This window comes from Pezoporus flaviventris, unplaced genomic scaffold, assembly GCF_033815535.1.
Source record: "Pezoporus flaviventris isolate CSIRO_AGI_PZ_B2104156 unplaced genomic scaffold, CSIRO_AGI_Pfla_v1 ptg000029l, whole genome shotgun sequence".
Classification (NCBI taxonomy): Eukaryota; Metazoa; Chordata; class Aves; order Psittaciformes; family Psittacidae; genus Pezoporus; species Pezoporus flaviventris.
In genome coordinates, this window is record NW_026892577.1 from 6,973,427 (window position 1) to 7,110,057 (window position 136,631).

At 43.0% G+C, this 136,631-nt stretch overlaps 4 protein-coding genes and 1 long non-coding RNA gene across 15 annotated transcripts; 1 reads left to right on the forward strand and 4 right to left on the reverse strand.

The window, feature by feature from the left end:
• Window positions 1-2,377: 2,377 nt before the first annotated feature.
• Window positions 2,378-6,015, reverse strand: ADRA2A (adrenoceptor alpha 2A). The gene has a single exon (XM_061458770.1). The coding sequence runs from the start codon at window positions 5,653-5,655 to the stop codon at window positions 4,321-4,323; it is 1,335 nt and encodes a 444-aa protein (XP_061314754.1). The 5' UTR covers window positions 5,656-6,015; the 3' UTR covers window positions 2,378-4,320.
• A 14,005-nt stretch (window positions 6,016-20,020) lies between these two features.
• Window positions 20,021-90,637, reverse strand: SHOC2 (SHOC2 leucine rich repeat scaffold protein). Of its 4 annotated transcripts, none has more exons than XM_061458772.1 (9): window positions 90,506-90,637; window positions 61,211-62,148; window positions 47,072-47,209; window positions 34,278-34,408; window positions 30,763-30,951; window positions 29,329-29,451; window positions 27,113-27,250; window positions 26,487-26,604; window positions 20,021-24,570 (listed from the first exon to the last, which is right to left on the reverse strand). In XM_061458772.1, exons 2-9 carry the CDS (start codon window positions 61,911-61,913, stop codon window positions 24,362-24,364), a joined length of 1,749 nt encoding a protein of 582 aa, XP_061314756.1. In that variant the 5' UTR covers window positions 61,914-62,148; window positions 90,506-90,637; the 3' UTR covers window positions 20,021-24,361. The 4 variants fall into 4 exon arrangements, with proteins under 4 accessions (XP_061314756.1, XP_061314755.1, XP_061314757.1 ...); XM_061458771.1 differs by having other exon boundaries at window positions 90,426-90,608; XM_061458773.1 differs by lacking the exon at window positions 90,506-90,637 and adding an exon at window positions 89,755-89,887.
• Window positions 90,638-100,308: 9,671 nt separating this feature from the next.
• LOC133272091 (uncharacterized) lies at window positions 100,309-102,490 on the reverse strand. Its single transcript, XR_009744347.1, has 2 exons — window positions 102,198-102,490; window positions 100,309-101,571 (listed from the first exon to the last, which is right to left on the reverse strand). It is a non-coding gene; the product is annotated as an uncharacterized LOC133272091 (long non-coding RNA).
• A 561-nt stretch (window positions 102,491-103,051) lies between these two features.
• BBIP1 (BBSome interacting protein 1) lies at window positions 103,052-106,359 on the forward strand. 2 transcript variants are annotated; one of them, XR_009744349.1, is made up of 3 exons: window positions 103,052-103,207; window positions 103,286-103,499; window positions 106,132-106,359. XR_009744349.1 is itself a non-coding variant. In XM_061458797.1 (2 exons), the coding sequence occupies exons 1-2, from the start codon at window positions 103,162-103,164 to the stop codon at window positions 103,447-103,449; spliced, it is 210 nt and encodes a 69-aa protein (XP_061314781.1). In that variant the 5' UTR covers window positions 103,052-103,161; the 3' UTR covers window positions 103,450-103,543. The 2 variants fall into 2 exon arrangements, 1 of the variants encoding a protein (XP_061314781.1); XM_061458797.1 differs by lacking the exon at window positions 106,132-106,359 and having other exon boundaries at window positions 103,286-103,543.
• Window positions 104,160-124,283, reverse strand: PDCD4 (programmed cell death 4). 7 transcript variants are annotated; one of them, XM_061458785.1, is made up of 13 exons: window positions 124,166-124,283; window positions 119,989-120,141; window positions 118,736-118,833; window positions 114,603-114,899; window positions 114,010-114,104; window positions 112,186-112,299; window positions 111,727-111,948; window positions 111,359-111,456; window positions 109,737-109,851; window positions 108,782-108,889; window positions 107,615-107,725; window positions 106,491-106,630; window positions 104,160-104,902 (listed from the first exon to the last, which is right to left on the reverse strand). In XM_061458785.1, the coding sequence occupies exons 3-13, from the start codon at window positions 118,773-118,775 to the stop codon at window positions 104,842-104,844; spliced, it is 1,401 nt and encodes a 466-aa protein (XP_061314769.1). In that variant the 5' UTR covers window positions 118,776-118,833; window positions 119,989-120,141; window positions 124,166-124,283; the 3' UTR covers window positions 104,160-104,841. The 7 variants fall into 7 exon arrangements, with proteins under 7 accessions (XP_061314769.1, XP_061314773.1, XP_061314774.1 ...); XM_061458789.1 differs by having other exon boundaries at window positions 120,088-120,141; window positions 124,166-124,224; XM_061458790.1 differs by having other exon boundaries at window positions 120,088-120,141; window positions 124,086-124,206.
• Between the last annotated feature and the right edge of the window lie 12,348 nt (window positions 124,284-136,631).

Consider the following 136,631-nt stretch of genomic DNA (forward strand, 5'->3'; position numbering starts at 1 on the left):
AAATAAACTGAAGAGCATCAGCTGACAACAGCAGGGCCACCCAACCCACAGCAAAATCCCAAGGCACCAGGTCCAGCAGCCCCTGGGCTGGGGGGATGCTGGGTGTGATTGGGGGTACTTACGGCATAGGACGGCTGATGGACATGGGCTGAAACCCACAATGGCATTTAGTGTGAGCAGAATAATTCGGGCTGAGTCCATCCCTCGCTGGAACATCTTGGAGAGGCTCCTCCGTGCAACAAGCTCCTTGTCCTCCCCATGCCAGAGAATGGGGACCAAAACCCCACCAAAATAAATGCATGTGTCAGTACACTGAGGGGGTCAGGGACAAGCCCTGGGTAGGAGGACACCCATCTCTTCAAGGGCAACCCTGCTGCTTGTGCAGGGACATTTAGTGACACACCAGACCACTTCACCTGGGTCCTTCCTGCATGTCCCTGAGCCCTTTGGGCTGTCCTCTGGGGTCACTATACAGTGTGTAGGGTGCAGGGTCACCCCATGCAGGAAAGCTATGGAGAAACTTCTCCAGGGCAGAGCTGGCAGCATCATCTGCCCACTGCTTGCTGTGCCAGGCTGGATGGCTCCCAGCCCACTGGGAGGCAGATTCCCTCCTTGCCCTGGCACCATTAACCTTTCAGCTGCAAAATAAAAGGTTATAAAGCACAACCAAAGTTCATTACATCTCCTAATGCATCATTTGCATGGGAATGAGCTGGGAGCAATGAGGCAGCCTTCTCCTGCAGGGGAAGGATTTGGGAAGGGGAAAAGCCAGGCGTCAAGGCCTGGAAAGGGTGATGGGGCTCAACCCCACAGCAAGATTGGGCAGGCATGGAGGTGAGCAGAGCTGGACATGGTTATGGCAGGGCTGGAGGGAGCATTCCAGCAAAGCCCACATCAGCACAACCTCTGGGTTGGAGGCAGCAGGGCTGGTCCTCACCTTCCAAAGCACAGGCAAGCAGTTCTGCTGTGTCAGACGCAGGGAGTCATTGCCCCCATGGAAAGCAGACCCTTGAGTATTTTATTTGACCACAAGGGCACGAGGTTTTGAGGAGGACACAACCCTGGGGCATAATTTCAGTTTTAGGCACCTTTTACTTTTGATGGGAAGTTGGGAGAAATCAGACATTTGAGCTGTGCAACCTTCACCAATTGAAAGCCCACCAAAGCCCCAGTGCCCTGGCCCCAAACCCACTGAAATACTCTGCAGTCTGTACTAGACATTTGGCCACAGAGACATCAGACAGCCAGAGGGATGGGGCAAGAGTAACCAATAGCTGCTGGATTGCCTCCTGTCCCAGGCACCATCTCCTATGCCTCCCTGAGGTCTGCTTTGTAAAACCCTCCATGGCCAACAAGACCAGCTGAGACCAGAGGAAGGACAGCAGGATCAGGCTCTCCTGGCCTGCAAAGGCCATCATGAGGTGACCAAGGTGTTCATATCTGGGCCATCATCGGGTGCCCTATACCCAGCAGCGATGCTGCTTGCCAGCCCTGGTCCACCTCCCAGCTTGCTGAGCACCTCAGCCACTGACAGAGTGGGGCTGTGAAAGCAGCAGCTCCAGCACTGAGCTCTGGTCACTGATTTTCTCACCAAACAAGAAGCAGAGCAGGGAAGCAGGGTGGCTCCAAGCACCCCAACAGTGAGAAGAGCAGGAGCCAGAGAGTTACCTGTGTCCCAGAGAGTTACCTGTGCTCCTGAACAAAATGAAACACACACTAAAGCACTCGCAGGATCAGCACCTCAGGTCCCCCCACCACCACCTTTGGAGCTACCTGTCACTTGTGGCAAAGAAGCAGCACAGCTGAAGCCGATGGCGAGTGGACCCTGTGGTCCTCAGGGAGGCAGACAGCCACACAGCAGCAGCACTTTATCTGGTGGATCCCCATCACCCTCCTTCAGGGAGGGTCTCTGCAGCACTGGTGTGAACCCATCCAGCTGGAAACAAAGTCCCACTCGAATGGACACTTCTGCATATATCAAGAAATGTCCCTTCCAGCCTAATCATTTCTAATCCCATCTGCAGCCTAATTATTAAGAACCTTTCAACCCAGTAGCTGTAAATGCTGCACCAGCCTGGCATCCCCACACCCTGGAACACTGAGCTCTTTAAGAAACAGGAGTGCTTTTACTGGGGCATGAAAGGGGATAAAGAAAATAAAGACCAACAAGTACCAAGGACTCATTTGTTATTATGCCACTGCCCAGTGAATGGAGCCATTGTTCCCTACCTGGGGTAACACCACCTTTCAGAAAACACCAGTGCTTTTCCCAATGTGTTCTTTAAAACACACCAAGCCCAAAGCTGCCGGAGGAAGGGCGAACAGCTGGAAAACAGAATGGAATAAAGCAGCTGACATTATGCAGAGGGTTTCACACTTGATCTGTAAATGCTCTTTTATTTAATAAAAATAATCATCCATTGTAGCAAGTTCTGCTCGTGGTTTGGGGTTGGGTTTACATTAAAGCACAGGTTATTTGCTTTCCTCACCTCTTGAGGAGTCAATCCTTAAAATGCAAGTGAATGTAAACATTGCTCTCCAGGTCTCGAGATGCATCCGGGGACCCTCGGAGTTAATCACAAAGTCGTAAGAGAGAGCAAAATCAACAAAACACTTCCCAAAAGTAAAAGGTTGGGGTTTAAAGCCTCTTCCTATGCACCACATGACATCAGAGAAGGCAAATTCCTCTTAGACACAAGACGTAGACAAACTTTGCTTCCTCCAAACAATTTCTATGACCATCAGTTCTCGATAAAGCTGTTTTCATAACATTAAAAGGTTTTACAGACTCATTTATTGGGATGAATCAAAAGCTTTTCCTTTCAATGCTCTCCAGACATTTCTCATGGCACAAGGATGTCAGATTTGTTCTGTCCATTTCTGTGTTATTATATTTTAGCAGAAAGAGCTGAAAGACATTTCAGGAAAGGAGTGTAAAAGCAGTCAGTATCGACTCTCCCTCCTGCTCCAATCTCACGATATTTACACGTTTTAAAAAGGAAGGAAAAAAGCTGAATTACACTAGAAAATACTGGAGAAACTGTCGGTGAAGTTTCCCATTCTGGAGTTTTTGCCCTGTATAAGACTGAACGAGGGAGTATTTCCTAGGGAAGATGAGACTGGCGGATCAGAAACTGAACTCTTCTCCCTTAACTTGGAAAGAGGGAACCGCCCTGCACACAAACCCCTTCCTCTCCTGCAGGAAATCCCGCAGGAGTTAAACCATCACAAATCAATACAAATGAGATAACGTGATACACTGAGCCCTGCCCTTTGCTTTGAAATGTTATCTATTTACAGTGGGAGGCGGGGGGAAGCAAGTTAGCATCGAACACATCCCCGGTGTTGCAGTGTGGTATAATACCAACCAAGATTAACTCATGGGGAGCTTGGCTGCGTCCCAAGCTTCATATTGCACGGGAAACTGCCTGTCACTCCATCGCTGGGATGTCCCTGCCTGCACAGCAAAGCCACTGCTCCGGCAGGGTCTGCTTTAGTGAATAACGAGCAGACAGTTACAATCTCAGTTGCATTATATCACAGGCAACACAGAAATCAAACAGAATCAGGTACAGGATAAAGACATAACAACAAAAATAGCCAGGCTGGTGAGTGAGGTCTGTGATCCTAACATATATAGCCAAAAAAAACCAACAGGCAGGACACTGAAAATGTTGGTAATATTATCAAACTGATAGGTAGGGGGAATGGCTCTAGTCGGTCAGTGGTTTTGAGTGAGGGGGCTTTGGGGAAAAGAAGGACTTTTCAGGCATCCAAGATCATTAAAGCATTCACGACTTCAAAGCTGCTTGCCTTACAAAAATTAAGACATTCAAATTCAGGATACAACACTGCATTTTACAAGGTGGGGGGGGGGGGGGGTAAAATTAATTACATACAGAACTGGGGGAAAATAAAAGATACAATGAAATAGAAAAGCCAACACCTCTGGGGTGGCATACTCCCTCTTTGCTGTTCATCTCACGGAGCTGCACACTGCTTGTCGTTAAAGAGTCAAAGTGAGCAGTCACAAAAAGATCCACTGAGAGATCCTGGCAAAAGGAAACCCAAAACTAACAGAACAAACCAAGCAAGTCAAAGGCCGTCCTCCCCTGGAAAGCCAAATGCCATGGCTTGGGCTTCCACTTGCCTGCTGCTCCTCACTGCTGCTGACCAGCATTTCCATAGGCTCATCTCGGGGTTTAAAGGCTTCCTGCTCACGAGCTGAAGGAAACAATCCCGTGCAAGCACAGCCCAAGAGAGCCGTGCCTCGCTCTCCTGCAAAGTCTTGAGTTAGTCCTGCCCATAGCAAAGGGTCCTTCAAACAATCCTTTTCCTCTCTATCCTGCAGAGGATCCTTTTGAAGGCCCGTCTGAAGTCATGGTTGAAAATGGTATAGATGACGGGGTTCAAGGAGCTATTGCAGTAACCGAACCAGAAGAAGAACTTGAAGAGGGTGTCAGGCACGGAGCAGCTCTTGCAGACGGCCATCAGAGTGTAGGTGAAGAAGAAGGGGAACCAGCAGATGACAAAGACCCCGATGACCACCGCAAGCACAAAGGTGAAACGCTTCTCCCGGTTCTGCCTGCCCCTCCACCGGGACCCTTTGGTGTTCCTCTCCTCCTCCACTTTCCTGGGCAAACTGTCCCCAGGCTTAATCTGGCTCAGCTTAGTCTTGGTCTTTCCCTTTGGTGGTCTCTCCAACTTCTTACACTGGTTGTTCTCCTGGTGCTCAGAGGAAGAGGTCTCCTCCATGTCTATGCCGTTGACCTCTCCCTCCTGCCCACTGCCACCTCCTGCTGCCTTCTCCCCGTTATGCTGAGCTGTGACTGGCAGGTCCTCCTTGTCGGTCAGGCCGTTCTGCTTCTTCTCAGGGCGCTCTGCCCTCTTGTTTATTGGCACCCTGGTTCGCCTCTTGGCTATCTGGTAGATGCGCATGTAGACCAGGATCATGATGAGGCAGGGGGCAAAGAAGGAGCCAATGCAAGAGGAGATGATGTACCACTTCTCATCATTGATCTTGCAACCTGCCACCCCCTGGTCAGCCTGTTGCCCGCTCTTCTTCTCAATGGAGATGAGTGGTGGGAAAGAGATGACGGCCGAGATGACCCACACAATGAAGATGATGCACTTGATGCGGCGGGGGGTACGCTTGAGGTTGTACTCGATGGCCTGTGTGATGGACCAGTAACGGTCGAGGCTGATGGCACACAAATGCACGATGGAGGAGGTGCAGAACAGCACATCCAGGGCCAGGTAGATCTCACACCAGACTTTGCCAAAGTACCAGTACCCCATCACCTCATTTGCCAGCGAGAAGGGGATGACCAGCGTGGCCACCAGGATGTCAGCTGAAGCTAAGGACACCAGGAAGAGGTTCTGGGGGGCCTTGAGCGCCCGGCTGGTGAAGACGGCGATGATGACCAGGACGTTGCCGAAGACGGTGAAGAGCATGAGCAAGCCCGCCAGGCTGATGAGGGTGATGGTGGTGTGCAGGAGGTACGGTGTGCCCCATCCCGGCCCGGCCCCGCTGTCATTGAAGGTCCCGTTGGTGCCGAGGGTCGGGTAGCCCTCCTCCTCCCCCAGCTGCCGCTGGTACTCCATGGAGGAGAAGAAGTGGCCCCTCTCGGTGAACGGGCGCTCCAGGTTAAACATCAACCCCGGCTGCGCGGACACCCGCCCTTCGCCCCCTGCCCCACCCGCACCGCGCCCCGGCTCCGCGGGGCTCCGCGCTCCTACCGCGCCGCTGGCCGGGGCGGAGCTGCGCGGCGGCCGCCGGGGGGGTGCGAGCTCCCGCGGCTCATGCTGGGGCGCTGCCCGCCGGGAGCCGCTCAGCGGGGCGCGGAGCGGGGCTGGGGCTGCAGCCGGTGGCGGCTGCTCTGCTTCGCTCGCCGCCGAGCAGCTTTATAGCCCCGGATCAGGCCGGGGCTGCCGCGTCAGCCCCACGTGGGGAGCTGCCCCCGGTGAGCGCACACACACACACAGACACGCACAGGCACACACACGCACCGCCCGCCCATCCTGCGCTCCCCCCGCCGCCCCCCGCGCACTCACCTCGCTCGGGGCTCATTCACGGACACACTCACCCGCTGCCCGCCCGGCCCCTCCTGCGTTGTGCACTCCCGTTCACCCCCAGCACCTCCGCCTCAACACACGTCCCAGACCCCTCGCACCGCTGCCCCACAGCTCGCACCGGGAGCAGAGAGCAGCGGAGCCCGGTGGGTGCGCAGGGGGAGCGGGCAGGGTGTGTATTCGGGGGGTTCAACCATCGTGCAGCGCTGCGCAGCCCGCGGGGCTCTGGGCATCCCCGGTCCGCGCTGTGATGCTGAGCGCTGCCGCCCCGTCCCGCGTGTGCCCGGCGGCACCGACGGGCTCTGCTGCAGGTGCCGGCTGCCCGGCCGCGCCCTCTGGAACTCCCGGGGGCAGCGCTCGCCTGACGGCCCCGCGGGGTGCAGGGCAGGGCCCCGCTCCCGTCCGCGCCGGGAGCAGCGGGGCACGGGCGGAGGCACCCCCGGGGGCGGGCGCTGCCCGCTCCGCGCTGCCGCCGTGTCGGGCGCCGGCCCCGGGCAGCACGGGGGGGCAGTGGCACCTGCTGGCCGCGGCGCATCACTGCACCCGCCGCTCGTCTTCGCCCAGCGCCGGACCGGGGGAGCCCTCCCCGAGGGAGCGATGGGGCAGCGGAGCCCGGGTTAGGGCAGAGCCCTGCTGTCAACCCGACTCAACCCCGCAGCACCCACACGGGCTCCCATCCCATAGCCCATAGCTCCCATCCCGCACTCTTGCCCCTGGGCCCTTCTCGTTGCCTCCCCCGTGCTCCCCGCTGGCTCTCCCCAGCCCCACGGGCGGGAGGAAGGGATGCAGGCAGCCGGCCCAGGCAGCAGCTGCCCCACGGGATGCGCCGGCCTTAGGGAGCATCCCCAGCAGCACAGCAGCTGGCATCACCCACCTGCACGGCTGCAAGAGCAACACGGGACCTTTACAATGCCAAAAGAGCAGTAGTGACGTTCCTGGGAGCCCGCCCGGCCCCCAAGGCTGTCAGCTCTCAGCATGTAGACGTTACTCACCCACGCAGCACACGGACTCTGGCCCTGATCCTCTTGCTTATGGTTTCTTCTCCCTCATTTTCAGACGGCTCTGATGATGCTCACTTGGTGCTCCAGATTCAGGCAGCTCTCAATTAATCTCTGTGCTGAACACTCGGGCCAATGAACGTATGCTCTCTGCGAGATGGAGGAAGCCCTGTCATCTTTGTCCCTGTACCACACACTGTTATAAGCCAGGCCCAGGAGTGACAGTGCCTGGGAGAGAGGGAGCTGGAGTGGGAGAGACAGGGTCTGGAAGCCAGGGAGCACAGCCTCTGGGGCTGGCACAGGGCCGAGTGAGGAAAAATGAAGGGGAATCCCACTGTTGGAGCAAGGGAGTGCAGGACCCACTGCACCAGTTTGGCTGTGAAAAGGGCATCTGCAGGGGGTCACTTAAAACCTGTAAATGAAACCCAAGGTGACAACGTGCATACACAAAAGATCTCAGAGGGTAAATGTGATTATATAACCATAGAGTCCACTGCAAGGGGAGGCACAAATGGTGAAGGGATTCACCTAAGTCCATGGCAAGGCCCGGTGGGAGGTTGAGGAGATGATGGACTTTGTGAGCATCTCCTGTGTTCTGCTTGTTGCAGGGACCTGTGTGCTCTGCAGGAGGATGCACAGCTCTGCCCAACTGGGTCTTCCTCAGTACGGGATCTGCAGGGGCTTGAGATCACCTCTGGCAGAAGCCCCCTTGGTCACTGCCTTGATGGAATGACCCAGAGAGAGGGAGGGTGCAGATCCGTGTCTGATAGAGATCTGACCAGTTTGACCTCAGCACCATACTAAGGCCACTAGGGACCACCTAAGATGCTTTGCTCCAGACCTGAGCTGCTGCCCTTCTGGAAACCCCTTGTATGCCCACATGTTCTCTGCAGAACTGAACTTCATTCCCCAACATAGGCAGAGGATGGATTTAAACAGGAAAACATGACCAGATTTTCTGTCTCCTTTTGTGGCTGGACACCCTCCACCTGCCTGAAGCTAAATCCAGACAACAGCATCCATCCCGAGCCACCGCATTACAACAGCAGAGCTTTGATCAGGGCTATTTGCTGGGACAAAGAGCATAAGGGGGACAGGTAAGGCCAAAAGCTTTGTTCCAGAAACACCAGTAGAAAGCTGGGGTGGCTTTATGTTCATCTTGGAGAGGCTGAAAACCTGCCTCATCAAAGGCACCTGCCTCACATTGTTGTACATTGTTGTGTGCATATCTCTGGTTTTATTGACACCAGAAGCACTCGGAGCTGCCTGCAATATCACTTACTTATGCCAAGTCTCCCTTTATTGCCTCTGCAGGTCACCTCATGTATCTGCCCAATTCTTGAGATCAAAAGTGCTCAGAAACTGACAGGGCTGCCAAAGACCCTTAAGATCTCTCATGACAACCCTGTCCTGCAGGACAGCAGCCTTTATGGGTTTATACAATGATGGTAATTAGAATATTCATAAAGCCTCAACTCCCAGAGTTCTGGGATTAGGCAAGAAACTTGGATTTGTAGCCCCTGGAAGAGCATAGAGAAAAGCTTTGGAGGGTCTGAAATAACAGCTAGTGAATAAATTCATAAATCAGTCCTGCAGCATTTGCATCCAGATGCTCAGCTTTCAATCATGTGCTGCTGACAGCTCTGATACCAGCTACTCCGCCGTCTGAACTCCGTCAACAAGTGCCTGATGAGAGCCCATAAACCAGCCTGCTCTCCAGCAGCACAGTGCTCAGCTGCGCTGCAGGAGCCTGCCCTTTCCCTGGGAAGCAGCCTGCTTCCTCGGCAGAGCCGCACAGGGCAAGGGGGAACAGCCTGGGCACACGGTGCTGAGCGAGGCTGGAGGGTATCGATCCTCTGACAGATCCCCCTCCGCCAGCTGCTGTCCCAGGCGGGCAGCAGTGCCCTTTCCGTGAGTCGGTGTTTAGTGTGCGTACACGGAGCGCGTCCCTCGCAAACAACCTGACCTTTACGGCTGGGTTTGGGTCATTCATTAGGCACGCTGCTTCCATGTGAATGCATCTCTTCCACCCATCAGCTCCGGCATCGCTTCCAGTGGTGCGGCGGAAGCCAGGACCACCCCTCTCCGGCTGCCTCTCGGGGAGGAGCCGGGAAGCATCCGTGAGGGCTCAGAGATGCTCGCAGCACGGAGCAGATCACATATGGGGAGATAATCTCTGGAAAGAATCGCTATGGTAATAAGGCTGCAAAATGTGTGTTTTGAACAAGCAGCCTCAGGAATTAATTAATTTCCAGAAGAGCAGTGAGATTCTGGCAAGGAAAGAAGCAACAAGAGATGCTGAAGGACAGAGACTTGCTTTTCGGACAGTCTGGTTGAGGCTTACAGAAGCTGGACAAACCTAAAGCTGTCTCAGTGCTGGCAGCAGAGACTCTGGGGGGGACCCATGAAAGGGGCAACCACTAGAACCAGGTGCAGACATTACCTCTCAGTAGAAGCTACTTGCTGACTTGACACAAGCAATCAAAGTGGGGAGCTTTGGTGTGGAGCCATATAGGTGCTCCGTGACCAGAGGTGAACTGCAGTCAGTTTGCTTTGTACTAGGAGGTCTGTGGTTTGCACTGATCTCAATATTTGCACATCCATGGCAGGAAGCCCTCCTTGTGCCTGATCTTGCTGACAGGTGTATTTGCATAAATCAAAGCAGGGTGTCTTTCAGGAACATTCCCTTTAGTCACTGGGCTCCTCTGGGGGCAACACACTGAAATCCCATGGCTGCTCACCCCTGCTGGACTACTGATGGAGTAACCCTTCATGGCAGCACTGGGTTGGCCAGTTTTCCTCCAGGCCTACAGCAAGCAGGGGCATCCAAGTCACATACATGCTTTTTCCCATTACTGAGTTAACCCCAGGAGGAAAAACTCTGTAGGACCCACCAGGGGAAGAGGAACAAGACCTTCTGCAGGCAAACCTGGCACTGCTGGATGCAGTGATGCCACTGCAAAGTAATAAAAACTAACCCAGCAAGCACAGCATCGCATTCCCAGGCAGGTGTTTCAAAATCCATTTTTTCCATGCATTTTAAAAAATAATACATTTTTTAAACAATCCTCAGAAACATGGCTGCTCTGCCCACCCCTCCGGCTGCTTTGGGACCTCTCCAGGCACTTCTCCTCCTGCACACACATTCAAACCCGCAGCCTGCCCTTTCCCCATCCGCCACTGCACATGCGAGGCTGAGGTTTGCTCTTTTCCCAGCTCTCACAGCAAAGGCTTCTGCAGAGCCGTGTTTTCCAACAGAGTTTGTCTGGGCTCAGCTGCTGGATGTACTTTCCTGAGTTATGTGAATAAACCAGCAGGAAGCGGATAGCTGCGGCAGCAGCCTGTGCTAGCACCTAATCCCCTCGCGTGCGGGGATGCTGCCGTGGTATCAGATGTTCAGAGGGGAAGGAAAGGAGGCACACTGAATATTACCTATGGCAGCAGTTCTTCACTACCCCCAGCTGCAGAGCTGGCTCAGACCAGCACAAGATGGATCCTATGTGATCATCTGCTCCTCCGGTGGTTTTCTTTGCAGGCAGCCTGAAAGCTCTGCTTGCTTGCCCTCATTAGCTGCTGCTCATGTTGCCTGCCCTGTTCGGCAGGATTTTAACTGCCAGGTTTGATTGCACAGCCCTAAACCAACAGCCAAGAGAAATGTTTCTGTGCTACAGATCATAGCATGGCAGCCGGGGTGAGGTGGAGGCTCAGGGGCTGCGCTGTTGTGAGCCTCTAGTTTGGTTATTCATTATTCACCTTCTTTTGCTTCTGCCTGGTGGCCCCTGCAACATGAAAGGTTCATTTGAGCTCTGCAGGAGTGATGCACAACAAGAAACCTCTCCGGCTGCCTGCGTGTTGCTGGCCTTGAGTCTCTCAGGCACTTCATGCCTAAGGGAGAGAGCAATGTGCATTTTCTGTCTGTAGCTAACACGAGTACATGCACGCATGTGCTCCTCTGTGCCAAGTGCAGGAGAGTGTGGTTTTGTGCAGTCCTATTTACTTTATCCAGTTCCCTATGTGAGAATCCTTCCTCCTTACTGCATCCTGCAACATGGCCAGAAGCACCTCTGAGGCCATCCCTCAGTGCTGGGGAGCAGCTCCATCTCCCTTCCCCAGGCTTCCCAGGCTGCCAGCTCATGAGGTGGATCCCACTGAAATTAGCCAATAACAAAGGTAATTAAAAATACCCAAACAGTCTATGGATCATCCCTAATACATTACAAGGAGCTTCCATACTGCTCACCATCAGCTCCTTGCTCAGGGGACTGACTCACTGCCTCACTTTACCAGACTACAATGGGCTTTTCTGTACATATGGGATCACACAGCCAAAACACAGCCCATCAAGTGATAACAGAGCACTGCTGCGCTCTTGGAGCCTGCATCATCAGCCTCTCCAGGCAGCGCCAAGCCAGTGGCTGTCCAAGCCTGCAGTGCAAGCAGAGGCAGTGCACAGATGGCCAGAAGGGTTTTTATAACCAGCTTTTTGGTTCTGGCCAGCAGGCAGGGAGGAGAAAGGTTGGGCTCCACTCACTTCCCTTATAACCTTCCCTAAATGAAACCCATCAGGTTTCTGCAGCTCAACAGGTTACCATTCATCAGTGCAGCCAGCCCACTTTTAAGGCAAAATTGAGGCTGCCTCACTTTCAAACATTTAATTTCCCAACTGGGAGAGGTTAACATTCAATTACTCAGCTGAGGAGCAGCTTCTTCGTTCAAGTTCCACTCCCTAAGGTCCAAGCGTGTCTCTGCCCTTTCCCTCCCTGTCCTTCACCATCTCCGAGACTGACAATGACACTACCTCTGGCCAGGGGCTGCAATCAGTAGCATCCATTCAATCCCTCTTGCAAAGGCAGAGGCTCCCCAGGTGAGCTGTAACTCTCTGGTTCACTGCACATCCACAGCAAGCTCCTTTGGCATGGCCAGAGCAAAGCAACCAGCTCTGAAAAGAGAGAGTACAACAAGAGCAGCCAAGCAGGGATTAGAGGCTGCAGTTCCCACTGGCACGGTGTGGTCCTCACAGTAGGTCCAGATCATCACGGGAAAGGGGGAGCAGATCATATACCCCCTTCAGAAACCAGACCGCAGCAATCTGCTAGGGGGGGAGACAGCTTTCCCGCATCGGGCAGGTTTGCTCTTTGCATTTAACCCAGCTTGCCATGTCTGCATGAATCCAGGGTGGCAGCACTAGAGTTAAAAAGATCAAAGAGCCGGGGCTGCAGCAGCAGTTCTTGAAGGCTGAACTCTACAAAAGGTCCAGGGGATAATTGCCTGAATTGCCAGGTTCCCAGAAAGCAGAGCGCATCAGCATGGTTTCACAGGCAGGGAGGCCACCGGGGAACACAGCAAGACTAGCTGAGTTTTCCCTTATTACTTATTTCACCATCTAGTGGCAAAAGCAAATAACACTGAGAAGCCATCCAGGAGCTGCATCTGGCTCTGGAAGGAGACCTCTCTTTGCACCAGCTTCCCCTAGTTACCCCCACATCTGGGGACACAGGGGAGGGCACAGGGCAGCATCCACAGCCCTGCAAGTCCGCTGGTCCTAAATCATGGCTCTGTATAGACTCCTCTGCATGGAATGACTCCCATCCCAGGACCATCTGCCCATGCCCTGCTGTAACCCACAGGCTCCTGTAGCTTCTCCTCCCCAGGTGCCATTGGCCACCTCCTGAGCCAGCCTCTCCCCAGAACTGCCTGGCTGGCTCTGGGGAAGCCCCGGCTCGCAGGGGGACAACAAACAAGGGTATCTGCAGAAGAGCAGCACTGGGTAGTGCAAACCCAGGTGTCCTGGTGGCCAAACCCAGCTTAGCTAAAGGCACGGGCTGAGCTAAGCCCCCAGGAAACGGTACTGGGGTGAGCAGTCCTATCCTTTCCCCACATCAGCTGAACTGTTAGCAGCGCAGTGTGTGAAGGAGAAAGGGTGTCGGAAAGGAACACAAATACAGAATCACAGAGTGGTTTGGGTTGGAAAGGATGATCGTCTAGATCGAACCCCTCCGTCTTCAAGAAAAAGCCTTCATGGTGGACTCAGCCAGGCGTTACGAGCACATGGATGCTGGGAAGAGCTTGTCTTCAACTCTCTATAGGAGCATTCCCCCTGTCCTCCTTTGCCATCAGGCCATGCAGAAGGAGAGATCTCCCCCATGCCTAGGCCCCCTTCCCACAGTCCACTCACTTGCACACAGCAGAAATGCTTACACATGGGTCTGCTCTATGGCAGGGAAGGACCCTGCGGGACAGCTGCCAGAAAGGAGAGTCACAGGGCCAGGATCTGCCCTGTGTTTGACCTCTACTGGTGGATGGCCCAACACCTCCCTGCCCCGTGTGCTGACAGCCAGGAGCTGAGAGCAGACAGGAACGTTCCTCATCCGGCAGGCACAGGAGGGAGGGTTCCTCTCCCCAGAGCCAGGGTTTCCATCCTCGCAGTGGTTTGCAGGTCCCACATGCCACATTTCCGCAGAGGGAGATCTATCATCGCTACCGTTCTCGTTCCTCATTGCCTACAATACAATTATCCCTATGCAGATTGCAAGGTACAGCTGCTTTTTTTTTTTTCCTTTCCAAATCAAGTTTAAACACCGGCTTTTATTTGCTTATTCATCAGCTGCTTTTCAGCAATACAAAATACTGCTCTCCCCAGGAAGCATTTCTCCTATCTGGGAATACTATACCAAGGGGGGGTTATGTGTAATCAGGACAAAGCACTTAGAGAAGGCAGGCTGATAACACTAGATGCTGAGAGAAGAGCTATAATACGTCTCCACTTGTGCTTTTTCAACTCAGATATTCCTTTTCCCTTGAAACGTCCTAGGTAGCAAGGGGAATTCCTGCCAGATAAAATTCAAGAGCAAAATAACCCGTGTCTTTCCCTGAAGTGTAACAGAAAACTAAGCACATACCAACAAGCACTAACCTCTCCTGCTACAAATAAAGCTCTATTCCTTTTTTCACCCCAAGAAGTCATTTTCAGACAGAGGAATGGCAGCAAATTCTTTTGCCACAGCTTTGCCTTTGCAATCCAATGAAGGATACAGCAGGGCAGTGCTCTCATCAGCACAGGATGCCATCCCCATCCTCACAGGGCTTGATGTCTTTCAACACCCTCTGCCTCCCTAAGAGCAACCGATGAGAGCTGTAGCTCGGGGCAGAGAAGGGAGAAATCTCTAACTACTGCGTGTACAATCCTGCTTTTCAGCCTGTCAGCACTAGTTAAATGCAAGGGCAGAAGGGCTGAAAGGGAAAGCAAACTTGATGAGAAACACTGGAGCATCCCTGCAGCCAGGGAGCATTGAACCTGCCCTGAACTCTTCTTTCCACTTGTTGAGGCCAAGCCATTTACTGGGTCACAACCACAGAGAAGTGGAAATTGCCGTACAGCATCCAAGCATTACCAGGGCCGTAGTCCCAGCGCAATCAGACACATCGACAGGAAAACAGCACAGCCGCAATCGTGAGGCTTAACAGCACCTTTTCAGTTCAGCTGGGCTAAAAATACCCCCTGGATCACCAGAAAGGCAGCTCACTGCAGACTGCAACTGGCTTTAACTGACAGACCCTCAAAACTGCTTTGTTGAGGAGACCTTCCTTGCTGCCCTACAGGCAGGACGCATGGGGATCAGCTACACAGGAGCCAGGCTCGGGTACTACCAAGGAGGATTCCCAGTGTGTCCGAGCACTGGGATACGTCACCAGGCCAGCAAAATCCTCTGGAGCTGGTCAGTGAAGATCACCTCTGATTCCTCACTACAATCCAAGCTCAGTTTTCCTTAAGCAGAGCAAGAGTGGTAAAAGGGAATAGTGGCAACTTTAACACGTATCTTCAGAAAATGTAATTTTTTTTTAATGATTCCGGGGAATTAAATGTCTGCATGAAAAGAGAATGACATTTTCTCATTACTATTTCACCAACAATTTAATTGTGAGAGCATGTGGGTTTTCCTAAAGCAAAAGCAATGAGTATTACTAAGCATTACACATATCTCAGAACTCTTTACGGGCCCCTAAGCACTCTATATCACTTCAAAAACTAAGACATTTGCCCTTATTCCTAAATGGTTTGGAGCAAAGATCGGCCACAGAATTGCCATTTAATCAAAATTCATTTCTATCTGCGCCTTGATATGTATGCCAAGCCAAATCTGTTATCTGGTAAGTACTAAGACATCAAAACCCTTCACAGGGACTCTGAGACACCACGTAAAAGCCTGTCTGGGCTCTACAAACCAAGTGTCCAAAGAGCCAACAGAGAAGCTGCAGAGCAATGCACAGCTGTGCCATTCGCAGCAGATCCATCTTTTATATTTCCCTCTCCCAACCATCTGTTCCCAGATCCCTTTTTAATCCTGGTGCCTCCTTTCTGTAAAAGAACTACAGAAAAGGGGCTCATAGCTGATATGACACAAGTTCAAAAGACCAGGATGCACCAACAGGTATTTGGAAGAAGAGATTGATCCTATACCATGTGTTTGCTCTCCCTGCCCTTCTCCACTTCAGCTCAGCACAGCATGGGAAGCACCAGGGTGGGATAAATCGCTGTTTGTAAGGAGAGGGAAACCTGAAGTAGGAGAGATGGCAGGTGAGAACACAAGTGAAGAGGATGAGACCAGATGTGACACTACAAGAGCACACATTGAAAAACCAGGCACTGCAGGAAAAGCCTCTCCTTTCCATGCAGGATTCTACTACTTCCAAAGTACAGTTCTGTTTTGATGTGACATCAAACCCCACCACATTTCAAACACTTCTTCACAAGAAGGGATGGCTTGGCTCCAGGAGCATCCATCTGGTGGAGCCACAGACGCAGGAACCTTGGCATGCTCTCTGCCCTGCCTGCCTGGGCAGGGGCTCCGCAGGGGACCCACTTACCGCTTGGCTCAACTTGCTTTTAAGGAGTTCCCTCCAGTGCCTCTCACCCCTTCCAGGCAAAGCTCCAACTCCAAAGCTGCTGGAAATGCCTCTTGATCCCCCACACCAGAACTGTGCTGTCTGGTGCAGCTTCTTGGGAGGCTGGAAACGCCCAGCAGGCCTGAAAAGAAGTACTTGGAAAGAATTAAAAGATCTGAAATCAGAGCTGCCTCACTGACCACCAGCTCCCTACCTAGCTGAATTTCTTGCCTTCTGCTATTCTGGCAAGGACAGATGATTCCAACTTCTCAGTTATAACTTCCCACACTTAACATACTTGGCAAGGACCAAAAAAGGCTGATGGGCATCCAAAAAGCTTAGGTCACACGGAGAGAATTTCACTGCACTGTCCTTACCATGCCTTTTTTCAAACAATGTTTTAAGGCTTTAATGGAAAAATGTATTTCCATTAAAACGGTCACTTCAGGCAGCATAACTACGTAACACAGGGCAGAAAGCAAACCAGCTACTACTAGGTCAAGCAAAGCAATGACCAAACTGCAGCAAATTAAGGATTCATTATGAATCTTAACAAAGATACTTTACTAATAGAAAGGAAAAAGAGGGTGTTGTGGAAAGAGCTTTTAAAGGGAACACTTGTGTGCAATTTTGCAGATAGCATCTTACACAGAGGCAATGGGGTAGATTGATCTCTAAAGACTCCTAAAAGGTTTTGCAGTGGAAAAAAATAGTTGCAAGGCATAAAGTCAGATCATTAACTGTGCAGCCCAGGCTGCCAGCTGCTCACCCAAATACTCCAGATGGCTCCTCCTCTAAAGCATCATCATTTGATCTTGGTAATCAAATTATCTCCCACTCTTATAAATCCTAAGTGAGGCAAGGCTTGGACAAAGAGCTGATGGTTTTTATTTGGCCGAGATGGACTGTGAAAACGAAGCAAATTCACTTTCAAGGCACTCAGCCTCTTCCAGTTGTATGAAAGCTGACCACCTCCAGCCCTTTAACACCTTTTCTCTACCATCACCACCACATACATTCAAAGCACCAGCTATATTCTATAAACTTGCTTAGCATCCAGACACTGTATTTGCCCACTGAACACTTCAACATACAGTAAGTATCTAAATCACAACTTCCCAGTAGTGAAAAGTAGGACTTGTCACCAGAGAGCAGTGCTGGGAGAGGGAGACTCGGTATTCTGAAGCACTTACACTGGATTAATTACACAAATGTGTAATTGTCTCACAAGAGTCATGCAAGATGCTGTCTGCACATTTTTGAGGGTTTTAATACAGCCTTGAGGACATAGGGTGCCAGAAACAAGATCTTTTCTTCGCTTTTCACTCAATAAGAGCCAACACGTGTGGTTCTTCTGAAGCCAGGCTATGGACAATCTATGGACAATCACTTCATAGAATCAGAGTCACAGAATGGTTTGGGTTGGAAGGGACCTTAAAGGTCATCCAGTTCCAACCCCCTGCCATGAGCACGGACACCTTCCACTAGACTGGGTTGATCCAAGCCCCTTCCAACCTGGCCTTGAGCACTGCCAGGGACGGGGCAGCCACAGCTTCTCTCGGCAAAGAAGTGGTCATGACCAGCAAGCTCCTCCCAGTACCAGTGGTTGCCCAGCACAGTCTGGCAACACCAGTTACCAGCAAGATGCTATTGGGTTGGGGGGAAACGGCTTTTTTTTTTTACTGTTTTCCTTTTTTAAACTATGGGAATTTCTTGCATAGCTTTCTGCAAAGGCTTCAAGGAGGAAAATAAAACCCAACTTTTGTGCTGCCAGTCTCCAACTTCTCTTCCAAAGAAACAGTGACACTAGTGATTTCATAGAATCATAGGTTAGGATTGGAAAGCACCTTAAGATCATCAAGTCCCAACATCCCTGCCATGGGCAGGGACACCTCACACTAAACCATCTCACCCAAGGCTTCATCCAACCTGGCCTTGAACACTGCCAGGGATGGAGCATTCACAACCTCCCTGGGCAACCCATTCCAGTGCCTCACCAACCTAACACGAAATAATTTCTTCCTTATATCCAATCTAAACTTCCCCTGTTTAAGTTTTAACCCATTACCCCTTGTCCTATCACTACAGTCCCTAATGAAGAGTCCCGTCCCAGCATCCTTATAGGCCCCCTTCAGATACTGGAAGGCTGCTATGAGGTCTCCAGGTATTGTCAGAAAAGGTTGAGCTTTGACAGTTTAAAAAGGCGATCTGATGTATTCAAACACCCCATCTTCCAAAGCTACACACTCTTACCAGCGTGAACAGAGTATTTTAAATCCTGGGATTATTTAAACCAGCATGCTATGGAAAATTTAATATTAACTTTGTTGTTCATACCTAGTTGCAAGAGATGATGAGAGTCAAAGGAGACCATTACTGCAGCGGGTGGCTTGGGTCTGAAGTCTAAACCCCAATCTGATCACTGCCTAGTGGGATTATTCCCCAGTGGAGTTTGGCACTAAATTTTATTGCTCACTCAACTTTAATTTTCACAACGGAGCTGTACTTTCATCTCACAAACTGGAAGCACACCAAGAACAAAATAGCCTCCTAAAGGCCACGAATTAGGGAAAAGAATCAGAGCTGGTGCTAGAAAATGATAGAGAAAGGCAGCAAGAATTGTTGAAGAATGGAAGAGATTTTGTTTGAAGAGAAGCAAAAAACTAGAACTCCATGGCTTGGAAAAACACCCAAAACACTGCCATTTATGAAAGCAAATAACCAAAAAGCCAGAACACAAAACCCAAAACAAACAAACCTTCAACAGTAGTAAAAAACAGATGAACAGGAAAAAGACTGTTCATAAATTTCTTGGAATGTAAGAACTAGGGGTCACCAAATGAAATAAGGTGGTGTGGTTCAAAACAAACAAAGGGAAGCACTTTTTCACCCAGCACATAATTATATTGTAGAATTATCAGGCACAGGATGTTGCAGAGGCCAAAAACACAAACAGATTTAGAATTAAAAGAAGAAGCAAGCACTTTCTTCTGTGAATTTGCCTAATCTATCAAGGGCTCCCAAAGGCAGTGATGCAGATGCCGTTTCCTTTTTGCAAGCCCTTCAAACTCTGCTTGGTGAGGTCTGGGAGCCGTACGCCAGAGGAACTGTTCCATTCTGTACCCCTCTGCCACCCAGCCCTGTGAGATAAGGGAGGGATGGTGCATGGCCCAACATCACAGCACAGGACAGCCACTCTTGTGATGAGACCAGGCAATTCAGATTGCTGGATCACTTACAGGAACAGGGAGCAACTCAACTCATAACAGGCCTTCAGGCAGTTTGATCAGACCTGGTTTCAATCAGCTGAGATCTGATATAAGGACAGAGGTGCTCAGCTCATTGCACTGGCGACTGCTGCACATTACAAGAACCTTTTCCAGTTCCTTAAAGCGATCAGCTGCAGCAAGTACACTGGTGCCCTCCTTATCCATCATTGTATCTGAAGTGCTGAGGCCTTCCTACTCTGACTTCAAATGATACTATAACTTCTTTGGTTGTAGAACATCTTTGAGCATGATTTTCTTGAAACAGTGTCTATCGTAATGAGCTTTATGGAGTTAAAAGACAATGGTTCAGAGCTGTGTTATGTCAGCTTGGCAATATACTAACTTTTATTAAACCAGAGGTTTAGATACTGGAGTCTGTCTTTCAAGCACCAGAATTCTGTATCTATTTTAATTTTACTGTAGTTGAAATGCATTTTGCACTGAAACACAAGATTTATTTCCCCTTTCAGAGAAAAAGGCTTGGGCTTTTTTTGGTTTTGTTCGGTTTACTATATGTCCTACTATATTATAACAAAATGAAAGTAAAGGATTTTACCAATACTTGCTTTGTAAAAGGTGTCTGATGGACACGACTCTGCGTAAAGCAGTTACCATCATGCAACTTTTGTAAATGCCTTACATGAAAATCTGTATTTTACTTGAAGTCTCCTGAAGAGTGATGAGTATACAATGAGAAAGCAGCTCTTGATAATTTGGGGCACTGCAAAAATACAACTTACACCCAAGTTAACATCAGACTAGAAATACTAGAAAACTTCCAAAAGACTCAGTGGCAGCTTATTTACAAATATACTATTTATAATGAATGCATCAATACAGAATGACTCTTATAAAAAAGCAAGGCAATCTTTTATATAGACATAACAATCAACATTACAATAATTCAGATTAAAAGTACATTTTTGTAGACTGTTTACACTCTTGTTTAGCTTTTAACCACAAAATTAGTGTGGTCTGGTATTTTTCCACAGCCAAAGTCCTGTGCAGTCCTGGTTAAGACCTAAACATCAGAATAATAAACATAATTTTCTGATCTTTGCTAACATAAAAACAAAAACCTTTTGTAGATATTTTGTAATTGTCCTTATTGTGCCTTGAAGTTTGCATTGTGCAAATTACTGCCAACTGCACATTTCTAATTAGAAGCTGTTCTGGCTTGCTGATTTGATACAACCAGGGTGTGATACTACTTTTAGACCAAATTCTTAATTGCATCCAGATATAGAGACTGGTTTGTACTGCTCGAGACATTTAATTTGGGGTTAAAAAAAGAAGAAAAAAGGAAAAAAATAGCCTCTCAAATTTTTCCTTTTGTGAAATAAAAGATGTTTTTCAGACTCCCAGGATTAAAGATGATACTTGAATTCCAGGTGACACAATGGGTTTAAGCACTAAACAGCTAGACAGAGTACTAATTTACTAACTCATGTACATGAGCAAACACGACCTTCAAGAAGCCTGAACATGCACTGTCTCACACAACAATAGCAAGAGATGGAAAAAACAGCAGAGAAAACCTAAATCTGAGAGAAGTAATGAAGCAAACATTCGACAACTCAAGAATCTTTCTAAAACGGGTGTATGAATTTAGAAGTTTCCAATAGCATCTGGCAAATGGAAAAGTACCAATTACACAACTGTAACCCAACCTCACAGGCAGCATTTCCACTGCATTTATATTAGACAACTTTGGTGATGAACTTGAATTACCAACTGACTTTCTATTTAGTAAATTTAAATGCAATATGTGACCAACAGGAGTCACAATGCTAATTATTCTTTTTTTTATTTAACAAATCCCTGATCTGCTTTACACTTTACCACACTCTCATAATACTATATACCCTATAGTACAGTAATTTAGCTAGTTAAATCAAGGCAGAATAGTGTCTTTACAGAGCATGTGTATATGTACATATTCTTATGTACATAGGCACAGGCACATACAAAATTGATATTTTACCTACAGACAAGCAATCTAGATCATGATTTTCACCCAAAGATTGTCAAAATTGCAATAACCCTCCAAATTATTACCCCTAGTATAGCAAGTGGGATACATATTTAATAAAAGTATTCGGGAATCACCTGTTTCTTTGTCCATCTTGTTTTCAAAGTTGCTTTCAAATAAAGAAAGAAATAATTTCTCCACCTTGTCTGTGCTTTTATACATATAGATACACAAATACATGTATATATGTATGTATACATACGTACACTTGTGAGGATGAAGTTCTTTCCATTCATATTGATTAGGCCAAACAAAATTCTTACAGATGTATAAGCTAGCAAGGTGTCCCCAGCTGAAATGTCATCAGGCATTAAATACAACTTAGAAACTGTACCAGTTAACAATCCAGCATCCCGGGAAATGCTCAGTCTGTTGTGTCAGGATGTAAGACTCTTCTGAATGATCAAAGCAGCTGGGTTTATACAGGTCTGTGTTTAGATTTGGATATAAATCCATGTATATACTTATATGGATTTATATGCATCTATCCTGAATCCCTGCTACACATTTATACTTAAACCTTTGGATAATTTTAAAGAACTTCTCAAATTCTTCTGAGTTGATTTCTCCTGTACCAGAACTTCTTGCACGCTGCTTTTATTCAAATCTCTCTTGAGATGCTGAAAAAAATAAGCATTCACCTCAGAATGTATGAAATTAAACTCCTAAAACAGGGCTCAGGGTTATCTGGCATTGCAACAACCATACTAGTACAAAGGTGTTTGAAAACCTATCCTGTTTTTAATATAGCAATGAATTAAAACACAGATTTATTCCTATAAGTCTAATGAAAAGAACAGTTTGTTTTTAAGTGAGTGTAACGAGCACTATTTTGGTAACCAACTTCTCCACAAGAATTTATGTGAGAGAGGGTCAGCTCCAATCATACAGTCATTTACCATGTACCTTAACAAGGTGAATAATCCACATATTTACAAACTAAACAAATTCAATCCTGTCAACTCATAAAAAAATGGGACTGAGGAGCAGACAGTGAATGAGACCAAGATGTCTGAAAACACAAGGGGTCGCCACTTTTGTTTTAAGGAAGCATATCAATCAAACCAGTTTCCCCTAGGGACCTGAGGGCACATATATGGATTTAGCAGTATATTCAGAAGTTAGATTACAGTCTAGATACTAAGCATTTCAGCATCTTCATAATTTTAACACCTTAATGCTGAGAAAGATTAACTCCAGGCCGAACTGTAAGGAACTAGCCTTTTATAAAGTCTAAACTGAAAAGCTACAGTAGATGTAAAAAAATAGGGGAGGTGGGGAAAAGAGAGTGTGTGAGAGAGAACAGAACATTACTTAGTAAAATCCAGTGACATCTACAATAGTTTTACAGCATGTTTAAGCCCTCTAAGGTTTTATATCTCCACCTGCCTTCCATTTAAACTTACTCCTTGTTAATGAAAAGATGTACGACAAAACAGAATGCAAATAGATCAAGGCAATACGTCTAAGTAAGCATGCCTGAAAGCCGGAAACAATATTCCCTAAGTACATGAAACAGATTTCCCATGGCATTTCTTGATTTGACTTTGTTCAAAAGATACAGTCCTCTAAATCACACTACCCCAGAAGCAATTCCAATGAGCATAAACCGGACAGTTCTTGAGTAACCGTGGAATGCAACCACCTCGAGTTCCTAGCCTCCTGAAATAGGACAACTGGCCCTACAAGTGCAACAATAGTGTGAATCATCCTGAAGCATCTTCTGCCTTTTGAACAACCAAAGAAGTCATGATAAAACTGAATGTCTACTACTTACAGCATTTCGCTTGAGCTACCAACATCTAAGCACAAATGAAAAAGGTGCCTCTTTTTTAACAGATCGGTTTAATACTGAAACAGATAGGATGAAGTTAAAAAAAGAATAATCAAGATACTGAACTGAATATTTTGAAGCAAGTGCCCCAGCTGTGGGGAAAAGTGCATTTAGTTCAGCAGCAAAACAGCACAGTGTGAAGATATTGTGCTTGGACACAGAAGTTCCATAATGGAAGGAGGTACAAGGCAAGTCAAGATATAAAACCATAGTACATTGTTAACCAACCTTAAAACTTACATATATTGCAGTGTTTAAAAGTAAGACACATTCATTTATTGTACAAGGACTATAAGGAATCCTTAAAATTGCCTGTTGTAGTTTATGACTCAACATTGTAATAAAAATGTACATATATATTATTTCCTTGCCACTTAACTGTACTGTTAGACCTCATGGACTTGTTACTTCACAAAATGAAAACCGCTCTTCACTGAGTATACGCCACGTTTTTACCAATCTGAAAAGGTTTACTTGCGCTAGAAAAGACCAACCGCAAAAGGCTCAGTTCAGATATGTTATGCCTGCAACTGATAACTCAGGGAAGCAAGACTTAAAAGGAATTCAAGCTTTTTTCTTTTTTCTTTTGTTTTGACTGCATCCTTTTCACCTGCCAGTTGTTCTGATGAGCACAGGGGTTTAGCATACAAACCGGTTGATAAAAATTCATCAGCAGAGGCATATAAATTCTTGATATGATTGATTAAAACAGAGCAAATCAGAATAAAACAAAATCCAGTGATTTACTCTGACTGTAAACAATATAAAAACACCATTTGCTTCAAATCTCAAAATAAGTTAAAAGAAAATCCCAACCTCAGGGCACAATAACCCTTGCAGGTTTTGACACAAAAAAAAGATGGAGAAAAACAGAAGAGTTCATTATATAAAGGTTATACATTTCTCTTAACTGAAAGTAAATCTAAGCAAAACTATTTTTGTCCCTTAAATTTAAACTCGGAGTTCATTGGCAATTGCTTTAAATGAACTGGCATTTCCAGATTATTCAGACAACTTTCATCAAATTCAGCAAAGAAAACTTAGACAAGCATTTGTACAGGATAAAAAAAAAAAAAATCTAAATGGCTATGATTCCTCTATTAGCAGAAACACATAATGCAGTCTTAAATTTGCCTTTTTATATTATTTATATATTTATATATATATATAATATAATATAAACCATATATATTATATTATATATACATATACAGACAATTACAACATTAACGCAGTTTGTATTTGTACAGTGTATTGGACAATCCGATTAGCGTCAGACCATGGCACGATATGGTCCCTGCATTTTTAGGAACTGAATGATGAAGGAGGGTCCTCCTGCAACAATCTGAGGTGGAAGGTGGCTGAGCGGGCAGTTCTCAATACTCATTATTGACAGTTTGCTGCAAAGAGCCAGCTCAAAGGGAAGGCTGTGCAGATTGGGGTTGTCATTCAAATACAGTTCTTCCAGATTCTCCAGTGTACCTGGTTAAAATAGAATAATACAAAGTAGGTTTTGATTCATGCAGTTTATAACCTCTAAACAGAAGCTCTAAGTCCTCTTGAAGATTTTTTACTATATAGAATCTTAAGTCAGTAATTAACGCAAACTGTTTTCAAGCACAGCAAGTTTTTTGTTCACTGGTACCTAAGCCAGAACCAATTTGCTTTAGTTTCCCTGTAAAAATTCCCGTTACTACATCTCCTTTAGTTAACAACTGAATTAAGACTACATAGAACTAGAGAACTGAGAGGGACGTCACCTTAACTGTTCAGCCAAGTGCTTTGCAATTGTAGGTGACATTGAATAGCTATTTAGTTAGAAGGGCCTAGAAAATCTTTATCCCATGCAGTATCTATTATCTCTTTTCAAATAGCTGTCATACCTTTTATGTAATCAAAACCCATATATTAAGGACCTGAAGCTGTAACTGTAATGCGTCACAGGAAGAAAGCAGGTGAAATCTCTGCACAGCAGTGAATTTATTAAACGAAACAAAACTTTGATTTTTTTAACTGAATCCAAGTTTTACAATTCCCTCTAATGCAGACACTGCAATACAGATTAACCAGAAGCTGGTAAACAAAGAAATTTCTTCTTTTGTAAGACTTCCATTGCTCCACAACCATCAAACATAAAAATTAATCCATGTCTTTAAAACATACTCCAAGCATACAAGTCCTTCTCAAAACCTTCCCCATTTTCCAATCTTATGTACCACAAAGATCTCCTATAAGCTAAAAGACTACCCAATCTGTCACAACACAAAGAAGTAGCTGAGGCTTAAGGCAGAGAAAACCAGCAAAAAAGAAAGGTTGCAGAAGAAATAATAAGAAATAGCTGATAGCACAATAGATGAAGCAGTCACATCTGAAAAGTTACCTGTTCTCTAATCTGTTAAGACTAAGCTTTAATAACCAAACTGTACTCCTACAATAGTATTTCAAGTGTGCTTACTGACTTTAATTCCACAGCTTGTTTCCGCAGCATCCAAACTCTCTCCATTAACTGAAGAACTAAATTACAAAGCCCAGATTTAGATTCCTTCAGGCTCTTCTCTCACTGAGGCACATTCAAGATGTGCAGCAGTTGTAATGGCTCTTCACTAAAGATGCTGGGAGAAACAGACCATGCCCCACCACCCCATCTGCACATCATTGTTTCTGACCAGTGTGCTTTGTATAGCTTGTCCCATCCTTTTTACCTCCATAATAAGCTGTAACTTTAAGATGTTAACTTAAGGGCTCAGACTCATGCTCTGGACCTACATGCCAGCAACGAACTACAAAGGAAACAGGGGCTCTCAGTTTCAGATGCTCTGAATCCCACTTACTCTAGATGTCTGAAGTAGACAAAAGAATCCTATTCCTCCTTTTATTTCAGTAGATTTCCTCCTCTTCACTTTACCTCATCAAGGTGAAAAACAGTATTATGGTCTATAAACAGCAGTGTGTGCAGAGAGACTATTGGCAGAAATATTTACTTCAGCTGTCTACACCTGACACAAGGTTTTTGTCTACACCATTGAATTAAGAGTATTACCAATGTGTTTCCCTTCTCTTCCCAAGAAAACATTTATGAAGTTGAGCGATTGATAATACACATATTGTGGGAGAATTTTGAGAAAAGGGATCTCACCATTCCAAGTTCATTTGTGTTCAGCAGCTTTCTGCAGAACAACTGAAAAAAGCTAGGCCATGAGTTTCACTGCAGTCCAGCAAGATAAAGATCATATGCTATAGTGCTCCTCCTGTGGCACATGCTTCACATCAGGTTATGCATACTAGGAGTTCAAAATGGATGTTGTGGCTTCTACTGACAGAACAGTAGATGCCCATCTCATGTCAGTAAGTGCTTTGGCTCAGGCACACTGCATAAAACCAGAAAAAAAAAAACTTACCAATTTCCTCAGGAAGGTGTGTGAGAAGATTCTCTCCAAGCCCAAGGTGCGTCAGATTGGTAAGGTGACCAATACCTCTGGGAAGGGTGGTCAACTGATTATTAGTCAGAACCAATTTCTAAGGGAAAAAAACACATGTTTAAATATTAATTTAGCGACTTCTGCTTCAAATGACAGCAAATAAGATAGATATAACTGAAAACTTGATAGGTTCTACTCTTCAGCATTCGAACAAAAAATCTCTACCCTTCTCCAACATTTCAGACTTCTATTAAGCACCACTGAACGTAAAACTAAAACAGTATATAGTAAAACACCTGCCTAAATATAAAAGCTTTCACAAACACAGCTGAAATGAGAGGCTACTCCTATGGCAGTATTGTATTCATGGTACAACAGCTGAACAGCTTCAAAGAGTTAAACTCCTTCAACATTTGCTCAGTATTAACTAATAAACCTGGGGAAGAATTAGTGTGGACAGACTGTGGGCGAAGCTGCACAAGAATCTTAACTTTTGGTTCTGTGTCCAGTCACAAACAGCTTTCCCCCTCCAACTAGCTGCAATCAAATCAGCATGGTGTAAATAAAGGATGCAAGATGTTTATCTTGGCCAATTATTGTTTCACCTGCAGATCCTTGAGGTAAGCTATTTCATTTGGCAAGGATTCCAGTTTGTTTTCCTCTAGATCTAACTCTCGGAGTTTCCGTAGATTTCCAATTCCATGGGGAAGTTTCTTTAGGAGATTGTTTGACAAGATAAGAACCTAAAAAAAAAAAGATTCCAAACAACCAAATACAGAGTTTCAGCAAGGCAGAAGTAGGTAACAAGTTAAGACAGGATCTTTTTGTATTTTCAAGTAATTAAGTCCAAAATTAACCTACATGCAAATTATGGAAGCAAACTGAAAAGATTAAATAAATCAATTTGGTGACTAGCATCTTTTTTATAAAGTCTTTAATGATACAAATACATAGATTTATGAGAGAATTCTTTCAAATACTATTTTACATAATAAATGCAGAGCAGACCCAAAGACCACCTTATTTCTTCAAATGACCAAAGAAAAACAATTTCTTCCTGGACTTCCCCATTATTTTATTATGCTTCCTTCTACCTATCTCATAATCATGTTTTACACTATTGGCTGTTCCTGCCAAGTTCTCCTTAAAAAGCTTAATACTTCCTCTTCTCCCTGTGTCCCTTTGGTTAGGAGCAGCAGCAAGCAAACGCATAGATCAGAGCACGGAAGCAGAACACTGTGTAAGTAGCCACTGGCTTTCCAAAATGGTCTCCTATCACACACCTGCCCCTAATGCAGTGTTACCATCTTGTTTTTCTTCTCCTTTCTAATTTGAATTATAAATACCCTAGGCTCAAGAAACGTGTACTTCGTAACAAGCAGATTAACAGGAGTTACACTAGCATACCCTTTTTCCTCCAGAGAAGCCCTGCAGTCCTTAGAACTAAGCAAGCCTTGTGACAACATAGTGAGTAATAAGGTAATTAATTTCTGATTAAACAATGCTATTACCTAGTTATTTAACAAGGTACATTGGAACACAAGGATGTGAAAGAGCACCCAGTGTGAACCCTCACCCTAGACACAAAACTCACTGCTAAGCCAACCAAGGTTGCAAATGCCTGGCTTCTACCAATCCCAATTCTCACTAGCTTTGTGTAACATGGAAACCCCAAAGGCATGAACAGAACAGAAAACAAGGCTGAAACTGAAGTGAAAATCAAAATGAATAAAGTGAAATTCTTAGCATTAGCACAAGCAGTGTGTTGGTGGCCTTCCTTTATGCACTATGATACACACAGAATGATAAGAACAGTAATGTTTTAATCGCATAACAAGAAACAAAGGCAGGAACAGAAAATATTACCTATGTGCAATGCAGCTGACTTTGCACTGCTGTGGGAACCTTCACTTTTGTGTAAACAGTGCCTAAATAGTTCTTTGTATTTGATTCTTTAATTACAGAGAAAAATGGTGCTAACAGGCCTGCAGACCATGCAGCTCTCCAGCTTCAGCAGCCGGCAGACCACCAGCAAACCCAGTTGTTAGAGGTTACTAACCTCACAGTCACATCAATCACAGCCTTAACTCAAAGAGAACTGGGCCACTAAATAGCTCTGCCATATAATTTTTGTCCCAAATGACAAGAATTCTTTATTATTCAGAGCAGCAGTCACACTGGGAATTTGCAGTTTCAAATATGCCATTTGCTATTGTACTTGAACAGATTTGTTCCCAGCAACTCAGAGTCTACGAAGTCCCCTCAACTGCCTGAACAAGTACATCTATCTTTATGTCCCTCCAAGGCAATTAGGTTTGTCTCTGCTGATGATTCCTTGTGAAACAGGACTAGAGAATATAAGTTTAGTTCATGGTTTCAACCTATGAGTTCTTAACCCTCAAATGCTGAGTATTCCCACACAGCTACCTACAAGATCACGGTGCTACAATCAAGTCCCCTTTACATTCAAGTCCCCTCTGGCTGTAGACCATTTTATTAAGTTTTTCTGACCCCTGCTGTTTCCATGCTGGTCTCTCCAGGAATCAAACTGAGTTCAGTGCTGCTGCTTTTACAACAATAACTTTCTACATAGGAATATATATGTACTTAGCCCTTTGTGCACAGACATACATCTAGAGCCTACCGAACAACATTCAAAAAAGCTGTTATAGTAACCATAAACAGATGCAACACATCTAATTAAATAGCAGACATATATTTATTTGGCTTTATTTGACCCAAAAGTAATATTGCTTAAACCTGAAGCAGAGAACACCTATTTGCAGAGATTCACTCAGCTGTTCATGTATTCTCTTCTCACCTCAAGAGAGACAAGCCCAGATACATCCTCAGGGATTTTTGTGAGCTGATTAGTTGCTAAGTTCAGTTCTACCATACTAGTCCAAGTCCCGAAGTCCAAGGGGAGAGAGGTCAGCTGATTGTCCTGTGATTTAACATAGCAAACATTTAGGGTCCACGCTTGCAAGAAGTTGGCAAAGCATTCGAGTTATTAAACAATCTGCTTATAAAATCCTTCATAACAAAACAGTTGATAATTAAATCAAAATAATAAAATGTTGCTAATTTTCCAAATATTTAATTCCTCCAAACATAATAAATAATAAGCAGTCCCAACCTAGAGTAACCCGATTATCTCTATCAATACCAAAATGAAAAGTAGAAAAACTAGAAGTACATAATTCTCAAGACTCCATGCATCACAGTAGTTAAAACATTATTTTTTTTTGTCCTTTCTTTGCTGCATACAATGGAGAGTGGGAGGAAAAAAGGAAAATAAAATTCACCATAACTTTCAAAGGTGCTATCAGCCATGCTGGAATCCTAAAAATATATGGAGTTTACTAAACAAAGAAAACCCTCAAACAAGCAAGAAAGCCAAAAAACCCAACCCAAAACAAACCAAACACACAAATGAAAACCAAACAAAAAACCCAGCCCCAAAAGACAAACAAGTAAAAGCTTCTGAACTGAACCTGAGCATCTAACTGCTCAAAATGCTGCTACAGAATTTGATCTAGAGCAAACACCACAAAATCTAAACACACCCAGGTCATACAAAGTCCTGGTAAACCTGCAAACTTACAAACAGGTACATGATAAAACATGTTCTTAATGCAAATTAAGAATCCATTTCTATCAAAAGATATTCTAAACCAGTAGCTGAGCTTAGCTACTGCACAAACATGATTTTCTTTAATTTAAATAACTCTTTTTTAACTTGAAACTAACCCACCCGTAGAAAAACATCACCTCTTTTCATAGTTCTCTTCACTCTAAGTGTACATAGCACGGACTTAAAGGCTCTTTCACTGTGCTCTACAGCTACTGCCAAAAGTCTCCAAGGTTTGGTTTTGAAAGAATATATTCAAAAAAGATCTTTTACATGATTTTGTTTATAATCTAAACTGTAACAGTAGAAGGGGGTGTAAGAAATAAGCTACTCTACATGCTCATATCCCACATGATTATTCAATAGCTCTGCAACCAACTTTCTTACTTTCATTGTTCAAACTTGAGCAAATGTCACAAAAGCTTAACTAAAACAAAGACAAAATAGTAACATTTTGGTAGTACATTTTAAGCCAATACAGATTTGTTTCTATAAGTGACAGCAGCAAGTCCACTTCAGTGTGATAAATTCATTCCTCATATCATTAAGTTTGCCAGAATTCATGGGGCAGCAAACAGTGCTCCTCATTGATTTTACACACAGTAGCATGTTTCTGTGCCTCACCTTCATGTTCAGCTTACTTAATACTTTAGCTCTAGAGAAAATTCCAAAAGGGATTTTATTGATGCGGTTGTGCTCCATATTGAGAGAGTAGATTGTGGAGAACTGGGACGGGCCACCCACAGGATAGGACTGGAAGCAGTTCCTGGCCAGTGTTAAACTAGTCAGTTTGACAAGGCTGGATAAAAGACCCTGTAGAGAGAAGAAAACCACCCAGGAACATAGGACAGATTTATTTGAATACATCTTTTTTCCCCTCATGGGTTTAATTAGAAATGTTCCCCCCCACCACCCCCCCCCCCCAAGTCCATCCCCTAAGTACATGCTGCAACACACAAACCAGTGTTAAATTGGATAAAACCTCCATCAGCAACAACCTCTGTTCACAGGAATCGGCATTACCTTATTTCAACCTTTCTTCTTACATACTGCCAAAAAGCAAGCATATCACATTTAGAAGCACAAGTTTAGGAGGTTTTGTAACTCGTTTCTCCTCCAAAAAGATTTTTTTTTTAATAACACATTGCTAAATCTTGGGCAGCTCTGAAGAGCACTGTCAGCAACATGTCCATCCTCAGCAGCAGTCCTGGCTTTGGCTAACACCACCCAACTGCATCCCCCTACAGGTTTGATGCCTGCTCACAGCTGAGAGTGGGGTCCAAAGAAGCAGCAACTGCATGCACTGTTTTTCAAACACACATTTGATACTTCCAGTACAAAGCTTTGATAATTTAATTGAAAATCTGTATTGTGATCACATCTGGTAGAAGCTTCTTTTTAGGCTGTAACAGTTTCAGATAATGGGACAGGTCAGAGAAAAAGAATAGGAAGGGAAGGATATAGAAATTCCAAGGTTTTTCCCTGTTTTCAAAATATTCCTAAATAGTTATTGCTCCACCTTTCTCCCCATCACCTTCTTCAGAAACAAAAAGCAAGAAGCCCAGAGTTAAACTGTATAGCAATGGTTGCCCATTGAACATGGTCTCATTTCACTATGCAATCTAATTAGATTCTAAAATCTCAGCAGCATTGATCTCAGAGTTTACCTGGTAGGTACGTGCCAAGCACGTTGCTGGAACTGTGGAAATGAATAATAAGATCTAAATTACTGCCGAAGTGTCACCTTTGCTTATTACTATGCTAACCTGAACTCAGCCCTAGTTGCTTAAGTATTACAGAAATTGGAGGTTTATGCATGGCATTACAGACCATAAATAATGCAACATCTGCAATCAGGAATGTGCGGTAACAAGATGATGATTCCAACCATATTCCTAATGTCAGTATTTTTGGATTGTAATTTCAGTGCTGTATTCACTGTAAAAGCTTTAAGAACATGGCTGTGCTGTTTCACCAGGAAAGCTTTGGCTACTTTTCTAAACAGTTCATTAACATTATTGTAAATAAATCAGGATCAAATGGTGACTTGTCTACATGTCATGGCTAAAACTTCAAGCACTGACATACAATTCTGCGGGCATCTCAGGAAATATCAGTGAAGCAATTTTTCCCCCCGAAGATAAAATAATAGATCTTCAAATCAGTATTAATCTAACCTAATCATTAACTAGTATAACCTTTGATTAGGAAATACAGCTTCTAGCTATACTTTAATTAACAGATACTCTTTGTCCTAGGGTTAGGCAGTCCCTGAGCTCTATTACAAACACACTTTATTGCTTCAAATGGATCTTGGCATTTCAAAAAGCCACTTTTGAAGTCTGCTTCCATACAAATAATATTAAAAATATGTTAGCTAATACACTCTAATAGCCTAGAGTAATTAAACACATTTGAAGGAAAGCAAGAAAGCTTTGGCAGTACAAAGAGAACAATGCTCTTCTATCTCTGAGAGCTGTGGCAGCGCTGCCTTCTCCCAGCCCGTCCTTTTAAGATAAAATATTTATTAGGCATTGTGTCAGCAGCTTCAGCTGTGTTTTGAAATTCAGAAGTTTCTTCTACAAATATAGTTCTTTGTGTTATAGCACAGAATGTTTAAACAGATTACAGTATAAACTATACACTTCTGAAAGGTAGCAGCTTAAGTGTTAACGTACTGTTGGCAAATACACGTGAAGAATGCAGCGCAGTCACAGAGTTTTGTATTATGACTGAACACATCTAAAGCAAGTAATCATCCCTCACATTAGGTTTCTGTAATTATACCATAGTTGCTTTTACAGTATGTCTAGGTGGGGTGGGCTAGCTTCAGCTCTCATCGTAAAAGCAGTCTGGTGGCTTTCACTCTGCAGCATTTTCTTAAATGATAGTTTAACCTAAATGTTTATTAAATTTTCTGTTTTCAGTCTATCACTGCTGAGTTCAGACATTTATCTGAAAGAAAGTACTTACTGCATTTTAATACTACAAGTACTTTGCCTAACTCCAAATACATTTTTTTCCTTCTATCTGTAATTTCCTCTATACCTCTTTAGATATCATTTTAACCCACTGTACACTATTTATGCCACTTGGGCAGGTGGGGATGACAACTTAGAAAAGCTGTTTGGACCACCTTTAAAACAGAACAGAACATAAACTATGTTGTGGCCTGGAATCTTCATCTCAAAAGACTCTAAAGCAATGGAAAAAAATATGCAGAATAGTAATAAATCACATCAGATTTTTTTTTTCCTGTCATCAGAGCAATTCTTCCCAGGCACTAATGCTTCAAGTCAAACATTTTTCTCTAAATGTTTACTAGCACCAGCAGCATACAGTATGCAGCTGAGCATCTCACACTCTGCTGCCCTGATAGTCTCAAGAAATTAACAAAACAAAAAGGTTTAAAGGTATGACCCAGCAGTTAAAATAGTTTCCAAGTGTGCAGACATCAAAGCTGTATTTAAAAACTGGCCTGTCACCAACTAGCTACCCAGGACTGTGAAACTGGAGTCTGCAGGGGCATGTTTCAGACAACTCTAGAGAAGGAATACACAAAACTGTACAGATGCACTGGGGATTAGGACCTTCTGCCTCGTCACCCCAGAGCCATCAAAGCACTCTGTTCAGGGAATGTGTTAATTGAAGAGACTGACAAGGTGGCTCCAGAACTTCTAACTATGGACATTTATCCTTGGTCCCACACTAAGCCTGAAGCAAGAGACTGAGCTAAGAGAGTCAAGTGTAGCTATGAAAAGCAAAGCGAGAGAACAGATTTCTCTTTCCCTTTCTCCCATGATCCTCACAGAGTCACTGGAAAGAGAAAAACAATGCAAATTCTTATTTTTTGTAACTGATAGAAGGTGTGCCAGTCAGTTGCCAGATGATATCACATTGGTTGTCAACAGCACACTTTTCCACATTAAAATGAGAATGCTGAGGCCAGGTAGTTGTGACACTCTCTTAAAGGTCATTCCTGGCTTGATTAGATGGAGAAAAAGATACCCATTTTCAGCTTTTCCTGCCTTTTCCCCACCTCCATGAAACAGAATAATTCCACATGTTCCAACCCCTCTACAGAACACCGATACCTTACAAGAACCCTCCCTCCCCAGTCCACTCCCTCTAATTCTCACCTCTGGTAAAGTAGAGATGTTGTTATTCTCCAGGTTCAGTTCATCAAGTTCACTGCACTTTGCTAAAGACTTCGGAATTGCTGACAGCCTATTGTACCTCAGGCCAAGACGACTTAGACTGGACAGATTTCCTACAGGTAGGAAACAGGTATTAATATATCATTAGATTAACACAAGGGCACAGAACAAGGTTTGACTTCTGAATCTTCTGTTGTCTCTCACACACTACACTTCAAACTTTTCACATGGTAAAACAGAGCTATCATCCCAGAACAGAAGATGATATTGCACTGCTTTCCAATGCTCAAGTCAGCCATACAAAGTAGATTGTGCACATTAAATATTCCTCAAAAGTTATGCATAATATGGTAAGCAAGGAAGACTTCTGTCCTATTGCAGAAGTCCTTCTATCCTGACCTTTCTACCAAGAAAAAAACTTTCAGATGTCCCCAATGTGACTTTTTAAAATTGCAGATCTCATCATTCAATGCCATGACTCATATTACCAGAATTTGGGCATACATCACGCAGCTCTGGTCCTGGCAAAACACTTTCCTCTACAGGGGGGAAAAAACCTTTTACCATCCTCCAAAAGCAACAAAGTCTCTAAAAAGTGATGGGGGGGGGGGGGGGGGGGGGGAGGAGGAAACTTGTAACCTGAAAATTTCCCATCTGAAGCTCCCTTTAGCTCCAAACTTTACCATCTAGCAAGTACTAGAGACCACAGTCAACTGCTTAAGGATGTCTCTGAACTACACAGTGCAGGGGCATTTAGACCCTCCTGCTGGCCATAGGATGTTGAATTTCACTGAAAAGCTAACTAGCAAATAGATGCAAATAATAACAGTGCTTTGTCTTCTGGCTCACCCCTATGATAAGAAAATGTGTCTGTGCACATGTGTGTACACCGCACCAGTGGAGCTTTGAACAGATGCACACAATTGGTTCCTTGCAAAACATTCACTATTTTGCACTGATTTTTACAACCACTCACGGCAAAACACATTTGTTCTGCAAACTGAAGTACCAGAAAGACACACTGGAAAAGAAACATAAGATTCAACAAATGGTAGCAAGAATAATCAAAAATAATTTAAAAGTATGAAAGGATTTTAGTATGGTACAGTCTGACTACTCATTAAATGAAGACTGTATTAATGTCTGTGCAGAGGTACTTATACAAAGGTTACTGGAACACAGCAAAGGAAGAAGCGAATGTAGTGTATGAAGTATTTGCTTGGAAGCCAAGGATGAAACAAAATAAAAAGAAATGGAGAATGAAAATTAATACAAATGCTGCAGCGGGATGTGGCAAAATAATTCCTTCCTGAACTTGGTCAAAATATACTGAGAGCGCTTTTCAAAATATACTGTAAAAATTACCCTACATCTCTGAGTAACTGGGAACGCAGCTGGGAAAAACTGCTAACTGGGACTGCTGTATGATTCTCTGTAGCTACTAAAGTAAGAGATTCACAAGAGCAGTGAAAGTAAAAAAAACAACCAAACAGAAAACCCCAACCACAAACAAACAAAATGCTGCACAAAACAGATAAACAAAAACCCCTGACACAGAACAAAAATGATCCAGGTCTTACAAATCAAGACATAAAAGATGAATTTTCAGTGCATACCAGATACTTAGCTAACAAGCTTAGGAACATATTTCACTTAGTATCATGAATAACTAAACAAAAGTTAAACCAGCAGGTAGCCACCCAGTGTTGCTTAACTAGCAGTATCTCCCACTGGGATTTTCATTTATATTTGCAAGTGCTTTGCTTCCGAGCAAGTATACAATTACCTGTTGCAGAAATGGCAAAGAAAGTCTTCCCTTAACAACAAAAAGGCATTTAAAAGCCAGGGATATCAATATTGCTCTTAATCTTTTGAGGTTAAATCCTACAGTGTGTATGCACGCTAAGGAGAGTTAATTAAGTCCTATTTTGATCCTACAATCCACTAGTATAAAGAAGCACATTTGTACATAAGACGGCTATTTCATGTCATGTTTGGCGAGATCTGGCACTGCTGGCTCTATGGGAAACTGGCCTCACTTCACAGTATAAGACATCCTATTGCAAGGCACCAAGACCATTAGGAACCGCCATTCTAGGGATGAATAGAGTACATCCTGACTGCATTTCTCTGAACAGTTATTTAGTGCTTTACTAACAAAACAAACCGTACACAAGATATCAATCTACCCTTTTTTCCACTACTCAAACCTTGAGCTAGATGTCAGCATGGATTTTTCAGGCAAAGAGGACGAACAGGGAACAGCTCTAGCAGACAGCATGATGCCAACTGTTGCTTAGCAATACAACGTCGCTGTGCCAGTTCCCAGATTGTGAGCACAGGTTGTATGTATATGGCTCTCTTCCTACCAGCAATGTGGCATTTCAGAGAAATGAAACAAGGCAGCCATTAGAGAGAGTCAAACTGTACCATAATTTTCCAGGAGAGAATGACACACGCTGGCTATCCTCATGGCATTATCAGAAAGGAGGCAGCTCCCGGTAATGTTGTTTTATCATAAATAGCATTTCTCAATAGAACTTTATCACTGTTTCTCTCCTTGTTATCTTTCTCTTCCATAGGAAAAGCATGCAAAAGCATAACAGAAGAGACACCCTGTATGTACCACACATTCTCTATGACCCTTTTACACACCACAGCACTAAATACAGTTATTTCTGAGAACAAAAGCAGCAAGATTTCAGCTGGAGCTTCATCAGTAGCACCTCTCCCACTGCTCCTGAAAGGGCTGTCCTGCACCCAGCTGATACAGGCAGTATGGGCTGCCTTCTCATTTCAAGCCAGAATTTATTTATAGCAAATTTACTGCCATTTAGTCTTCCCTCAAAAAGACTCAGAAACCTTTTCATCCTCATCAGAGTTCATATTCACACCTCACTGTGAACTTGTGAACACATCAGGGTGAGAAACCCTTATCAGCTTTTATCTTCACATGCTGGAAAAGACAGATCTTGAGTCTCCTCCTCACAAAATTATCATCTAAGGATGATCCTTAGAGCTCTTCCCTCTGCTCAGGATGTTAAAACTTACCTCCTTTCAATATTCCACAGAATCACAGAATGGATTGGGTCAGAGGGGACCTTAAAGCTCATTCAGTTCCAATCCCCTGCCACAGCCAGGGACACCTTCCACAAGACCAGGTTTCTCCAATCCTTCTCCAGCCTGGCCTTGAACACTGCCAGGGATGGGGCAGCCACAGCTTCTCTGGGCAACCTGTGCAGTGCCTCAGCACCCTCACAGGGAAGAGCTTCTTCCTTATATCTAATCTGGATCTTTCCTCTGTCAGTTTAAAGCCATTCCCCCTTGTGCTATCCCTTCATGGGCCAGCCACCAGGCAGCTGGCTAACATGCACCTGCCTCCTCACTGGCTCTCTGACTAGGGAGTGACAAACTTCAGTTTGCAACAGGAACTGTTACAAGTTGCTAAATAGCACACCTGATACACTGCATAATCAAAAGTGATCCCATTTACAGCTCCCCAGCTGATACTCATACTGCGAGTATCACTCCCAATCACAATTTACAGTGCCTGCACCCATCTCCATCTTCTCCTGTTCAGCTACTGGTTTCTGAGATGGCACCACATTAGGTACTTCACTGATGTGCAGTCACGTTAAGTAAGAAATGAGGAGAAGAGGGTAACAACTGATCACCAAAGTCATCAGGATCATCTGGGCTTGTACTTTTGTCACTGAAACTGTACCTCAGCAGTACTAAAATCAGCCCCTTGCAGGTTGAGTCACTCAGAAACTGCAGCACTGAACGCTCATGAACATGACAGTTTGATAACCACAACTGAAAAGCAGCTACTAGTAGGAAAAGCAACAAGCACAACCCCTTCCAACCTGTTTTCTTAGGGAGTCCACTGGAAAAAACCTTGTAAACTCAACTACCCCATCCATTGGTACTTCTAAAAATACTAAAGCCTGACTAAGCCCTAAACTTATGCCAGGCCTAAGAAAGTTACTGAAAAATTGTTTTAGTTCAACTTTTGGCATGAGGAGTCACTCCTGGGGATGAGCCACCCTGTTTCAGGTCCATTTTCTCACCAGCAAATGTACCAATGCTCCACTTTGCCCAGCTCTCAGGTCTGAAGCAACGCAAGTGCAGAATTCATAATCACTTCACTGGAGTGACTGCATGTCTCTCTCAGGGTTAGCTGTTTAATTTGCACAGAAATGAATTAAAAATACTTGGAAGCATGCAAATCCAGAAACATTAAACTCTCTTGCTATAAGAGGGACTCTAAACAGATGGTTTAAATTAAATTCTTTATTAAAGGTACCTCAAAAATATTAGTCAAAGTTAAAAAGAGGTATTTGCCAATCCCAAACAAAGGGAAGACTGGAAATAAAGGAGGAAACCATGCCTACAAAACCATACTTTTTAGAAAGCCCACCTGAAGTGGTTCTTGAAGTAGGAGCAATACATCTCTTTCTTGAATATTTCAAAATCAAGAGAAAAAGGAACTGGAATGTTGAATAATATAAAGAAATCTAAATTCCTAATTCAAAGCCCTACCAGCGCATTCTAAAGGGAGTGACAAGTGTTCTCTTCTTCTGAAATCTACCACACTTTTTCCTTTCCGTCCCTCAGTTAAAAGAATCCTTCAAACTCCCTATCCTTAGATGAAGGGTCATTTACTTCGTGTGAAATGTTACTGCATCATTACTAAAAGATGGAATAATCAGTCTGTTTTATAGCACTTAGTTCATCAAGTGAGTTTGCTACCAGGAGCAGTTGCTTCCTCCTAAATAAGCCAGAAGCGTCAGATCAATTTAAAATCTGTTCAACAGAGAAAATTCTTCTGCATATAACGTTAAAAACACAAGTTGGATTTACAAGAACTGTGCACATGAAAACCTCGTGAGATTGTAATCAAAAGTATACATGAACTTCACCATGCAACAGATAATTGCAAGAACTTGCAACAACAGGGTACTATTAAAGTATGTCTGATCATCTAACTTCTATAAATAGTCTTAGCTATTGATTTGACTAAACTTTGCACAACGAGTAACCACCTATTCAAGAAAATGTTTTACATGACCATACATTACCTCATGGAGCACAGTGCACTTAATTCACAAAGGGATCTTCTTCTAAGACAGACAAAAATGCTGGTTTGCATACAAAAGGTATCAGGTGTCACTTCTAACAAATGGAAACCAAGAGGCACATCCAAAATTACTTTGAAAAATTGAAAAAAGCCCAAAACCTTGATGTGACTTTTAAAAGAACATACATGAATTAAGCTTAATACACCACATCGCATTGATCTCATGGTGAGAATAACACAGATGCCAATATGGAAGAAGAAGCCAAAAGAGCTGCAATGAGGATGCTAACAAAGCAGGTGGAACCTAACGGCCTAGAAGGAGTTTAAAATTGTATAGAAGAGACTAGACAAGCCAGAGATGGGCAGCTATAGACAGAATTAAACACTGCTTCAAATATTTCAACAGCGCTGGCAGCCTAAACTAGCTGTAAGTCAGAAGACAACCGTATTATACTTTGTACTTACTATATACTAGTTTTTCCAGATGTTGGCCATACTCCATGACAACTGTTGAACAGTTTCACAGATTTTTAGGTGAAAAGAGCTGTTGACCTGTTTAACCTCTTCTCAGAACGCAAACCATTCCCCTTGATAGCCATAGAGTAAAACGAAAGGTTTCAGATAAACAGGTTTAATCTTCAGCTGCATTCCACAAGCTAAGATGATGTCTGCTAATGGCCAACAGTGTGACAGCGCAAAGTGACTGGTCCAGCAAGACATCCTGAAGGTGATCTCAGTGAGCATGTTGCAGAGAAAGCACAACAAAATCTCACAGTCATTATTCATCTGATCTGGGGGCAACTCTTTCCTAAACCCAAGTCTGCACATTCTTATGAATGTAAATGCACATCACCAATCACCTGAGAGAGGTCAAATCCTTTATACAGCCTGCAAGGCTGAAACATCCCTAATGTTTAATACACTCTGGCTAAAAGCTGATGTTTTAGGAAAACTAGGAATGGGGACAGAAAGATGGTGGGTGTGGGAAGGCAACCACTCAGGAAAACTGCAGAAGATAAATGAATCCCTCCTGATCTTTGCTACCAACTACCGAGGTCAAAGCATGAAACAATTATATTTCCAAAGGTATAATTGAACACAGCACAAAGTTTCACTTCCAAACTCTGGATTTTATTGATTTAAGAATGAAGTGATTTTCAGTGTATTTTATATTTTCTTTCAGCCACCGGTACCTCCTGATACACCAGGCCAGCATAGGAGGCAGATTCAGACTCACAAGGGTCAGCAGAGCCTGTAATTTTTTGTCCTCCTCAAAGTACATTACCCTCCTTACACAAAGTCTAGGACCTCTCATAAAGATCTTATCTATTAGAAAGCTATTTAACATTAATTTAAAATTAAACTCTATCACCCTTACTGGTTTAAATGCTATCTGAAGACAACAAAGTGATTCCTCTCTGTTTTCAGTCTAATAGTACCAACCAAAGGCAGGTTTTCCATCATCATTTCAAGATTAAGGCTGAAGCATAATCATGTTAGCAGTTATTTATTTTTCAACTCTGATTCAAGACCATTATCACTGCTGACTGCCTACGTGGGAAAGATACATGCAAGATACTGGCAAAACTTGAGTGACAGAGGCTCAAGTATCTGACATACACCACACACAACACCTGCATAAGGCTAGAGAACACAAAACCTCTTACTGACATGTTTCTGAAACTAAGCTATGAAAATTCAGCTTCATTTAATATGCGTTCATCAAAATGCATGTACCTAATAGACCTGCTTGTCTTGATTCTGATGTGTTCCTTTGAATCACTCTTCCCTCGTGCCTGCTTCTTATATAAAGAAAGTAAAATTATGGGCTTTTTCTTTCTGCAGTATAGCAATAATTCTGAAAAGGCTGAGCTGCAGTTATAATGTATCTGTACATATTGGTCTCCACATCTAATTACTGTGTATGTACATTCACTAAAATAAATTGTGCCCGTCCTAGACTTACCAGAATTCCAACCAAAATTAATTATATTTTTGTAATACACATCAAATCCATAAACTCTGACTGAAAGAGTCAATACAAGTCTATCTTGTAAAGAAACAGCACATATGTATTTAATAATATTGGGCTTGCAATGAAGATTTGGTAAAACAAAAAGGGAAGTTCTAATTAGCTGAAAATAATACAAAAATACAAAAACACTTCACATTGCAACAGAGTCAAAAGCAACAGCTGGGACGTATTTGGGGCTATCAATTAAAGTGTTGCATTTTACTCAATTCATACTTCATACAATAACACAAAGCAACGACAATTTATGTCATTTAATTTTTCACTGGTTGTCTTATTTGCCTTTTCAACTGCCTATTTAAAACCTTTCTCTGAAATTAAAGATTCATGCAAATGTAAATCACATTGTAAGAACAGTTTATACCAAACTGGCAATGCAGAAAAAGCATTATCATTTCCTAATAGACGTGTTTCATTTTTTTCTAAGTCTCCCCTACTATATAATAATATAAAACATACGAACATACATTTATAATTTTGGCTAATTAAGGAATGTGACAATTACTTTGTGCAGACCAGAGATCCACCTATTTATCTTCTCCCTGGAAAATAATGCCCAACAGCAGATACCACAAGAAGAACCTAAGAAAAGGGTAAAGCACAGCCTGAAACTTTCCCAAAAGCCAGGGGAAGATTCAACTCTGTGTGTCTCAGTGAATTCCTTAATTTAGAAGCAACTGATAGATTTTTCTTCTGCGTAATTGTCACATTGCCCTGTGAGCTTTTAGTATCTACAGCAACCTGTGCAAACATCGAGACCCAAGTGTTCCCTACACATCACACACAGTACAGTCTGCTCTCCACTGCTTTGAGGTCAAGCCCTCACAGCTTTGCTTCATCCTGCCCTTTCTGCCGATGGAGGAGGCAGTGAGCAGTCACTTCCCATTTACCATCTCTGGTACCACTCACTATTTTCTAGCCAATTTCACTGCTGTACATTTACTAAGTCTAGAATTGAAGCCAAGAACCAGAAGCTTCACTCCCTTTATGAGACCACCATGAGAACTAGCAAAGGTTTATAATAACCCAGGCATGAGAATGAAAGTGGGAGCAACTGCTTTCCACCAGATAAATGCTGACCCTATTGCACTTGCCCAATACTAGCAGAATCTAATAAAAAAATGTTTCATTAACAGCATAGCCCAAGAACAAAGCTTCAGACAAAGCACTGAACACTGACCAGATCTCCCAATGTGAGCCTATGAAATGAGTTTGATCCCATAAAGCACTGAATGCTCACAGACCAAAGTACTAGGTCATGTGCTTAACTGTTAAGAATATGAATACAGCTATCAAAGCTGGAGCAGAAGTCTATGCACTTTGCCTCATCAGAATGATGAGTAATTACTAACATCAAACCTATCAGTCACACACGAACATCACCCCTGTGCACAGAGAGAGCTGCAGGTGCTCTGCTGGGTCTCATCAGGACTATTTGTCAAACATCGCAGAGTTAAGACTTCTCCAGTTTTTCCTAAGCCTGCTAAACTTAGAACATCATTTAAAAGCAGTTCCACTTTTCTACAGAAACATCTTTCCTAGGATTTCCAGGGACTTAAAGCTCTCAACCACAATTTGTACAACCTCAGCTGAACCAATTATCTATGGCCAGTTCTGGTCACTATGCTTTCATGGTTTTGATATCAATTATATGCTTTAAAAGCACAGCAGTGCTCTCAGAGGTACACTGGGGCTAAACGGGTTAGAAGCCCAGTCTGTAGCACAATTTCAACTAGCAAAAATGGCAAAGTTATTCCAGATAATATTTGCTCCCATGAGAGTGGCGACTTCAGCTTCTGAGCTAACGTGCTACAGCGAAGGTCAGGAGGAGAGCACAGGGCTTTCAATATGCCTCTCATTTTCCTAACCATCTCTTCAGAACACTACCATGTCAGACACTGGAGAGTGTGTCCAGTGACAGGATTTTTTGTGCTTTTAAAGCATCATTTTGGACCATTTACAACTGACTATTCTTTTTCTTATTAAAATGTCTGCTGCCTTAAATGTCCATGAATATGGCACATTTGACTATAAGCAAACTGCACATGTACACACACAAAAGTAGAAATTACAAACCAGATGAAGAATCTGTTTTTTTTAAAGCTGTTATTCTGCTCCTATTGAATTACTTTCTCAAATAAGTGTTTCTGTGCTTTCAAACAAGAAATTGTGAACACATTTGTACAGAATTCTAAAATTAAAAGTTCAAAGAAGGAACATTCACAATGTGGTATTTGCAGCATGAAAATGTCTAAACTAGCTTGTAATCCAAAGAAATGCTTTACTCCACCCAAAATTTGCTTTCTCTCTGTCTCAAAAGTCTAATTACTGATTCTGATATATATCCTTTTGGAAATATATATATATCTTTTTGGAAGTATTAGCGTGCCAACTAAGTATACAGAGATAAAACATTGTGTATATAAAAGTAGGTCATAATGCCCCCCCCCCCCCCCAAAAAATCCCACCGTGTGTGCATGGGGGAATCTGCAATTAAAACACCAAGTAGCTAAGATCCCACTATGATTCTGATTCGAGACTTAAGACTCTTGGAATGTGCTAAGCTGTTCCACAAAGCTCATTTTTCTTACGGGAAGTGATCTAATATACAAAGTACTTTACAATTTTCAATCAACAGAAATACAGATATGAATGTATTAAGCCATATATCTATAAAGCAAGACATTAGGTCACTTCCTGACAACTAATACATAAAATTGACATTTGTTACTGTATGAAAGCATGCTTATACAGTGTTAGATGAAACAAGAACTTTGTATTTTTACAGAGTGGCTATATTGGCTCTGCTACCTCTCTGTAATCACTGCCGATGCATAATCCTTTCCCTGCCACTCCCCTGCATGTCACCCTCCAACATCTCTTCCTCATAGCTGTAGCACATTTCAGTACAGTACTGCTAAGTTAGAAACCATGATTTTTTCCTTATTTTTAATTGGTAGATTCAGAAATCTTCCTGTGGTAAACCCAAAACTTGGTTAGATAGTCCAGCAGTGAGTTTAAGATGCAGTTTTCAAGTGGGGTTTTTTGAGGGTGGGATTTCTTTTGTCTTTGGGTTTCCTGGGGGGAATGGGAGTCTTTTTTGAGGGGTGGGAGAAACTGAAAATGAAGGGGGCTGTTTGGTTTTCAAAGCAGCTTGACAAAAACATCCTTCGAGAAAAGAAAGAGGCCTCCATCAGAAGAGTGTCCATGGGGAGGAGGGGACAGACCTGGCAGTAATGGAAAGTCTGCTCCATAACAAGAGGCTCACAGTACATTAAATATTTATAACGAGCAAATGCACTTGGTCTTTTTTGTACCCAGCCTGCAACCCCCGCTCCAGTTAGACTGAACCGGGGAAACATTAACAACACTTTTACATTAGCATACTGAAACCTGGCAGCATGCACATGTTGAAAGAAAAGCCAGTTCTGCCAAATGCCAGGTAGACAACCATGAGTAGGGAAGAGACAGAAACTGGAAGGAGAGATGGAGAGGCTGGAGACGCCATCCTGCAGTCACCAAGTGACACACACCAAGCAGCCACGCGCCATTTACTCGCTGGGCTCTTCTCAGTACTCAACGTCTCTTGTTGAACAATCCTAACCACAAAGCAAGCTGTAATTTAAAAATCAAGCCACAACTTGCTTTCATGTTGAACCAAAACTGCGATGACTAAGAAATAAAGCCAATGTTGCTGAACTGGCTACGGCTGCCTTTTCTGTAACATGCCTAAATGTAGGCTGATCATTATCATTTAAGCTGGAGTTTAAAACCTTTCCCTTCAGTATTCAGTGCTGGCTCTTTGTGAGGTATATGTAGCACAAATACCAATTTCTGATTTTAAGTTCTTCTCTAAGCAGACATGCTCAATCACTACACCCTCTTCAACACAAACAACAGGTATTTTCCACTGGAGCAAAAACTGAACTAGTGCAAGGTTAAGACACAAAGGCGCACCACTGTCTTTTACCATTATTCGTCTGCCTTTGGTGGTTTGGTGTGGTACATAGCATTGATATTCAGCTCAGATAACCATGTGAAGAGACAGTTATGTGCATTTTAAAATAAGTAACTTCAAAACACTATAAAGACGATGCAACAGAAAAACAAAACAAAGAAAATGGCAGAAATCCAGTCCAACCAGGTATGAACCTGACTCAATAGAAACCACCTAAGCTTACAATAACTTTCTGAAGAAATAGATGAGTCCAAACTACCTTGATTGCCTAGTCAGCAATTTCCTATCACAAACGACTTAACTGCCTGAGTAACTTTGTGCCTCTCGTACCCAAAGACCTTTCCCTGTAAGGACAGTGCTGCAGCATTTTGTAAGTGAGATTTTTGTGGTCCTCTGAGCAGCTCAGTGACTACCAGTCACTAAACAACTTAGTAAATTGTCCTACTATTCTGCACAAGAATCAACAATAGTGATCTGTAAGCCCTGTCAAGGGAAATCTCACACTTGCTTAGAGAAATTTTCCCAAAATTGGCAGTTTATCCAAAGAACTGGCTTCTAAATATGACGTGTAAACTACACATGAGTTTAAAACAACTTTCAATCAGATTTACAAATTAGCCACAAAAATAAAGGCTGTGCTTACGAACTGTGTAGGTTAGATGCAAATTCCAGATGGAGTGGGATCTCCAGAGTTTAAAAATACCATCAATGCAGGAAGCAAGTTTAGCTCCAGTGGATACTTCATCAATGTAAATGCTGCTCAAATCAAACTTTCTGAACAAAAAACCACAGTAACTCCACACTCATCAATTTACTGCTAGAAGAAAAGCTGGAGAGTGTTGTTAAGTGGTTCCTCACTCTCCTGCTCACTTTACTACGCATTGAAGTATATTAACAAGGTGTTCAACATTAAATATTGCTTAAGTGATAATGTTCATTCTTCTGAGTATGTTCTGGTGACAAATAAGAGCTTAAAATCATGATGGCCTTGGTTTCCTGTCTTTTTAAATCACAGCATGCATCTTTTTCTGCCATCTGTTTAAAACTGATTTAATTAAATAGAAAAGTCATATTTTGCTGTTTCATCCTATATGGGATTCTGAAACCAACCACAAGGGTGTTTATTTCAGTCCATTATTCCCCACCTCAGTTGCAAACCCTCTGTATTTTACCGTATTAGAATATGAGAACCTTATGGACCTGGAAGGTTTTTTCAGTTCTACTAAACAGCATAAAATATATATAATTCATTTAAATCCTTTATCTTTTTAGTTCAATTTTTCTTTCAAAGATGTTAGTTAAAACCATCTGCCAAATTATTAAACTGCAATTATGAATCTTTTAGCCTTTTATTCCTTTATATGCTCAGTTTTATTACGGAATTGTCAGACAATCTGCAGACATTTACTCATAACCACAGAACACTTCAAATCAGTTAGAAGGGATGGATTTTTTTCCCTTGCAACTCTCGTTCTCAGTCAATGCCATGCTGCAGAACAGCCAGATTTATTAACGTAATTCAGACAGCTTGAAATTACATTTAAGGTAATACGCACACCTTGCGTTTAAACTCAAGTGTGAAGCTGCCTTGAGCTGAACACCAGTTATGCTACAGTCACCAACCAAACACTCATTCTTAAACTTGTTCCTCTTACTGAACAATTTGAATAGTGTCTTATTTTCTCTTCTCCAGCATCTTCACATACCTATGGTTTCTGGCAGGTCCAAGAGCTCATTGTGCTGCAAGTCAAGGTTGGTTATCTGTGTGCAGCTTCCAATCTCTTCTGGAAGGTGTTCAAGCTGATTGTGCGCTACATCCAGCGTTATGAGGTTACACAACTCACCTAAAAGCACACAAGAAAACCAAAACATCAAGTTTTTTAATGTACAGCTGTAGACAATGACTTCTGCACAGGGATTAATAGAATCAGACAGGATTTGGGATAATCTGAAGAAAAGCTATTGCTACCAAAAAGTTATATATACAAAAAAAGGCATTACAGGATCATAATTTCATCAGTCAGATCTAAAACCTGATCAACAATTTTTAAAAACTCAGATAAAGCTTTTATATATTCTCTCAAGAAATCTTATTTATTGATTGATTTTCTTCTGACAGTTCAAGCTGTGGAACACAAGTACAAAACCTACACTTCACACTTGTTTCAGACTGACTGGAAGTTTAAAACATCACTAAGTGAACTCTATTGAATTCTGAGAAACGGAGATCTGGTTTTCCACCACTCATTATTTCAAGCACTAAAATCAACAACTAAGACACACCAAAATTATTTGGCTGACAGTCCAGATAATCCAAAGTAATGAGTGCTACTTTTTAATCATTTTTAGTCATCACAAAAAGGCAACAGAATATCATATTTTTATATGCAAACAAAGGCACAGCAAATAAAAGTTTAAAATAAAAGGTTTATCTGATAAGCCTTAAAAAAGACTGGATCTTAAAGTTCAGAGCACCTTCACACGGAACTGCTTCATTCCTGACATTTACACACTAATTTAAAAGTACAGCTGGCATAACTCTCTGCATACAGTAGTTTCACCTATTTTAGTGACAAACATAGGGTGTTCTGAGCAACAGCTTGGTGGGTTTAAAGAAAAAAGTGTGTGCATGAATACATGTGTATGCATTCACATTCTTTGCATATGATGGAGGAGAAATTAATGCAAATTATTTGAAGAGCTTCAACTCTATCCAGTAAAGATGAGGTCACTGCATGTGTGTACAAGAGCATGACTCAGTGAGTAACAAATTTGGAAGAGCAGCAAATTCCTTTTGAGGAGCAAATGTCTATTTTTAAGCTTCATGGTTGTATCTTTGACACAGTCCTGTAAGGATTTTCCCACAGGCCTGTAGGACTGGCTTGGGCAAGTTCTGATGCGCATAGAGTGTCTACCCATTAGATCAGCAGATAATCACAAATGGTGATTAAACAAATCATAAAATATTTATGAATTCAGACCCTGTTTTGAGTTGTAGGTATCATGTAGCCACATATCGAGAAACAGTTGGGAAAAGCCAGCAAAAAAAGAAAAAGCCAATCCCAGCAGCTTCATATTCCATTTTTCTTAGATGGCTGACATATAATTGATCTTATTTCCTGCATATATTAAACCAAACTGGGATGTTTTTCTAGGATCTAGGCAGATGGAAATGTGGTGCTTAAGCAGCTCCTCCATCACTGTGCGTGTCTCCCCTCTCCTAAGTCAGCACTCAAATGTATTCCAGGCGATCAGAGTCAACAGTCAAACATGCTGTACCCAGCGCTGCATAAACCACACATTTCAATGCCATTAATATGCAGAAGAAAGCAAATATAAGAAAAAATTGAGCAAGAGTTAATGTTGTGTGGTAGGAGTGCCTTGTTATTCACAAAAACAAGTGGGCAAAGTGCAGAAGGCGATAGAAGGAGGAAGAAAAGATTGAGGAAGACTTCAAAATCCCTCCCTTTAAGCAAACAAAGAACCCCACTAATCTTTACTAAGATAACTCAAAAACCTTCATGTACTTTGGGGCAGTAGTTTTCCCTTCATGATTGCTGTTTTCGTTTGTTTTCACTTCAGACCTAAACGAATGATGTCAAATTTGAAATATGGCATAAATTTCGTTTCATCACACTGATTTCTCATTTACTTGACTCTTCCCACTCTACATCTGCTGAAGTAGAAGAAAGATTTGGGTTTCTGCAGCAACATTTGCTGCACTTTATTTTTGCACCTGCTGAGAACTTTGACAACAGCAAGCTACGTGTTTGAAACAAACATTGTACTAGCTAATTCTGGGGAGGGAAAAAAAGAAGAGAGATGTCTGTTTACTTAGACAACTAAGGGCAAGCTAACACTTTGCTTTAATTTGGACAGCCATCCTTAATATTGCTATATTAAAGATGCAGGCACTCTTTTAAAAAGCAACACTGGTAAACAATAAGAATTTTGAATGTTAATATAGAGTGAGGACTGCCCAACGAATTTTAGGCATTAGAGCAGAAACCGAGTGGAAGTTAAAGCCCTACCATGAAGTACAATGACCTAAGGAAAACAATTTCAAGGGATATTATATAATATTGAGCTTTTAGTTCATGTTGCTCAGTAAGGAATCTTGCTCTTGGATGTAATACTACTTATAGTTTGACAGTATCTCGCCAAAATGTTCTTTCATCCCCTGCCCCCCAGGGTGGAAGGTGAAATGCTGCTGGCACTGAAATTCTTTCAATACATTCACTTGGATTGCTGAGACACAACACAGAGAGCATACAAGTCAACAAAAAGCATTCATGGTACGTTTCTGCTGCTGTTCTCCATGACATACAAGAGAAGATCCTTATCCAATCAGCTTAAAGAGGTAAAAAATGTTTAGGTGATACGGCAGAGACTCATCTTCACACGTAAAAGCACACAGAGGACCAGCAGTGGGTGGAGAACCCAAATCCTGGCTGTCCCAGGAGAATCATCAGCCCCAAGGCCTCAGTGAGACCCATCACAGTGAGTATATGGAAAGACTTTTACAAAGCACCTCACAGACTGAGGACTGTTACTGCATACAGGCCTTGAGCATCTACTGAGGTGCAAGGAAGAGCAACTTGGCTTGGTAAGAGCTGCTTACCAAGAGCTGGGATCTTTAGGGAAGGGGAAAGGGAGGAATCAATGTGGCTTAGAAAGGACAAGTGTGGGAAAATAGATGGATAAGGAAATAAAAAGGCCTAGTCCTTTACAAATCAGTGCTGTTCATTCTGATGTGGCCGATCAGCACCATTGTCCCTATCATCTTGAACTCCCCTGGGTGAGAGGCTCTCTGTTCTGCATGCATGAAGGTCTGAGTACCAGCAACGCTGCAGTTAACATGACCAACACTACTGAAAACATCCCAGTATGTGGGACCAGACCCGCTCTGGGCATGGAGAGTGCGCTGCCGCCAGGCCAGGGGCAGCTACTCCCCTGCTGACTGACAGCAGTCATTTAGCCCATGAATGGACACACTGTGCACACTGCACAACAGCAGCCCTTTCAAAAATGATGCCAGGATAAACACATGGCATAAACAATCAATATAACAAATAATGATCTGCAAGAACAAAGAGGCCAAACTCAAGGCCATCTGCACAAAGGTTTTCCTAGGAGCTGATGTACAGCCAGCTTGTTTCAGTGACTGAATGCGTCCTTCATATTGTCTGAACAGCGGCAACTGTATTGAGGGCAGTGCTTCTCAAAAACACGTAAAAATAAATTTCACCATGATACAACTGGAATCTGGCATTTTTGCTTGGCCAGGGTAAGAAGAGAAGGTCAAAATCAAAACCAAAGTTTTCCTAAAAGGAAGATTTGCTCAGGTATAGAAAGAAAAATGGCTCAAGAGTGAGGAGCTCACGATCTTATTCACATTAAAAGACTCAACATTTGCTCTTTTCTGGTGTACTGCAGAAACGCTGCTGAAACACATTCATATATTAATCCATTTAACAGAAATATGCCAGCTAGAAATGTATTGCAGCACAAAATCAGCCTTACCCAAAAAGCAATTTACTAAAGAAAAACCCATTCCCGTTCACCACATGGACAACTAACTCCTGCATCACATCACCAGAGAGCAGTTGGAACACCCAAAATCACTGGAGCAAGGGAATCACTACTTCAGGGAAGTACTAATCACAGGTAAAATGAACTTTCTGCTGCAACTAATGTTCGAAGTAGACAAATCTAAAGCTGACAGTAGTAAATAAAGGATTCCCTACGGATTACTTGCAACTGAATTGAAGGGAGAAGCTGCCTCAGGACATTTCAACAAATAAACTAGGAAGGTGCTGGAATTTGGGGTTAGTTGGGTTTTGGGGGTGGTTTTTGCCTTCGTTTTGTTTTAATACTATATTGCACTGTAATTGCAAAGGAAAAAAGAGTTGAGGCTCAAAGTCTGCCAAGGAGGCAGGCAGAAATCACATGTACTAGCTGGCTTGACAATAAAAGATTCTGAAGTAGAAGTAATGCCCATACAAAATACATAATGAGGTTTATAAATAACCTTCACAAAAGTTAGTTACGCCCTATGATGCGGTTTGTAAAAACCTTAATTCCTACAAGATTAAGAATGCAGCCAATTCACATGTATTTTTCAGAGAAAACAGTTTGTGAAGACTCCCAACCACCTTCCAGTTAAAAACATTGTTAAAAATACAGCTAAGTATACAACCTCAACAAGCCTTAAGAAAGGTGGGGTGAGCAATCACCTCACAGTTGTTCTCATAGGCAGAGACTAAATGTTATAGTATGACAAAGCTAAATATACCCGCTGAAAAACCCCAGCCTTACGAAATGACTAATATTTTCTGCATAATGAGGCAGAATTATAGTCCTATTACATGGCCAACCTCGAAAGCCTGTTATGACAAGAGGGCCAAGGTACATGCCCTGACTTACATAACTGAAAATTCTGCTTGGCCATTTAAAAACCCAAATACAGCTTCATTAAAAAAATACACAAGTACACACGAATTAACAGTCATGTAGGGAGAGTGGCCAAGAGCAAAGAGGCTTCAGTGTCTCCTACCACTAATTCACTCGGTAGGCAACACTCTTGGATGGCAAACACAATATGTAATATAGCCTGTTTTCCACCGGATTAACTCCGTGCCTGCCCATACTTAAGCAGATTGAAAGTTATGAAATCCTTCATGACATGATAAATCCTGGGCCAGATGACACAGCAGGAGGATCAACACTCTTATGGAAAGTACAAGGAAGAGGAGAATGCAAATATTAGTGGGGCTTCAGGCTGCTGTGTCCCAGCATTGGTTGTAAGCTTATTTGTAAAGAAGAATTATCTGAAATCAGCAATGCTGGGAACAAGTTACAAACAGTTTAATTAATGTTGGTAGCTTTTCATCTCTCACTAGGTTCTCTATGGAAAATGAATTTCACTGTGTGTATAAAACTCTTTGAAGTGGATGATCCTTAAGGTCCCTTCCAACCCAAACCATGCCATAAGTGTCCTGATTTTAGAGAAAAATGAAAAACACCTTTACAGTTTCAGGATCTTTTCCCTCTCTATAGGATCTGAGTACATCACTGTGAAAGGCTGAACTTCTTGCTGTCATCACCAACTGCCCAACAGAACAGTTAACCAGTCAGAGTGATTTTGAATTATTACCGTATGACTATAACTTACACAGAAGAGTTCCTGAGTAGAAAGAATGCAATTTTAATATGGTCACAAGTGATTTATGTACCAAACTTGAAATATTCATGTAAGAAAAAAAAAAAGCAGAGTAATATATTTAGGATGTGCAGAATGTGCAAAAGGATTTAGTCATGGGAACCACTCAAAAACACAGAAGCTGAATTCAACTGAAAGACTCAAAATCTATCTAAAACAAGTTTCAACAAGACACAACAGCAAAACATTTATTTATTGCTTATAATGAAAGTAACAAATATAAATAAAATTAAAAACATGTTCAAACAATGTTTTAAACACATGAAATGTGTAGAAGTGTCTTAGCAAGGGCTCGAGGCAGGATTTGAGGTGGGGAGCAGAATAACCCAGCAGGAACCTCAAGACGTGCCAAAAGAAAGGCAAAGGCTTGCACCTAGCACGGAATAACCCCGGAAAGCGGTTCACAGCCTCACATCAGCCAGTGAGGAAACAGGTCTGCAGGGAAGGACCAGGGGGTCCTGCTGAAGCCCAACCTGGCGTCACATCTTGGATGCTGTCCATTTTGAGTGTGGAAGAAGTGTGCTCGCTCTCAAACAATGAAGGCTAACCACCTTAGGCTGCAAGAGCAGCCTAAGGAAAGCAGTTATCTCTCTCTGTTTAGCAGTCACAAAGGTATTTAAACAGTTAAACTGCAGCACTGATATATTAAAAAGGAAAAAAAAAAAAGCTGAACTTCTAACAAGTTGTCAGTATTTACTGGAATTACACTTGGGGCATCATCCCAGTAAGCTCTGCAAGCAGATCAAAAAGGCAGGACTACTTAATCATTATCCTAAAGCCAGTGTGAAGCAAATGTAATCAGGAGGAATTTGACTAGCTGACAAGACAAAAGTGCATCCCCACAAAAGCTTTCACAGGAATCAGAACTCAGACACCAAGACTGAAGTTGGCCAATATCGTTCTTCACCCTCCCTGTAGCTCAGACACCAAGACTGGATCAAATAAGCACTGACTTCTAGGGGACAACACACATATCAATGTCTATATTTATTCCACTTCTGTTCACAATTTCACGCTTTTATCCCATTAGAATACAACAATATAAAATTCTTCTCAGCCGCCACATTTACAGACATCAGCATGCCAGCAAAGCACAGGAACACAACTTGATTTCCTTCAAACTGCCGAAACAGAAAAAGGGGTTCTTAGATACAAATAATATAACAAAATATCTCTCTATATTGTCAGGTCGGCTGAAAAAAGGGGAAATGAAATTCAGAGCATCACTGAAAAGCTTTGCAACTAACAAGTCATTTAATAAGGGGGCACTATATTCAGCATGGCGTGAGCAGACATGAACTAATGCAGCTGCTCGCATCTGGTTTGCTGTCTGTGCTACTGAAAACCAAGCAGGTGCAAGTGTTCTGAAAAAAAGATTCAAAGTAGTGAAGAAACCACAAATGATCTAAATATTGGGTAGATGGGGGAAGGGAAGAACAGAAGAGAGTCTCAGAGACATTCCAAGTCTGGTGTAGGCAGATTCCCCGAATTACAATCTAAAAATATTTCCCTTGCAGAACAGCCCTAACCAGATTCTCCATAGAATAAGAGTTGCATTCACAGACAGAAAACACAGTATTTGGAGTCTCAAGAAACTTGCAGAAACTACACAAATGTAGTTTCAACCGTGTTGCCAATATCAGTTCTAGTTGAGCTGTGTATGATGACAAAAATGCCCAACGCTGGTATAAGATGCAACCTTGTCTTCATAAAGAAAATATCATAAGCTTGATTGTGCAGTACAATTCCTTCAACACAACATGGAGGAATGCAATAAAACTCTCGATACAAGAAATGCAAAAGGCTTGTTTAAGAAATTGAAGCATTTGCTTGGCCTCATCCCAAGACAGTTCCTCCGGTTTTCATCCCTCTCGTGCTGACTGTCTGACTCAAAGCATTTGCATTCTTCCATTCTAATCTTCAACTTTTTGATCTCAGTGGAATGGACAATTTACCAGATATGGTGATGAAGCTGGAGTCTACCTTGTGAACTCAATTCCACAATTATCCCTCCAGATTGTGTTTTGGCAAAGCTTTCTGTTAACCTTCCAGCAAATATTTCTGTTAAGGTTTTACTTCCTGAATACCACTAGAGATTCAACAGCCAAGTGAACAGGTAAGTTCTGCTTTTGCACTCCATAAGTATATATATTCAGCATGTGCATAATAATGACCTTTTAGTCAAGACCAACACTTAAAGCAAACTTGTGGGCCTTTGCTAAAGGATGTAAAGCACTTATAGGAGCTTAAAGGGAATAAATGGTCAAGTCCTTGGAAGGAGCCTACTGAAAAGTACTAGAGACAAGCTGCACCAGACTCAGGGAAACCCTGATACAAGAATAGCTGGATCTGGGAAAGAAGTCAGGTTAAGCTCCATATGTACACTTATCCTGGTCTTAACACAGTTCGCTTAGGGCTACAGGCAGAAGCAGGATTCTGGGCAAGATCCACACTGAAAATTTATCACCATTGTTAAGTAGAATACAATGTAAGAAAGACTGGGTTCACAACGGCAACGCAGAGTAGCTTTGCAATCAAGAAACTTGTACCAATGAATTCTTACTACATCATAACAAAAAATTGCTTCAGGAAGGTGGGGCTGAGCTGATGCTACCCACACTCCAATGGCTACGCAGGGTTTGGGGGAACAAGACATGGAAAACAGGGGGAAACGGGAGCAAAAAAATTTATTCTGAAAATATAATCTGATGAATTTTCAATGGCTCTTTGCAGACATCCTTCTTCAAACCACTCACAGTGCACTTCACATGCTCTTATACCATGTGAGCAACCCTACCTGTGAGGCTTCACAAGTGTGCTGCATCAAGGCAAGCTGATTTAACAGCTCAGTACACACAGAAGTGGCAGTCCTCTCTTTGTTCCAGTTCATGCTCTCCTACACTCCTCCTCCTACACCAGTTCCAGTCTTATCTGAAACTCGACTGATTTCAACTAATGTAATAGATAACAAAAGTAGCAAAACCACTAATATTTCTCTGTTGGTTTAGTGAGATAAATCAGCTCCCCAAGGAGCGGCTCAGATGAGAGAGGCAGGAGTGAGCAACTAGGAAGAGGCGAATGGATACTGCCTCTTTTCAGCATCACGAAGCCATTGTACATCAGCACAGCCGCTTAATGAAAACTCCCCCTAATCCAGCTACTCTTGAACAGAGCTTTTGGCTAATCACAGGAAAATAAAAACACCCAAACCTCAGAATATGTTTACAGCTAAATGGATTTTGAAGTATTTTTAGATCTTATTCTAAATAAATCCATTTATATTTTAAAATACAACAATGCATATCAAGATCTCAGCTTGCTATGCAGTCTATTAGAATTGTTTCAATTACATTAAAAATGTAGAAGCAATATGTATGGTGTTGCTGGAAAAGTGTTAAGAGAAGTCCAATAAATGACTAGCAGAAATTATTTGCTATGTACCTAGAGTCTGAACTTGCCAAGTTACTAAAAGAATATTCTTGCAAATTACAGGTAATTTCTTCATTTTTGGTTTACTGAGTTCAGTTGAGTAAACTACTATTTAAAAGTAAGAGGCCTTCTAAATATTGAAAAGACAGGAAACCTATAATGGAGCAACTGGATGCAAGGGAATGAGAGGTGCTGCTTTCTGAGAGGAAAAAAAAGAGACCAGAAACACACACATCTATTTACTAAAATACAGATAACACCACTTCCTCTTTCTCACTAAAGCCTTTGGGTTTAAATGCAAAGCAACTTTTCCCCCAGCGTAGTTACCTCATTTAATTTTGTGCTGTTTAACTACTAAAGACAGTTTAAAGCCCAAAAGAGAACCAAACTTGAGATTACTTCCCAGCAGCAAAGTGCTGGTAGGTTCACTTCTAGGTCTTCCTCAAGACCACGCACACAGTAAGAGGTCAGTTCTTTTAAATGCAGTTTCCAGCACCAATTAAAATCTGACCAACTATGAGTTCTGCAAACAAAATTTCGTTAAATGCTTTATCTTCACTCAGACTTTTAAGAAATGTTTTAGAGTTAGTTTCAGGTTTCCATAAAAGGAATCTATTTCTAACACTACTGTTACATGCGCAGCAAGTGGTGGATGCTCTAGATAAGCATTTCTAGAAACTTATTTGAAACCACATGACCAATAGAATCGTCTCTACATGTCATCCATCAAACAAGAAACACTACTACAGGATTGAAGGCTATAAATTCAAACTATAAGAAATAACAAGAGTAGATTCTGATGACCTCAGACCTACAGAATTAGCAGGAAACATTAACAAAAGGCATGAAAGTAAAAGGCCTGAAAACAGACAAACAAAAAGTGATTTGAAACAGTATCAGTGAAAAATAAATCAGTCTGTCATCAAGAGTTAACAGTTTTCTCCAAAAATATCGAAGATTTAGTTTATTCAGTCTAGTCAACCTAGACTCTGTGAAGATGTCTGATGTAGTAGTGTGCAGAAAATAACTAGTGACAGATGACTAGTAGATGATGTCAAGATACCCAAGGAATTGACTACAACTCGCTATGCATGCAGTGGGACCGAAAGCAAAGTATCAACTAGGATGGGGGTTACCTCTCCAGGACTCCTACAAATCCCCCTCAAGATAAATCTTGCAGTGTCTTCAGCAAGGGTTATCTAGCAAGCTAGAGGCACTAGACAAAACAACTAAAAATAATGGAAACTATGAAATTTAATAGTGTAAAAAAGAGTATACTTCTACCAGGATCTCAGGGTTGACTTCTGGTGGTGAGGGAGAACACAGAAGGTAAGAGTGCAGAGGTCTTAGGTGGTCACAAGAGCATTTGGATAAGTCTAATGCAGTTCCAATATGATCCAGATTCACAGACAGAGAGTTACCTCCAGCACAGAGAGAAACTCTCATCTAGAATGGTATATTCAAACTAATCAGGTATGCTCAGCATTCAAAAGATAAGACGATACAGAAAACAGGTAGTGGGGTGACAAAAGGAATGAAGGTTTTATGCAAGATTAAAAATCATGGTCTGAGTAATGGCTGGGAGAAGATGCCTGCTGTCAGTACATACAGTGTGAGAACAAATGTAAGCAACAGAAGGAAACTGCTGCATCTAAGAACAGTGAAACATCACTGTCACAAAACATCATACACATGCTGGGTGTTGGAAAAGTCTCAAATATCAGAGCATTTAAGACTCCAGAGCCCACTTTCAATTTCTTTCAATGAGAGCAGAAGAAAAATAAGGTTAATTTTATAAGGCTGGAGACTAAAGATTCCTAGAAACAGAATTAAATGGGATGATTGCTTACAAATCAGGTGAGCCTTTATTTTAAAGCAGCAAGGTTCTAAAGCTGGAAAGTCCTTTTTTATACAAAGTTCTGTGTAGTGTTCAGTGGTAGCAAAAGCCATCACAAGTCTCTAGCACAAGGGTAAGACTTTCATTTCTTCACACTCACTGTGGCTCCTTGAGGGAACAGAGGCAACATCCCATCTTTCAGGCTGAAGCTTGGGTGTTTTTCTGTCCAGGGCAACCTTTTGTAGCACATCTACCGCCAAAAGACAAAGTAAAGAAACCCAGGATTCTTTGCATAGCTGCACACCAAATGAGGGACATGAACACATCGCAGCTAACTGCTGCAAGCCTCTTCCTTGCTAGACAAGTCAGCGGGTTACACAAGCACAGGATTTTTTAACATATGAACAAGCATACTAGCTTACCATCAGATATGTGAGCCTTAGGCCCTGGAACAATGGGGTATTTTTAACAAGAATTTGAAATGCTCCACATGATATTGCTTTATAAAAGATAATGGCCTCATTTTACTCCCCGCTTTGCAGCAACAAAAATTTCTATGTTGTTTACAAGCTGATAAGAGTATTTGCTTGCATATAGTATTTAGAAACTGTGTTATGAACAGACAAGGGATTAAAAACACTGGGACTTAAAAGGCAAGCTTGTTCTAAAGTGCACATGTGAAATATAGAGAAGCAATGAATGTTTGAAGAAACAGACAAATTCCGTTGGAAAGTAAGAAATAACACTTCTCAGCAGTTTCATTTTTCAGCTGTGTTTCCAACTCAAACATTTTGTCCTTGTAGACAATAAAAATACATGAAAGTGAGTGAGCAGAAATCAATTACAAAAGTGAAACTACTGGCTGCTTTTACTGCTGGAGGAAAAAGGTTTTCCAATGCCTGTTCTGTGCCTTTTGGCAGTTAAAATTATTTGCGTTACTTGAACTTAGAAATCTTTTAATTAACTTATTTTTCAACTGATGCAATTGCAGGCAACTCAATTAGAGACATTTGCTTTGAATAAAACAGGATGTTGTTGAACATAGTGATTTCCCTTCAAAAATTCTTCTAAGGGGGACAGTCGCCTTGCATTTGTGCTTCTAAAATGCCTTCCACAACAAGGTGCCGACTCATAATAAGGAACATGGGTATTATCACAATACAAATAAAGGCAGGACTAACTGCTGGGTACAAAGACAGAAGTAAAGTAGTTAACATTCTCAAGCTGAGGTTTGATAGAGAACTGAGAACACTGCCTGTATGCATATCAAGACAAGAATAATGCAAAACAAGCAAACCACATGAAATCCTTCATTATACATGTATCAACTACATTTCTCTATAAAGCTGTTACACATGAGCTCTTTCAAGACTATAGTGAACAAAAACACATGGAAATTACATACTTTAATGCAAACTTAACCATAAGAATTCAACAAACAAAATGGTTAAGAACCAAAGATGATCCAGCAGAAACAATAATGTCAGTAGCATCAAACACCTACAAAACAAACCCCAAAATGCTACAGCTCACAATGTTTTTCTTCGTACATTAGTACTAAATTTATGCTGTTCTATCCCCAGATGAAGCTCAGAAGCTGACTCTTTGCTAGATTACATTTAAAAACTGGGCCACAAACAGACCCAAGTAAAGTATTGACCATTGTGTAACACAGCTCAGCCAGCTAAATCAGCCACAATTTCTTCAACGTATGTAGAAATATTTGGTATGTTGGGTTTCTTTTTTTTTGCAAGCATCAACCCCATGGTTTCCAGGATTACTCTTTTATTAGTAAAAGGTTCAAAGAGGCTGTTGGACTTAAACAGAACTGCCAAAACAGGTCAAAATTGCAATTCCTCAGTTCTCCCAGGGGAAATCCCCAAGATTGCTGAGATGCATATGCCAACGCAAAGACCGTGTTGATCAGAAAACATGCCACATTAACCGTTTAATTTTTGCCTAGCAAACCAGTGTTTCCGTGGCTATAGCAGCATCCACTCTAACAGCTGTGCCAAAGACTCAGACCAACAGCTAACAGCCTCACTGCCTTTCTCCATTCCTGCTGTCACATACAGAAGCTGTCTGTCCTGAACATTGCTGGTACCATGATCAGCAGTTTCAGACGTGCCCAGGAGTTCCTGCCACCAGGAACATGTTATCTTATGTATCTTTCATATCAAGGTGCAAGAAAAAGAGGCAAACACTGCTGGCTTATAAAGATCTGTTAGGGATCCAAGCAAGAGTATTTCCCAAGCTTTGCAAAATTAGTGAGCACAGGGGCCAGCTTGTAACACTTCACATACTCACGCACTGGCTTGGGTAACAGGAAAAAGCCCTGCATCAGCTTTTAAAAACAGGGCACAGGAATTATTACTCATAGTGTTACAAGGGCTTTTACAAGGTTTTTTCCACACTTGAAGAAAGTTGAAGCAGTTAACTGCATTAAGTTTTATGAGTCCCCTTCCCCTAAAGGGACTAAGCTATGCTTATATTTAAAAAACTGGTGATACATAGGAAAAACAGTGACGAATCGCCCTTTTATGAGGGACACGCATTGTCCAAATATTGCTTGAGAACAGTGTGATAAAGAGATTTTTTTCCATGAAGCAGAATGTATTAGGAAAAACTTGCATTCTTAACATATAGCTATTCCAGCACCTTTTCATAATAACCTATTTAAATTAATAAGCCACTTTCATACTATTTTACCACCTTTCAAACTTTGGTAACTAAGTTTGGAAAAACAAATATTCATTAAAAAGTCGTAAGAATCATCAGCCATGCATACAACATTTGGTCACTTTATATTAAAGGTCTGTGTATTAATATATTCATGACTTATAAAAGGTAGAGGCTTTCACAAATCATTAACCTACATTATTAACTGTTACAGCATCCAACAGCTTGCTCACGGTAATAGCATGTAGCTACCTATTCTACCTTGTATTACCATGGTCACACCCCTGTGTAACATGCCCATAATGTGTTTATAACTTGCAACAGTTCATAAATGATTTATAAAGAAATCTTGAAATATGCCTCTATATCTTTTTTTTTTTTTGTAGTTGTTAAACCATCTGGGCTCTGAAGACACAATATGTGAAAGCACAAGGCAAAGATGAAAACAAGATACATGTGACTTTAAGATGATGGATGAAGAAGAAGGATATGATTTAAAGAGAAATATTCAAGGTATTGATCACTCTCAATATAACCTAACATTGCAATATGATCAAAAGCATAATTTCATGAAGTTTTAAATGGGCAGCTGGAGAAGTGGCAGTTTATGTATACATCATTGAATCATAACCCGGACACAAGCACAGAACTGAACTTTCAGTCAGTGTAATCGCTTACCAATTTCAGCAGGTAGTTGCTTGATTTTGTTCTCTCGTATGCTAAGCATGGTGAGCTTTGACAAGTTTTTGATATCCTTTTCCACAGTAGTTATACGATTAAAGCGTAGATAAAGAGTGGCGAGAGAGCTTAGCCTATACACCACCGAAGGGATTTCTCTAAGTTTGTTATGCCGCAGGTCAAGCATGCGCAGCTTCTTCAAGTTATCAAGAGAGTCAGGCAAACTGGTAAGTGAGTTTTCACTCAGCGCCAGTGTCATCAGGTTCACAAGACAGCCCACCTCTGCCGGGAGGGACTGCAGTTTGTTACTGTATAAATAAAGTTCTGTTAACTGCGTTAGCTCTTTGATAGCTGATGGAAGCATGTGTATAGACCTCTTGGATAAGTCCAAGCGCATTGAATTCTCTTCCCGGCATTTATTTAGCTCTTTGATCACTTCAGCATTGCTGGATTTTTTGCGGGTACCTGTAGCCGGATTAGGTCTTTTTATCGTATTGTCCACTGAAAAAGCTACCCCAGGCTGCGTGCTACTGGAGTCCTTCTTTCCATCTTTGGCATCTTTCCCTTTGGTCTTAGGCTCCTTTTCTTTGCTCTCTTTCCCAAATCCTCCAGAGGCTTTGGCCTCCTTCTCCCTTTCTTTTGATGATGGGACTTTTGGATCCTTCTCTTTACAGTCCTTTTCTTTTCCTAGATTACTACTCATGGTGACTCAATGTTTAGCAAGCACCACATGAAATCCGTTTCTGAAGTTCACAAGAATAATTCACTGCTGAAGCAACAAGGATCCTTAAAATATGCAAGCACTGAACCAAGGGAGGAGCTTCGGAGGTGAGATACCCATTTGCTACATATTGGTTCTGAAGGCACTCTTTCCTAATCCTGGTATCAGGAGATTCACCTCTGGAGATTAGAAGGTCAAATGCTCCGTATTAGTATTTCTGGAACACAGAGAGAAGAGAAGCCAAAGTTAGTGTAAATACAAAACTTAACTTCCAGTTAAATGTTGGACATTTCTACATCAAGCCTGTGCTCACTAACCCAGGTTAATGATTTGTCCTTTTCTACAACTGTCAATGAAAAACCCAGTGCTAAAGCAAAAATACTACACACATAGCTCAGAGGACCCACTGTGGTAGAAGAGCTACACTAACTACTATACATTAGCAAAGAAAAGCTACAGTTCTTAAACAGAACACTGCTTTCAGTACTACATTTGAGTCACCATCTTACATCTTAGCTAGCTCTCAGCATAGCACTCTGGTTCTCAACAGAAATAATCTCTCTCCCCTCCATGCCAAATCAGTTAATAAAGATCTGCTGTAATTTTAAGTGCCTGCCTCTTCAAACAAACCTGCACAGGCTTATTCTTTCAGCACCAAAGAGTCTCACTTCGATCTACAATGAAATCTAATATGCGCCTGTAACACGAACACTTTGCCTCCAGATCTCCCTCCTGACCGGCTCTGAACCACACAGCTCTGCTTTTAATGTGGAGCAGAATGTTGCCACCAGCTTCACTGCTTTGAAGATGCAAATACGAGAGTTTTTAAAATAAACCTATCAAACAGTCAACTGAAACCTCAGAAGAAATAATATATTATGCTTCAAGAAAAGCAAAATTATGAAGGAATTTCTCATGAGAGTAGGATACAACATATCTTTAGACAGTATCTTGAATTCCTTCCCCCTCAATGACTATAATGCAGCCTAATGAGTGAACAGATGTCTGAAACCTATAGAGCCCCATTTACATTTTTACAAAATCATCATGTATCATAGAAAGTAGCTTTGCTTCATGTTGCAATTCAAAACACAATGTGCCCAAGAACTTCACGACTCTGAATACTCTGGAGAGGTTTTTGAATGTATCTTTGTGAAAGAAAATAAATGGTCAGTCAATGGCAACAATAATTTCGTATCTCCGTGTTAGTCCACCTTTTAGCCTAGAACCAGCTTTCATTCATCGATGAAGAAAGTCTGTACCTCAGAAGAATACTTTCTTTCCTCAGCCACCTGAGCTATGTTAAAATACCTTAACACCTCCAAAAGAGCTGTGTCACTGTCCCAGCATTCGAGCTTCTGCACAAGTTCATAAAGTTCATAACCAAAATCAATTAAATAATAATTTGCATGCTTAAGCCATCAGCAAGTACTAGAGATACAATTATTTCTTCAGGAAAGCTCAACTATTTTTAACTGCAGTTATGCTATGTACACTTGCCTTCAAGTATAAGCACGTGCTCAGAGAACACAGAAGAGCAGACTTTGCTCAATATTTGTTCAGATTGAAAAAAACAAGTGAAGAAAATCTATTTAAGGATGGTAAGAAGAGCAAGCCACTTTACCTCGGCTGCAACTCAGGCTGTTTAGTAACAAAGCTCAAAAGAAAACCTCGCCCAGGAGGTGGCTTCCAGTCCTTCGCCCTGATTCATTACTGCTGCAGTGTCACAAAGCATGTGCTCCAAACCCCATGATATCAAAACCCATGCTGCCTCCAGTTACTGTGCTCTGGACAACTCTGTTGTAAAGGACCATGGCCACCTGCTAGCAGCAGCAACAACAGCTTTTAACTTGGATGCTTTCTCCAACACCGAAATCTCTAAAGCAGCACAAGCCAGGTCCTTAGTGCTTCCTTAAGATTCCCACCCAGCTTTTACACCATCCATTAACCTGACCTATCCTCAAGATTACTAACCTCACCACATTATATTTGAAAACTCATTCTCAGCACTGTGTAATCTACATGCTCGTAAAAACTTCAGCAATAGAAAACGTAGTGACTCGAAGTGCAAAAACGCAGCTGACTAAAGGGTGGGAGCTTCAAACAACTTGTTTTCAGAGTGAAAGGTAACACAAAGAATCCAGAACACAGCTTCTACATCCTGATAACACAGAGAGCTACTGCTCCATATCAAGCCCAAGTGCAAAATACTCAAAGGGCTTCTGTTCTCATGAACTTTCAGTGTAATCAAATTTAGGACCCACCAAGAGATTGGTTTCATTTCTGATGTGCACAGCAGCTGAAGGAGGTTTTCAAACAGACTCATAAAGACAAGATGGCTGGAGGTTAGTACTACTGAAAGCAGCTCAGTACTGCACACGCTCTACATAACCTGCACGCATTTCATCACTGTCTTCGTTAGCTATTACTTTAATTGTACCTAAAAAGAAAGCAGGGGGTGTCTCCCTGTTTCAATATACAGTTTAACATTTCATTTTTTAGTAAGGAACAAAAAACATTTTGCCTATACAAAAGAATAAAAATTGAAAAGTCATTAGAAACATCACCTGAAATACAGAAAGAAAACTGAGAGCAATACAAACGGTCATGACCAGAGACTTCAACATGGCCTCACAGTTAAAGATGTTATGAGGCAGTCAACTTGCAGGCAAGCCACAGGCAGCCGTGGTTTCCTAACACACTGAAACTGAAGCCAAGCTTGCAGTGCACCAGGACTTCAAAATACACTCCCTGTTCACTGACAGAAGGCTAACAGTTAAATGCACTGCACCTATGTCATTTTTATGTCTTTACTGTGGATTCTGATTACTGTTCAAGACAGCAAAATGTATTTAAAATAGCTTGAGAAGGTTTAGCCTTTTTCTGTCCATGGAAATTCTCTAATACCTAGAATAACTACAACTTGGACTTATAAGAAGAAAAAGCGTATGATGAGACCTTTATCAGATGAAACACAACAACAGCTAATGCAGGGGAATCACATGAAAGAAAATGCCTCACCTCTCCAGAGTCCAAGGCACCTCTAAGACACCAGCATCTCCCTTCTTCCCCAGCCGGCTCAAGAGGGCTGAGATTCCCAATAGCAGAAGAACCCAGCAGACACCTGCCAGGTTTCACGCAGTTACTCCATGAACCAGTAAACTCCTCTGCCATGAGCAACATCTGCATCTCAATGCAAATTACTCTCAGCATCCCTGCAACCCTTCTTCCACTCTCTGTTTCATTTCAGGAGGAAAAAGTCCCAGCAAGTACAAGATCCAGGACAGAAGGGTAATTCATGAGACAAACCCTTCGCTTCCTACAAGGCCATAGTTGCCACACATCACCAACTTCCACAAGTGGAAGAAGTCCAAGCAAGAAGTCTCCCTTACTAAGTAGTGCTGACTTACCCCCAGAATGGCCAAATCTGTCAAACAACTGCTCTGGGCTGTCCTGCAAGCACAGTATGGTGTTCCTGTATCATAACACAGAGACAGCACAGAATCTAAACAACTACATGAAACTCATCCTATTTCTACCATTTCGTAAGTTTTATAACCCAATTTTATAAGTTTTTATAACCCGATTTGCCATTGCAACCTATCTAAAATTAACATATTTGCATGTAATATAAATGAGAATACATCTCTGATGTTGCATGCTTTCAGTACACAGGACTAAAATCTTTCCATTTCATACATTAATGACCAAGTTTTGAGACAAAACTCAAAACGGCAACTATGCCCAGAACTCCAAAATCTTACCAACACGTATACAATTTAAATGCTCAACTTCACATAAGCAGCCCTACAGAACTTTTCAGCTTACTGCAGATCATTTGAGCTGATGGGGTTACTCACACACATCAAGTTAAGCATGTACGTAAACTTTGGGCAGGCATGAGCATAATCACATATACTACAGAGGAAGCTAAATATGTTTCAAAAGGTCATTCATATTTTTTAAGCCCTTTTGGTTGAGAGCCACCATTAGCTCTCAACTACAGTCGAACAAGCATTCATTGTGTCCCAAAAGGAGAGCTTCTTTTAGAGATATTTTTAGCAAAAGGAAATTCAGCTAAATTAGCCAGTTCTGCCAACTACTTCCATTTTCCAATGCTGTTCAAACTGACTTCCTGTCAATAGTAATTGACATAAAAACATTTAACTATTAGGTCTTGGAGAACCTGGAAAACTTCGTAAGACTCTGGCTCTGCACAGTATATGAAGGAAAATAAAACTTTTAGAGAAGTTAAAATTATCACTTCCATGTTCCAAATATCTTTTTGGTAAATAAAACATTTGTAAATAGCTATAAATAACCAGCATCGTAGTTTTGATTCACCCCTCCTGATATCTGTAACTCTCCAAACTCCAGAAACACAAACAACTTCAGCCTAACTTGCATCACCCTCCTTAGCTGCCTCTAAAAGAAAAACACATGGATCTTGGCTATTTTACTAATTACCTTTTTTTTAATATGTACAAGAAATCAAAAAGATATTTCAGTTACTCTGAGCAACACAACCCAAAACATTTATGCAATAAATGCTTCATTAAAAAAACATGGTAATGAAGAAACAATCATGATTCTAGGGATAATACTAAACTAATCACCTGGTGATACACATAGCGATGCTTCCTGGTCATTACCTAATACAATGAGGCTTGAGATAAAGGATTTCACCCAGCTGCTATTCAAAGAAGGTTGTAAAAGATTTAACTATCTCCTACTCACTACTGCAGAGTAATTTTACTATCCCATTCCCCCCCAAATAATCCACTCCCACTACTACTTCACAGCTTAGTAAAGACTTCAACCCAATTACATCTTTTAATGTTGATTTTATACGAACAAATTGTTGAACAGGTTGTATGCAGCTCTGTAATAAAAGGTCAAGAGGCGTTTTCTGCCCTAGTGCTGGGGTGCGTTTTCTGCCCTAGTGCTGGGGTGCCCAAACCCCAGGTGCCAGAGGAAGCCAGCCAGCAGGAATGGCCAAAGCTCACGAGGCTGGGAGCACCAAAGACCCACTGCAAGTCTTGCTGCTCCTGCCTCAGGATGGTGGCACCCCTCCAGGAAAGGCTGTCCCTGCATGAGTTACCCTTAGCAGTCCCTCAGCTCTTTGAGGATGTGTAACACATCTTGTGAGTTGCAAGTATGTGAAAGTTTCCTGTATGTTCACAGAAATGGCTTGAAATAAAAATAATTTCATCGACATAAAATATCCCCCCACTGCTGAACCTGGTCAACACCTTTGTCGCTGACATGGACAGTGGGATTGAGTGCGCCCTCAGCAAGCTTGCCGACAACACGAAGCTGTGTTGACACACTGGAGGGAAGGAATGCCATCTTGAGAGGTGGGCCTGAGTAAATGACACAAAGTTCAACAAGAGCAAGTGCAAGGCCCCACACATGGGTTGCAGCAATCCTGAACACAACTGCACACTGGGTGGAGACTGGATTGACAGCAGCCCCAAGGAGGACAACCTGGGGGTGCTGGCTGATGAAAAACTCAACATGAAATGGCAGTGTGCACTCACAGCTCAGAAAGCCAACCGTATCCTGGGCTGCACCAAAAGGAGCGTAACCAGCAGGTTAAGGGAGGTGATCCTGCCCCTCTACTCTGCTCTTGTGACAACCCACCTGGAGTACTGTGTTCAGTTCTGGGGCCCTCCATGTAGGAAGGACATGGACATGTTGGAGTGAGTCCAGAGGAGGCCAAAAAGATGGTAAGAGAGCTGAAGCATCTCTCCTATGGAGACAGGCTGAGAGATTTGTGGGTGCTCAGCCTGGAGAAGAAGACTTATGGGAGGCCTTGTAACAGTCTCCCAATACTTAAAGGGGTCTACAAAAACGCTGGAGAGGGACTTTATACAGGAGGTTATAGAGACAGGATAAGAAGGAATGGCCTTAAACTGAAAGAGGAGAAACTTAGATTAGACATTAGGAAGAAATTCTTCTCTGTGAGGGTGCCAAGGTGCTGGCACAAGCTGACCAGAAAAGCTGTGGCTGCCCCATCCCTGGCAGTGTTCAAGGCCAGGTTGGATACAGGAGCTTGGAGCAACCTGGTCTAGAGGAAGGTGCCCCTGCCCATGACAGGGGGTTGGAACTGGATGAGCTTTAAGGTCCCTTCCAACCCAAACCATTCTGTGGTTCTATGAATATTTCCCTCTCAAGTGATGAGACTAACCAACAGCAGTTTCTTCTGCTAAAGGAAAATCATCACAGCACATTATCTTACAAAACGGTCACCCTACAGCTACACTTAAACATCTACTGGTTCCTGCTATTTCAGTAGACAAAACAGGCACTTTAAATCAGAAACATTTCCAATATTCAGAGCATGTGATATTGAAGACATCGCTTTCACTAAGGCCTATATAGATGACACTGAAATGAAATACAACTTTACTTCTTCTGTAACGTAGCAGGAAGCCCACAGGCCTGCATTTGAACGGAAAATTCTGTACTATGTATAGAATCTTAAGTCATGGAATAGAAACTATTTTTCTCTTTGTTCTGTGTTTGCACTAAGCTTAACCCAAACGGTGCACACCATGGATAGTGCTTTTCAACCTGAGTAACAAAAGAGGATCATTCTGAATATTAAATATGTCAAAGAAGTAAGGAATCATCTCATACTTGGCACTCTGAAGTAAGCAGACAATGATTCCACTACATAATCAAAAAGTCTTGAGATTGCACTTCTGATCTAGGAAAGTCTAGTTAGTCAGACCTAAGTTACTTTAACAACAAGACAGAGTTCAAATGATATCCAGTAATTGCAGAGATGAACAAACAACAAACAGAAAATATCTACCTTCGCAGAAGTATTTACCTTTTGCTTAGGATAGCATGGGATACATGAAAAACATTTCATATTCTACTGCACCACAAACATGAACACATTAATAAGCAATGGATGAAATTCAAAGTTCAGCCCAAGTGGCTACGATGACTTTCCATTCTCAATCCCACATATGCAAAAAAAGATGGTCACCACTTTCATTTCAAAACCGAAATAGCTTAAGCCAACGAGTCACTTGCAAACAAAGCACATTCTCTCCTACAATTTGCTAGCTTCAAACATCTGAGCTACAGAGTTTTCATCTGCGTAAGTGAATTTCAGCTTCTGCCGCTGCAGCCACCACAGACCAGCTGGGAGCAAACTGCTGAATCAGTTACAGCGCGGTTCCATGGCTCCTCTGAACACAAAACCTCATTGAGAGGTACGGAGACAGCACGGAAGAGCCAGCCATTGCTCCACCACAGATCAAACACATCACCTAATCTATCTCGACAGAAGTAGTGCTCCTGAAACATGCCAGCTAGAGACTTTCTCTTCTTTGGTAAGAAAACCCCTGGATCTTAGTGTACAAGGTGGTCAGTGGCAGCAGCTGTAATGATTCTTAGAGCCAGCTGTGATGATAACTGGTTTGTTCAACAGAGAAGGCTGACCATTAAATTCATCTTGGTCCTGTAAATGAATGGCCATAAGATGGTAATTTAAAGACTACCAGTGTAGCTTGATTCCAATGTATCTGGATATGACCCCACTTCCCCCCCCCCAGTCCCTTCTCACATCAAGGTAACTGCTTGTTGCCTCCCTGCACACACAGCCCAAGCCTGTGGAGCTGGGTAAGTGAGGAGGCCAGAACCCTGATAGCCCACTGAGCCCTTTAGGATATCTTCATCTGCCAGATGACTGCAACCAAGACCATTCTCTGCCTCCTTACTGCTTCCATAGCTGCAGAAGAGCTGAGCACAACCCAGTCTCACATCCCAGCAAAACCTGGAGGTCGAGGGAATGACCGAACAAAGACCAGACCAAGGGGGCAACAACTAGACCACTTCTGAAGGCTTGTTTATGCTTTACTTGTGGTTTCTTAGATCTGCAGGCACATCTGTAACTGTAGGCACCTAATTATAAACCTACCTGCAATTAAAGCTGAAGTTACTATAAATAAGCAAATCAGTTTCAAGAGGTGTTTGGAGGTTGATCTTTTTGTGCTTGCAGAACCAGGCACATCTCCCAGGACATCCCATCCTGGCTTCCGAAGCCATGCCCTTCCATAGCAAATGGAACATTACTGTTGGTTTCAAAGCTTTCAAATCCATCTTTTCATTCACTTGTCACCAGATCTGTTGCTTTCTGGAAGTATTTCGCTGCACTAAATGCCAGGTCACATATCAAAGTCCAGATCCATCACAACAAAAAGGTTCCACGCTAGCAGACAGAAAGTCACCTACGCCTTAAGTTCCTAGGGGGTAGAAGTAATTTTTTGTGCCCCACCTTTTGAACTCATCCAGCAAGTACAAAAATATACATCGTGTGATTCATTCTGTTCACTCCAATATTATTTTTATAAAGCATTTTGTTTCTCTCCTTTATGGGAAAAGGAAAAAAAAAACACACTAGTTTTTGGCCAAGTTATAAAATACCATTTCATGTTTTCATAGAAACAGACTCTAAGAACAAGTACAAAGCATTCTCCTAACTCCATGTGGCAGCTTATTTTAATATGTAAAAAGGTACTTTCTGCATATGTGGCCCCCCAGCATGTACCTTTTGAGCTGCATGTCTCCGTTGCCATGGTAACTCACCATATCAGCAGGCTCTATAATACTGCATAATACATGAAATTTAAAAATCCTAATTTGCTTGATGGAACACATTTCTCAGTCTTAGTACAGGTCCTAATAACTAGACATGCCTTAAAAAAAAGGCTATTGTAAATAGACATATTATTCTAGGAAAAAAACGGGCTTTTTGGGACTACCCAAATTCTGCATCTACAGTGGGGTACAACCTTCGTACCACAAACGCAAGTGCTCCAAATCTACCCAATACCCTCCTCTGAATAAAGATGACCCTGCTGTAGCAAAGTTACATTCTATTATTACAAAAACCCTCACTATTAGCACTATTACTACCCTGGAGCTACAATTCAGATCCCTCAAGAGTTCTCATAAACAAAGGAAGCAGCCTGCCACACAGAGCTTTGCTACACATGTGACAGAAAATGTTTTGGTCCTCAAAGGTGACAATGCAAACTTCAAACCAGCATCAAATATTGTTCTTTTATTTATCATTTCTTCTGAGCAATACAAACAACGTATCAAAACAAACCCAACCAAACAGGAGACAAAACATGATGGGCAGGAGAAAAAGCAAACGCACAAAACATCAATAGAGTAATATATCACCTACTGATTAGCTATATTACCAAGAACTTATGTAGATCCTATGAAAATTGCGACAAATAACATGTCAAATCCCATCTCAGCTAAATAAAACGCTCTGTTGCTACCTAGGGTAGCATCCTACCCTGGCTCCTACCAGCAACACAGAGTTATCTGGCAAAATAGTAAAAACATGGTTTATTGCAGCATCTCCCTTTGTTTCTTTGCCTCTGAATTTCGTGTAATAAGCTTGCTCATCTTCAGCACGCTTTTATGTAATAATTATGACCGTTTCACAAAGTTCAGTGCTGGATGACTCTCGGGCCCTTCCATTTTCTGATCATAGTTAGTGCCTGCGCAAGTCACAAGATCCCTTTGCAGAGGGTTTCTATGTTAGGAAGAAAGCCTATCTAAAAATCAACTTAAAAAGTGCTTTTAACACAATTCTGAACATGAAAAAGACCGATGACTCTACCTTCTATGTTCTAGCAGACGAAGCCACAATAACTACATATGGCAGCTTGGCACTGCACAGTATCTGGCCGCTGTTCCATTTTTTGTCTACCTAAGATAATTTGCAGTACTTGATCTGAAGCTAAGATGAGAAAAGCCTGGATATATTTGTTTTATTGAACACCTAGTTTAAATATAACTAAAGTACAGAAACAGATATATGCAGTAACATTTATTTTTCACCTAAAATACATGAGCTTGGAAGATATACAAGTGTCTAGTAAAATCCAAGAACGTACATATCTATCCACAAGTTTCCAATTATAAATCTCCTCACTTCTAGAACTCATTAACATATTTTGCATTTGACCTGCTCCCAGAAAATAAATACCCCTTTGAACAGATCAGCATTCTGGGTGCTGGTCAATGAGAAACTTAACATGAGCTAGCAGTGTGCACGCGCAGCCCAGAAAGCCAACCGTATCCTGGGCTGCATCAAAAGGAGCGTGACCAGCAGGTCGAAGGAGGTGATCCTGCCCCTCTACTCTGCTCTCGTGAGACCTCACCTGGAGTACTGTGTGCAGTTCTGGTGTCAACATAAAAAGGACATGGAACTGTTGGAACAAGTCCAGAGGAGGCCACGAGGATGATCAGGGGACTGGAGCACCTCCCGTATGAAGACAGGCTGAGGAAGTTGGGGCTGTTCAGCCTGGAGAAGGGAAGGCTGCGTGGAGACCTCATAGCAGCCTCCCAGTATCTGAAGGGGGCCTGTAGGTATGCTGGGGAGGGACTCTTCATCAGGGACTGTAGCGACAGGACAAGGGGTAATGGGTAAAAACTTAAACAGGGGAAGTTCAGGTTAGATTTATACCTTTGGCAGAAGTTCTTTACTGTGAGGGTGGTGACACACTGGAACAGGTTGCCCAAAGAAGTGGTAAATGCTCCATCCCTGGCAGTGTTCAAGGCCAGGCTGGATGGGGCTTTGAGCAACCTGATCTACTGAAAGGTGTCCCTACTTGTGGCAGCATGGTTGAAACTTGATAATCTTAAATCCTTTCCAACCCAAACCATCCTATGATTTTATGATGTTCCCCCATTACTGCTTAACCAATGTTTTTCCTGTGATTTTTTTTTTGTTTGGTTTTCTAATCTGAACCTTTCAGATAAATGCATTTAACCTGGCTAAACCAAACTGAGTTGGGCCAAGTAAGTACATAGATAGAACAAGAGTACAAAGAAACTGCTACATTTCGGATAACTGGTTGCAAGTTAAAAATACTCCAACAAACACGTGCCTAAACACAATGTGATGGACCACCTCCACCCTCCGAGTATTCTTATTCAGACTCAAGAACTACAAACTGCCTCAAGAACTACAAACTGCCTAAGAGAATAGTATTTTTCCTGTAGTGTGTCCACTCCAGCTAGATTCTCATTATTAACCGCTATGTTTCTAATTTCAATTGCATTCTGCTTACCCAGATACTCCCTACAGTTTCAACAGGATTTTGCATTATTCTCCCCCTGTCCTTACCCTCCTTCGCTGCACATGGTGGAACAACTTCCACGTTCCAATGGGCAGACCACCGCCCTACACCGCTGCTTGAAACAATGCTTAACCACAGCTGGAGAAGCCAAAACAACTTAGAAATACCTTGGGGAACTCTGTAAACTAATGGCACCATAGAAATGTAGGCTTGTTTTACACCCTGATAAGGTGATGAAGAATAAAAATGCTTCCAAGCCTTTTCCAAAGTCTTCAGATGTTCTCCCCAGTGAGCAACACAGAATTAAACACAATGACATAAAGCAGTGAAACATTATTTAAGCAGGGAGATGCATACTATAGGTGGGTCAGGTAGCTCTGTATACAACTACACACAGCCAATGCTCTTTTTTAGCCTTCACTCCTCAAAGTTGATGTTTACCAGCAACTGCCTGCCAGCCCTTGGGGACTTTTGGGATGTTGCAGGGTTGGGAAGAGGGGCCTTGAGAAGACATGAGAATGGAGTGAAAAAGTAAGGTGATTCACACAGTTCAGCTGTTCATAAGACTGACAGCTGTAAAAGCACATTGCTTTTACCTTCATGTCAAAATTAATCTTAACACCGATTCCATAAGGACTATGGCATTTTTGGTTTAGATTAGGGACTTGAAATCTACTAAGACGACATCTGATGCTACACTGAATTTTACCACATAGTCACTCCTGGCCACTCCAACCCCTCTAATAAGAAAACTGTAAGGAATTCCTCTGGCAACCAAGAGCCGAGTATTTCATCAACCCTGAGCCTGTTTCACCTCCTCGACTCCTACTCGCCAACTTCTTTTGATATAAGCCATTCCCACAGAGCAAGTCAAGCACAGCGGCTGAACAGGCCTTTCCCATCCGGCTGAAACACCCTCCTACCGACCTCCCCACCTTCCTTGGAGCCACACTGGCCACACAGAGGAGAAAAGCTCCTGCCTGGAATATGGGCAAGCTGAGAAATATGGGAAAGGGAGAAACAGTAGGAGATGGAACACAAGTGGAGATGGGAGGCTGGCAGGTACAAGGCAGCTGACTTAAAAATCCACATAAGAGATTATATCACAGATATAAAAATACTGAAATGGCAATCAGTCAACAAGCACCACTCCTACTCCTACACACTACATGGAGAAGGGTCTTCAAGAAGGCAAAAGTATGTAGTAATTGGAGAGGTATTAAACACATCCTGACAAGCACAATCATCTAAAGCACTAGAAGCCACCTCATTCACACCTGTAATTTTGACTGCTTTAGATTGCAAACTTGATTTCTGTAACTTTTTAGAGCCTTTTTATTTATTTTTACATGGTTTCCCCCCAACTCCCATCAACATTCAATGCATTAGCATTACAAAAAAAGAACCGAAACCCAAGAATGCCAACATTTACATTTCTTGCAAGTTCACCCACATTCTTACAGATTCCAGAGACAATCTTGGAGATTTCTTTCCCAGGATAAAAGATAAAACTGAAACAAACAGGGAAGAGAAACCAAGCTGTGTTCACCTTCCTATGAAGGACCAAGTGAAGGCCAGACCCACCCATGAATGCTCCTCATGCTCATTCCTACAGCCAAGGAGGCTTACCCACGCAACAGCTTAAGCCCCAGCCTGACACCCAAAAGCCTCCAAATGGCACTGAACACTATTCTGCTCATAACTAGGAGCCTGATTAAAAGATCATTTCACATACACTAACAATGCTAGAAAATGCATGATAAATTGGGCATCTTCACAGGAACAAGATGTTTTCTTTCAAAAAGGAAAAAAAAAAAAGAAAACCACTATGATCCCTTCCAAGCAGATTCTTCAAAATCTGTTCAGATGAGGCATCTTTTTTTCCTCTAAAAAACAAAAGGTCTGCAATGACATTTTTACTAGAAATAGTGAAAAACATGATTTCTGTCTGCCAAAAATCAAACTGCATGATATACTCTTTAGCACGCCTGAAAGGTTTGTGCATTGTAAAAGTAGAAAATAGCAGCAAAGTTAAACTGAAATAAAAGACATAGAATTAGACAGAGTTAAATGCCTCTGTACAAACATGATGTAGTAATAAGCCTTTCACCTCACCCCTTTCTAATCAATTAGATAATGGAAATCTAAAACAAGCTTAGAGCTACATTAAAGTTCATACCACTATCCTAGCAAAATAAGTATTAAAGACAATGGTACTGCATATCTGTTTATAACAAAGAACATTCTTGTACCTTACTGCCCTTCGTTTCAGACAAAACCAGATTTCATTTATAAATGTCTAAGTAACTCAGCAAAGAATCACCTGATCTGTTTGTGAGTTGCAAGACAAATGGCTACGAAAAATGCAACCTTTACACCAGCTGAGGCACAACACAGAGCCTTACCACACCTGCTGGCCTCTAGATACCTGTGCCTTGCAAAATCTGTATGTATTAAATAAATGGACCAGAGGATTGCACTGGATGGTGCAAGCTGAGAGCAGATGATTCATCACTTCTGGATTGCCCACACGTGCTCCTCTGAGCTGCACACAGGCGAGGACCGCTCGCAGCTTCCTGCTGCCAAGCAATGGAGCCTCAATGCTTTGACACACAAGGGTAGGAGATTGGTATTTCAACCACCTAAGGAACATTCACACGAGCAGCACAGGTTGAAGTAACCCAGATTAAAAGGGAATTAGCCCTTTTCAGAAGAAGTGTAATCCAAAAAGTAATTGACACATGCAGAAAGCACTCAGAAAAAGGTATACAGACTCATGAACCAACTACAAGGGCTGAACAACTTTTAGTATGACAACATGCTCCAGAACAATACGTTCAAAATCAGGGTACTATATTTATATACAAACAGTAAGAGGATACAAGAAGAATATCTGAGGAAGTGAGATAAAAAAGCTCCTGAACAGAAGGAGTAAGAAGAAACTGAAACACTGCAGAGGTACCAAAACCTTGAAAAATAAAAATATAAACATTAGTTTAACAACAAAGTTGATTTATTTTAACAAATACTTGCTACCTATTTGTTCCTTTTTTACTCAACTATTCTCAAAATAGTAATGTGAAATAAAAACACAGAATGACACTTCCAAGGAAATAGAAAGGATCAGAAAGAGAGAACAAGCACAGGTACAGGTAAAAGAGACATGACAACCACCACCATTTACCTGAAGTGAGACAGGAGTACTGGGTACAGACCGCAGGGAACTGCATGTATGACAGTGTACAGGAATAATGAGCGCAGAGAGGTAGCAGACAGGCAGGACAACAGAACTAGAGAAGACTTGTGGAGCAGGACCTGAACTAGTGTGTCCCCTGCAACAGGGCACAGACAATGCCACCTGCTCAGCATACAGTGCCTTTGCGGCAAGGTGCAACGTGCCAGTGCTGTCCTCCACCCTGTCCCAACCCTTTCTCCATCCCTCCCTTTGCTGCAAGGCAAGAAACAGCCAAATTACATCAAGTCTTTTGTTCCTATGCAGGGTTGACGGATTAGCATGTGTATGATGAAACCTTCTCCTCCCTACCAGCCTCCAGCTCTTGTGATTCTTGGACATAAGGTTGTGCAAAGGAAGGCTGCTTCTCTCCTCCACAATTCCTCCTTCCTCCCAACATTCCCTGACAATAATTCTTCAAACAGAAGGTGGAGAAGAAGCTGCAATATGAAGAGCTGAATATCACTTGCATGTACCACACAAATTCCTACCTAATCAAAACCTTCCCTAATTCTTACACGGACAATGAGCAACATAACTGTCCTGTAAATTGTCAGCATTGGCTTAGTATTAAAGTCTAGTTAAAATTTAAAATGAATGTTTATAGCATTATTTTTTGCTAAATGAAGATACATATAAAACCACTTTATATTCAATCAGCAGCCTATGGGGATCAAATTCAGACATGATGCACAGAAGGAAATTTTAGTTTAAAATGATTCTTGCTTGCTAAGCCTAAATTTGATCTGTGTCTGCAAGGACTACCACTTGGAAGCAGGACAAAGAAAGAGGTTTTAATCGTGGCCTCTGCTGCTTGACATACTCTGCACTGCCCTTTAACTCCTAAATTCCTTGTGTCAGATCTGTGCAGATGACGCTATTTCACTGCGCCCTTCTCTCACCATCAACATCTAGCCTATTTTACAGAGCAAACGACATCAACACTGATGTTACTAAACCCAGGCCACATGATCCCTGCAATAGACAGGCTCTACACTGCAAGCTGCATTAGGCATACTTTATCTTATGCAGTACCATCTCTTTCCTACTCCTAACATTTGTTAATAAACTATCATTTTAATTCAAAAGCTGTTCACCTCTCCCTAGAAAAAAAGTGACATCTTCAAGAAGTGTTTTTGTGTGCACTTCCTCCCTTATATTTATAATCACAGCATAATTCTGTAGGAATCTGCTAGAATATCCCTATCCCCTCCATGCTTTGGCCATGGTACTTGTATGTCTAGATACGGCTAGAAAGTGTTTTCGAAGAAAAAGTTCAGTGCTCAAAGTATTTATTGCCCAAATGCCCCTTTTACCCTTCCTTCAGAAAAAGGAAACACATCATTGCCCTGCAAGGCAGCTCTATGGACCCCTAACCAAGCTATGCTGCCCTGCATGCTCCCACATAATATTCATGCTGAATAAGATGTTAATAGAGAAGCCTGAACATTAAATGAAATCAAAGCTCTCCAGAATGCAACAGAATTTGCTAACATTCACCACTTAGAAGATTACATTTTTCCATGAGAATGAGAGCAAGACAAAGAATTGCAAAATATCCCTAAAAACAACTTCAGCAGAAATGAAACCAGAAAACTATCAGTTTTAAAACTAAGCTTAAAAGGCCTGGGGTACTGTTTAAAAACAAGCCTTACAGAGCTCATGTGACCATAAATCAGACTTCAGATATCTGCAGACTGAACATACTGCATTTGTGGTGCAATGTCTATGAGAAAAATCAAGAAGGTGATGGCTGTTTCAGTCTCCACATTACATTAAGATCAGCAAAAATAAAACCTAGATGAGAAAGCATTAGTTAGAGGCCGATCTTTCTCTGAATTTGGGATTCACTTATCAACTATCAGCAACCAATTTAACTATACTACAAATCCAGTATAATGTAGAAGTGGAACAGCTACAGACCCCCCCAGCAAAGGAAGATCTCTACAGGCTGCACCTATTTGGGTTTCCCCCTCTGCGATGAGAAGTAATTGCAAGTAGTAATTGTATTTGGACACCATTTCAATGACCTGTATTCATACACCGGTAAACAGTTCCAAAACACAGGCACAGAACTAAGGAACAACTCAAGAAAACAAACAAACAAAAAAACCCAGCAACTCAGTCAGCAGTGAAATTATATTTCAGCTAAACCACTATTTAGTGCAGTGCTAAAGTAATGCAAGACTGAAATTTACTATTTCAGCTGACACAGTGCTTTTTTCTTTTATGAGAATATTCAAAAACTTGCACATCCTTATCCTTAAAAAGCAAGTATGAAGCCAGGGGACACCTGAATCTCTCCACTAAAGAAACTAGATAGGAAGACCTATTATTCATCATAGGTATCTCAAGAAAAACTCTGAAGTTTGAGACTACTGCAAGAAGATATGATCAGGGTTCGTCAAATGGGGGGTTTTGAGCTGTTAAAATCTGTGTTTTCATTGAAATTTAACTATTAGGAACCTAGCAACTAAAATGTCATCGTCGGAGAACTAACACAAACATTTTAACACAAAGCTACAAAAAAGCTACAGCCATACCTCGACATCAACCCAGCACCTCATGCGTTTTCCTTTCAAACAGGTTTTCAAACACTGAATCAATAGAATACTGTTTAGATTAAGGGATACATCAAGCCCAAAGAAAATCATTTCCCTAAACACAGGGGAAAAAAAAAAAGAGTATTTCTAGAGAGCAAGACTGTTACAATAAGCATGTTTAAATCCTCAAGTCTCACTTAAAATACACTAAAAAAAAAAAAAAGAGATTAACACAGCAAATCTAAATTGAGCTGGGGAAAAATAAAATCAGCAGTTCCAGTCAAAATTTCTTCCTCAGGTGTATTATTATAAGGAGCTCACCACTTGTTATTATTTCTAGACGCTGTTTCAAATACTAGCAAATTTGAATCAAAGCCACACCACTACTTTAAGAATGACAACATGTCATCAGAAATACCAAAATAAAGCTGGGAGTGATCCACAAGTGGATCTGGTGAACTTCACAAACAGTGCAAAATAATTCCCTCCCCTCTTATTTTTATATACATATATACACACATACATACATATGTAACTTATAATGGTACGATTACAACGGCGTCAGCATATCAGAACACCTCACACTGAAAAGTGAACCTTACAGGCAAAAGAAAAGCTTGACTTAGGAGAACCAAACACCCTGCACTGGCTCATTAGTCTGCTTGGTGACCACATGTTTAAGCTTCCATTTATCACTGCTTTTCAAGCTGGGATATTTTATTTACATTAGGCTGCAAGTGCTAGGCAGTGCTCAAAGCTGCATATTAATAATAATCAAAACCAAACAGTACTCTCAGGGAGATGTAAAGTGCCCATGGGTCACATTAGATGAAGAAAAAGGACCACACAACCTCTCCCCCTGATCTGACTGATAACAGACCTTAGAGCACTTGCAAGCTAGTAATAAAGAGTTTTGGCAGCAAGGAAAATCAAAATCCAAATTAATCCTAAGTGTCTGGGTTCTGGAATTATCATTGCTATTACAAAGGGTCAACGTAAACCTCATATTAGAGCAGCCACCTGAAAAGTGGTCCAAAACTGGGCAGAAAGTAACATTTCCAGAATTAATTCATTAATCAAGTTCTGCCCACTTACTTTTGGTAATTGAAAAGCAGCACTGGTTGTACTAATGAATATACACCTGCAGTACATACAGGATGGCCATCAAAGGACAACCCCACAAATGTAAACTTGTTAACTTGTTTCTCATTTAGTTCATGAACCAGGTTACACAACACTTAACTTATATAAAAATCATAATTAAAATAAATATCTAAGACTGTTGCCCATCTCGCCCTCCACCGCTTGAGAAATTTGCTTAGGCGGAAGAGAAAACCTGATAGGGAGAAAAGGGTCTGAGCAGTCATTACAGCCATACACAGCCCGTTCAAACCCTCTCTGTAGCTCATTATCCTTTGTTTATCATCTCCAGACATGAAAAACAAGTTGCTTCTTTATCATTGGAAAAGTTCAAATCAATACAAGATTTCCATTTAGAAAAAGCATTCCATGATTCTATGATTAGACAACAATCGGCATTTTAAAAGTAGCACTCACATAGAAAACTTTTGTGCTCTTTACCCCTATTTTCATTTGAACTTTTTACTTCTAGATAGAATTACAAACAGAATAACTCAATGGTCAGAGCCATTACTTGAAGAAATCTCGGACATACTCTTGGTTATGATGACTGGAGGCAGCATACCGTACGTTATGCCAGGATAAGGGAACAGAGACAAGCAGTAGCAATGAGTAGTTTTCATGCTCTATACAGCCTTGTGCTTCGAATGAACTTGTTCCTGTGCCACAAAGTAAGAATTTTATACAGCAAAGATCACCAAAACTTATTCTGGAGCACTTCTTTTTGTGGGAACAATGTGTAATGTATTTTCACTGTTAACTGGTTTCAAAGATAAAGAGGGACCAAAAATGACATTGTAAAAGTACAGAACAATGAGAAAAATCATCAGAAGCAGCTCTAAAGCTTACTTTCAGATTGCCATGGTATACAGCTTATCAGTTTATATTAAATATTACTGAAAGACAGCCAACAAGATGGCCTGAAGAAACAACGGTGTGCAAACTGTGAAAGTCTCCCTGATAACATGAAGCAGGTTTAAGCAGGGGAAAAAAAAACCAACAGTTTCGGTAGACACTGGAAGTCACAGGAGTGAAAGCTGTGACAAACACAGATTTCTCATTCCAAGACTTTACATGTTGAGAATAACACATAAACATTTGCCTAAAGAGACTGAAGGAGTATATCCATAGTTTATATACACCGTTAGCTTTGAAACTAAGATGACTGCAGCTTTCTGTCATATACTAAGTATGTCTTACTAATACAGAGGATCATTAAAAAAACAAGAGGTCACATACTGACTACAGCCACTTCAGGATCCTTCTGGGCAACATGACCTCTTGTCACACTTCATGTTCAAAGCTCAAACACACTGCTCTCCATGGCTTTTATTACTGACAACAATTTCATGGCAATAAAGGCTTCACACCCATTTGTCTTGCTCCACCTTCCACTTGTCTGGAAGGAGCGAGGAGTTTGGGGTTAGATCCACCTCTGCTTCTTACTCACAGTGAACTTGGCAGGGGTCACCCCACTGGGCGGGCTCTTCAAGGCACTGCTGGAACTGGGTTTCAGCTCCCACCAAGTCACTGCAGGAGAGGTAGAGCAACCCCATTGTGGCTGCTAATCTAGCCTGTAATTTCAGTGCCTTAGTTTCTCTATTCTAATGCAAAAGGGATACCACATATCATGCAAAAAGGCCAGAAGGTTAATTCAAAGCTATAAAAAGCTACACCGTGTTTTTGATACTGTAACAGCATGTTCAGACATGACTATGATTTTGTCAGGGCTTTTGAAGCAGAACACTTCACGAAAAGCAAACATACATCTTGAGAGTTGCATGCAGCTACTCCAGAAGAAAAAAAAGTGGTTCCTTATTCTCTTCTCCTTCTATTTTTACACAACCTGATTTTTGAGAAAAACATTTAGGGTTTTGTTACCACAGGAGGGCAGGAGCATGTAATGCTAGTGCTGATTTCTTCTTGGAGAGAGCAGAACAAACAGTGGGAGCTGGAACGCAGAAAGAGCCAAGTCAGAGACCCGGAGCGTGATGAAAATTCAGTCATACCAGCAGAGTTAACTGCTTGTTAATGAAGGCGTATGCATCCCATCTGCTGACTACAGAGGAGCTGGAATGGTTTCAAAAACATTCCAAGACAGACATACCATAGAATCTATGATGTGAACGTGTGATCCATACTCTGAAGTTTACCCTATTGATTTCAGCAGGACCGAGTATAGGCACAGACGCAGGCAAGCACCAAGGTTGCAGGATACAAACTACGTCCTTGTCACACGTTAACTGTCACTGCCAGTTAGGAACAGAAACCGTCCCAGTGTCATTAATTCTGATTTCAGGAGAAAGTTCTGGCTTGTACCCAGCAACTAACTGGTTCAATAAACAGCATCTCAGAAGCAGAAAACATGATACTACAGTGAAAGCGTGTAACTGAAACCCCAATAAATGCCTGGGTATGACTTAAGGCTTCTCAAAAGAGCTGGACTGTGAAAAAGCAGTTTTAAAAGACAAGGCAGTGTACGGTTTAAATGCAAGAAGTAACTACCAACATTTATGTGAAGATTTCTTATCAGGAAAGAGAGAAATAGCTACTGTAAGAACATGCTTAATGATGATCTAAAACACAGAAAATAAATTTATGGATGAAATCAGGGGGAAAAAACAATCCCAGTTGTTGTATTTATTGTACGAATTACAACTCATGGCTATAATATTTAAACTTCTGTTTCCTTCCTAACTAGGCCTACCACACACAATATGCTATCAAGAAAGCTGCCAAACAATTGAGTATTCCCAAAAAGCAAATGTATAGCCCCCTATGAAAAACAAATATGATCACCTGAAATCTGCCATCAGCTGCACACTGTCCCGGAACTCAAAAGAGTTAAGAGAGACTTACAAGACCAGAACCTGCTGCATGGAGACAAGTTCCCAGGTTTCTTAATTCATGTTATTTACCAACATAAATTTCCCTTTTCATGAAATAATCCAGAATCTTAAATTCAATATATCTCATGTAACTGCCGGTATTATCAAATTCTCTTTAATAAGAACTAGTCTAGGTTTTTCAAGTACTGCACAATAGCCATCAGATTTTAAAACCTATTAGAAAAGTAATTGTCACAGAGTTAGTATGTTAACAAGGACATTTAAAATGAGGCTCCATTTAACCTATCCATCCCTTCAATAAGAAAACAGTGCAAATCACCAAATTATGCATATTTTATAGGATTCTCTTGGCTTTAAGCCCTTTGATCATACAATCAGTCCTCTACAAGAACCATTTTAAAAAAATCATGTACTCTAAATGCTATGTCAGAAGGAACAGCAAAATGGGTTTTCATGATAAATCCTTCATATTCTGCTATAATCAGCATTTTGCAGGACTCCACAGATAGATTCTCTGGTAGCCCTTCACTTCCTTGTTTAGGAGGTCACTTTTCTGCACTATTTCTTTTTATAAAGCTCTATTTTTGACTGCTCTGGACTTTTGTTTACATATTGAGCCACCTGATGCCTCCAGGAGCCATATAGTTTGCTAATGAAGTCATTTTCTCTCCGCAACACACAGTGACTCCATGTAACTAAATGCTTCTAAACAGGACTTAGTATCTAAGGCAATCTGAAGACCACTCCTCTCTGTGTGGCAGAATTGAAAGAAACACAGTTCTGCTTTTCTCCGGTGGCTAACTCAAAGAGGACGGGAAAGGGGAATATAAAAGAGCACGAAACTCTGAACATCACAATTTCAGAAATACAAGAGTTCACCTAATAGAGAGAATAAGGATTACTCCATTATTTCCTTCTCTTGGACAGCTGGGGGTTGACTGGAGGGGGGGGGGGGGGTGTTGGAAGGGAGACATTGAAAGTGATTATAGGATTTAGTTCACCTTTTTTTAAATGCTGATGGAACAAACACCAGCATTTTGCTGGATCAGGTATAACATGAAGGAAAAAAACCCTGAAGCTAAAAACCGAATTCTTCCACAGCACAAAGCACTTTACTCAGCAGCACCTGCAGCTGCACTGTATGTATAGCTTTAGCCAATTACCTATAAATTTACTAGGACCTTCACTTCTGTGCTACACAAACTTTAAGTTACAGTGACACTAAACTGCTTTCTTTTGGTTAAAGAAAAAACAAAACTATGCAGGATTTAAAACAGTAAGAAAAGAGTATTTTTCCTTTAAAGCATTTTGACCCAAAGCGAGTGTTTCCTCGCAGGACAATTATCAATAAACATGACTAACGCTGTGTTACAAAATAGATTCTATCCTAACTTTCGCCATCAAAACAATCCCACAACTGTTGAGAAATCTGATTATACAGAATACTGGACATTTTACACGCTACAAAACACAGGTTACCACTACTCCCAGTCAAGGAGAGAAGCCTCATAATGAAGAGAAAGCAAAATCCCCTATTTGCCAAGATTTAGATGACTGGGATAAAGGCAAAAGAAAAAGGAGAAGCCCAACTCCCTGTGATCATTACTGCATCTGGTTAAAAATAAATGTCAGGCCCTGGTCAGTCAGGTATTTCTACATAAAAGTACATTTATTTTCATTCCCAATCAACACAAACTGCTAGACTAATGGATCATTCTGACCATTCAAACTGTCATTGAAACACATCTTCAATTTCAGTTTAATACTATCCCCTAATTAGGATGGAAACACTGAAAACACAGATCTAAATACAACAGCAAACCCTAAAGTGGTTTTGTCGTATTTTTTTAGGTACTAACCTAACATTATCTGTAATAGCTACTGGGTAATTACTGAGTATACATATACTACAGCTTAAGGTTCTCAGGTGTCAGGGTTTCAAGATTATTTTTATGCTTTCACTTAACATTATTTAACCTTGTATTTTCGTGCCCATCTCTAGAAATATTCTAAACTTTTAGCAGACAAAGCACAAGGTTTTGACAGGGTAAGTGTTAAAAATACTGTATTATAGTCATTTGTATGTTGTTTGCAGCACAATGCAGAATACTTCATGTATAAGTGAATCATCAGTCATCATAGAGAAGTTCTCAGTAAATTTATGGTTTCTTGAAATACTATCATGTACTGTTCCAGAAAACTGTTTTCTTAATTTTAGTTCCAAGAGCAGGGTCATTCATCATATCCTTAACCCCAACAACTACCACTGCTTTGAAGCGTGCAAACAACTGAAAGAGTGACAGGCTGCTAACATCAGATATAGTTTTAAAAACATGAACAGCTGATTCAAATACACCTTTCTTGCTGTAGGTTTCAGAAACTAAACCACTAAAACAGAGTGAACCCTGGACTACATCTGACTAGCCAAAAATATAAAAGTTTAATATATTACCCTTTCCAAAATGTGTCACAATACATTAATAACAAGGCTGTAGCTACAAGACATTAATCCAAACCTTTAACATACGGCATTCTATGATGATTTAAAAATCTCTATGCATCTACTAATCATTACGAGTCAAGCAAGTGATACCAATCCCTGCTCTAACAACTTCGTAAAGCAAACTTTTGACAGATAGGGGATGGCAACCTGCCACCAGTTCCCAAAAAGTGTCTCCTCTCAGTCACATCACTGCATCAACACTTTCAAAGGAAAATTGGGGTGCTTCTGGGTAAAGATAGTCATAAGTCACTGAATGTTTCAGCAGTGAAACAATGATGGCACAATACTGCACATTCCTTATGCGCAAAATATTCCCACAGACATCTATAGGATTTCTGGAAATGGATGCAAAACCAAGTCTCGAGCAAACATGTTTTGCAACCCCAAATATAGTGACTTTAGAAATAGTTGGTGAAAAACTGCTTAAGCTTTCTTTTTTTTTTCCCCCTCCAAGCGCCTGTATGAACCTGTGGGCTGCAAGGAGTGGGAGACTGCAACACGGGTGAGTTAAAATTACACCGCATCGCAAACAGGCTTCACTATTTAATAAAGATGCGCTTCAGAACCCCTCTGCGAAGCAATCCCAACCACAAGATCTGTGCTACAGAAAGAACCTATTTTAAAGCCAAGCAGTCAAATTATCGAGAGAGTGAACTGAGATGTGCTGCAATATTTATGCAGCCATTATAATGCAAATGCGTAAGGTATTAGAAAGGCTATTTGCATTGGTGCGCAGCCCCTTCAGTCTGCTACAATGCCAACAGAAGAACAATTAGGATGCATGCATAACAAAAAGCCTCCGACCACAGGGTAGGCAGGTTTGCTGAACCAGATACAATATCCATGGGATCAGCACGGCTCGGCAGAAATACTGTCTGCTGGATCACTCCAGAATATGAAGCATTTTAAGACACAAAAGCACACAGAGGATTAGCGTGGCAAAGGTAAGAGCAAGCTACAACCAACTTACTATGAGCACCAGTCGCATGTTTCTCAAGATGAACTGGGCTGGGGCAGAGCTCACCCTCCCCAGCGCTGCTCCTCTCTGCAACACCACTGACAAAGAGCAAACTTTATTCTAAAAAATACTAAAACAAACCAGCTGCATGCTTTCCTGAGGCAAAAAATACTCTCCAACGCGTTTTGTAACATAAAGGGAAGCAGGTGTGCAAATCAGGATCTAATGTACATCCACTCTGAAAAGTGTGGAGAACCCGAAAGCAAAGAAATACTTCAAGTCTTTCCTATTTTTTTTCATGTACACCTTTAATAGTAAAACGGGACTAAAAGAACCAAGTATATAGATCGTTTGAAGAAGTCTGACCACGCATCCCAGTATTTATCCACACCAGTTCACAGTCTCTTGACATATTCTCATGCTAGTCAGCATGTCCACAATTATGATAGGCTCTGTTCTCTCATGTATTTCTCTTTGAGAGCAACACAAAAAAAGTACTTCTTAAACTGCAACAATCTTAAAACAGACTAAACAATGCAGTTTGAAATTACTTTTTTTGAAAGAAAACAACACTGCATAATTTCTTTACAAAATATATACATTATCTTTGGTTAATAATGGAAAAATTCTTAGTAATTAAAATTCCCCTTTTACCTGGAGACCATTGTTTTGCTGTATGGAAAATGCCTTTATTGAACCAAATCTGGTGTCGTAGAATGCCCAGATTTAATAGTATGTTACATCTATTTCACAACACCATCAAGCCCAAGCAACGCAGCAAAAAACAAGCAAATTAAGGTCACTAGCTAATACTGCAAACATTACCTGCTCATTATACAACCTGTTACATTTTATCCCGGTACATTTTGTAACACAGCAAGACTACTGTACCAAACAGACTAGAATATGTCAGCCGGTACAATTATAATGTAAACAAGGGCTCTTTTTGTCTCTGCAATCTAGTTACAACTGGCTGTGTAATCTTCACTACCGTGTCCTTCCCAGCCCTCTCTCACACACACAAAACCCATCAGAAAGAGAAAGAACAGAAATACCTCCTCTGAGATGCAGTTGCATGCAGTAAGAATAAATACAAGGTATTACAATGACAGGCAGGAAAGCAAGCATCACTTCAATTACGGGAGGATAATAAGAAAATCAAATAAAAAGCAAACAGCCATGAAGCATTTTGGGTGGGAAATGCCAATGGCCAAGCTGAGTGAGAGCGTATAGAGCACTGGATGGGGGTACTTGTTATGGGCCACAAACTCCCCTGCAACCAGGAAAAGCAGAGTCACCCAAAAGGCAGGGAAAAAGTAGGCATCAAGGGTGAGCCATCCTGGGGCCAAGGCTTGCAAGAAGGGGCAAACACTGCCTTCCCCTTCCTCCATGCATGCAAACTTTCATCTTTCTTCACACACGAAGGAGAACCTGCTGCTAGAGAGACCCATCCTATTTTAGAGCCCACCCAAATTTCTCCACAATAGTATTTTGGAATATCTGGTTTCTCTTAACGCAGTTTTATTTCCTTAGCAACATTTTAAACCGTCCCAAAAGTCAGCCCGGTTATTTGCAGGGCTTCCTCAAGCTTTGTCAAGACGGGATCACAAAATGCGATCCTTCATGTTCATAACAACCACAAGATACTTTTACAGCCTCAATTCAATTAACATGCAGGAGTACCATGCACACACGTAAGCAGCACATGCATCCAGCTATTGCAGGGGTGCTGTACAGAGGTCAGCTCATGCAGTGACAAGCTGGGACTGCCACACACACACCCCGCTTCAGCAGAAACATTCTTTTCTAGAAAGCCACAGCCAAGTCACAATGAATCCCAGGGTTTCCTGAAAGGCACACACACAGCGGATCCTCCAAGCAATTCATTTCTGTGCACAGGCTAAGGGTGCAGCTGGAGAAAATATTCCTCGTCTGAAGGAATCCCTTCAAATCACACAGAATTCCTGGAGGAGAATACACCCGTCAGTGCGATTTAAGTGTCAACATAACAAAGGAACGCCCCTCCCAGCACCTCCTGCCTTACAGATATGTCACGCTGGAAAGAAAAACTAGACTGGGAAGAGCAGCTATTGGCAATCAGCACTGTTTATCAACCCTACCCTTGCCATCACCCCTAAGAGAAAACGTTGGGGATTGTTTCACGTTTCTAGAAAGAGCAGAATAGAGGGATGTGGCTGAAGACAGCATCCTCTTTGAGGAGTCCTCGGCATTCCTCAAAGGAATGCTGGGGACACAAGGAGAGCTTTGTCTGGAATCATCCTTCTGTATTACAAGATTACATATAAAATTGGTTTTGCCTGATGTACATGTTTTGCCTTGCCACACGTACAGAAACCCTGACGGCTGACAAACACCAGCCTAAAACAAAAGGAGTCCAGCTTCAAATTAGTAATCTCCCATTTTACTCATCCAGAGCAAAGAATAATTACATCCAAAGCCAGAACAGTCAAACTCAAATCAGTCAACAGGAATTAAGAGGATAAGAGTGTTACTAAAATTAAAATGTACTCACAACAGTGTAATAACAAATTCATAGGATACAGTAAATCCTCCCCAAAACCACAGTAGGATTATATCAAGATCACTATACAACATATGCCTGAAATATGGCTGTAAATAAGTGTAACTTAATTTGACCACCACCTACTTTAAGCCCTTGATTTTATAAATAGAAGCATCCCATAATGACTAGTGATTATAAAAAGGCAGTTTACAAGGTAAAAACAACAACAAGCAGAAAGTCAAATGTGTAAACAAGAAACAGGAGAAAAATCATGAAGGTAATTACTAAAACCACCTTAATTTCTGCTCTGATAGACAAAAAAAAACCCAGCCAAGTCCTGCAGCAATGACAACACGCACAATTACAACTCCTTGATCATGAATATTCTGCCTCAAAAGTGTCTGCACATGTGCAGAGCCGAGTTGAACGTATGCTTCCACAGTCCCAGCTCAACCACGTCAGTTAAAAACCACTAGCACTACTTCAGCACTTCATAGTTCCCTCCTCACACACGGCGACTTTCTACTCCGTGTCCATACCTGCGGGTAAAGTAAAGCGGCAACAGTTCCACCAAACTTCAGCTCTGATGAATTCCTGCACAGCCCACACCCAGTCGCGATTTTAGTCAACAGCCGTTCACCCCACCTAAGATTACTACATCTTTTTAACCGTTTCCTAGAGAAAGATACATACAACTCGGTGAAAACACCTTCTACGGCCACACATGGCTGTCACACACCTTTCTCTGTAACACCTCTCCCGTTTAAACACTGGCAAAAATCACCTGGCTAAGCAGGAAGGCGACGACTTTTGAAAGGAGGCTCTGCCTGTCCGTCTCCATCAGAACTGCCACAATAAATTCATCGGGTGAAACAGGAAAAGAACCTCACGCCTATAGGAGAGGGTGGGGGACAGCACTCACACACACACAGAGGCAGATGTAATCATTACGCTGAGCGCCAGTGCCATTACACACACGCGAAGTCCCTCAGATTTCTCTTAGCCAGCTCTCGGCACCGGGAGCTGGAGGGGAGGAGGAGAGGTGAAGCTGTAAAGCGGAGCTTCCTCCTTTCTTTCTGTTGTTGTTGTGGCGGCGGCTGGTCGCTGCCATCGCCCGGCAGCGCGGCGGAGCGGGACAGCCCTGCCGCCAAGCCCAGCGGGTCGACCGCCCGCCCCGGCCCCGCTGCTCGCAGCGGGCGGCCCCCAGCCTGGCCCGGCCCGGCCCGACCCGCCCCACCTGCCCGGGGCCCGGCGGTGCCGGGCGGGGCTGCCCCGCCGGGGCACGGGAGCGCGCGCACACACACACACACACACGCACACACACACACTCGCTGGGTGCCGGTGCCGGGAGCCCCGAGGGCTGCCCCGCTGCCTCCCGCCACCACCTCCCCGCTCTGAGGCGGCACGGGGCGCGCTCCCCGCGCGGTTACCTGCTGCCCAGGCCCTCCCCGCCTTTGTGCCCGCGGCCTCCCGCCTCCCCCGCCGCCGTCGTTCCCGGCCGCCGCCAGGCCCACCCCGCCCGCTGTCAGCCACTGCCTCAGCCCTGCCCAGGCGGCGGCGCCACCCCCCCCCCCCCCCCCCCGCCCCAACCAGCCGCGGCCCCGAGCCCGGCTGCCCCGTACCGTGCAGCTCCGCCATCCTCCCGAGGCAAGCTCGGACCCCCCCTCCCCACCCGCCCCTGCCGGCCACCGTCTGTGCGCACCGAGCCGTCACGGGACTGCCCGCCCACCGCCCTCCCGCCGCACACCGGGGGCGGGCCCGCCGCGGCGCGGAGCGAGCGAGCGACCGCTTCCAGGTTACGGCGCCGCCGCCATCTTGGCGGCGGGCGGAAGTGGCCCGGTTGCCCCTGGCGACGGTGAGGCGGCGGGGAGGGGCCTGGGCCGGCCTGCCGGTCCCGGGCGGGCTGACGCCGGGCTCCCCGCTGTCTGGGCCGCTTGTCTCGGGGTCCCGTAAGCCCCGAGAGGCCGGGCCGGGCCGGGCAGCCGCCGCCCCTCAGAGCCCGCCGGTGCAGCTGCAGGGCAACCTCAGCAGGTAACCGGCCCTGCGCGGCCTCACACCGGAGCCTCCCTGGCAGCGCATCCCCGCCGTGTCACCGCTGAAACTAGTGTGACGATTGCCCTGAGTGAGGAGCACTGACTACACCTCATTGAAGTGTTAGAAGGAACAGGAACTGTTCTCCCGCCAGCCCAACCGTTTAACTGGAGAGTTTGCCCCCAGGCCAGAGGATCAGACGTTCTAACGTGAGGAGTGGGTACAAAGCAGGTTTCAGAGCCCTGCGTGTGTCTCACAGCTACCCCGCACTTGCTGCTGGTCACCTTTAACTACTGAGACATCACCAAAGAGGTGGAGCAGGGCACTGCAGCATTCCCGTGTTTCCTCCCCCAAAGTGAGAACCATCCCCATTTGACACCTACTATAACCTTGCACCAGTGTGGTGACTACTCTTTCCATAGGAGATGCCTTAAACTAAGCACAACCAAGCTCGCTTGCAAGGAACACGTTGGGGCCTCAAGAAATGGCAGTAGCCATTCAGAAGGTGGCAACCACACCTCCGTGTTGACAAATATACTCCAGTGTGCAGAGCACCTGCGACCAGTCATCATTTGAGTTCAGATGAGATTTAAAAGCAAGTTCTTTGAAGACTTGTTATAACAGATCTTTTGGTATTTTGCTGAGAAAGGTTTAGCTTTTTAATGCTAAGTTCTCAGGTGGCTGCAATCAGTTCCCCTTTCAAGCTTAGATGGATTCTGCACTGCAGTAGTAGCTCAACATTCTAATTTCTAAAACACATTAGAGCCAGTGGGAATCTACTAATTGGTCTCAGTACTTGCTGGTCTGGACTGGTCCCACTGTCTCATATTAAAAAGGAACAGCAGCAACCTCAGCAGAATCAAAACCATGAGTAAATTTGGGAGCTATTTCCTCCATCAGATAGTCAAATCTAAGTGCTATTTCCATCAGGTTCTTCCAGCCTCTGGCAACCATCGAGGCTAGTTTCAGTGAAACAAAGCTACTCATATTTGGTTATCTGGGTTCTGCCAGTTTCCTTTGTGTGATTCTTTGGCAAGCCAGAGAGTTCAATGTTGCTATTTTACTAATAAATGCTGGAGAGCAGTTAAAAACAGAATTGGCTTTTTATCATAATGGGTCACAGGGCAGAAACCAGGTGTAATTTTAGTATTTCTCACAATGGCTGGATGTTTATTTGTTGTCATTATTCAGTAAAGCCCTCAGTGCAGACAGTGCACCCATCCCCCACAAGACACGAAAATACAGCTTTGCCCTGAAAGCTTGGAGTCTGAAAGAATTTTTTCCTCTGTTGTTTATTTGAACACACACAGGTGTCTACATACACCTACATCTTCTGTACTACAGATCAGCCCAACATAGGAAGGGCATGGACCTGTTTGAGCAAGTCCGGAGGAGGCCACGAAGATGCTCCGAGGGCTGCAGCACCTCTGCTCTGGAGACAGGATGATAGAGCTGGGCTGGTTCAGCCTGGAGAAGGCTCCAGGGAGACCTTAGAGCAGCTTCCAGTACTTAATGGGAGCCTACAAGAAAGCTAACAAGAACATATAGAGGATACACGCCAAGTGTACTCCGGTTCTGTGAGAGATTTTACTTCTGCTTCTATTCAATTCACTTTCAAAATTTGATTTGAAATCTAAAAAAAAATACTTCTTTATACTCAAAAAAAAAAACAAAACCAAAAAACTGATTTGCTCTTCTTATGAGAAAACATAAAACCAAAAAGCTGATATAAAGCAGAGCAGGACAATTGTCACTAGACAAGGATTCAGCCAAGAAATTTACAGATAGCTCCACCCTTGTGCTGCAATTCCTTAAATATGTCCTAGGAGATTAGACTGATACTACAGTAATACTCGTGCCAACAATGAGAACTAGCAGACATTTTTGCAAAGGCAGAATTCATACACGCAAGATTTGTTTTTAATCTGCACAAATGGAGTAGTTAATTTTATACCCTCCTACTGGATGCTGGAGAGCTCAGCTCCAACCTAACTCCCAGCCTCCACCAGCAGTGTTTGTCCCCAAATCTTCATCAACACAGACCTGGTCCAGTGTAGAAGGTGAATGTAAGAGTCATAACCCTAGAAGTGTTAAAGGTCTCTCAGGATCAGGACACTGCACTGACAGGTCACTAGTGGTGTCCCTCAGGGCTGTTCGGGCCAGTGTTGTTTAACATCTTCACTGATGATCTGGATGAGGAGATCAAGGGCACCCTCAGTAAATTCGTGGACAACACCAAGTTGGGCAGGAATGTTGATCTGCTGGTGGATGGGAAGGCTCTACACAGTGATCTGGACAGGGTGGATCGATGGGCTGTGGCCAACGGTTTGAGGTTCAACAAAGCAAAGAGCTGGGTCATGCACTTGGGCCACAACCACCCTATGCAATGCTACAGGCTTGGGGAAGAGTGGTTGGAAAGCTGCTCAGTGGAAAATGACCTGGAGGTGCTGATTGATGGCTGCTGAACATGAGCAGCTTGTGCTCAGGCAGCCAAGAAGGGCAACAGCATCCTGGCCTGTAACACCAATAGCTTAGCCAGGAGGGCCAGGGCAGTGATTATCCCCCTGTACTCAGCATTGGTGAGGCTGCACCTCAGGTACTGGGTTCAGTTCTGGGTCCCTCACTACAAGAGAGATACTGAGGTGCTGGAGCAGGTCCAGAGGAGAGCAACAAACATGATGAAGGGCCTAGAGAATAAGCCTTATGAGGAATGGCTGAGGGAACTGGGGTTATTTAGTCTGGAGAAGACAAGGCTCAGGGAGGACATTATTGTTCTCTACAACTACCTGAAAGGAGGTTGTAGTGAGGTGAGGGTCAATCTCTTCTCCCAGGTAACAAGCAATAGGACAAGAGGAATTGGCCTCAAGCTGCACCAGGGGAGGTTTAGATTGGATATTAGGAACAATTTCTTCACAGAGAGGGTGCTCAGACATTGGAACGGGCTGCCCAGGGCAGTGGTGGAATCACCATCCCTGGAAGCGTTCACAAACTGTGCAGATGAGTCCCTCAGTGCCATGGGTTAGTGGTGGCCTTGGCAGTGCTGGGGTAATGGTTGGACTGGATGAGTTTAAAGGTCTTTTCCAACCTACTTGATTCTATGATATTTTGAACCTTGTGGTATTGCACCTGAGTATCTCTCCTCAAAATAGATCCACAGGCAGTATGTAAGAGGTTCCTCAGCTTCATTGCCCAAAAAAAACCCATAAAACTGTGTGAGGATCTTGAATTACTGCCATTCACACAAATAAACAGGAGGGGAAATATAATTAACGAGCATTTCATAACCTACATGCATGTGTGTTCTGAGTTAAGGTCTCACTAGCAGTTTCATTTGGACATAGCCTAACTTTTAAATACTTGGCTTTTCAACCTTCATAATGTTCCTTTAACACCTGTTCCGGAAAGGGACAACTATCAGTATAGGATCATGCAACATCACAGCACATCTATGGGTCATCAGCCATGCTGGTACCTTTGTGTGTCCAACACAGACCTCTGCCCTTTTCACTTGAAACAGCAACAGCAGAGTGTTATCCTCCACCTAAACCAGCAGCAGAGAGGGATGAGTGTTGGAATTTGGATTATTCAGTGGATTCATAAGACCATTCCTAAGGTTATTTAGTATTTGCACAGTTGTTTCAAGCATGTTTCTACAACGCAGTGTGATTTATTAGGCGCTAGCTCTTACACAATGGACTAAAACAAAGCAATTAATTAGCTGAGCTTGCTTAAGCTGACCACAAGATCAATCTAGCAACTTTAGAATCATCTTTGACTGAAGTCAGTTACCTCTGATACCATAGCCCCACTTGTCTTTGCTTAATTTAGTGGCTGCCAGACTAATGAATTGACCCTTTCTCTCGTGGTCATGTGGCCTTTTCACTACCTCCTCCCAACTGTACAATTCTTGTCATCTCATAGAAGAAAGCCTCCCTCCTCCCCCAGGCAGGCAGGCAGCTGCTGCTGCCTTGGCCAAGGACACTCGGTTTGAGCTGTTTCTGTGCTGTGGGCTGGGGCAGACAACACAAGAGGCAAATTCTTTGCTGGCTAAGCCAATGTGAAGGCCAGCCTCGGGGAAGCTCTGCTCCACTTCCAGCTCTGGAAGCCAGGATGTCCCTGCCTCTCACAGCTCTCCCCTGCTACTCTGTTCCCATCCCTGTGCCTGACCTCCAGTTTCAGACTCTGATCACTTGATCCTTCCTCAGGCTGTTTCTCCTGTCTTAGCCTCCAACAGGGCCTTCAACTTTGGTTCCCCACACCAGCTCCTAGTTCAGTATCTTGTCTGGTTCTTCATCTCACTGCCTATCCCCCTAACTTTCCTGTCTCTTCTTGTCTCCTTTTACTGGCAAACTGAATTCCCCTGTGTCTTCCCTCCTCTGCTGCCAGTTCCTTCCCAGCCAGTCTCAGTATGAAACTCCTCTAATTCCCAGTTTCAGTTTCCCTGTGGATCTGAATCTCCCTCTATCACTTCTCAAACCTCCAAGTTCCCAGTCCTAGGCTTTATCTTCCTGTCATCTACACCTTAATCGACCCAGACCTTCCTGCCCTATCCTCTTTCTTTCCCCTCTTGAGTCATCAGTTTACCAGAAGTTTGGCTTCAGTCTCTTAGCCAAGGTCTGCAACAGGTTTAGCCATTCTGGGGGAAAGAAACATGCTTTGAAGGCTGATAGCACAAGAAAGCCCATTTCATTTTATGAGCATCAGGAAATCGGGAAAACAGTGTTTGCCTTTGTCACTGCTTTTTTACCTTCCCCTTGAATGTCACCTTGGCTCCACTGTTACTATTATGAATATACAAAAACTGGGAAAGCTGGAATAGTTGGCACAACTCAGGAGCTGAAGGGGAGAGAGAAAGGGCTCCTGGCACAGACACCATACCTGGAGGATGCACACAGGCTTTCAGAGCCATGTCGGTGTCTAGAAGCCAATACTCCAACAGCACGGCTGACAGCAAGAGCCATCGCATTGAAAACAGACACTGCCCCACCAGAGCAAAAGCTGCTGCTTGGTGCAATATGCTGCTGCAATACAAAGAAGGATGCAAAGAAGGGGAACCTTAAAATGTGGTTCACTGTTGAGGGGCTACAGTACAGTAAGATGTTGCTATTTTTACTGTCTGTTCCTTTTATGCCTTCAGAGCCAGGTCTGCTTACTTAGTGACATGAATCTACTTTCACTTTTTCCTCCAGTTGGTTCTACAAAGCAAATGCAATGATAAAAGGACAACATTTGATTAAGGTACCTGTGTTCTTAAAACCAAGCAGCATGATTTAGGGTTGTAAAACTACCATGTAAAAACAGTTCTGGTCCTGACAGCTTCAACTTTGAACTCATTAGCCACCTATCTCTGTCTATGAGGCTTGTTAGCAAGTTTTTCAACAGACTTCCTAGGTCTTACAGGAGCTCTTGCAGGTGGAAAGACAGGACATAGCAATACTGAGACAGCACATCCAGAATGCCACACATAACATGATTTTCTCTTCTTTACTTGTATGTACACAAAGCTTTCAAATATGTGCTGTGTCCTAACTGCCCCAGGGCCGGCAGCTCTGCAGTTTATCTAGTGCAAGGGAAAACTGCAAATCCAGCAGGCTATCAAGCAAGCTAATCTTCAATTACACAAACAGAGAGTCAACCAGTTCAAACAATTTATCTTTCAAAGTCAACACTACAAACAACAGAAACAAGTAAGAGCTTTTTCATTCACAGCAGAAAATAAACTGTACTTTTTTAGTGTAGATATTCTAGACAGGATAGTATCAGCTGTTAGAAACTCCTACTTTTCTCTGCAGTGAAAAACAGGGCAAATTAAAGGCTTCAGTTGTCTGTACTTTGAAAAGAAAGAAAGGCTGGAATGAAAAACTCAGCTAAGCTGAAACAGATGCTGATTACAGCCAGGCCATCCCTAAAGAAACTAACCTTTCTTGACTCCATTTCATTGAAAATCCTTTTTTGACATCCCAGAGTAACTCGAAGTGACAAAGCAGGATGCAACAGGACATTCTGTACTCTGTGGTGCACAAGCTTCTCTTAGCTAGGGTGTGTAGCACCTGAATTTCCAGAGGCAGTGTGCCTTACTAAGGACTAACCATGCCCAGGACTAGCATAACTCCCACAGTTAAGGAGCAAGAGGGGATGGGTATTCACAAAAGCTGGTTTAACTCTACAGAGGTTAAGCTTCCTCTGCAGTCAATAAGATAAGCCTGTGCTTAGGCACTATGAATCGTATTCTGAAGAGATCACTTTTTCCATTGACCTCACGCAGGCCCTGGGGAGTTGAGCTTTCCAAGGGAAAAGCCACTTCCTCCCCAGGAAAGTGCATTCAATCCTAAGTGGCTGTGGGTTCACCAGCCTTTTACATGCCACACATTGCTGTTGGACTCTGATGCTGTTTGAGCACTGCAGATCTGCATGCCTGCAGGTGGTACAAGACAGCCTTCTAAAACTGGCTGGCACCAATGATCTGGTACGGTGTGGCTTGGGTTTCATTTACACTGCATGTTGTTTCATGCCTTCAAAGGTCCATGAAGATTAGTACCAGGCTGACTGGTATGGCACGGTATGTAGGAATGCAAGCGGAGCCCAAGTTTTTCTCTGCTGAACAAGGGCATAGCCTACCTCCAGCCCGCATAAAAGAGGGAGCAGCCTTCTACTTCCCCACTGTCCTCTCTGATCTTCCAGTCCTCAAAAGCCACAACAGGGTAGCAGTGTAGCCAGTCCCTTAAAGAGAGAGCCTGAAGACAACCAGTTCCGTACTGTTACCATTTTTAGCTGATAAAGGTGTGAAGCTGAAGGAAGGAGGCTCCAGCAGTTGCCAAGGAAGAGTAAGGTCCCTGGCATTGGTAGCCTCAGAAAGGCAGAACAACTTTATTACAGTTCCACTCATCTGTGTCCTAAAAGTGACTGGGAGTGGCAGCACATCCATGCTGAGCTGTGTGAAAAAGCCAGCTGCCCCATGCCCAGGCAAGTACTATTACCAGCAGGTTAACCAAGGCTATGGGCAGAAGCAGTTTTACCTGGGATTACATCTTGTCACTGTTGCAGGCTCCACTGCCTGAAATGTGGAAGAAGATGAATAGGAGAGGTCCCAGGAAAACAAACAAACAAACAATCCTTATTTGCATTCTCACAAAGAGGAAAAAAATCTTTAGAAGTAATTTGGGAAGGGAAAATTGAGGTGGAATAAAATATCTGCCTGTTGGTCTCAATAGCTGCAGCTCTGCTATCTATTTTCCCTCCCTATTCCAGACTGTCAGCAGGAATTGAGTGTTCTCCTGGAGCCAGGGATGGATTTCCTAAATGGTGACAAATAGCAGTAAAGCCTGAAGTCAATTCCACAGTGAAATCATTATATAAATTGCTCTTTCCTGCAGGAAAGAGAGGGATGAAAGATAAAACAAACCAGAAAACAGTATGAAATGAGTAATCTTATTGTTCAGCTATGGGAAGTGAGAACAACAACCCCAACAATGGCGCTGGTTCTATCTGGCGCTACCAGGAGGAGTACACCTGTAAAGGAAAATGTTAGTTGAGGATTTCTGAAATACAAAAGCCCTGAAAACAAAATAATTCAGGTGCACAACCATATTCCAAAAGGACATCATGAAACTCCCTCAGCCGAGAGCAATGAAAACTACAGAGCAGAATGAGTGCGAGCCACCCTGATATTCATTATTGCTGTGGCAGTGCACAGGAGCCTCGATCTTGATCCTGTGTGCGGGGTGCTGTGTTCTGATTCAGAGACTGAAAGCTAAATGGCAGACCAGGAAAATGACATACATTTGTCACAGATGCAGGGAGCATGAGGAAAGAAAAGCAGTCAGTGTGCTGCTGAGTTTTTTTATAGGCCATACAGACAAGGAGAGCTTTGGAGAGAGCTCTGGAAGAGTATTTTTAAAACACACATTAATAAGGGTTCAGCTGCAAGCCTGGGAGGAAGCTTAGGGCTGTTTGAAATGGCAACAAGTAGGCAGTGGAACTGGTCCTCATGAGCTGATCTCAAGGAAGAGCTGATATCCTCTGAACAAGATGAACAGTGATGGGATAGGGAGAGACTGGTTCCATCCCACTTATACTCTGAAACAGATGAACAGGGATGGGATAGGGACAGACAGGTCTCTAAGAGGCAGGCGTCTGACACACAAGAGAAGAGAGTTAGTAGACAGAAAAGAAAGAAGCGACACAGAGCGAGGAGCTCAGAACAGTCCTGCATTGTGAGGACAAGGGCTTGGTTATTCAAGAGTTTTCTTTCCCCCTCGTTTCCCAGAGGGAGGAGCGGTGTTTCAAGGGCAAATAATACAATCACTTGACTGTGTTGAGAGATTTATGGTCTGACTTTACCATGTGTTAAAATATTGATTCTCTTTCTAACATATGCTTTAGATATTGACATTATCTTTTCTATACAGAAGACTGACTTCTGCAAACAAAAGCTGGGACTTTATAGTAGGATCCAGTGATGCTGGATAAATACAAAGTGACGTAAGTGAAGCACAAGTCTCAGATTTTTTCTGCTCAATTAAATAAAGATAGCAAGAGAGACACTGAGCAGTGTGTGGCGGTGTGTAGCTGGAGTAATGAAACAATAATATGACAGACGGTGCATTTACGGGCAATTACAGCATGCCTCTGCTGGCACTTTAAGGCACAAGGCCAAAGACTTCAGCAATTCAAACCACACAAGTAGAGCAGTAACCCCCTGGAAATGCCAGCATAGAGCATCTGGCTTGGGAGCCCAGGGCGGGACTGACACTTAGCAATGAGCCAGGCAGCCAGGTCTCTGCATTTACCGGGCATTACTGCTGGAGATAGAGCAGCATGTCAAAAAGCTATTTCTGTGTCCCTTGGATAATACATTTCCAGGCACTTTTATGTAAGTAGCAGTGAAAGATAAATCTCCACACTGAATAAGGACGTCTCCTTCTTGCCTTGTGAGTACAGCTTGAAGACACCACTGCATCAGACAACAGATTTAAAATAAATAGATTCGTAAAGCTCAACTAAAAGAAATCACTCATCTGTCAACTCCCTTCCAAAAAGAGGACTGGGTTAAACATCAGGATGTCAAGCTCCAGGCCTTGAAGGCATTTGGGATTCCCTCAGGCTTTCTGTTCTCCGCCTTACCCCACCCAGTAAACACAAACCACCTCCACCTCCTGTCTCCACAGAAGATGGGCTCTGTATCTCATGGTACCACTCAGCAGCTTAAGGGGACAATTGCATGCAACCTGCATGTGTATTTTTGAAAGCACTGGTATGCATTATTCAACACACATCACAGGCATGCTGGTACACTACATTTCTGACCATCTCAGCACATACAGACATGAAACAACCTCTGGATTTTTAGAAAAGAAGGAAAAAGAGAGAGATCTGCCTGGAAAGTAAATGCAGATCAGATGTTGTTAAAAACTTCTTAAACTGCCAACAAAGTATTTACTTAAACTCAGAACAGAAAGTCACCTTCAAGATGGGTGATTCTCATGAAAGTGGCTTTATTTTTAAACACCCCATGTCTGGACCTACATGATTATACAGGACTCTGAACCAGATTTTTGTTTTTAAAGCAAGGACTTGATTCCAGACTTTCTTCTCAGATGGAAAAGAAATGGAAAACATGCACTTGAAAGGCTCAAAAAGCAGAATGAAAACAAAAAGCATTTCAAATGCATAAAGACAGAACCCAAGCCTCATAAACAGCTGGGACCAGCAACATTGCTTCACCTAAATGCTTTTTTCTTCTACTTAGTAGGAGATGTTTCCCAAGACTTAAAGTAAGCGTTGTTTTGTATCTGCAGGGCTTTCAGCAAGCAGCTGCCACGTTATGAAACTCTCTGGATTCCAGCAATGCACATCTCTGCTGTCTGCTGCACTCGGGGTATCTGGGAAGAGGGGGAGGAAAACAAGCTTATCATTTATGAAGTTATTGCTGGGTTTGTGGTTGCAAGGCTTTCTGCAGTGTACAAGAATAACTTGTTTATGACTTCAGTAAAATAAGGATACACAACCTAGAGCACGTGGTCCTCTCTGTGGGTACCGCTCTCATGCTTTGCCAAGTAACACTAGGGTTTATCCAAAGTTGAAGTCTCAGGGCTTTAGGAAGGGGAATTAGGTCCTCAATGCTACACATTCCCCTCCTCTGAACTATAGCTAGCACCACCCTAGTGAATAAATAACAGCCTTACTCAAAGCCAAACCATTCCTGTCTTTAAGGATATGAAGCTGCAGACAATGCCATTGCCTCTCTCATCCAGTCCTTCCGGTCCTGAAGGTGGTGACTATGCTTTCTTTTCCAATGGAAAGAGGTGCCTTAAAAGCAGACTTACTAGAGACTGTCAAAACCAATCTCCACAATCACACCTGTCCCAGTGCTATCAGCTTTCCAGACAGGCTTGCCAAGTTGGCATTTGCCTAGCTAAGAAGATGGGTTCAGCACACAATGCCAGGTTCTACTTCTTGGTCACTAAAATGCTCAAGTAACAAACTGAGTTGACCATTGTTTCTCACCACCAAGCAAACAAACTCCATTGGCAGGAAAACTGTCCTTGGAAAGTGATTCCTTGCATGACTGAGATGGGCTCTGACTGCTATTGACTGACACCAATCCTCACATGATGCTGGACTCCAGGGGGTCATCAGGACACTGTCAAAAACCCTTGCCTACAATCTGATTTCAATGCCTTGCTTTCAGTCCACCTTCTGTTGCTCTGCAGGCCATGCTTGTTAATACAGGAATAACTGTGCAAGTGCAAGATTTTCAGTCATAACTGGCTTTTCAGTTCATTTTTTGCACAGCCATATATAAGATGCTGGATCAAACAAAGAAACAACTGCCAAATAACTGATTTTCAATTTGCACACACTGTTTACAAGCAAACATCCACAGTGTTCACAAATCAGTCCGTAGCCTTTTCCCTTCCAATCAGTATGAAATACTAATTGGCAGACAGACTAGCATGCCAGACAAAAGAGCTTTTCCCATTGAAATCAGTGGGAATTCTCCTATGCACTTCAAAGGGTAGAGAAGGCTGTTCCCAGCAAGCACGTCCATTTTACGGCCTCATCAATGCCAACCTCCTGACCTGAAAGCAGAAAATGTGAATCACAACAAAGTGGCCCAAAGCACAAGTGTTGTCCTTGCTGACCACACAACAGACAGGACACAGGAGATGTGCTTCCACCCTCTGCAGGTTCTCTGCTGGCCTCCAACCCAACAGGCAGGTGAGACTTGGAGTGAGGTGGAAGCAGGCTACCTGAGGGACTGTCAGTTTCCTACCCTAGGTTTTCCTCAGAGGAAAAAGGAAATAGTTCTGGAACAATGGCAGGAGGATGCTTTAAATAACTATCAGAGAGGTGCCGCTTACTGGAAGCTGGGAGTTTTACCACAGGTCTCTTGGCAAAACGCAGGCTTGGATCCCGTAGCTGGTGGGTCCACAGTGTGATAGTGCCCGAGAGAGCAAAACCACCGTCATTGATCAGCAACAGCCACGGTCTCCCTCACTTTACCCATCCACAACCAGTCGCAGTGCAGTAGTAAGAAGGAAGCTCTCAACCTGGGAACAAGCAAGGAATTGCTATAGCCTGCTGCGGCTGCGTTAGCAGGATTATGAACCTTTACTGCCAGTTCTGAAGCAAAGGGAACGAGGCAGGCAATGTGTGCAGGGCATCAGCAACATGTGAGACTACAGCACACCCGGGTGCTGTGCACAGACAGCGAACCTTCCTCCACCGACCCTGGGCCGGTTATTCTGAGGGAACTGCTGCCACCAGCAAATGACCTCCAAAGGCGAGCCCGGTGGCGGTGGAGGGGATCACAGGTGCACTGGCTGAGCAGGCTCGGCGACATTTAAACCCTCGGTGTTTGAAAGACGCCGGCTTTTACTACTGTTTACATGCTGATCAGCAGGATGATTCACGCCTCACATCCCCGGGCGCTGCCTTGCAAAGCAAAGCAGAACCCGCACGCCCTGGCCCAGCGGGTCGATGGACGGTGTCCGCTCTGAGGCGCAGGCCCGGCGGGGCGGGGAGGCAGCGGCAGGCAGCGAGAGCGGGCAGGCCCGCGCAGGTTGGAGCACGCCGCTCCACCGAGGGGCCCCGGCCCGGCCGCCCCGCGCCCCCGCCCCGGGTCAGCCGTGCTCCGCGTCCCGCTGCCCGCCCGTCCCTCCGGCGGGTGGTGCGGCGGTGGCAGCCAGCACCCGCCCCAGGACTACAGCTCCCAGCATGCGCTGGGGCCCCGTAGGCGGTCTGACCACGGGGTCGCCGCGCAGTGCATGCCGGGAGCTGTAGTTCTGCCCGCCACAGCAGCGCGCATGCGCAGAAGGAGCCGCCATGCCGGAGGTGAAGGCTGCGTTCCAAGAGGTACTGCCCAAGCAAGGTACGTGCAGCGGCCGGGAGGGTCCCCGCAGCCGGCCCGGCCCCGGCGCTCACCCCCAGCCCTTCTCTCCCCTCGCAGGGCAGCTGTCGGTGGAGGACACGGCCTCCATGGTGCTGTGCAAGCCCAAGGTGCTGCCGCTCAAGTCGGTGTCGCTGGAGAAGCTGGAGGCGCTGCGGCGGGCAGCGCTGGAGGCAGCGGCGCGGCAGGCTGAGCAGGCACCGCAGCCTCAGCCCCAGCCGTAGCCCAGGCGCCAGGGAGGGGGCCGGTGCCCTGAGGTGTCCGTGACTCGGAGGTACGCGCTTGTAACGGAGCTCGCGGATTAAAGACTGGCCCAGAGTGAGGGGTGCTGCTGGAGCGGGGAGGCGGCGACCCGTGCCCCGGCGTTCCTCCTGTGGAAGCTTCACTTACCGCTTTCTGGGCTCGCCAGCTCCGACGGGCATCATAGCCCCGGCAGGCGCAGCGCTAGGCCCGGGCGGATTAAGGTGGGGAGGGAGGGCCGTTACACCACCCCATGGCTCCGGTAATGGCTTACCGGGCTGGCTCGGGAGCGGCGGCACTCGTCTCTCCGGCCCTGCCACGGCAGGTCCCGGTGTTGCTGAGCACCCGGAGTCGTAGCACCAACGTGAAAACATGTACGGGAGCAGGAGGGGCTCTGCGCTGTCGATGTAAAGTCTTCCTTGGCTCGGTCTTGTTCTTGAGCAGAGGCACGTTGGCAATACACACACACCAGAGCATCTCTGCTGCACCAGCCTGACTTCTCCTCCCCAGGCACTTTTCTCAACAACATACTTGATAAATACTTTCCATGAGTTGAATTAGTTGGTGCTTTGCTGCAGATTGTCATTGTCATAGAAAAGGGCACAGTTAGATGCACAGCTCACTTGCACACACTTCAGAATGTACAGTTACACTTGTTCCGTTTTGAAAATCAAAGGAGGCAGGAAAAACAGCATCACAAAAAATATTTTTAATATGTTTTACCAGAACTTTTCACTTTTCCAGTTACATAGAAAAAAAAAAAAAAAAGACAAGTTTGGTACACAGGGGCTAAAACCAACCAGTGTTCTCCCCTGGAACAGATGCATTACTCTTATGACCCAACTCCATTTTCTTGGGCTCTTTAAAACAAAGAAACAGCTTTTTTTTTTTCTCCCAAAGCACAGTATTTCTTCAGCAGCAATGGAAATGGGATCACAGCAGCTTAACTTGACCCTTCTATAAAGCTTTGTATAAACAGTGATTTTATGGTGACAACACTGTCCTTGAAAGAGCGAGCTGCAGTCAGACATGGATGCAGATGTGGAATGATTAGGTCATACACATATGGCACTTGAAACGATAGCTTATTGGAAGGCACCACCACAGCAGTGGCCAGTTGTTCTACCAGATGCCCAAAGAAAGAAATTCTTTTCTTTCTGAAATTTATAAAACTATTGAGGAAAAGAAAAAGATTGTACCCAAAACATGTGCTTTTAAAAAAATATGAACTGTGCTAAGCAACTCTTAAATTTGGTACATTATATATGTGTATACATATATACATACACACACCAGAAAAGCATGCGTGTTTGCATATATATATAGATACCTATTTCCCTTTCAACATTTAAGGCTTCAGGAGCTGGTTCTCACATTCAGTAGCTCTCTAGCTTAAGACGACCTCCGTCTCCTTCACTCACAAAACGCTTTCTGCCCCTGCAAGAAAGGGGAAAGTATGATTTTAGTTCACAGTAGTATCACTGCTTTGTTCTTATCACAATTATCTAAGAATCTTCTCTTGGTCACAGAATAACAGAATGGTTTGGGTTGGAAAGGACCTTAAAATCATCCAGTTCCAACCCACCTGCTATAGGCACGGATGCCTCACACTAGACCATGTCACCCAAGGCTCTGTCCAACCTGGCCTTAAACACTGCCAGGGATGGAGCATTCACAGCTTCCTTGAGCAACCCATTCCAGTGCCTCACCACCCTCACAGTAAAGAACTTCTTCCTTATATCTAACCTGAACTTCCCCTGTTTCAGTTTGAACTCAGTTCCCCTTATCCTATCACTACAGTCCCTAATGAAGGCCATCAAATGGAAGACTTGCTCATCCAGCAGTATTACCTAACATTCCTAATCACCGATAAATTACTTAAAATCCATCTGAATCTTGCAGCCAGGTTTATTTGCGAGAAGCTTGTCAAAAATTTCTATTGTCAAGTACTTTCTACTTTGCTCAGCTTTGAATGTTGACACTTGCAAAAGATGCCAAGTTTGAAAGTCTGGGAATGTTGTTTCTACCCCAAACTGAAGTACATAAGCAAGAAATGTCATCCCGCCCCAGTGTATTACTGGTAACTGAAATACAATGAAGCTTTTGTTGCAGTGCTTTCAGCCCTCCCACAACCCAAACCTGCAAAACATTCAGTACCAAAATACTCAAACTCAATTTTCAGCCTGAAGTCCACAAACAGGCTGGTTTGGGTAAAGACACCAACATTTCAAAATCTGAAGTTACCTCAAACTGTCAGGATAGTTTAACAAGCCCAACAAAACATCCAAATAGGAAAATATCTAATAAATAGTATTCCTGATGCATAAAGTTTTGAGTAATAGATTTAACATCATATTTTAAAATTTGCATGTATTCCCCACATGAAATGAAACTCAGAAGGGCTATGTGACCAGTAAGGAGGGAACAGAATACTGATCAGTTACACTTCAAACAGCATTATTTATACTACAGATAAGAAAACAACAACCCAGAAGCACTGTGCAAACCACAGGAGAGATAGGAAGGCATCAGATTGTACAGCTTTTTCCAGATTAAGCGTTCTATACCTTTGACATAAACATTATTAATGGTCTTGTCTTAAAACTCTATTCATGCCGTTTGGCGAGTTTAAACCAATTTTTAATTATTTCTTTTCCCCACTATAGCTCACAGTTTTTCACTGTCAACAACATGGATCGTTGTGACACCTGAAGCTTCCATCTCAGTACTGCACTGATCCCTACCAAGCAGATTAGCAGAACAGAGAAGAAGCAGGCCTTCATTCCCTGGAGGGCACACAGGCCTGCAACAGACTCATTGGAGGCTTATTTTCCTCAACTACTTATCCCATAACAGGATAACCATAACATCTTAATAAACTTTTTACCAGTCCAGCCTTCTGGGTCTCTGTCTGCCATAGTTTCCAGTATCAATCTGTAATACTTTGATCATAAAATCCTGCTTTCTGTTACCTGCAGTGGGGACAAAAAGCAGTGCTTTCACCCATCTACAGTAAAACAAGTACCTTGAAGGACAGAGGTCTCTTAGTGGTTTGGGGATTATTCCAGCCTGAAAGCATTCCTCTACAAACCGCTCAAGCACAGAATAGGAGTGTGGCACATCCAGGTTGATATCTGGGATTTCACAGTAAACTCGTTCATAGCCCTGCAATGTAAGAATTCAGATAATCACCTGGTTATTCCAGGATTTGATTACACAAATACCCTTTGGCACTCTCAGGATTTATTTTTCAGTATGGGTCCATGGACAGTTTCAAGAAGCCTAAATCAGAGCAGCTGCAAGTCAGTGGAATACCATGATACTGCACAGCCACCTATGTACATAAAAGCACCAGCTGAACTTTTATTGTCTTTACAAGTCAGAAATCCAGACAGTACAGAATGGGTATGCTAGCCTGGTCCAGCCACTGTTGCATGAGTAGTAATATAAGGAAGAAGACTTCACTTTTCTTCCATGTAAATAAAGACAACGTGGCCACAAATCTCCACCACCACAGTTTATGCAGTGAGGGAAACACTGGTGACAACCAGAGCTGATTTTATCACTTCCCCCAGCAGTGTGGCTGGGTAAATTCTCACACAAGCCTGCGTGGTACCTGGTTTGCTCTGGGACAGGACTGCTGTCCTGTATTCATACCTAGGATTCCAAGTGTGTGTGTGTGTGTATATATATATACACACACACACACACACACACACACACACACACACACACACACACTTCTGACGTAATTAAGTGGGTCCTCACTGAACTACTGTAATTATGAAGAACTGCTGGATAAAAGGGAAAATTGTATTTAAGCATTTTACTACAAAATACTATGGCATGTAAAATTACTTGTTATAACCATTTAATTGCATAAAAATACTTGAAAAATCTTTGACTGAAGATTCCAAGATTCTGTACCTCACAGTTCTACAGAGAACTGCTGCTTGGAAGTCATTTCTAATTTTTCCAGTTCAGGGCAAGTATTGTACATGTATCAATGACAGATTATTTCTGTGGTATACAGAACAACCATGGAGAATTTAAAAGTGGCAGTCAACCACAAACTGTACTTTAAAGAAGGTAAAAGCGATACAAAATTTTGGAAGACCTTACCCAAAATTCCCTAAACGCTATACTTACTCTTTTCATTTGGTCCACAGTAATGACAGAAGATTTCCAGAGAGATTTCAGCAAATCCAGTATCATTTTAAATGTCTTTTCCCCAGTTGACTCCAAAACCATTACAATGGCCTAAAACAAACAATACAAGTGTTAACTAAAAAGAAAAGAGTGGTTCACGTACATGTCGTGTACAGCATACAAGGTGTAAAAAGTAGTGAGTATGTTGCTATGTTTTCTGGGGAGACAAGCCCAGCTGTTCCACACACACACAATTTCAGTGTATTATTATTTGAAAAGAAAAACTGATGAGTGATTCAGATAAAGATAAAAGGCATGAAAAAACAGAAAGAACTAAAAAGAAGAGCACTGCCTTTCTGGCTCTGCACTGAGAGATCCATGACTATACCCATATGGCTGCTGCAGTACAGATGGCAATTAATTCTATGAAATTAATTTTGTATCTATGATTCTTTTTTGTATCTGTGATTTTAAAGAACTTTTAAATTTACAGATCTGCACAACCCCCATCAACTAAAAAGATTCTGGGTTTCTATTGCGAAGGAATTTTCTAAAACAAGTCAATGTACTGAAAAAAAGAAAATAAAATTGTAGGTTGTGGGTGTTCAGCTTTCCTGGTAAACAACCATCTCCTAATTTGGCAGATAAAAGAGAACAAATGGGAACATCTCCCAGATATAGCAAAGATCTTTCTCTCTTATGGTCTCATTCTGAAATATCTTGGAGCTTTTACAAATGTTCTAGATGGAACAATCCCACCCTAAAAAGGCAGCTCTGCACCTTAACATGAGCAGGTGAATACCCAGTTATCCAAAACTAAAAGGAAACAGACACCAAAACAATGGGGGGTTTTGCTGCTTCTCCTCAGCAGAAAATAAACTGATCTCTTCTTTTTTTAGGAATCTGTAATATCTGAATTCAACTATTTACCCAACAAATAATTTTGGATGTTCCCAGAGTCAGCAGCAGCTTAATTGTTGCACAATGTGCACAACAAACACATACACAAACCATTAACTTTACATTAAACTATTTAGTTATTCAAATAACATCAGAACAAGCAACCTGAGCTTCAGATTCCAGTTAGAATATTTGCATCCCCAAATCCAAACAAAACCAAACCTGTTCATATTACAGACAATTAAAGAGACTCTGATTTCTCCTTACTTCATATACAAGTTCATGGTGAAAATGGGGTACTTCCAGTTCCTGAAGGCAACGTTCAGCTTCCAATACATCTCCAGAAAGCAGATACTCTTTCAGCAGCATATCAATCTATTGGATTTTAAAACAAACATAACAACAAGCACTAATTAGATGTAAAAGCTGTCAACTGTTCTGATAATCTATAACCAGCCCAGCAGCAGGTCAGTGCCTGAAACTTGCTGCTAGTGTTTTTATAAGTGTGATTAAATTCCGATGTTAATTGAGACATTATCAACAACCTGAAACACTGTGTAAGCAAAATACCTATCCATAGTGTTAATACAGACATACAAGCACCACAAACATTGCTTTCTAAGATGCATGTCACCATAAAAGGTTAATAGGGAGCAACTAAGTTTATCTTTTCTCCTGAACTCCTCCTCCTACCATCTGTTACGCTCACAACCCAGAAACTGTAACACAAACTTTTCCTTTAAACCTGCCTATTTCATAGCATGGATCTCTAAACATTCCTGTTTCTTCCTCTCTCTTTTTCATTTATTACTGTGCTTTTAATCCATGATGCCAAATAATAATAATAGTCTATCAAGTTTATCCAGTTTCATCCTGGCTCTTCTAATTATTTCACCATTTTATATTAAAAGCCCTTAAAAAGATAAGTGCTTAAAAGTTTTGTTTAAAGCAGAAATAAATGTATACCTGCAATTGTACTAGCGTGTTCCCACCCTTACGAACATTACAAAATCAACTTAATAGCCTGCATCAGGTTTTAAAAACTACTTTATATAAATAAATTACAATTCTTAAAAAAAAAAAACACAACAAAAAAACCAACCCAAACCCAACACTCAAGACATCATTTTGCTACAGGATATGCTTAATGTCTTCATTCCAAACAAGAGAGGCTTAGACAGACAGCAAATTCCAGAAAGAAGAGTTTTGTAGAAGCAGTTACCTCTTTAACCAGGTGTTTCACAGACTGCTGCCCACCTCCTGACCCCCATACGCTGTCTATACGCTTTCCACCCTTGGTCATGCTCAGCAACACGGTAGCTCGATCCAGTGCAGCTCTAGAAAGCAAAGTTAGTTTGAAAAAGTTATTGCAGAACTTCATTAAAAGGCATCTCTAACCTCCCCCACTGCCATTCCAGTTTGGGCAAAGTGACCAGATCCCTGGTAAGGAGTCAGGGTTAGCAAATCCACAGGAACATCTGGATCAAGCAGCCAGCAAGCCATCTCCCCACATTCTGTCACCTTTTTGGTTATACCATGCTGTGGTCAGGAAACAATTCCGTGATAGCAACACATCTAAATCATCAATACAGAAACTGAAGCATCCTCACAAGAACTTAGTATTTTCTTATTCAGAGGTGGATTATATCCAGGCTCCTCCAAGAATGCAGCTTGGCATGTGTGTCTCAAAAGAGGTTTGAGATGCCTGTCTACTGAAATACTATTTTCTCTTTGGGTCTAAAGAATTATGAAACCTTGACAATTTAAGCCAAAACAGTACTTCAGAAGGCAAGTATGTAGTTGCAAAGAGACAGCATGAACTAGGGAAGTCTGCCAGTTCGTTGAGAAAAGAATGAAAAAGGTGAAAAAAAAAGAAGTTTCAGATCCAGTTAAGCACTATCCAGCTAATGAAGGGACAGTTATCCCAATCCCCATACTGGGAGCTGGCCAATAACAGTAACACTATTCAGCAAGATTTAATGAGCAGAAAAGACCGGCCAAGAAACAGCAAAGGCAGCAAAGCATCCCAAGGGGGGCAGTATTCAGGCTATGGTCCTTCAAAGTGCAGGAGACACTTGTAGAACTGGAAATTTCCAACCCTTGAACCCTCAAGTTAGGCAGCTAAGCATTTCCATTCCTTACAGAAGTAACCAACCATAGCCATTGCAAATGGCACTTCCAGGAGCTAAAAGAGTTCAACAACTTTATAACAAGCTTGAAACATACATTTATGGCGGGGGGGGGGGGGGCAAATAATAAACCATGACTAGTTATTAAAATGTTCCTTTTTGCCAGAGACTGCTCCCTAAGCTTCTCACCCTGACATGGAAAACAATTACATGGAAAACAATTATACTTCTTGAAAAAATAAATAAAGCATTACAGAGAATGTCTGGGAAAGCACTGCATGTGCTTCAAACCTTTATAAGGCAAAACAGTTAATCCCTTGTGTATTTTCACAACATATTTACAGCAGCTGTCCTGATGCTATATTTACTCATTAATCACATTAAAGCTTCTTCTAAAGACAAAACCTTTTATAATCACTTCTTGTTTCAGCTCTTATTTTTCCACCCTCAAACATGAGCTGGACAACAAGCCTGACAAACTGAACTCAAACGTATTCACACATTTTTGAGGTACTTTCAGTACTTCTCCTCTGACCAAAGTCACTCTAGATTTTGGTGTTGTTCTTGTTGCAGACTTTGTGGGTTTCTTTTTTTAAGTTTTAAAATAAGAAGTCATAGCAAGTGACTTCATTTATCCTGAAGTCCTAAATTCCTGATCAGCATCTCTGGCATTTGGAATAGAAAACTGTAGCTATATAGAAAGCAAGAAAGTTACCGAGCTTGGATGCAATCCACAGTGCCTTTGTAGCCATCTATGTAGGTACTGCTTAGAATCCCATCTCCAACAGCTCTAGCAATAAACTGGCCCACCAACTGCAACACAACAGAAGCGGTTTTAATTAGATGTTGAATTTCAAAGCAGTTCTAAGTAGACAATTATAACATGCTTGGGTTTCAGATTTTATTTAAGTAAACCATCTCAAAGTAAAAGCTCAGCCTGAGAAATTAGCAAGGGATTATAAACAGTACAAAAATCCATAGGTATTATTCAAACTAGAGACTGTTTCAGTGCTCTTGATTAATTTTAACAAGATTTTAGAAGAAAAAGCTTTTGACTACAAGCATAAAACTTCATAAATGTACCTGTGGTGCCCTGGGAGAATCCAACACCAATTCAGGTAGTTCTTTAAGCAATCTATCAAATGACTTTTCCACATCAGTTTTGCTTACTACTGTCCCACAAAGGTCGGAGATAAGCTTGGATGTCATTTCCCTGTGACTAGCCTTCCCCTCTAATGCCAGGGAGACAGCCAGCACTGGCACACTGTATTTCATTTCACCAAGATTTAAATCCTTCAGCATCTCCTAAATAAGATTTGAAAAGCACAGATGATTAATATATTATATAAACTTGTAAATACAAGCATCTAAATATCTATGTATATTATGTATTTACATATATGCTTCTGCTCATGTAATTAATATAACTACCGAGGTATTCTTACTGCACGTTTCTTGCCAACATCTCTATACGCTCGTTTACAGCTAACAGAGTAAAGCAGTTAGCAGCTAGATAAAGAAAGAAAAAGGTACTGCACATACCGAAACTTCATTAGTATCTCCATGTTCAAAATACTCCTGTATGATTGGTGTCAAAGTTTTTTCAAATGCTCTTTCATCCAGAGGTAAAACTACAGTTTCATAGACACAGTTCTCCTATTTTAAAAGACAACAAAAGCACATAGCCCTCTTGTAAGCAGTACTGTCTCTTCAAAATGTACCTTCTAAATTCTTAATACTTTATTAGCCTTGGTAGTCAGTATTCTGACAAAAACCATCAGATTATGCCTCTACCATTAGAGTCTGGAAGATGATGGCTAAATGTCATGCTTCTTATATTCTGAATATACTGTTAGCTGAACTCAACTGAAAGGCTGAATTTGCTGTTAAACAATGGTAAACACTCCAAACTCTGTTCCTAGGATCCTGCTGACACCACATAAACGCAGAGATCAAGTGCTTACGTACCAAAGGGAGAACAACAGAAACTCCTGTCCCAGCCCAGCACAAGACTGAGCTGTCAGCACCTTTCCCTGCAAGAGGCACTCCAGTCCTTGACAGCAAGCCTGCCTGTGTTCTCTCTTCCCTAGTGACTGTGTGACCAGACAGGTGATAGCATGTACGATTCAGAGAAAAGGCATTTTCAGAATATTTGTGAGCAAAGACATTCCCTAAGGGGAAAAAAGAATCACACAGCAACTGCCTCCTGTACGACCTGGTCCTGCAGAGTTCTAGCATGAGCAGATTCCCCTGCTGTAATTCAGTTCTCTACTCCTCACAGACTACAGAAGTAACACTTACAGCAATACTACAGATCACAGAAATCTGAACAAAGCAGCTTTCCAACTAGTGCTTATTGGAAAGAAGCTTCCCATGATCAAGAAGTATAGCTTAAGTCCAAAAGCCTATCCTTCCATCACATCAGTCTCTGTTTACACAACCTTAAAAAAGCTGAGCATACAGAAGTTCAATGGAATACTGATTCTTCATTAAACTTTCTTTTAAGGACTCACCAGCTTCATTTCTCATAGCTATCTCTGTTAATGTACAGCACTGAACTGTAGGGGAAAAAAATAGTACTGGAAGGTTCTGACATTCTCACACACCACCCTCTCAGCAGCTATGGCTACAGCAAACAGCCTCTCCTCAAAGGACACCACCATTGCTCTGTTTACATTACAGAGAATTTACTCACGGTCTGACAATTGTATTGATCTTAGATACTTCAGTAACCTGTGTTGGTAATCAGTGTTTCCTCTGTGACTTCATGTTATAAAGCACCCTTTGCCCAATGAGCTTTACTTCCCTCCCCTCCTTCTGCCCCCAATAATCACTGTAAGGTACAATCTTCCAAAACATACCCTAAATAAATACCTGTAAACAAAATATCCAGGCTATCAACTTTGCACCAGTTTGAAGTGTTTATACCAAGTAGATACAAAACATTGGGACGGTTGGGAATATAAGGGAGAGAAAAAAAATCTACAAACGATATTTCCCCCTACTAAACCTACTTGACTCACTCTGTGTCACATTTTTAATGTAGTGCTGTGCTCTATTGCAAACAGGCACCGCAACATACACCTCTTTGAGAGCCAAAGTGAAAACAACACCTAGGAAAAGGCTGCTGGCTAACCAGGCACAAAAAGAGGGTTTGGGGGGTAAGATTTGTGACTATTACACCATGACACTTCTACACCAGCTGTCTTTAACTAGACATAATCCACTCCTGAACATAAAACAGGCATCTAGTACAGTCAGCGTGACATGCATATAACTCACAAGGTCAAACTGCCATTAACATGAGAGCAACTGAAATCAATAAAGGAAATAAAAAACAACCCTGCAAAGAAATTATTTGCCTACCTGGTCATCATCATAATTAGGATCCTTAATATCTACTTCTTCCACATCATACACTTGACCTGGTGTTCCCCAAACTCCTTTACCACCTGCTCCACCTGGCAAAACATGTGACAGTAAGCAAGAACCACCAGCTTACAAAGAATACTTCTGAGTTCAACCCAACTTTCTCTCACTTAAGAGTGATGTATATACACTGAAAAGTGTGCTTTTATCACATGTTCCCACTTCAGCAACCACTTTCCACTATGATACTAGAAGCGGTATAAAACTGCACAAGAACTGCTAAAGGCTGAACTCTGTACCTTGAAATCTAACCATGCTTTACGGCTGCATTAATAGCCCTGTGAACCACCAACAGTTCAAGTCTGCATATTAAATTTGTGAAGAGAGAAGTTAATGGATGATACACATACCAAATTTTCTGATAAAAATGTCACCTATTATTGGCTTCTATCACCACCTACTGCCTAACATAAAGAACCAAACACCTGCACAGAGACTGTGGGCTATGAAAATGATTCCCAGTAGAAAAATAATACTATGTTTAGGACAGAATCTTTATCATGCTACTCTCTTTGCTAAGCTACACCAACCTTTCTTTGGTAGACCTCTTCCCTTTCCAGACCGGGATCTCCTGTCCAGGAGTTTCCCCTTTGGGCTCGTTGGTGCAGCTCCAACCTTCAGCGTCTCTCCATTGTCACTAACAGAGTCTCCTCTCCCAGAATCTCTGGAAGAATTCTTCCTCAAGCGTCTCTTTGCTTTAGCATTTATTTTGGCCTCAGTAATTGAAGTTGCAGGAATCCAATTTCCATTGATTTCAGTCTTTCGTTCCTCAGACCCACCATTTTCTTCATCACCGGAAAATGGAGCATCACTTAGATTCTCAAGTTCTTAAAAAGGAGACAGAGAAAAAATCTGATATAAACAGTATTATGTTAGAATACCAAAACATGCTACATTTAAAATGGATTACAATATTAAACAAAGCTCTTATTTCCAACAGCATTAAGGCAAATAATGTTAACTTTGAAGTATGTCTGCACATCACAGTCATAAGGAGTTCCTTATTCCCCCACACAAACCATCCACAATCTAAAGAGAACATATGTCAAGAGTTGGAAAGCAAATGAAGAAACCATTTATAAACAGGTAAACCACAGAAAACCCCACCCTTGTTAAACAAAAACTATCAGAAGTCCTCAGTGCAGAAGCTCCAAGTACCTAATTCTCACTTCACCCACTCAGCTTGATTTAAACACAAACAAAACTGCCAATACAGTAAGTTCTGTAAGAAGTCAGTAATGTTAACAGACTAGTCAATACCGTGAAATTCATCTCCTAAATCATCAACCAACATCCTCCCCACTGAGGGAATTTCAAATACAGTTCAATAGCTGGTAAAGCAGTAATTTAGACTTACAGGAATACAAACCCATCATTATTTTTATTTTTTTTGTGTTTTAAGTTATAAAAGAAAAAAGCTGTTTAATCCAAAGGGTAGGGAGTTCAGTAACAAAGACTCAGAGAATAAAGTCTTTTGAAACTCTACTCTGCTCTCCTGAGACCTCACTCGGAGAACTGTGTACAGTTCTGGTGTCCTCAACATAAAAAGGACATGGAACTGTCGAAACAAGTCCAGAGAAGGGCCACGAGGATGATCAGGGGACTGAAGCACCTCCCGTATGAAGATGGGCTGAGAAAATTGGGGCTGTTCAGCCTGGAGAAGAGAAGGCTGCATGGAGACCTCATAGCAGCCTTCCAGTATCTGAAGGGGGCTTATAGGGATGCTGGGGAGGGACTCTTCATTAGGGACTGTAGTGACAGGACAAGGAGTAACAGGTTCAAACTTAAACAGAAGTTTAGACTGGATATAAGGAAGAAGTTCTTTAATGTGAGGGTGGTGAGGCACTGGAATGGGTTGCCCAAGGAAGCTGTGAATGCTCCATCCCTGGCGGCGTTCAAGGCCAGGCTGGACAGAGCCTTGGGTGACATGGTTTAGTGGGAGGTGTCCCTGCCCGTGGCAAGGGAGCTGGAACTGGATGATCTTAAGGTCCTTTCAAACCCTAACTATTCTATGATTCTATGAAAGAGTGTGATCTCCCTTCTCTATGGATTGCCCCTCAGTGTAGCTTCTATCAAGATGGTTTCTAAAATGGCCATGGTTTGCTTCCTAGAGCAATCATATAATAGGTTTGTTTCATATAGAGTAGCTCTGTTCAATACCCAACAAAACACTCTCTCACAACTTGAGGAACTTGCAGTTGTCTCAGAGCACCGGAAAGTGCAACCATTTCACTCTTTCAGGAAGTGAATGCACATTTAAAATTTGGATCTAAAGTCTTCTGTTTCACAAAGGTAGGATGTCCCCCACCTGAGCCATGTGATTCAGTAGAATGTCTTACTGACTGCATTATAAGCAAAAGTCTTCGTAAGCTCTTCTTACCCTTTTTAACCCATCAAGATAGAAAAACACCCCTGGAGAACTATTTACTTCCCAGTTAGTACCCTGGCTGTTCTTGAAATTTGTAAAACACACAAAGGGCACAGCCTCAGCTCTGTTACACAGCCCTTCTTTTCTTGAGGATTCAGTGGAGCCTCAAAATACAAACTACAGCCCCAAACCTAGGAAGTGCTGTGATGAGGCACACAGAGAAAGCTGCTTTTCCAGCTGTGCCAAGCCTGCTTTACAGAAAAGCTGACTGTCATAAACCCAGAATATGAAGAGCATTTTGAATTTGTATTTTAACTTAGCTAAATGTATTACTTCACCATGCCAATACATTCTCATTAGCAATGTTCAGTTGGCAACACTTCTCAGAACTGTTTTTTCATCCAAAACAGGTTCATGAAGAATTGTTTTGAAAGCAAAGTGCACTAATAAAACATTTCCAACCTCAAAGTATGTACCTATATCAAAGGGGATAGTACAGTACAAAATGAAGAAAGTTTGATGCAACTGCCTCCTTCCTGATCAAAGAAGCAACATTTAGATATTAGTGTTCACAGATGTGAATGCTATAGCTGAACAATAATGCAGCCATTCCAGTTTAAGCTTCATTTTTCCACTCATTACTCCCACAAAAGCATTCCTTTTACGCTTGTAGCAAGCTAAAAAAGAAAAGCATGTACCACGTCCAGGGAAAGATTTGCCACAACAGGCTTTCTCAGTTTGTCTAACATTTTAATAAAACAATGAGAGATTTCCATAAAGCTAGCAGAGAGGGTGAAAAAAAAAAAAGGCAAAGCCAAACAGGTTTCCTTCCTCTCATTCCCTGGGGAGATGCCATCAACACACTCAGAAAAATGAATTTAAGTTCTTCTTCATGTCCACTCTCCCATGATTTTTTCCAGTTTAGACCTGCCATCTGGCCCTCCAGGAACTACACTTCTCAGTGAGCACTTACTTCCCAGTTTCTAAACAAAATGGCCAGCCATTAACACAAGCCAGTCCTGAATGTGGTGACCCTTACAAGGGGAGGCTACAGTCCAACCTCCTTACACAATCCTGACCTCAGGTTCAAAGACTAAAGGAAATCCTACACAGGAAACATCCAGCCCCTAAGACTTTGTATTTCTCACTGCATTACTAAACTAGTTTTTTATATAACACTATTGCTTCCAGCTGCAACCTCTTTCTTCATAGTAATATAAACAACTGGCCCTCCACCATTAGTAACCTCACTGGGCTGAGAAAGAATAGGTTAAACAGATGTGGTAGCATAAAAAGTACACAAAAAATGATGCAGATCTTCTTTCTCCTTCATATACACATACATAAGCAATAACAGAGTCATATGAAGACTTTGCTTACTATCTATCAAAAGTTATCCAAATTTCTCTTATTACCCTGATACCTCGCAGGCATCCTTAAAACCCATGCTCTTCTGGTGTCACCTAACTAACAAAGCATCCAGCAAGTACCTACCTACACACTGATTTCATTTGACCAAATTAGGTCAGTTTAGATATCTAGCAGTTTCCCCAACTATAATCCAACTATAACTCTATAATGCTGAAAAGCAATAGATCTACATTAAGCTAATTAAGGTTCAAAATAAGAGGTCAGATGGAGCATGTGGCCTCTTCAACTGCATTACATACCATTTTAACACATATATGGTTCCCCCCCCCAAAAAAAAAACCAAACCTTTAAAAGCTACAAAACCTCCTAGGTACAAGAAGGTCAGTGCAGATCATCACAACCCTTGGAAGACACAGAAAAGCACATGAAACTCTATTAACTTGACTAAACATCATAAAAGGCATCTGCAATATGCACGAACTAGTCAATTTCAGTTCAATCTTTTAACACATACTCAGTACCTTTTCCCATGGCAGCCCACTTCCACTTCAAGCCTCTCATCATTTATTTTCTCTAACTTTAAACTTAATAGCTACATAAAAGCAGAATTTGTACCTTTCAAATGTACCTACGCGTCTTACTTTTGAGTTTATTCTTTTCTTCACACTAGGACTACATGAAGTCAGATGATAAGGAGTCCATAGTCACTATTATTTATTAAGAAATGTTAACTTCATGATTTTAACAGTTTTTGAAATCAATGTAATCAAGCAGGATACTCTGGTATATAACCGAATTCTGCAAATTTCTGGTGAAGATTTTTTAACAAGCATTGTTAAAACATTAAGAGGTAATAAATTCTTTCTACAGAGAACTCTTCAGGTCAGCAATTTTAAGTAAAAAAACTCTGAAAATATTACTTACCTGTGGGGGTGGTAGTAATGTGGTCCTTTTCTAGTTCCATAGCTCCTTAACAGAACTGACTGTGAAATGTAAAGTCTTCAATGCTTTTCTTCCAAGGCCTAAAGAGAAACAGAGAAGCTTAGGGGAAGAAAAGCACTAGACCATATTTTATAGTAAAAAGCTGCAAAGGCTTCATTCACAAAATAAAAAAAAAACAAAAAACAAACCAACCTGGTTTTGGATTGTAAGTTATAATTAACTATTAGCAACCATTAAAAATTTCCTGGTAAGGCAAACGGTGCAACATGAGACAGAACTACCCTCAAACACACCTATCTAAGCCTAGATGTCCTAGCAGCTGTCAGTTCTGTTGCTTATAAAGGAGCCACCAGGAGAAAAGCCCTCTGTATGCAGCTTTTTTTCGTTGATAAAAGCCATCTCTATCAACTTAGACTGTTCTATTCTGCAAAGTGATAATCTATATGAGCATACAGTATCAGTGTTACAATTACATCCACAACAGAAATGTTCTTCACATGAACTATACTGATAAAATGGTACAAATTTATCAAGTTCATACCAGCCCTTAGAACACAAGCATTCCTCCCTCAAGGACACAGTCTTTAAACTTTACTGTATGTGTACATACAGCTGCCAAACTTTCACATCTTGCTTCTGCAACACCCTTCAAACACTCCTCACAACCACCATTCAATCTGCAAGGGATAAAGTTCAACACTCTCTCCCTCCTCCAAGCAGCTACTAATCTACAAACTACCCCATGTCATTATGAAGAGATGGCATCATCCATCTTTCCTTCATGTACACAAAAAATTAAGCAGCCCCAGAATTCCCCATACACTTTCTCACCTGCAAGACTTTCACAGATCACTTGTAGTCCTGTGAATATTACAGGCATTTGTCTGCCCTGTAGGAATGCAGTGGCTCTTTTTTGCTCCCTTTTTTCTCCCCCTTTTTTTCCCTTTGCTGCCCTGAAGACAGTTTCCCATTTGTGACACCAAGTAACAGTGCTCCCTTCCCCTCCTCTTCCCTTGTTTTCCTCTGGTATGGCCACTTGCCTACCACAGACCCATTAACTGCAAATGATTCATCACAGACCGTTGGCAATAAAAAAACCTCATCTAGGGCACAGTACCAAGCTGTCACGACCGTGTATTTCATAACAGCAACCCAAACAGTTAACAGCTTTGTGTAATAACAAGTCCTCCCTTGCACCACAACACTACTTTTTAATAAACATTTTCCTGAGTTACCTCAACCGATCATTCAGGAGTTCTCAAGTGGTCCCAGTCACCGTTGGTTGAGAGATTTTGTTTTCCTGTATGGATCTCAGTCTAATCTGAGCAAACTACCTTGTAAGAACAGTTTTATTCTTTGTAGTGGAATGTTCCATCAGTTGTCCACCTCTTTGAAAAAGAAGACAAAGGACAAAAACCTGTATTAAATAACAATCATGATTTCATCATTTGTAATCAAGACCTAAATTTAAAGTGGAGAAATACTTCTTCCATATAAGATCCCAGTTGAAATTCTCAGCCTATGGCAACGTAGTAAGTAACACCACAACTTTCATATGCTGTCTTTTTGACACTCAGCACCCTGTTTCGTCTGTGATGAGGATGATGGAATAACCAGGCTTTACAATTCATTTTGTCATACTGATCAGGAGAGACACTCTCAATTTAGCAACGCAGTCTCTCATTAACTCAAGCCAACAGGTCTGCTGGGGCTTCAGGATGCTGCTATTTATTACTATAGCAAAACCACCATCACTTCGTATTTTTCATAGTTATGACAGTTACAACCCTGAGCCACCAATCAACTACAGAACACAATTTGAAAATATGCATTAAAAACATCAGAATAAATAGCCCCAAAATTTCATGTCAAAGGAAATAACACAGGAACAAAATGGACAGAATTCAAGTACCTATAACATAAGAATGCTGCAAGAGACTACGATTAAGCACTGATACAAACAGCACTTCTAAAACAGTTCAGGAGACTAGGGTTATTTCCTGAATCTCTGAAAACCACTAATAAAATATACTCAGCTGTGCTCACCACCACTGCACATACTAAGCAATTCTACCACAGCAGGTAAACAGCATCAAATTAATATTTAAGAACAAAACACACTGCAGAAGAAAGCTTCCAAAACTTATCAAGACCGTACACCCATACAAAACACCCCTGAGGAACTTTCACACAGCTTACACCATTTTTCTCATCTCCTTAACATTAAGCAACCCTCCTCCCATCACCAACGCTTTAGAGACCTGCAAACACGGGCTGTTCTGAGGCCACAGCAAGTATAACCAGGTAAGGCTGAGCTACCCGTACAAAACCCGTGCCGCTGGAAGAAATCGATGGCGGAGCAACTCCGGCCCTTAAGAGAGGGCGTGACTGAGAGCCAAGGCCGAAGGGAGCACAGGGCCCTACCGCCGAACACCCGCAGGGCAGCACAGGCCCGACGCGCGCCCACCACGCCCGGCTGCTGCCTGAAAGCACCCGCACCTCACGGAACGCGCCCGCAGCAACACTGACACCGACGCGGGGGCTCGATGCGCGGCTGCCACGGCCGAAGAGCGCGGGGCGGGGGTCAGTCAAGAGGAGCGGCCCCCTCAACGGCGGCACCCACGACCTGGCCACCCCCGCCACGCACCCCGCAGGGAAGAGGAGGAGGACGCAGGGCCAGGCCGGGCCGTGTCCCCTCAGAGGCCGCCCGCTGAGGCCGTTACCGGCGGTGCTCGCTCCCGCGGCACGGCCCCGCCCCCCTCCGCGGCCGCGCGCACACCCTTGCCTGCTTGTTGTTGTTTTCTTCCTCCCCCCAGCGACACGGCCGCCAGCGCCGCCGCCGATTGGCTGGTTCCCGCCTGCCGCCGCAGCCAATCGGCAGGCGGGGATGGCGGTGGGAGGGGGACGGGAGGGCGGTCAGCCCTCAGGAAAAGGAGTGAGGGGAGAGAGGGCGAAACCATCGCGGGCGTGTCGGGGGGGGGAGAGGGGGGGAGCCGGAAGGAGCCACTCGTGCAGGGAGGGGAGCAGGGGGCCGCGGCCTGTGAGGAGAGTGGCGGTTGTTCCTCGTTCACCGGGGGGATGCTGCCCCTTGGTGCCGGAGGGAGCATGAGACAAGCGGCGAAGCTTGGCTCCTTCCTCCTCCGGCCCTGTGGCCCCTTGGTACCTGGTGGTTGAAATGAAGCTGCTTTACGCTGCGTAGATGGGTGAGGAATTGTCTCTGGGGCTGTCCCGCACGCACCGGACCCGCACCTAACATTGCCCTGTACAACATTACCCCCGTCCGCCCACAAAAGTGTGCCTGGTCATCATATCCTGACTTCTTAACCTTCAGGAGGATCAGTAGTGGCAGTTAGCAACGCCCTTGACCGGCTTTAGGCCAGATCTGACACGATGAACGCCAGGATGTGGGAGAGCTGTGAGGGGATGTCTGGGTGTTTGCAGTGACAGACCTGAGGAAACCCTGACAGCTCTGCTTGCCTCCTCTTCAACATCGTGTCCTCCTCCGTTAAGAAGAAATCTATTTTCTGCACCAAAACCATCATAGGAATAATGTGCTACCTCTGCTTTGTGTTGCTAACATGGGGATCTTTTACTCTCTCTTCACACAAGACCCCCCTGTATTCTCTTCATTGGGTGTCATTTGGGCAGGAGGACTGGGAAACACTGCAACTGGCCCACAGTTGGCAAACAGGATACCTGCTGCCCGGCCATCCAAATAATGGGCTGCAGCCACCTCACACACTGCTGGAACTCAAACCCAGTGCAGATTCAGCTAAACCAGCCATACCCACCTACAACCTTCCAAACTTTCTGCCTTAGTTTAGTTTACATTGACCCTGTTTATTCTATATGAACTGCCTGAGGCCAGACACCTAATTAGAGACAAGAGTCTCTCATGTATTTTGCCTCCATTCACAGTTTCTCCTAAAAACTCAGCTAACCCTTTGTTTCTCTCTGTAATTTTTCACTCTGGAGAGCCCAAGCAAAAGCAGTCCAGTGATATGAGCAAAGCAAATACAGATCCCTTTTGCTTTAGTACTTTTGCACTGCAGAATATTTCAACTGCCAACAAGAGAATCCTCCTCAGTTAATAGATGATGGCTTGAATTTTATAGTACTTTTACATATTTTTCCAGTACAATTTACTCCAAATCAGTGTACTTTTGACTGAAATAAGAGCCAAACTTTCCTTGTATAAGAGCCTCTGATTTAATTTACTGGCCCAGTTCTGCATGAGTTGTCAAAACTTGGTTTAAGAATTAAACCAACAGTGATCTGTTAAAAGAATGTGCAGCACAATTGCTGTATTTTTAATGATAATTACTTTCCCAATCAGGCAAAAGACAGAAAGAAAACCTTTCTTGTTCATGAAGACACTAAGTTGCAGACATTTTCAAGTCAGGACACTTCAGCATGCTCACACAGGACTTCTTTCATATGCAACCTAGAGGCAGCCTCAAAAGATGTTGTTTCCCCATCAATCAAAAAGTAATATCTCATTTGTTCTATGTACCTCCATTGCATGTACCAAGCAAACAGATCATGGGATCCAGCTTCCCTTGCAAGCCAGAAAAAGGGCTTTACAAATGTTTTTCAGTGAAGGGGAAATAGGTGGCAGAGAAACTGAAACAAAACTAACCAGAACCTGCACCAGAGAAGATGCCACAAAATACCAAATCAGTGCATCATGCCAGTTATACATTTTAAAGCACCCTGGAAAACTGCTAGAGGATTTTCTGGTAAAATTTAGGACTGGATCACTTCCAAGAGGCCCAAAAGCTGGGTCAGTGATCAAAAGAAGATTAAAACCCCTGAACCATCCAGCATACTTCCAGATAAGAAAATGATGTGGTTTTCCTTTCTTCTGCTGAATTTCTTTATTAGCAGCTGGGTTATTAATCACTGAAAATCTAGTCTAGATTTGACTGTGCATATTATCTGATCTGTAATACACTGTGACCTGAAAAGGGTCTGATGTGCATGACAGATTTTTTGTATTTTTCCATTGTTATCAACCAGTCTGCTCAAAGATATCACCTCTTTTTGCCTTTCTAACCTCAAAACCACCTGCAATATTATAAAGACAGCTGATCATATGCTGATCTCTGAGCTGTAGAGCCCTGCTTCCTCTCTCCCAGCCTCCCTCCCCCAGCCATATTAATAGCAAACATCCCACCAAAATCCTCATAAAAACAAAAGAGCAGATTTTCTCCTCACATAGAAAAAGAAACCACCCTCTTTTGACCATTTCTGGCCAATTTGCAGCTTGAGACAACCCATGCGGGCTGTGCAGCTCAGCATCCTCTCCGCAGCACCTGCATCCCGGGTTTACCTGCACCCAGGACCTCCTCCGCTCCAACCTGTGCCAAGGGGGACCCGCCAGCAGCTCCCACCCTTAACGCCGCCAGTCACCTGGAGCAGAATGCTTGCACCGAGGCGAGCAGGTCACTTTCTAGCTGCCTGCCTTCCTTCCTTCCTTAGAGCCTGCTGGGTTGTTTTCAAACTCTCCCCTCCCTTTCTCACATGCTGGCCAAGCCCTCTTGTAACACCCAGGGGAGGAATCCATTGGCTGAAGTTCCCCAAAACACGTGGAGCAGCCCTTCCCCCTATCCAATCTCTAGTTCACAATAGACACAGGGTGTCTCCAGGCTGCCCTGGACAGTTTGCTGCTGGCCTTTGCTTTTCATCAAGGTTTATCTGAGCTGCAGCTGCCATGACTCACACAGGTCCCTGACCTCCAGCACCGAAGAGAGCAGAGAAGAGCAGAGAGAAATGGTGTTGGGTTAGAAACATCACAGATCATTCTCATTGCGCTCCCCTGGCTGTGGGTTTCTCAAAGTTTTACTTTCTGTTTTAAATATTTTCGATAGGCAGCATCTGTGCTCCTGACACCTCAGCAGTGCTGTTTGATTACAGTCGAGTCTGTTACTGTGCCACTTGGAATATAAATTGCCACACATAATGCACACGGCAAAAAATGTATCGTATCTGTTAAATCAATCTGCTCTGTTCAGTTGCCTGTCTCTTGGCCTTCTGCTTTCTCTTCCTTCAGCCTACTTTTATTTTTGCATCTTCTGCAAAGGTGCCTTCATAAAATGAACTGCAAGCACAGCAATCCCATTCTTCAGGAGGCAGCGTCAGCCCCAGGTTGAAAGGATAGTAAATCATGCCTTTGCTGTTTTTTAATGCTCAGTAATTAGAGTTGCTTTTGAACATCCTCCTGCAGCTCCATCCATGAGCTGGGAACAGGGCTGTGCTGCAGACCTGTGTGTGCAGTGCCTGTCAAGACTGGGAACCCTTTGGAGGGGTGGAAGGGGGTCACCATACGGTTGCCTGAACATGGAGACTGAAGTGTCACCCACTGTGATGGCTTTGGATAGCACTTTCCCAAACCGCAGCTTGCCTGTCTTTGTTGTGGCTTTCCAGGACTTGCCCCTCACATTGCACAAAAAGCCTTCCCTCTTCACATTTCTGAGTACACCCTTCTGGCAGAAGTGTTAGAATTGGGTTTGCTCTGTAAAACTGTTCCAGGCATGTCTCCTCTGTGCTGCAGTTGTCATCTGTTCATTCTTGCCTTAACAAAAGGCAACCACGCATCTGAAAAGAAGCTTTACTGGAAAGGGCTGAACTTGTGAAATGTGCAGAAAAATGGGAGTGCTTGATTTAAGAGATCCAGACAGTGAGTTCATTTAAGAGCTAACAACCAGAAACATGAAATACCGCCTTTACCTCAGAATAATTGTCCTTTTTTACTGGTTCACTGTGGGAGAAAATCCTAGGGAACCATTTATTAAAGCAAGGTGTGTTATTGCCTTGTAATTACTATTTGACAAGCTGAGGTCTTGTGATTAATAAATCATGTGCCTGCTTTTTGTGTGTGTATAATCACATGCTCCATATTTATATTGACAGGGCTACAGAATAGTTACCTTTGTGTATAGGACTGGCAGAAACTTCTGTGCTACCAATCTCCTATCATCACAGGCACTGTGGGATATAATCCTTTTTGTAAACTAACTTACCAAGTTCCGTCCTCAAAGTGATTTAATATTTTTGCATGCATGCCTGCAATGGGGAGGCTATTCCAGAACCACTGGCAGAAGCTTAGTAATGACCTATCCAAAATTTCTGATGTCTCTTTTTGATCATTTATTCTGTATCAGCACTGGCCTTCCACACTGTCAGCTCTTCCCTCTCTTTTCCTGGGAGTATTAATGCAGAGAAATACTCCCTCTCTCAGCATTCTCTTTGCAAAATGAAGCGAGATAGATAGCTTTTCCTGAAGCACGCCCCAGCCTTTGCTGCAGCCTGGGCTGCACCTCTCCTGCTGCGTCCCAGGACTACATTTCTTGCTTCATGTTTCCACTGTGTTGGCAAGTCAGTTATTTGGTGATCGAAGTGTGAGTTGTCAACTAGCTTGTAGAAAAGGGTTCAGTCATTTGTGCCTATGACCACCACTTTCTGCTGCTGACTACTTTTTTCTATATAATATCTCAAGCCTCCTTTGTCTTGAGGTTGCTTCATATTTTCTGTCATCAGCAATTTCACCAGTTCCCCACTAACATAAGTGCCAAGCTCATTTACAAAAGCACTTTACTAGATCTCCATGAGTGGTGTTTAATACGTCCCTGGTAAGTGCCCTCCAGCCTGACAGCCGTCTGCTGCTCTCACAGCAGATCTTTATGGGGTTTAAGCCTTGTGCTAAATCACTTCTCCCTTTTCTTAAGACTTTTCCACATGGCACCATATGAAATGTGCAATTCAAGTCTAGATAGGAGAGATCCACCCCATTTCCTTCACTAAGCAAATGGCTTGCAGCTTGCCTTACCCAAGAAAGATAAATGGGTTTGATAAACCCATTTAATCTCATGCCATTTACCTCCCTCTCTTTTGCTAGCCTTTGCTTCACCATTTTTTCTGAAGCTTTCCATACACTATTAAGCTGAAACCTTCATGCCTGTTCTTGTCCCAATCAGTTCACTTCTGTACAGGTTCACTGTGCTCCTGTCCCTGACTGAGGGACCTGTTAAAGACATCAGGCCAGTTCTTCCAGAGCTCTGGCATGCGGATCAGCCCGTTCCTCTGCCTTAAGTGCAGGAAGGAGCCCTGAGATTTGCTTCTATCCTGCCGTGAATATTTTCATACCCCCATCCCATTATACTTCTCATCTGCAGCCACATGATTAACATCCTCAGTGAAAGTTGAGGCAAAGCATGAGTTTGGGTTTTGCACATACCTAATACACATTAACCTCTATCCCATACAATCTCTCTTTTTCCTCTGTTTTTTTCAGCCATATACAGCCAGGAAAAACATTTTCCCATTTTTATTAATATCCTTTAGAAGACAAAACCCCAACTCAATTTTGAGACTTACCTTTTACACCCAGTGGGATATTTTGCTTTTTGAAATGATTCCTTGCGATGACTGCTCATTCTTAGTATCATTTCTGAGGTTGAAATGATATTAAGCTGCAGCCTCTGTCTTCAGGTTTTTCCCCTTGCCTGGGTTTTATCCCCAGTGAAGTTCTGCTTCATTAATTAGAGTTTTATCCCCAATCCTAGAATCTCATTGCAGTGAAGTTTAGACATGTAAATCCCAGAGCTCCTAAGGAAAGCTGGCTATACGGATTAGTTCCTGTTATATATTTAAATACACCATTTGGAAGTCTGAAGCTGTATCAGTCAAGCCTGCCTTGATCGCAGACATATAACATTTTAAGCAGGGTACTGTTTATCGTTAGAAACCTGAAGCATCTCAATTCTCCTAGAAAAAAACTTGACCAAAGTGGATTTTCCTGATATTTCTAGGGTAAAAATCAGCAACACATTGGAAAGGCAGAAGTGAATTAGAAATAATTTTTTTTTTTAACCTTAAAAATAGAACTGTTCAAGTCACCTTTAGTGTAAAACACCCAAAGGTGTTTTACTGCAGCAGGGCCAGGAGACTCAGCCAAGGCCAATGAGGTCTAGAGATGTGACTGCCTCTCTTCACCCTGTTTCACATCTGCTTTTTCCTCTGGTTGTCTCCTCTAACTCTTCCTCTTCAGCTCCCCTTCTGCTTTCATCCCTACTGACTGCCCCAGAGACCCAGCACTCTCCTGAAGTCGGAGTGTTGGTGTGCAAGGGCTTGACATTCTCAGCTCTTTTGCTGCAAGGGACAAAGGTTTTGCATCAGCTGCCTGAGCCAGCCACAGAGCGTAACAGTACAGAGGAATGTATTTCTGATCTCGTGGTGAGTGTCTGCACATATATCTAGGCTCCTTGGCAGGCTTGGACCACCTGGTCTGGAGGGCAATCAGTGCTGCTGCACCTTCCCTGTAGCCAGGGCTTGGCTAATGTGACTGCACTGCTGATAAAAGCACAACCACCTGTGGCCATCACCAGTTCTTGCATAGCGTGTTCTGGGGTATCAAGGTTGCAGTGTCTCTAGAGATGTTCCCTGACAAGGAAAGTCCTTGTAGTCTCCCATGTGCGTATGCCAGAGGGCTGGATGGAGCATGGTGGAGATGGGGGCTGTGGTGATGGTATTCAGCCCAGGGGCACACCACACCACACCTTGCACTCCAGGTCGCTGTCTGCCATGGACTTGCCCACTCTGTGCTGTGACAAGCTGGACTACAGCCTCAGGCACAACAGATCCCACAGCAGCCCTTTGGCGGTGTGCATGAGGCTCCCAAGGTAAGGAGCAAGGCTTAGGAACGGTGGTGCTGCTTCCAGTGCTTAGGAACGGTGGTGCTCACCCTCCTGGTGGGCCGAGCGCTCCCCCACCTCTGCACCCTCAAGTTGCTGGCACAGGAGAGGGTGAGGTGTGTCCTCACGTTGGGGCATGAGCCACAAAGTCAGCACTTCGGGGCCAAGTTCCCATCTGACGCCGACTTACTGCATGACCTAAGGCAAGTCACTTACCTCCTTTCCTGCGTTTCCTGACTCTGCTAAACGCCAGGGATAATAAGTAACTTTGTATGAGTGCTACGAAGCTTTGAAATCTCCAGATGAAAAGGTGCTGTATAATTGCAAAGCGTTTTTAATAATGCTAATCATTCGCTTCACTCCGCATTGCTTGTCAGTCTCAGGCTGCAGCGCTGCGGCAGCCACCAGCATGCAGCCAGCGAGCATCAGGCTTTGCTGAAGTGGAGGATTTTCCCGAGTTCGTTTCCATTTTGACCTCATGCTGGTTCAAACAGGAATCTGAGCTCAGCCCAGTACCTGACAAAAAGCCACAAGCCCAGAACAGTGCTTGGCGCTTGCAGGCAGGAGCTTTCTGGAAAGCAGGGGTATTTGGGGGAAGGGATTTAAACAGCTGTGTTGACAACACAGACAAAAGGGATCTGATTCAGGCTGAGGGGGGCTACGTGAAAGGCAGCACGGAGCTGAAGTTAAAGCAACAGTGAAGAGGAAGGAGAGGGAAGAAAGGAAGATCGCTTGGGCTGAAATGCTCCTGGTTTGGATGCAGCCACAGCCACGTGTCCCGGGAGGTGCTGGGCTGGCACCAGCCTTCTCTGCATCCCAGAGAGGGCTTTATACTTTCAGATGTGCCCTGTCAGGGGTGCAGGGGCCTTCTGGGGCAGAGAGCTTGAGTGTGGACGCTAATCCAGAGGATTACAAAGGCAGCGCTTTTGTGAAGCACTGCAGCTAGAAGCAGATGAGGTTATCTTCTTTAGGAGAGCTGATGTTTAACCATAGTGTTATTTTCATTTGACTCACTAACATGACAGTAGCCAGTGATGCTGGCACCTCGCTGCAGCCTAGTGCCTCTTCTTCCAAACAGAGGAGACTCTGTTGCACTGCTGGCAACTCCTGTGATTTTATCACAACTTTTATGCTTTGGGGAATATATCCTAAAATCCCAGCTCCTTGCAACAAGGGAATTGCAACTTTCATTTATAAACAAAGTATGTCCCTAGCCCTCAAGGCTGGGGATGAAAGATTTGAAAGCATGAAACTAGTGCAACCTAAATGCTCAAAAAGCTGGGATGTGAATAAAGAGATCCTAAAGTTTGTGGGCTAGTAATAAAAAAAGTCAGGAAAAGAAATAGTTGGCAAACAACTTCTTGGGAAACGGGGCAGGGCTCGGGCTGACTCCTGGCTTTTTGGGACTTGGGGTTGCCAGTATGCCTTTGAACTTTGCAGCCATTCATAAATCCTTACATAACAACAGCAGCCACAACGCACCGGAGCTCCAGAAATGCTGACATGAGGAAAGTGATGGGAAAAGATTATTTTAGCAACCTATGACAACACTCACCTTGAAGCATGAATCTTTAAAGATGGAAGATGTGGAGCCTCAATGACATATATCCCCTCAGAAAGGAGGATCTTTTTGCTCCAGGAACTCATTTTGCACTGTAGCAAACCCCTTCTAGGTAAAGAGGAATTCAAAGGCTCCACAAGATCATTGAATGGCATAGAACCCCCCATGGCAGGGGGGTTGGACCTAGATGATCCTAAGGTCCTTTCCAACCCTAACTATTCAATCATTCTACGATTGAAAGAGGTTTGAATCTGTGTCTTGGTCCCTCACATTTCAGGAAAATGATTCCTCTTTGTTGCAGTGGGTGGTCTTTGTTGAAAGCTTCCAGAACCCAATACAAGCAGATTTCAGCTTCAGAAACCTCATAAGCACTGCTCTGTTTTATACTGTCTGCATCTTCAGGCATGTTTGCAAGATCACAAGCAATCAAGATACCACAGAGGTGCTAGTTACCGTGTGTCAGCTAACTCCTGGTGCACATACCTCCTGAGCTAACATTCACTCGCCTAGACCACCTGCATTGTGGTTTAATCAAACATCGTTTACTTCCCACTTTGCTTGGCTGACAAGAAGTAATTCATGAAAGTGAGTTCATGCCATTCCTTGCCAGGGTGCGAACATGCCCTGAGTGCAGGGAGATGGAGCAGCTCATAGAAGGAGCAAACCCAAACTGTATTTGTGATGGGTTACATTCGTTTCACTTTCTCACACTGCTAGGCACTGCTTGCATCTGATGCTGTTTTAAACAAGTACTTACCTTGAAGGTCAAGTAGCCCTTGATGCAACCTCACCACTGGTTTTGGGATCAGACCCCATGGAGGGGGTTTGGGAAAAGACATGCCAATGACTGAGCAGCAGCAGCAGCAGCAGCAACATCTGCCTTTACAGGAAAACAAGAGAGGAGGAGGTAACTCACAGTCTAGAAATATGCAGTCACAGGGACATCAGCTTGCTGGTGGGAAATACCCATGAACAGAATCCTACCAATTCATATCAGACCTCTTGAGTCCATTTCATACACAGTCATACAAGGCACTGCCAGGTCTCCATGCGTCCCTACAGCAGCTGAGCTTCCTTCTGTGCCTGGCACAGGAAAGGGACATCCAGTGGCAAATCCCTACGCTGTCTCACTAAAATACACTTTGTCCCCCTACCCTCACCTCCAACAAGGTTACTTTGTGAGAGAAATAAAGGAGAAGGCTTCTGGGATCATTTACAGCATCCTGGCTGCCTTGCTGGTCTCTTGGCAGACTAATACCTAGCAAATCCTCCTAACTGAGTTAATCTTTCCCAATTTCAGTCAGATGGAAGTAAGCACTGGGGTAGTCCAGCTGGAGTGGTGTTGATCCCCATTAGCATCAGGACAGACCTGAGCTGTTCTTCCTGTTGGTCTCAGCCTACTTTCTGTTTACTCAGCCAAATCTGCTGCGAGCACTCTTGGTTAAGGTCTGCCTTGTTCCCAAAGACCCTGTATTTCGTAGCAAGGAGACCTTGGGAAACACAAGCCCATGTGTGTGCCTCAGTGCAGAGAGCTCGCCAGCACAGCTGATACCTACACAGAGAGCATTACAGGAAGTAATAGCAAACAGGGTAAATAAGGAGGTTAGAAACTCAGCTTGAGCACACACCAAAACAATACTACTTGTGATTGTAATGTTGGTGAAGTACGACCGAGTGCCAGCTGCTCCTTACTAAAGTCCACACGGGGCAGTACAAGTCTTGCTCATGCAAGTTAAGGTTGGACAGAACCTTGGGTGACATGGTCTCTGTGAGGTGTCCCTGGCCATGACAGGGGGATGGAACTGGGTGATCTTAAGGTCCTTTCCAACCCAAACCATTCTGTGATTCTGTGATGCACACACGTACACTGCACAGCTCCTGGGAGCTAGGACCTCTCCAAAGCAGTAACAGCGCTGCTGTGAAACTGGTTTTAACATCTCGGTGGTGATACAAACAGACAAATTTCCCCTAGTTCCCCACTGCAGGTGTGCAAAACACGCTGTGGCTACACCCCCTGAGCTCAAGGTGAGTGTTTGCTGCCAAGAACACGTTGCTATCTGCCAAAGATAAACTAGCTGCAATGCAAACACAGCCCAGCCAGAGAAGAAACCCACAAACAAAACATGCTTCCTGTATCCTTTAAAGACATCAAGATGGTGTTTAAGGAAGTGGGAACTAATATGCATGTCCTCAAACAAGGCTCAGGAATAAGGGGAGGACAGCTTATAAACAGGAACCTTCATTTCTAAGGCACTGGGAAGAAATCAGCCTGGAAAAGCTGCCTTCTGACCCAGGGTTGATACTTACTGTCTTACCTTGAGGAATATTGGCCAAGGCTCTGCCTGGTAATTATTTAAACGTTTAATAGGCTGGATTCAGCTTGTCCCAAGCAGCTTTCTAGTTCACAAAGAGCTTTTGGACATGCCCACTCGCTCAGATCTGACCCAGTTAATTAAAAACTGACGTATGCTCCTATTTCAGTTTAAATGCAGCTACTTCAGGTAGCTGAACGCTGCTGCTGACAGACAGCCCTTTAACCAGAATAATCTCAGTGTGAACTGAGAGTGCTGACTGGCTTTAATCACCTTGGGTATCTGATTAGAAATCTCACCCTGCAGTAGGCTGATGCAATTACATGGAGATGTGCCCTAAGAAAACCATTTTCCCAGTGTGGAAGACAGATCCTGGTGGCCCCATCCCTCCCCTGCCTGCTCCCAAGCCCCCAAGACACCCATCAGGGCCCTCCTGAGCCTCATGTTGGCAGTAAAAGGGGATAGCTAGGAAGGGAGAGATGGAAACTACCTCTGCTTCTTTCACCTCAGCATCTGGGAGTCACGTTTCCATGGTGCTGTGAATATATTAGGTTAGTACAAGACTGTGTGTTTCATAAAGATTAGGGCAGATTGCCAGCACAGAACACACCATAGCTCTGCTGAAGGCAAGCAATGGGGAGGTGTGACATGCCAGGGGAGGTGGGATTCCTGGCCACCAGGTTGGTAAGGCCAGCTCAGGCCCTGCAATGAGAAGGCTGATTCTTATGGATATTTCTTTTGTGCAAAATCTGTTTTACCACTGCACTGTTTTACCCAGTTCCACTAAGATGTAACAGGGAGAATCCCTAGTCCTTGTCCAATCCTCCTCTTCTCTGTAACAGGGGAACTTCTCCTCCATAAATACATACTGCATACTCCCATGGCTTCAAGCATTGCATCAGGCAAGCCAAGCATGCAGGAAGTGCTCAACGTATTGACACAGATAAGCAGAGATTGGCAGAGAACAGTAAGCAAAGGCAAACCTGTTCTCTGGGGCTGCCCTCACTGCCACCTGCACAAACACAGCAGAGTCCCGGGCTGTATCAGTGCTGCAGAGCAGGTGGAGGGAGGCTGCTTCATGCCACGCTGGTGACTGCTGTGTGTAGCAAGCTGCCCATCAGCCTGGCCCTGCTTGCATCAGGGCAGAGTGTCCGTGGCTGAGCCCCCAGTGGCCTCATCCAGAGCAGGCAGCATTGTCCCCAGCTCCCTGCACAGCCCTGCTCCCTAAGGAAGGCTGTTTTCAGGCAGCCTTGACCCGGTCTGCAATATGGGTCAAGCAGGATGCTGGGCTGCAGCCTGGCTGTCCAAGTGACGCTGGTCACAGCCTTGTGTCTAAAGGCCAGGCTGATATTTGGGTGCAGGATGGTGTTCGTGAAGTCTTTCACAACTGAGTTCTCCTTTCCACCAAGAAAATTCAGTGTGACAAAATCTGGACTGGAAATTCACTGTGCTTTGAACACCACAGTTTGGATTTACTTTTTGTTACAGATATGTGATGCCAAGTTAATGCTTACAGAATTGATTTGCCTGATTTCTAGAGAGATTCACAGCTGTGAGGAGATGATATTAAAATCCCATGTACAAAGGTTTCAGTGCATCCAGGACAGAAGAACTGAAACCATTTGTGGTTAAAATACATTATATGTATGCTTCAGCTGCAAAATGGCTACTTAAAAGGCAATTAAAGCACTGTTTTAGTGAACTGCAGAGAGAAAACCTGAGTGCCAATCTTTTTGCCCATGATCCATTACCCTGCCCATTCAGTGGGGCAGACAGACCCATTTCCCTCCCTTAGCACTTGGTGGGAGGCACAGCTCATGCTTTGATGGTGCCCCATGCCTTGCCTTGCCTTGCCTTGCCCTGGACTGGACATTGCCTTGTCACAGTTCTCCTCCTGGTGTTTTCCACTGAGGGAATTCATCAAAGCTGGTGGTGGAGTTTCCCCTTGGCTTTTGTCCTCATTGCATTCTTTAAATATTTAGTATAAGCATGTCTTTACGTCACCCTGACTAAGGCTGAGTATTTCCTCCCAGGAGCTCCGGTTGCTGGTGATGGAGGTGAGCCAGGAAGAAAGCCAGAGAGTGGGAAAGGCCCTTGTGGAATTGGGTAGGACAGTCTGCTAAAAAGAGATAAAATCAGCAAAGGCAGAGAGAGAGCACAAGGGAAACAGGGTAAATGGGCAGACAGGGGCACTTAGGTTGAGATGAGGTGGAGAAGGTACTTGGCTGGGGGTGAGTTTATGTGGTGTGTTCAGAGGGATGAGAAGACAACGTGGATGGAGAATGAGAAAAGGCAGCTCACCTCCTCCCCCCTGTTTCCAAGGACAGACAGCTTGGCCAGTTCATTTAGAAATGAAAAGGGAAGAGAGAGCATATCTAGAGAGACAGGAGCGGGCAACAGCCGTTAGTAACAGTTACAGAATGAACCACTGAGATGTGTTCAGCATCAGCACCAGGCGACGGCAACCACTTGCAGTCTGTACAGGAGGAGCTACCTGGTCAGAATCACAACTTCTACAAGTCACATTTAAAAGCAAACATTCTGTCCTCCTCCCTCCTTTTTACCCTCCATCTTTCATTAATTTTGGTTTTTAATAGGTCCCCTGGGATGCTGGAAGCATATTGCTGCTGGGATGACTGCCCACCAATGTATATGCTTTATAATTCTCTTTATTAAAATCTTTCTTTTTAAGAAACACAAATTGAAACACTTTGCAATCAGTTACACAGATCAGTTAATATTGGTGACAGTTCCTACATCATTAAACAAGTACTAACAAATTCCAACTGTTTACAAGCCAAAACTTAAATTAACAAGATTATATAAGCTCAATAAATAGTACATCTGGTCCAGTTCAAGTATAATTCGACAAATCACAGCCTTAATCCTTAGAGAATAGAAAAACCCTGAATGCAACCAGCCCAACACTAATTTAGTGTTAAAGCCAATATAAAACTTTGTCTAATCTTAGGGGGCAAATGTTTAATTCTTTCATTTTTTACTTCAAAGAAAGTAAGTTGCAGGTTGACATTAAAGACTCTTTGAGATCAATACAGGTTTCACAAAGATGAAAAATGTAGTACCTATTAAAAAAGTGCAATCTTTGGTTGAGATGTGTTGAAATGGTTTGTGTATATTAAGGAAGCTCCTTGTTAAATATCGATATCTGTTTGGCTAGACCTGAGCCTGCTTTGTGCTATATATATATATGTATATATATATATATATGTATGTATTAATAAACAGCGTGGATTATAGTGATGATGAATTATGCCAACTAGAAAAAAAAGTCAATATTTTAAATATAATAAACCAAAAGAAAGAACACATTTTTACATGAGCTGAGAAAGGTAACTGCTGCCTACAGTGGCCTTCCTCAGCAAAACAGGTAGTAGAGAGAAGTTGAGGAGCTGAGTGCCTGTCGGCATTGCATGATGGGCCTGTCGGAGAGGGAAGGAGATTACTCTGAGTCCTCAAAGTGCATCAGGCTGAAAACCAGAGGGGTCATTAGGAGCTGGTTGAGACTTGGTATTGCTTTCAACTGCTTTTAAAGGTTGAGTTTTAGGGGGAGAAAGGACCTTTTCAGAAGGGAAATTGCCTGTTTGGCCATACCCAGGATTTTGCAGATTGCTGTTGTGTCAGGACAGAGCCCAAAGGATGGGGTGTCCAAACCGCTTCTACCAACATCTGGGTCTGATCATGTCTGTGGGGCAGGGCACTGCACCTGCATCACTCACCTGAGTCATCTACCTCCAGAAGAGGAAACTATATAGGGCAGAGATGCCATCTGGAGCCTCCTCCTTCCTCAGTGGCAAGCAAGGGCCTGTACCCATGACCCAAACAAGGTATCTGGAGCCAGGACAGCTCCTGCTTCAGCTTTTGGAGCCCTGGATGGAGACCAAAACATAAGCAATTGGAGACTGAGGGATACCAAAGCCCACTCTCTCAGGAAGGGATTTTGTGTGTCTAATGCAACTGGCCAGGCAAAAATGTCCCCAAGGAGGTTAAATATGCAAGCTGTGAATAATGGGAGCGAACCCTGTTCAGAACCAGAAGAGGGGGAAAGGAGTTTTAATCATCTCCTGCACATCCAAAAATAAGCCCCTGGGTAAACACTCATGTTAATTATTCTTCTGCTGCCAGTCAAGATCTCATGGTTACCTACTGCTTTCCCTGCCTGCCTGTATCCACCTGTTGTCTGTTTTCAGAAAGTCTGATTTAAAGCTCTCTGGCCTGGGAAAGTCTTTATTGTGGATTTGTGCCGTGCCTATAATAAAGACAGTGGACCTGTAGCTTCTCCTGCAATACAAATA

Excerpts from the sequence above, each read along its gene's own strand:
- ADRA2A (XM_061458770.1), bottom strand. The coding sequence starts at position 5,655 with ATGTTTAACCTGGAGCGCCCGTTCACCGAGAGGGGCCACTTCTTCTCC.
- SHOC2 (XM_061458772.1), bottom strand. The coding sequence starts at position 61,913 with ATGAGTAGTAATCTAGGAAAAGAAAAGGACTGTAAAGAGAAGGATCCA. Across the intron at positions 34,409-47,071 it reads GGACCTGCCAGAAACCATAG|GAAATCTGTCCAGTCTAAGT; the intron begins GTATGTGAAGAT and ends TCCTACCTGTAG. Across the intron at positions 26,605-27,112 it reads CTTACCTCAAGGATCTGCAG|AAATTGGTTCTGACTAATAA; the intron begins GTGAAACAATAA and ends TTTTTCCCTTAG.
- BBIP1 (XM_061458797.1), top strand. The coding sequence starts at position 103,162 with ATGCCGGAGGTGAAGGCTGCGTTCCAAGAGGTACTGCCCAAGCAAG. Across the intron at positions 103,208-103,285 it reads AGAGGTACTGCCCAAGCAAG|GGCAGCTGTCGGTGGAGGAC; the intron begins GTACGTGCAGCG and ends CTCCCCTCGCAG.
- PDCD4 (XM_061458785.1), bottom strand. The coding sequence starts at position 118,775 with ATGGAACTAGAAAAGGACCACATTACTACCACCCCCACAG. Across the intron at positions 114,105-114,602 it reads AAGAGGTCTACCAAAGAAAG|GTGGAGCAGGTGGTAAAGGA; the intron begins GTTGGTGTAGCT and ends ATGTTTTGCCAG. Across the intron at positions 107,726-108,781 it reads ACCATGAACTTGTATATGAA|GCCATTGTAATGGTTTTGGA; the intron begins GTAAGGAGAAAT and ends TGTTTGTTTTAG.